Consider the following 144,179-nt stretch of genomic DNA (forward strand, 5'->3'; position numbering starts at 1 on the left):
CTCGTGGTCTGCGACCAGCCTCTGGGCTGTGTAGGGTGCGAAGGAGTGTGGTCCGCGACCGTCTATTGGGGCGGCCCGTTGGCAATGGAATGGTAGGGCGCCTGAGGGTCCTGCTCTTGTTCCGGTCTTTGTCCTGAACTCCTCTGTGCTTTGCTCCAAGTTCCAAGGCCTTGCTTTCTCCACTTCAGTCCTGTGCCAACCAGACCTCCGTCCGGCCTGCCGCCTCTGCTGCTCCCTGCGGCAAGTCCGAAAAGGCTGGGAACGGTCGGAGGACTGTTCAGAGACCACCTTAATAGTGTGGGTCAGTGGAGTGGCCGGGACTTGGACCGTCTTCACCACTGTAAGGGCACACCTCACTTCTCTTCCACCTAGAGAACCTTGGTATGCCAAGCCTTGAGTGCTTGCTCAAGACTGACGCTAGCCATAACAATAACGCCCTAACGCAAGCGATAACTACCGCATTGCGAGGTTAGCATTTAAATGAGGGAAAGGAAAGGGGTTAAGGCGGGGTTAGAAAGATTTTGATTCCAGTACCCCTGTGGGCGATAATGTTTTAGACATCATCGACGTCAGTAGTGCCGGAATAACACTATCTTTCCCATTGGTGGTACGGGGGCGAAAGTGTGCATTGCAGCCGCAACTGCAGTGGGTGAAAACGTACTACTGCGATGCGGCCCCGTCCTCCCCCCCCCCGGCTCCTTTTCTGGCCGTGGCTCATCATTCCGCTATATTTATAGCGGAATGATGAATCACGGCCTTAGGTGAAAAGTCCCTTGCTGAGCACCAAATAATCAGGCTGATTCAGTAAAGTTCGCGGGAGAGCGGGCGAACGCCTGCTCTCCCGGCACGCGCACAGGCCACTCGCCTGTGCGCCCGATACAGTATGTAAATGAGGCCCGGCGATAGAAACAGGCAAAAGGAGGCGCTAGGGACACTAGTGCGACCCTAGCGCCTCCTTTTTGACAGGAGCGGCGGCTGTCAGCGGGTTTGACAGCTGACGCTCAATTTTGCCGGCGTTGGTTCTCAAGCCCGCTGTCAGCCACGGGCTCGGAAACCGGATGCCAGCAAAATTGAGCGTCCGGTTTTCAATCCAACAGCCGCTGGCCGACTTCCAATTTTTTTTTCTTTTTTTTTAACGTTTTTTACTCTTCGGGACCTCCGACTTAATATCGCCATGATATTAAGTCGGAGGGTGCACAGAAAAGCAGTTTTTACTGCTTTTCTGTGCACTTTCCCGGTGCCAGAAGAAATTAGCGCCTACCTTTGGGTAGGCGCTAATTTCTGAAAGTAAAGTGTGCGGCTTGGCTGCACATTTTACTTTCTGAATCGCGCACGAATACCTAATAGGGCCATCAACATGCATTTGCATGTTGAGGGCGCTATTAGGTTCGGTGGGTTGGACGCACGTTTTCCACCCCTTACTGGGGTAAGGGAAAACGCTCATGGAGCGCACTGTACTGTATCGGCCTGATAGGTAGGTAACCAGAGGGAGTCTTAAATATCTGAGACAGACTGAATGGGCTGATTGGTCTTTTTCTGCCATTGAGCAGATATTCACAAAAACACAGAATCTGGTTGTTTGCCATGTAGAGACCCAAACCCCTGGGGATGAATTCACCCCTTGGTTAGAAGAGTGGTCTGAATAAACTAATATTTTTATTGTGGGTCTCCTGTGTATACAAATATATCTCATGCATACTCAGTATGAATATTCTGAAACAGAACTGGAAACCGCAAGAATCCAGACACACCATGCAGTGCAACAATGAAAAAAATAGAACCATCACTATTCCTCAAACATCAAACAATCAAATCAAGAAATAAAATAAATACATGATCATAATACTGAAAACATACTAATAATATTTTTTAAAAAGCTGATGAATACAAAATCAAATAATTTAAAACTCATATAAAAGTTTTTTTAAGTGTCCCAAACACCAATAAAATATTTCAAAACAGCAGACATAGCAAATAACACCTGAAAAATAAAACTAAAATGGATTTTAAAAATTCATGCTCTCCATACCTGGGAACTTTTGATTTCCAGTCATCCTGGGATTGTCTTGAACTAGTGGGAGTGGGATGCACTGTTATGTCCGGGCTTGTGGACCCTTGGCCGACGAGAGGATGGTCTACCTTCCGGACGGTCCGTAGGCTCTCTCGTCGGGTGGCGAGGCAGGACAGGAGGTAGGACCAGTCGACCCTTGGCACTGGAGGCTGAGGTGAACACGGGGGCGATGAGGAGTCGGGACGAGGTGCTGTGTCTTCACCACTGGTGGTCTGCGGTCCCCCCAGGAGGAGCCCGTAGGGACCCGACCGCTGGGACTTAGGTGGACCTCGAAAGGTCAGGCAACGGTGCAAAGGCCAACTGGAGCTTCACCCTGGAAGCCCGCGGTCCCCCCAGGAGGAGCCCGTAGGGACCCGGGCCGCTGGGACTTAGGTGGGCCCTTCGAGACAGAGTCTTGAAGAAGTCCTAGGTCAAATACCAGAGGGTCAACGCTCACCAGTCCAACGTCAAGTGCCAGAGAATCACCGCTAGCCAAGCCAAGGTCAGGAGCCAGAGAATCACCGTCAGCCAATCCGAAGTCAGGAACCAGAGAATCACCGTAAGCCAAACCAAGGTCAGGAGCCAGAGAATCACCTTAAGCCAATCCGAAGTCAGGAACCAGAGAACACTAAGACGTAACAGGAGCAAGAAGCAGGAACTCACCGAGGCAAGCAGACTCAAACAACACTCGCAAGAGACGTTGCCAAGTCAAGGAATGAGCAGAGGAAGCCTCCCTATATACTTCCTCTGCTCTGGATCATTGGAAGCAGGTGTCTAGTTAAAGGGACCAGGTCCCTTTAAATGCAAATGAGTTGACGGTGGCCATCTTGGATCGCATGGCGGCAGCCATCTTGGACCTCCCCGGTGGAGGAGAGACGCCGCTGAGGGAAGCAGGACGGCTTCCCCTGCAGCGGGCAGCACGGGCCCAAGTCGGAGCCCTCCCCCGGGGCTTTCATGGCCTGAGAGTCAGGTAGGGGGACGCGGTCGTGGGGCGCCACGGCCGCGGAGCACAACAGTACCCCCCTCTTTAGGGCGTCTCCCTGGAGGCCTGGGTTTAGACGGGTGGTCTCGGTGGAACTGGTCCAATAGATTCCGATCCAGGATGTTAGCCAGAGGCTCCCAGGAGTTCTCCTCGGGGCCGAAGCCTTCCCACGCTAACAGGTATTCCCACTTCTTTCGATGCTTCCTCACATCTAGTACCTCCCGGACCTGATAGGTGAGGTCATCTTCGGAGGCAACGGGTTGGGGAGTAGGAGGCGTGCTGGAGGGCCATGACAATACCAGAGGTTTCAGGAGAGAGACATGAAAGGTATTATGTATCTTAAGAGACGGAGGGAGACGAAGCTGGTAAGAGACTGCACCCACCTGCCGGATGATGGGGAATGGCCCGATGAATCGCGGAGCCAGTCGTGAAGATGGCAGCTTCAAGCGGATAAATTGTGTACTCAGCCAAACCTTTTGGCCCGGGCGGAGAGGCGGGTACGGTCTTCTGCGCTGATCCGCGTACTTCTTAGCTGCCTGGCCGGCCTTGACCAGGGCGCGCTGCATGGATATCCATAGCTGGTGCAGTTCGTCAGCCGAGAGCTGGGCTGCGGGAGATGGTACCGTAGTAGTAGTACTCCTCTTCTTCTGCCACCAGTAGGATCGGGTCCATCGGTAGCAGCACGGGCCTCTCCCTGCTCCCAACACCGCTCCACCGGGTGTGCCGGGCCTGTCTCTGGGAAGACCATTCATTTCACTGCAGCTTGTACATGAGTTCAGAGGATAACATCTTGGATCCCAGAATGAAGGAGTAATCTTTACCATGCATATATAACATGGAACTTACCTGCCAATAGGCAATGCAATGAGAGGAGTTGCTCTTGCATTAGAATATTTCAGTTCTTCCTTGGAGCCAAAACTTTGATTGTATACATTAATTTAGAAAAATATTTTTAAAAACCTTTTATAATGCATGCCTTTCCATTTATTGTTTTATAATATTCTGGTAGGAAAGAAACTGCTAGAGGTAGGCAATATGCACACATCTTTTGAATTACAGAGAATATTCCGTGCTATGTGGAATAATGAAGATGCTTGAAATACTTATAGTGAAAACAAACCCCTTATAGCTATATTGCTTGATGGCCAAGGTTGAACAAATCTTTCAATGGCAAAGGCATTCAATATCAATGAAAAGGATCACACCATTTTAAATTATTGGTATAATTATGTGATGTATAAATAGTTTAACTAGAAATTCTTCAACATATCAGCTTTAAAGTGTGATGATTTGAAACCAGGATCCTAAACTATGGCCAATGTTAACAAGTTTTATCATCATAACAATCTGCCATTCTCAGTTCAGCTATAATCTGAGAATATTGTTTATGTACCATCAGGGTTTATGATGTGAATTATTCATAATAAACTGACATTCTTAGCTGTTCATGAAACCTAAGAACACTGTATTCCAACAAAAATGTTTATCAAAGGCTTTGATCCTAATTCTGAGAATGTGATCACAACAGACTAGGGAGAAAAAAAGCAGGATGGCAGTACAAGTCTATATTGGTTATTTAGAAGAGATGGTTCAATTGAAATAAGAGGTTCACTGAGTCTATCCTGAACCCAGTTCTGCAAAAGTGGAAAAAATTCCTTCCCAGCCCCAGATTTTGTGCTCCATGTATCAGTGCATTTCCCTGGACTAACTGTCTCTATCATCACACCTACCTTACTTTTTTCTCTAAAACTTGTCCACTTTTCTTTTGAAGTTATATATTGGAGTCATGACAATTTCCCACTCTCTGAGTAAAAATCCCTTCCCCTGAAGGTGGTGAAATCTACTTTATCTGTTCCTTATGAATATGAAGATCTTTTTGAACACCACTGAACAAAAAGAATCATTCAATTCATTGCAATACAAGTGCCTTCCGTGTAGAAGGTCAGAATATCACACAGCAGCCTACAGGGCAGGACACACAGCAGATGGTGCAATATCCTTCCTAGAGCAGGAGATGCAGGATACACAGCTGAGACCACTGTGGGCAGGCATATTGTACTGCATGGAAGAGTGCTTGCTTGAAACCTATAGTGCCGGCTGGTTGTATCTCAAGTATCTGTGGAAGAGTGTATGCGGCACATTCACCACACATTAGTGGACTTGCGTGTGCAGAATACATAGCATGGGGGGAAATTTGGAATAGCCTGCAAAGTACGTGGCACTTTTAACCCGTGTACGATGCAGCCAGTTTTCAAAGGGAAACCATGCACGTGCTGCAAAATGTGTTTGCTAAAATCATGTGCAGTTTGTGCAGGCAGCTGAGCATGTTCGCTTTAAAATCTAACAGGTATGCATTGTTTCCTTCCCCTGTCCTGAATACTCCTTTTCTCCCGCTCTTCCGCCCTTGCCCCGGAACCCTGTGTGTACTTTCACTCGGGCAGAGGAAGGCTATTTTGTGCTAGACCTTTTTTGCCCACATAAATCACTATTTATGTAGATAAATTGCCCCCCTCGTGAGCTTGTGGGTGAATTATAATATAAATCAAGATGAGTTGGGGAAAAAAAAGGACCAATTATGTGTCAACATAATACTTTGAAAAAATCGGTACCCAAAAAATACTGAAAATTTTGTTTAAAGAATATTTTCAGAGAACTCACAAGGTGAGATGTGCTTAGTAAAGTTGAGAATTGAACAATAACTCTTTGCATGCTTCATACAGCATGGGGTCAATTTGTTAAAATGTATCTGAAAATACATATTGCGACTTCTCTAACTATATTATTTAAAAAATGTTTCAACATTTGTGAGAAGTATGTGTATATAATAGATATAAAAAAGTGTGCATTCTTGGACGACGGAGCAAGGTAGATGTGAGAAGCAGTGCATGATGCAGCACCCTTTCTTTATAAGAAACCAATTGCTTAGAGATATCCTTGGTACTGTTTGGAATCGGGTCTGATAGATTCCCTCCCTCAAGTCTTTGACCAACGCTGGAGGCACCTCTCCACCATTCAGACCGAGGTTTTGACTCCTTTCCATGTAAACTGCAAATCTGCTGCTAAAAAGGAAATAAGGTGCGTTCTCTAGAGACCCTGTCCTAGAGACTTGGGTTGAAACAAAGAAACAGTAATAGTTAATTTCCTGGCATGGAATCCTCCCCTGAATTCTCTTACTGCACCGTGATACTTTGCTTCAGGAGCTCTTTCAGAGGGAAAGGTTGTCATATTTTATTTTAAATAAAACAGAAAGAGCAAGGAAGGAAAAAATAGAAGAAAAAGCATGTGCGAGCGAGGAGGCAGGAAGAGATGCAAACCTCCTTGAGCTGACACCGTTGCTATGACAACGCGGCAGCACGGCACAGGAAACGGTAGCGAACAGAGCGGCGTTCTGCTGAGGGCTGCAAGTGCGTGGCGCGCGGCGCCCCGCAGGACGTTTCCACGGCAACGCCGACGAAAGGGAGGCTGCCGCAGTCATTAACATGTGCTGCCGGCTGCACCTTGGCAGGTAACTGGCCGCGAGAGCAGTAAGGGAGGCGGGACCTGAAATGCATCCCGCCATCTCCTTTCTCTTAACCCATTTTTATTCTAATTCTTGGTTCGGAAATGCGACAGCAGGCATTCGTTGTCAGCGTTTGATTGTGCCAAACATAAATAGGACGCTCCAAACTTATCCTTGAGAGTCATTCTTCCTACTTCAAAAAGAAAGCACCAGAAAACGGGGCTTAAACTTTGGAATGTTTCGGTTAATAGAAGTGGCCGTTAAGTTTGAGTGCATGTTCTTAAAAAAGAAAAAGGGCGGGGGTGCTTGCTCTTGTACACCATCAGTCTCCATGTAACAATCACCTTATGCAGAAAATCGGGCTGTACTCGGACATTCTACTTTTTGATAGCCAAAAGACTTAAGTGCCTCCTTCTTCCACTTCTTAGCAATGTGCTTTCTGCAGTGCTGAATACCCACGTGTAGAAAGAACCGTTACTTTCATATCAACATTTGAATTAATAATAAGAGTATGGGGCTGCTCCCCGAGATGGCTGGGGTTAGGGATATTGCCGAGGCGAGCTCTCAAGGTGCCAGATCCCAGCTCTGATGGAGCTGGAGGCTAAAACAAGCAGGAGAAACTGCTGAGTTCAAAACTAAAACAGAAAGGTACTTGCTTCTCAGAAATTTGCAAGTAAGGTATTACCGTAATGTGTGACTTAACCAAAGGAAACGATAACTATTTCGACTGTAGATGTGCAAAACAGCTGAAACTACAATATTTTGGTCCATATTCTGTGTATTAGCAGATCACCCAGAAGAACTTGTGGAGCTGCCCCAGAGAGCTTTCCCGTTACCAAGAGCTCTCCTGTACCCTGGGAATATTCAAACCAAGCTAAGCTGCAAATGCACACACACATTTCTATTCTGATCAGCTTTTCCTTTCAGCTCCTACTCATCTCTCTCCTTCCACCTCCCTCCTCCTAGGGTAAGTTGTAGTAGAATGCTTAGCATGTACCATTACCATTTACCTAATTCTTCTGTGCCTGCACACCCATTTAGAATATCAGACCGTGGTCTCTAATAGCTGATACTGACACTGGGAATCGAGATGGCCCAGTTCTTATAGCTGGAAGAAGTAAATCTCTCTTATTACTGCTTTTTCTGAGAACTTCATCAGCATGATTGTACTTACCATGATTCCTTCATTGAATCCCTCATCCTTTGCTGCACACCAGCAGCTGTGATCCCCACCTTGTTCCCCAAGAACCGTGTTCTACAGTATGCAGCGCAGTTACAAGGAGGACTAATAGTTGCTTGGCTTCATGTACTGACCATGACGTGAAGGGGTGACCTAGTGGTTAGTGCAGAGGGCTGAAAACCAAAGAAGCTCTTTGGGCAGGAACCACCTACTTGGTGCTGATTGTAATTCACCTTGAACATGGGTTGAAAAGATGAGTAATTAAATGCAAATCCATACCAAGCCATGAAAGATAAAATCTGAATATTTTAGGGCAAGGAATGCATGCCAGATTTTATAACACCGGGGTACTGTGCTCTTTCTAGGGGATTACAATTTACTGTGTGCTTGAATTGCAGCATTACTGTCCATACATTCTCCATTCCCTCCCTGCTGAAAGAGATCTCCTTGTCCCATTGCAAGCAGAGAATACGTTGCTATAACACTGATTTGCTAGTGCACTGTGAAAGTGCAAGTGAGCGGATGTGTTTCTGTGTGTGTATTCCATGTATGCACTGACAGTGTGTTCATGTGCGCTCTAATGTCACCATCCTTTTATTACCTCTTCCCTAGGGACTCTGCAGTGTCTTCTGATATTAGGATTACTCATAGCACCAGCTGCAGTTGCCAAGCAGAAGACAGTGGGTCAAAGGGTCTGTAATAAAGCCGGGGAGCAGCCAGGGCTGCTCATGATGCCCTTGATTAAAAGGCTTAAGGGGGCAGGTGAGGTTTGGAGCAGATGTGCTATTCTGTTGGCTGTTTCCCAGTAGCAATCTATCCAGTGTCTGCATTACCTGGCCCACCTACTCCCAAATCTGTACATACAACAGAAATGGGGGGACAAAAGTTTTAAATTAATATTCAGATCTGGAAGCAGGGGTGTGCTCAACAAACAGTGGTAATGTGGTGACCTGGGTCAAGATACCACCATGTTTCCCACTGGAATTACTGCAACATGTCAAAATGAATCCTAGTAACATTGATCAGACTAAACCTCATTTTTTGAGTAACTGACAGTAGTGGGTGAAATTGTTCCTGTTTTGCTACCTTTAGCTCTCCTCCTCCAAGTCCTGACTGCAGATTGTTAGTACATCTGAGTCTAATTTACCACTTAAACAAAGTGGTTTAATTAAATGAAAATATATCAGTATTAGTTTATAGATTAAAAAAATAATGTTACAGGATCTGTTATTTGGCTTGGGAGTTATTTGAGCTGCCTTACCATGGTCAGTGCCTAAACAGAAATGCAAATAAACGGCCAGATCCATTATATGACAAAAACATCTTTTAAATACAATTCAGAAAATCTGATTGGCTAATGAGGTTCACATGACAATGCCCAGTAAACATGTTATGTGTTTATGAGGTGGTTAATATTGATGAATTTGCTTTAATAGTACAAGAATCATCCATAAATACTTACATAGCCTGTTAATTGTCTAACTGTAATATTTGTTTGCAGTGCATTTGGATTTATATCCTGATAGGAAAGGAAGAAACCACCTTACATCTCTTTCTGCATTGAGACTATTAAATACTGAAGACAAACTACAAAGTTGAAGAAAATGCTAGTGAGTTGAGAGGAACAAGGAAATATGCAAAAGTGAAAAGAGGACAAAAAGAGTGATTTATAAATCATCTTAAATGTATAGCATTTTGGTTTGAATTTTGGTTATCACAAATCCCAGGTGGAGCCTTACTCCTATGTGGTCAATATTCAAAAGCCTGCCAAGCAGGTATTACCCAGTTATCTTTAAGCAGGATTATTAGGATTATTTTATTAATGTATATTGTTTTGGTGATATTCTCTTTGGCTTATTTTTATTGCATTGGCATTGCAATATTATTACTTTTTCTGTTGACGGGCCTGTTTCAACGGAAAGGAGACGAGGTCATGGGATGAGGGTAAAAGGTAGACTAAGGAATGATCTAAGGCATGATATTTACAGGTAAGGTGATGGATGCATGAAACAGATTCACACTGGAGGGGTGAAGACAAGGACAATATTCAAATTCATAAAAGCATGAGATAAGAATAGGGAGTCTCTGAAAGAGTGGTAGGAATTGTAGAATTGAATAGTTGGTGTGAATAGCAGACTAGTTAGGGTGTATGGTCTTTTTCTGCTGTCACGTTTCTATGCTAATTCATCTTGAACTTGAATATTCTGTTTAAAAGTGAAATATAAATGCCCATTAAGATTAAGTTTAGATCAGATTAGATAGATTAAGATTAAGTTTAGATCAGATTAGATATTCAGATGCAGCTAGTCATGCAACTGAATATTAAATTCTGAGCTAGTAGATTTAGGCCTGCTATTTGCATTATTGGTATAAGTAGCTAAATGTAGCTGATTAGCACTGAATATTATTATAACCGACTAACTTTGAGGCCAACCCCAGGAATGACTTTTTATCTTCCTAAATTTGTGTGACATGAAATTTTAACTGTACAGATTTAGATAGTTACAGAGGATACATTTATAATATTTACTCAGCTAAAACCCAATGGGATAGATATTCAAATGCTATTTATACGGATAAGTAGGACGTTTCTGGCTAAATAGCAGCTGCTAAATATCCGGCTATGTTCAATGGCTGCTATAAGGCTGGAAAAGTATTTATCCAGTTAAGTAGATAACCGGATATCTTGGGGGTGAGCAATGGGCAGATCAAGGTGGGGCAACTTACCTGGTTAAGTAAATCAAATAAGTTTGATCAGCTCAATAGCAGGTCTAACATTATCTGGATATAAGTTATTCGGTTAATTAGCACTTATCTGGTTATATTCAGCAGCATAGGCATGCTGTTGAATATCCATTCTAAGTTAACTGGATAATTCATATCCAGATAGATAACAGGATATCTTTCAGTACTGGGCCCAATATTATCAGGGTAAATCTTTTACATACTGACAGGCCGATACATTAAGAGTGCGGGAAAATGAGTGCCAGTGGGGAGCTTCTGCTCTCCCAACGCTCACTCAGCTACCTCTCCTTGGTATGCGATCCTGTATTTAAATGAGGGGCTGCGCAAAAAAGGAGGCACTAGGGACAATAGCGCGACCCTACCACCTCCTTATTAGCGGAAACCCAGGAGAGGTGGCTGTCAGCAGGTTCAGGAAACTGATGCTCAATTTTACGATTGTTGGTTTTCCGAACCCGCTGAAAGCCGTGGGTTAGGAAAACGGACGCCAGTAAAATTGAGCGTCCGTTTTCTTTATCTGAAGGGCTGGCACATTTTTTTTTCATTATTTTTCTTTAAACATTTTTGGTTCCTCTGACTTAATATCGCTAGGATATTAAGTCGGAGGGTGTACAGAAAAGCAGTATTTTCTGTTTTTCTGTACACTTTTTCGGGCTTGGCCACACATTTTTTTCAGTATTCCGGGTTCATAACTAATAGCCTCATCAACATGCATTTGCATGTATGAGCGCTATTAGTTTCGGGGGAGGGGGGGTTGTACACGTGTTTTCGACATGCTAAACCTCTTACAGTATAAGAGGTAGTGGATGCGTGTCGAAAATGTGCGTCCAACCGGCTGAGCGTACTTTATAGTATCAGTCTGTGACTCTTTAAGTGGAAAGGTTTGGGAATAACTAACTTGCATTTATCCATAAAAAATATCATTGTAAGGGTCAACTGGTCAGGGAGGGACTGGAGAAGGGTGGGGGCATGAGATGGGTCACTTTGTGAGGGTAGGGAATGAGAAGGATGGGGTACGAAAGAGGTTCCTTTGTGAAGGTGGGGAGTGAGAAGAATGGGGTATGAGAGGGGTCACTTTGTGAGGTCGGGACTGAAGAAGGTTGGGGACTGAAAGGGGTCACCCTATGAGGGAGGGACTGGAGAAAGGTAGGAAATGAGAGAATCACTTTGAAAGGGTAGGGAGTGAGACAGGTGGGGCGTGAGGGGGGGTCACTTTGTGAGAGAAGAGAGTAAGATGGGCATATGTTGAGGGTCTCCTGTTAATGTCTACTGCTTGGGGTCTTTATTTCTTTAGAAAGACATCCTGGGGTCTCTCATATTTGTTACTGGCTAGATGGACTCAAGAATACTAGATCACATCACACAGAGTTTTATATTTATGAAAAAGAAAAGCAAAGGGTCATATCGTTAAGCTAAGGAGAAGGAAGCTCAGAGAAAATACTTCTTTACTGAGAGAATGGTAGATAGCTGGAATAATCTATCAGCAGAGGTGGTGGAAACCAATACTGTGCCAGAATGTAGCATGTTTGGGACAGATACAGAGATCAGAGATAAGAACAGGGGGATGGAGGGTGAAGAGATTGGGTATGGTCTGGATGTTGGTTGAGCTATGGAAACTTACATACTTCTTTACCTGGAATAGCAGAGGATCACACTAGGAGATGAAAAAAACAGATTGGAAAAGGAGTGATCTCCTACAGGTGGTCAAGCTTTTATGGCTGACAGCTAGAAAATAACCTTAGCTAGAGCAGCTAGGCAGCTTGGATGGACCCAATGGTCCTTATCCGCTAACATCTATTATCTTACTATATGTTTTTATATTATTTTGGTCCAATCATGCTTGCAGGAAAGAAGAAGGCAACTTGCCTTTTCTGTTGCATGCGCCAGCCGCGGCAGCCCCGCAGCTCGGCCCCCTCACCTCTCTCTGTTGAATCCAGGGCCTAGTTCCTCATCTCTGGCGGTGGTGGTCCGCTGGCTCCATCCTCGGGCCTCCCCCAGTGCTTCAGCTTTAGCTACAGACCTCCGTGCTCCCCATCAGGCCTCTCTGCGTGGCCCATGGAGAGATGCTGCCATCCAGCGCCACACCCCTCCCTAGGCGCACGCACACACATCAGTGCCACTTATGAAGGGCCCACAGCGGGAACCTGGCCGCATCCCCGGATGATGACGTTGCCGAAACTCCGGTATTTAAGGCCGGGCTTGGATTCCAGTGATTGCCTTTGCAACAAGTCTCCAGGCTGGTCGTGTACTCGTTGCCTCCTGGTGATTCTCCTGCGTTCCCAGTTCCTGATCCCTGCTAGTTCCAGTTCCTGTTCTCCTTCGTTCCTGCGTTCCTGATTTCCATTCCTTCTTCGGATTGCCTTCTCGGACACAACCTCTGCATTGCTTGACCATGCCATCGACTCTCTCCAAGCCTGGACCTCTGCATTGCCTGACTACGCCATTGACTCTCTCCAAGCCCGGACCTTTGCATTGCCTGATCACGCCATTGACTCTCTCCAAGCCCGGACCTCTTCATTGCCTGACTATGCTATTGACTCTCTCCAAACCCGGTCCTTCGCATTGCCTGACTACGGTATTGACTCTCTCCTTGCCCAGATCTCAACCTTGCCTTGCCACCGCTCCTCGATTGCCACCGGCCCTGACCTCAGCCTGCCCTACGAAGCCTCTTCAGTCTTCGTCCTGGACTTGGCCTATTCAGGCTTCGGCCTGCTCTTGTTCGGGCGCCCCCTGTCTGACTTTGGTTCTATTGGTGCCCGGGTCTCCGGGACTCTGCCTCGTCCAGTACAGACTTCTCCATTTTCCTGTTATTGCCTCTGGGCTGACCTTGCTTCCTTTCCACCGACGACGACATATGGAGGCCCACATAAGCCCAGCTGGCCCCGGTACCCAAAGGCTCAACCTGTGGGGAATGAGGGCTAGTATTGGTGAAGCGCCAATCAGCCTCCGTCCTTCAGCCCACTCCGCCTGCCGATGGTGGGGACCCATAGGATCCCTCCTACGGGTAGCGTCAACCCTACCTCGGCCCAAGGGTCCACCTCCGACATAACATTTCATGTTATTTAATGCCAAGCAAAAAGAGTAAGTTCCCAACCATGAACAGGACTGACTTATCTATTCCTTTTACTCTCATCCCATTTCTACTCTTTCCATCATATTCTCTCAGATCATTTTAAACTGTACTAGGAGATTGAAAATAGTATTCCATCCTATGTAATTTTTTATTTTAACGGGTTTTTTTTTAAAACTTAGATACAAATACCATTTTTTTTTCTATCTATATGCCCTTCTTCTGAAGAGAGTCCAAAGGGAATGAGTATAATTACACGCTCTTATCCTAAGGAGGTGAATCCAGAGGGGACATATATAATATAGTAGAGTCCAGAGGAGATGTGAATAATTTACATGCTCTTCTCCTGAATACGAGAGTCTGGAAGGGCTTTGTGTAATCTGCACAATTTCCTGAGTAGGAGAGTCCGGAGGGGATATCTATAATTTGCACAGTCTTCTGAGTAGAAGAGTCTGAAGGGGATGTGTTTGATTTATATATCTTCCTCTTAAGGAGGAAAGTTCAGCGGGGATGTGCCTAGTTTATACGCCCTTCTCCTGAGTAGTAGAGTCCAGAGGAAATGTGAATAATTTACACACTCTTTTCCAGAGTAGGAAAGTCTAGAGGGGATGTGATAATTTACACAACCTCCTGAGTAGGAAACTCTGGAAGGGATGTGTATAATTTACACATCTTTCTCTTGGGGATATAAATTCAGAGGGGATGTACGTAATTTACATGCCTTTTTCCTGAGAAAGAGTCTGGAGGGGATGTGTGTAATCCGTACAATCTCCTGAGTAGGAGAGACTGGAGGGGACATGTATAATTTGCAGTCTTCTTATTAGGAGATTCTGGAAGGGATATGTATAATTTACACATCTTTCTCTTGAGGAGGAAAGTTCATAGAGGATGTGTATAATTTGCACAGTCTTCTTAGTAGGAGAATCTGGAGGGGATGTGTATAATTTGCACATCTTTCTCTTGAGGAGGAACATTCAGAGGAGACTGTATAATTTACACGCCCTTCTCTGAGTAGGGGAGTCTGGAGGGCAGGTATATAATTTACATAGTCTCCTGAGTAGGAGATTCTGGAGTGGATGTGTATAATTTACATGTCTTTTTCTTGAGGGGGAAAGTTCAGAGGGGATGTGTATAATTTACACGCCCTTCTTATTAGTAGTAGAGTCCAGAGGAGATGTGAATAATTTACACGCTCTTCTCTTGGGTGGAAGAGTCTGGAGGGGATGTGTGTAATTTGCACAGTCTCCTGAGTAGGAGATTCTGGAAGGGATATGTATAATTTACACATCTTTCTCTTGGGGAGAAAAGTTAAGAGGGAATGTATATAATTTACATGCCCTTCTCCTGAGGAGGAGAGTCTGGAGGGGATGTGTGTAATCTGTACAATCTCCTGAGTAGGAGAGTCCAGACGGGATGTGTATAATTTGCACAGTCTTCTTATTAGGAGAGTCTGGAGGAGATGTGTATAATTTACACATCTTTCTCTTGAGGCGGAAAGTTCAGAGGGATGTGTATAATTTACATCCCCTTTGCCTGAGTAGTATTTGAGTATAATTTACTTCCCCTTTTCTTGAGTGGGAGAGTCTGGAGGGGTTGTGTATAATTTATAGTGCTTGCTTTGGAATGCTTTTTAGAATGCCAGTGTGACTCTTCTGTCTTCTTCCTCTAGCCAGAAGTGATGATTTCTATCGGAGGGGATGCCACAGAAATGCCATGTGCTTTGGACAGGAAATATTGTGTGTTTGGTGGGAGACCTACCCAACCTGCTTCTTGGGATCTTTGGAAAGGATCCCTTTCATTCCCTGCCTAGTGATGCCTAGTAAATCCAGCCCTGGGTGCATTGTTTTACTGCTCTATAAACTGACTCCCTCCTCCCCACAATCTGTTGGGAGGGCTGCAGGGACACAAAAGGAGAGGAAGAATACAAAGGTGATTTACCAGGTCACTTGAGTATGTGCTCCCCCCCTCCCCTCCCCCGTTTGTTTACCTTGAGATTGCAATTTAGTGGGCCAGTAAGCAGGAAAATACCCATGTAAAGACACTTGGCAAATTTTACCTGGATATTTGGCAGAACATACTCCAATAAGTTATCTGGATAACTTTAGGGCAAGTATTTTTCCAAACAGACTTACTCAGCTAATTGTATCAAAGCTCACTAGTTAAAATGTAACCTCACTTCCGGAACACCTCCATTACCACCACTTTTTATCCAAGTAAATTCTGTGCGGCTAATGAGTAATGTTACCACTCCCCAGGCACGCCTCCGTCACTGCCTCTTTTTATCTGGATAAAATCTGTGCAGGTAATGAGTAATGTAACCGCATCGCCTCTTTTTATCTGGGTAAATTCTGTGCAGGTATGGAGGTGTTCCCACACAACACTTTCCCAAATAAAAAGAGGCAGTGACGGAGGCATTCTGGGGGTGTGGTTACATTGCTCATTATAGGGTGAATTTTAAAAGCATTGCTTGCACTAAAAGGCCCATATACATGAGTATGTGGGCTGCGCGGGAGCAACACGGATTTTAAAAGCTGCCAATTATGCACGTATGTGTGTGTGCTTGTGCAAAAAAAAAGGAGCTAAAAGGGTGAGGCATTGCAGGGTGAGGCCAACAGTTACGTAAATCTGTATTTTAAAACCCTAGGCTGCAGCATGCAGCGGCTTGTTAGCCGCATATACTTACTGATGCTCCTGATGAGGTATAAGTCTGCAGAAATTGGCTTTCTAGGACTAACATGACAGGGTGAAAGGTTCAGGTTAACTGGGTGGAGTGCAGGCTGAAGAACCAGAATGGTCTGGATGACCTTGGGATAGACTTGACAAACTGGTGAACTACTTGGTAAATGTGGGAATGTCCTTCGCATGAGCACGTTTAAAAATCCTCTTACCTGCATGCGTTAAAACCAACAAAGTCCTAAGGAAGATATGTGTATTTTAAATCAAGTGTGCACATGATTCAGAATTCCAGTGTATATCCGCTCACATGCCCATACACGTGTGTATGGGCGCCTGTTTTAAAGTTACCATTCCTCTGCATAAACTTTGTCCAGATAAAAAGAGGTGGTGATAGAGACATTCTAGGGCATGGTTACATTACTCATTACCCACACAGAATTTTCTCAGGTGAAGCGGCAGTGATGGCACTGCCTCATTTTCTCCAGCTAAATTCTGTGCAAGTAGTGAGTAATTTAACGTCGCAACCTCTTTTTATATGGGTAAATTTTGTGCAGGAACACCTCCATACCCACTCAGAATTTACCCAGATAAAAAGAGGTGGCGATGTAGTCACTCCAGGGCAGTGGTTATATTACCCACACAGAATTTACCCAAAGAGACGGTGATGGAGACACTCCAGGGCGTGATTACATTACATACATAGCATCCACCTAAAGAGGCAGTGCTGAAGGTGTTCCGGGGGCGTGGTTACCTTACTCATTCACTGCCTCTTTTTATTTGGGTAAATTCTGTGCGGGTAATGCATAATGTAACCACGCCCCCATCACCACCTCCTTTTATCCAGGTAAACTGTGTGCAGGTACTGAATAATGTAACCATGCCTGGGAACGCTTCCTTCACTGCCTCTTCTTATCCAGGTAAATTCTATGCAGGTAATGAATTACATATAGTTACATAATAAATGATGACAGACTTGGACAAAAATTAGCAGGGTGGGGGGAAATTTTCTGGTTTTGTTCAGGTAATTCCAAAAATTACCTCGATAAAGCTTTTAAATATCGACTTTCCTGTTTTTATTATAAATAATTTTAAGGATCTAAAGTTCATAGCAATAAGATAAAACTCATTGGAAGGAAAGGTATAGATGAGAAGTATTTTTCCTTTCCTCATTTTCAGATTTCCCTTTCTTAAACATTACATAAGTTTATTGAGCTTTCAGGATTTAAACCTTAGAACATGGGAAGATCTTCCCTCCCATTATCCTGTCGATGACCGCTAGTTGTACATAGTACAAAGGAGAAAAAAGATCGAGAACCCTGTTGGTGTGTGGCTAAGCAGCTCCTTTGCGACTATGTCCTTTGGGGGCTTTTCTCTCAGTCTGTTTGCGATGGCAGGAGTATGCGAGAGGCGCGGAGGAGGCTGTTTTTCATTCTGAGGCACTGGGGTAGCCCAGCTGTGCAGATGGATGCAAGGAGACTGAGACGAGACTTTCTTGTGTGTCTAAAGTCTAATCCGTCAGCAAGGGGACAGCTTATACCGTCTTTTCCAGACAGACTGATAATAAAGGCAGCTTATGCTCAGCTAGTTGGTCTTAACTCTGCTTTGGTTTGATGGGATTCAGTTCAGGCAGGGACTGGCCACATGCTCTAATGGTTTCAGGACCAGTGGTGTTAGCTAGTCACAGAACCAGTCCTTGTCGTGATATAATTCACCCGAGGGCACCATTCTAAGTTAGGTAGTGCTGTAAATCACAATGAGTCTCCCGAGGAGAACATGGGAAAAGAAATCCAGCATCAATAGTTACATGGCTATTGAACCTATTGTCCCTGTTTTGGTTTATAATTCCCAACTTTATGCTTTCTGGTAAATGTACTCCTAGTTTTCTAAGTATCAAAAGCAGAACTGTATGACTCAAACGTACTAAATGGAGTAAACTAAAGCTAGTGATAGAGGCTGGGTGCAATTCAGCTGGTAGCCCAAAGGAGCAGGAGGAAACCGGCAGGACACAAAAAAGGTGAATTTTCAAAGAGCTGCATGCTTACAAATTAGCAGATGTGCATACAAATAGCACTTATTCATGTAAATGCTGTTTTATAAGCCTCAAACATACATGTGCAAGTAATGTTACACAAATAAATTTGTCTGTTTAAAAAAGGGGCAGGCCAGGGGCATTCTGGAGCAGGGCCAACATTTATGCACTTAAGTTGCTATTTTATAACCTGCACAAGCTACGCACATATATGTATGTTACCTATATATATTTACATCTTTTAATTATCTGGCGTGAAAATAAATGCTTTTTAGCCAAATACATACTGGGTGAGGGGGTCAGGGTATACTGGGGGGCGTTCAGGCTGAAGAACCAGGAAGGTCTTGATGACCTAGTATAAACTGGGCAAACTCGTGGAGTAATTGGTAAAGCTGGTAATTTCCTTCATGTTCCCATGTAGCAAAATTTGATGATGTACACAGGTAAAAGCTGACAAATGTTAAGGAAAATCCACTAGTTAGATCTCCAAGTGTAAATGATTAAAATTAGAAGTACAAATACTCGCATACAGGAGATTTGTACCACTTATCTGGATAAATTTTGACTTCTGTGGATAAGTGGCAGCTTTGCCACTTAGCTGGCTACGACTCAGAAAGGGCTACTTATCCAGCTAAATAATATAACTGGATAAGTGTTAAAATGCTACTTATCTGGCTATGTTCAAAATACATGCCACATATTTTTTAGATATGCAAGCATGCTGCTTGGTAGATTTAAATGTTTTGTAAATAGCGTGTTCACTTATGTGTGTACGACTTAAAAGACATGAGCTTGAGCGCATGTGCCCCTATATTAGCGTATGTAGGAACATCCGTATGTGCTTCTTTTAAAGTTATCCTCTCTGAGAGCTGCAGTGTGACTGGCACAATGAATGCAGTTCCCTTACTGCTGGGACAGGTGGAAGCACATTATCTGTACATCATCATTTATGAAACCATCAGACATTATGGGGAAAAGTTTTATATCTATTTACATCATACAAAGTGAACACAGAAACACAGCAACACAATAAAGTAATGAAAATTAGAAATAGAATAGAAAAATTACAAACATTATAGGTCTCATAAGATGTTGCGGCCCCGATCGCGTCCCTCGCGATCGGGTCCGTGCCCACTTATCCCCGCTCCGGTCCGCGGTCAGAATCGTCGGGTTTCAGGCCTGCTAGGCCGCATGGCTGCGGCGTCTCCACGAGGGAGACGCCGCCGAGGCCCGATGCTGGCTCCGCCCCCACGCTGCTACGCACGTGCGAGGGCAGAGCATTTAAAGGTCCAGCACCCGGAAATGCTGGACCGCCTCCTGGATGACGTCAGACGCCGGCACTGTACTTAAGCCGGCGTCTGACTCCTAAACGACGCCTTGCAACGAGGTTCCTCTTCAGAGTGTCTAGTTGCCGCCTGTTCCTGCTGTCCTCGCTGTTCCTGCTGACCTCACTGTTCCTGCTGTTCCTCCTGCCTGGCCCTGCTGTTCCTGCCTTGACCTCGGATCCTCCCTGTGTTCCTGCCCCAGCTCCAGCTCTGGCTGATCCTTGCTTCAGTGACTTCCTGGTTCTTGACTCCAGTTCGCTTCTGACCCGCCTTGCCTGCCGCCTGCCTCGACCCTCGGATTCTCTTCTCATCTCATCTCTCGTTGTCTCCTAAGTCCCAGCGGTCCAGATCCCTACGGGCTCCTCCTGGGGGGGATCCAGGACTTCCAGGGTGAAACCTTCGCTGCTTCCTCCCATCTGCCGTGATCTCCTAAGTCCCAGCGGTCCAGATCCCTACGGGCTTCTCCTGGGGGGATCTAGGACTTCCAGGGTGAAGTGGTCTTCGGTGCTTCAGCTTGATTCTGCCTCCCGGCCTGTCCACGATGGAAAATCCAGTTCCGTCAGGCCGGCCCAAGGGTCCACCTCAACTCGCTACCGCAACAGTTTGCAAGGCCATGGACCCGGCGGACATGCCTGGCTTGCAAGCCATCCCCGGGATGGCTCAACGTCTGCAGCAGCAGCAACACTGCCTTGACGTCCTGGCTGCCACTGTCAAGCACTTGGCCAACCGGCTGGATGCGGCCCCACCGGAACCACCTCCAGTGCCACCTCCAGCTCCTACCATGAATATAGTGGCACCAACTCAGCTCCCAGCTCCGACATGGTATGCGGGCGACGAGGGTTCTTAAACCAATGTTATGTCCGGTTCTCTTTGCTTCCAGCCCAATTCACATCCGACTCGATGAAAGTAGCCCACATCTTCTCACTGCTTGATGGAAAGGCCTTGGATTGGGCTTCGCCGATGTGGGAACGCCAGGATCCCTTACTGCATGACCTTCAGCAGTTTGTCCTTAACTTCCGACAAGTCTTCGATGAACCCGCACGCCTATCCACAGCCACATCAGAGCTGCTACAGTTAAGGCAAGGATCTCGACCCCTGGCTGACTACGCCATCAAATTTCGCACTTTCGCCATGGAGGTGAGTTGGCACGATGACTGCTTGCGGGCAGTCTTCCTAGAGGGACTGGCGGGTCGTATCAAAGATGAATTGGCCGCCAGAGACATCCCAGATGACCTCAATGACTTTATTGACATGGCTGGCCGGATTGACTGGCGACTTCAACAGCGAGCTAAAGAGGGGCGCCTGCCATGCCGCCCCATATCATTAGCTCCAGCATTCTCCAGGCCCTTGACACCGTCTGCCGCCCCTAGAGCGGTTCCTGTGGTCCCCCTCCTCAGAAGAGCCTATGCAGATAGGTCGTACGCCGCTGACAGCTGAGGAGAGGAGGAAACGTTGCACACTGGGCTTATGCCTTTACTGTGGCGGTAAAGGTCATTTCTTAGCACAGTGCAAAGAACGACCGGAAAACGCCAGAGCCTAGGTGGTATGGAGGAGCTACTCCTAGGCTGCGCTGGCTCTGCTCCTCAATGTACAGTCCCTGTGACAATAGAATACCCTGGAGGGTATTTCCACACATTGGCCTTCATAGATTCAGGAGCGGAGGGAAATTTCATCATAGCAGACTTGGTACAACAATTACAATTGCCCACCGTGCCACGGTGCCCTCCGCTACGGGTCACATCTATTCGAGGCACTATACTCCCTGGAAGCATCTCCGAAGCCACAAGGCCGCTGAGGCTCCAGATGGGAGTCCTACATTCTGAAGAAATCTCCTTCTTGGTGTTGGAGAAATCAGTACACCCAGTGGTGCTGGGCTTGCCCTGGTTGCAGTTACATTCTCCAGTGATTAAGTGGGACACCCTACAACTTGCACAATGGAGTCCCTTCTGCCTTTCTCATTGCATCGAGACACCCAGACTACCCAGGATATCTATGTTAACCACCTCGGTACTACCTCCCGCACCGTACAAAGACTTCGCGGAAGTGTTTTCTAAGAAAAAAGCAGACATTCTTCCACGGCACCGACCCTTTGACTGCGCAATTGACTTGCTACCTGGAACCACGCCTCCCCGGGGCAGGGTGTATCCACTATCCCTACCAGAGACTCGTGCCATGTCAGAATATATCACGGAGAATCTTGCTAAGGGGTTCATCCGCCCTTCTTGGTCACCTGCTGGAGCAGGGTTTTTCTTCGTGGGGAAGAAAGACAGGACGCTTAGACGTGTATCGACTACCGTGGGTTAAATGCCATCACCAAGAGGGATCGCTACCCACTTCTGTTGATCCCTGAACTCCTGGACAGACTACAGGGAGCCAAACTCTTGACGAAGCTCGACCTACGCGGGGCTTACAATTTAGTCCGCATACGCCCGGGAGACGAATGGAAGACTGCCTTTAACACCAGAGACGGGCATTATGAATACCTGGTAATGCCCTTCGGGCTGTGTAATGCTCCGGCAGTCTTCCAGAACCTCATGAACGAGATACTGAGGGACATGTTGAATTCTTATGTCATAGTGTATCTGGACGATGTTCTGATCTACTCTAAAGACCTAGAGTCTCACCGACAGCATGTCAAACAAGTGTTGCAAGTCTTGAAAGATAATCATCTATATGCTAAACTCGAAAAATGCATGTTCGAGTGCGAGTCACTCCCATTCCTGGGATACATAGTGTCGTCGACCGGATTTCAAATGGATCCAGAAAAGGTATCTGCGATTACCAAATGGCCTTGCCCTATGGGAATCAAGGCGTTACAACGGTTCCTATGATTTGCCAACTTTTACAGGCACTTCATCCCTCATTACTCGCGTAGAGTGGCACCCCTTACTGCATTGACACACATAGGAGCTGACGCTAAGGTGTGGCCGGAGACAGCTTGCCGGGCCTTTGAGGATCTAAAGCAAGCCTTTCTAATGGATACTTGCCTGTATCATCCCGACCCCCAACGTCCCTTCGTGGTAGAGGTCGATGCCTCTAGCCTCGCAGTAGGAGCCATACTCAGCCAGCATTCGAAATCCGGCCAGTTGCTCCCATGCTCCTATTACTCGAAGAAGTTCTCGCCCACCGAATGCAATTACAGCATAGGTGATAAAGAACTCTTGGCAATCAAGTTGGCCTCCGAGGAGTGGAGGCAGTGGCTCAAAGGGGCAATCCACCCAGTAACGGTTTACACAGACCATAAGAACCTCGAGTTCCTATCCCAAGCTCAGCGCCTGAATCCCAGGCAAGCCAGATGGTCGCTCTGTTTTAACCGTTTTAACTTCACACTTCACTATCGTCCAGCCTCAAAGAATGTCCGGGCCAATGCCTTATCTCAGACTTCATCCATGGAGGAGGAGAAGGAGAGCCCTCAGTACATCCTAGACCCCGCCAAGGTTCATTTGGCAGCTGTCACCATCGAGTCCCAAGAAAGGACTTTAGTCCCGAAACGCCTACGACAGAGAGTGCTAAGCTGGGCCCATGATTCTCTAACCCAGTGGTTCTCAACCCTGTCCTGGGGTTGAGAACCACTGCTCTAACCGGTGGACATGCTGGACGAGACAGAACATTAGATTTACTGAATCGCTACTACTGGTGGCCCAACCTACAATGTGATGTCTGAACCTATGTGGATTCATGCGCCACGTGCGCCAAACAGAAACCAAAAGTCGGGCTTCCCTGGGGTCTAATACAGCCACTTCCAGTACCCACGGAGCCATGGACCCATATAGCCACGGACTTTGTGGTGGATCTGCCAGCATCATTAGGGAAGACCGTGATTTGGGTTAAGGTAGACTGCTTCTCTAAAATGGCCCACTTTGTGCTGTTGCCTAAGCTGCCAGCTGCTTCAGAGCTAGCACTCCTGTTTGCACAGCACATTTTCCGTATTCACGGCCTTCCATAGGACATAGTGTCAGACCGGGGGCCACAATTTATGGCTCGGTATTGGAAGGCCCTGTGTAAGAGCTTTGGAGTACAGCTCAGTTTTTCCACGGCATTTCATCCTCAGAGCAACGGCCAAATGGAGCGTATGAATCGTTCACTGAAGACCTTTCTCCGGGCATTTGTAAATGAGAAGCAGGGCAATTGGGTGGAATTACTTCCCTGGGCTGAGTTCTCCTATAACAACCAGATTCACTCTGCAACTGGGAGATCCCCTTTCCAAACAGTTTATGGAAACAACTTAAGCCACTCTTGCCCTTATCTCTATCAGCTTCCTCACCTGCAGCACAGTTATCAGCTCAGCATCTTCAACGACTGTGAAATTCCATACAGAGCAAGCTCGCTTTAGCTGGCAAAGCGGCAAAGAGGTATGCTGACCGGCATCGGCGACCAGCTCCAGTGTTTCTGCCTGGAGACCGCGTTTGGCTCAGTACGAAGAACATCCATCTGAGGCTACCTTCTAAAAGGTTAGCACCTAAGTTTTGTGGTCCCTTTCGTGTGGCAGAACGGATTGGGATGGTGTCTTATCGATTATGATTGCCATCCACATTACTCATTCACAATGTCTTCCATGTATCCCTCCTTAAACCAGTGATCCTCTCTTGCTTCCATCGCAAGCCACCAGAGGCCGCACCGACTCCTACGGCTGAGGACCCCACATTCCAGGTGTGTGAGGTGCTTGACGTGCGCTTTTTCAACTGCCTTTGGGAGTACTTCTTATCCTGGGAAGGTTGGGGCGATGAAGACAGCACCTGGGAACCTGCTCGCAACATCTTAGATAAATCCCTCCTATGACAGTTCCATCTGGAGCATCCCGGTAAGCTGGGCCCTCTGAAGAGGGGACGTAAGGGAGGGGTACTGTTGCGGCCCCGATCGCGTCCCTCGCGATCGGGTCCGTGCCCACTTACCCCCGCTCCAGTCCGCGGCTGGAATCGTCGGGTTTCAGGCCTGCTAGGCCGCATGGCTGCGGCGTCTCCTCGAGGGAGACGCCGCCGAGGCCCGGGGCTGGCTCCGCCCCCACGCTGCTACGCGTACGCGAGGACAGAGCATTTAAAGGTCCAGCACCCGGAAATGCTGGACCGCCTCCTGGATGATGTCAGACGCCGGCACAGTACTTAAGCCGGCGTCTGACTCCTAAACGACGCCTTGCAACGAGGTTCCTCTTCGGAATTTCTAGTTGTTGCCTGTTCCTGCTGTCCTCGCTGTTCCTGCTGACCTCGCTGTTCCTGTTGTGCCTCCTGCCCGGCCCTGCTGTTCCTGCCTTGACCTCGGATCCTCCCTGTGTTCCTTCCCCGGCTCCAGCTCCGGCTGATCCTCGCTTCAGTGACTTCCTGGCTCTTGACTCCAGTTCGCTTCTGACCCGCCTTGCCTGCTGCCTGCCTCGACACTCAGACTCTCTTCTCGTCTCATCTCTCGTTGTCTCCTAAGTCCCAGTGGTCCAGATCCCTACAGGCTCCTCCTGGGGGGATCTAGGACTTCCAGGGTGAAACCTTTGCTGCTTCCTCCCATCTGCCGTGATCTCCTAAGTCCCAGCGGTCCAGAACCCTATGGGCTCCTCCTGGGGGGATCTAGGACTTCCAGGGTGAAGTGGTCTTCGGTGCTTCAGCTTGATTCCGCCTCCCGGCCTGTCCACAACGGAACCCCCAGTTCCGTCAGGCTGGCCCAAGGGTCCACCTCAACTTGCTACCGCAACATAAGACCATCATCAGGGTTACAGTATATTGAAATCCTACCTTGCATACGTACTGAATCACTCAAAAAGCATACAACCACCAAATAATCTGTGTAGTGATGCTCTTATGTGGCCACAGAGTCAAAAGTGAACTAAACTGCAACACAAACATTATTTCTTTTTTAGTTTGTTGTGTTTACTGAAGAGGATGTTGGGGAGGTACCCGTACTGGAAAAGGTTTTCATGGGTAATGATTCAGATGGACTGAACCAAATCACGGTGAATCTAGAAGATGTGGTAGACCTGATTGACAAACTTAAGAGTAGTAAATCACCTGGACCAGATGGTATACACTCCAGAGTTCTGAAGGAACTAAAAAATGAAATTTCAGACCTATTAGTAAAAATTTGTAACCTGTCAATAAATCATCCATTGTACCTGAAGACTGGAGGATAGCTAATGTAACCCCCATATTTAAAAAGGGCTCCAGGGGCGATCCGGGAAACTACAGACCGGTTAGCCTGACTTCAGTGCCAGGACAAATAGTGGAAATTATTCTAAACATCAAAATCACAGAACATATAGAAAGACATGTTTTAATGGAACAAAGTCAGCATGGCTTTACCCAAGGCAAGTCTTGCCTCACAAATCTGCTTCACTTTTTTGAAGGAGTTAATAAACATGTGTTACACTCTGGTGGTTTAGTGTACCCTTGGGCCTCAGCCCGGGCCCGGGCCCAGACCTTCAGGGCCGAGCCGAGGGATGACGGCATGCTCCCGCATGGCTGAACACGGTCTTGCCCTCTGCCAGGCCTGCAAGCTCCCAGCGCCAACAACATGATGTTGGTAGGGGAATGGTCATCCGACTGTTCCGAGCCCTTTCGGACCTGCCGCTTGATTGGCATTGGAGCAGCAGGCCTGTCCTGAGGTTGAGGGCAGACGGAGGCCTTGACACGTAGACAGGACTATGGTCGATGTGGCGGCATCGCAGACAAGACACTTGACAACAGCTGGGTTGATGCATCGGCATCAGGGACGAGGAACTTGACAACAGCTGGGTTGATGCATCGGCATCACGGACATGACAAGGAACTTGACAACCAAACAGGCAAACACAAGGCATGGACATTGGCACTGTCTCTCAGGGCATCCTACTCAGCCCACCCGCGGGACTGAGTCGCAGACCACCCTGTCCCACTGCGCGCCCTACACAGCCCTAGCAGGCTGGTCACGGACCACGAGGAGAACGGGACAGCGCAGGGAAGACCCAGGCAAGGAGGAACTCCAATGACGAAGCCGGTGTCATCCGAAGCTTCCCCCAAGGCTGGTGGGAACGGAGGCTCAGGAGCACAGGGACACTTCCCACCTGCAAGCCACCTCATTCTCGGGCATACACCAGACGAAGACGCAGGGAAGAACATCCTGGCAGGCAGATACATCAGGATAAGGAAGATCATGACAGAACATCAGGACATGGTCAGGGACCTCAGGCAAGACATCAAGACATGAAGACGTAGTATAAAAGCAGATGAGACGAGGAGCTCCACAAAGAACAGACGACCTTACAAGGCTCTGGCAGGCAGGAGCCTCCAGAGGGAAGTCACAATGATGCAAGGCAAACACAGACTGAAGTTGAAGTCCTTTTATAGGGCTGCAGACCGGCGACTCCCTGGGAGGGGTTTGGCAGGCCCACACCTAGCTGACCCTATAACTACAGAGAAGTGCTGCGGGCTGGCCCCTAGGGAAGGGCGTGGCTCAAACCAAGAAGTCCATGCAAGCACAAGCAGCCTCAGGCAGGCGTGGGGCCTGCCTGAGGCTGCTTGTGCTTGTGTACATCGAGGCCTCCCAGGCCCTGGAGCAAATCCTGGACAATTCGCAGGCAAGACCCTGGCTTGGAGCGGCCTCCAGGAAGAGGTAAGGCGCCTCCCGTAGCCCCGCTACAGGAGGGTTCATAACAACATGTGGATAAAGGTGAATGTGTAGATGTAGTGTACTTGGATTTTCAGAAGGCATTTGACAAAGTTCCTCATGAGAGGCTTCTAGGAAAAATAAAAAGTCATGGGATAGGTGGCTATGTCCTTTCGTGGATTACAAACTGGCTAAAAGACAGGAAACAGAAGGTAGGATTAAATGGACAATTATCTCAGTGGAAGGGTGTGGGCAGTGGAGTGCCTCAGGGATATGTATTGGGACCCTTACTTTTCAATATATTTATAAATGATCTGGAAAGAAATACGACAAGTGAGGTAATCAAATTTGCAGATGATACAAAATTGTTCAGAGTAGTTAAATCACAAGCAGATTGTGATAAATTGCAGGAAGACCTTGTGAGGCTGGAAAATTGGGCATCAAAATGGCAGATGAAATTTAATGTGGACAAGTGCAAGGTGATGCATAGAGGGAAAAATAACACATGCTTTAGTTACACAATGTTAGGTTCCATATTAGGTGCTACTGCCCAGGAAAGATCTAGACGTCATAGTGGATAACACATTGAAATCGTCGGTTCAGTGTGCTGTGGCAGTCAAAAAAGCAAACAGAATGTTGGGAATTATTAGAAAGGGAATGGTGAATAAAATGGAAAATGTCATAATGCCTCTGTATCGCTCCATGGTGAGACCGCACCTTGAATACTGTGTACAATTCTGGTCGCCGCATCTCAAAAAAGATATAATTGCGATGGAGAAGGTACAGAGAAGGGCTACCAAAATGATAAGGGGAATGGAACAGCTCCCCTATGAGGAAAGACTAAAGAGGTTAGGACTTTTCAGCTTGGAGAAGAGACGGCTGAGGGGGGATATGATAGAGGTGTTTAAAATCATGAGAGGTCTAGAACGGGTAGATGTGAATCGGTTATTTACTCTTTCGGAAAATAGAAAGACTAGGGGGCACTCCATGAAGTTAGCGTGTGGCACATTTAAAACTAATCGGAGAAAGTTCTTTTTTACTCAACACACAATTAAACTCTGGAATTTGTTGCCAGAGGATGTGGTTAGTGCAGTTAGTATAGCTGTGTTTAAAAAAGGATTGGATACATTCTTGGAGGAGAAGTCCATTACCTGTTGTTAATTAAGTTGACTTAGAAAATAGCCACTGCTATTACTAGCAACGGTAATATGGAATAGACTTAGTTTTTGGGTACTTGCCAGGTTCTTATGGCCTGGATTGGCCACTGTTGGAAACAGGATGCTGGGCTTGATTGACCCTTGGTCTGACCCAGTATAGCATGTTCTTATGTTCTTAATTCTAGATATTACTCTCCATGTGTCTCTTAGAGATATCTCTGCTGGTTTATCCTGAGAATTCAACACAAATGTAATTGTATAGGATCCGGAATAGGATAGCCCATACTGCCCATTGACACAGTAGGCTCAGTTCCTGGTGTAGCCAAATCTCCAGCTCTCAAAGTTTGTACAATCACCCTTAAATCCCCTTGAACGTCTTGAGGGCCCAAACCACTCTGAGGACTAAGGGAAGTATTCAAAGAAATACTGGAATCAGCCAGCAATATACCTTATGAAGCATGGGGTTTAGGTGGGGGAGATCACGTTTCAGGAGATAAAGAGATCCCAGCTAATTCTATACACAAATTTTGCAATGGTGAACTAGCTTTATGGACATGCAAGTCCATTGGCCTGCGGATTAAAGTGGGGGTGGAAACAGTCACTGATGTTTTCCCTTTCCTTTTTTTTCCCATAGTGTTGTTAGCTGGAAAAAACAACATAAGAGGCGCGCCCCTTTGTCATGAAGCTTAGGCAGGCTGCTGCATGCTGCAATTTGAAGGTCCCAGATCCTGCAGAATCAGGCACAAGTGTCCTCCGACATGCCTGTGGCATGGATCTCCTTAAAGCCTCCAGGTCCCAGGTAGGGGTTGGAAAGGTGGTGTCCCCCAGCTGGTTTCTTTTTTTGTTGCGAAGAAAGATGGGTCTCTCAGTTTGTGCATAGATTACCATGGTCTGAATACTATTACTATTCATAGATACCGCAATTCATAGATACTATTCATAGATACCGCAATATCTATTGAGTGACTTTCGGAACAATGTAAATAATTGCTCATCCTACTGTTAAGTTACTCTAGCTTTGTCTTCTTCTTCCCCCAGTTCTAGCACCCTTGGGGGTAGATTTTCAAAAAGCACGCCTTCGCGTACTTTTGTTGGCGCATCAGGCGCAAACAAAAGTACGCTGGATTTTAGTAGATACGCGCGTAGCCGCTAAAATCCTGGATCGGCGTGCGCAAGGCTACCGATTTCGTATAGCCGGCGTGCGCCGAGCGCTGAGCCACGCAGCCTACCTCCATTCCCTCCGAGGCCGCTCCGAAATCGGAGCGGCCTCGGAGGGAATTCGCTATTGCCCTCCCCTCACCTTCCCCTCCCTAACCCATCCCCCTGGCCCTGTCTAAACCCCCCCCCACCTTTGTTGGGGGATTTACGCCTCCCGGAGGGAGAAGTAAATCCCCGCGCGCCAGCGGGCCGCTGGCGCACCTAGACACAACCCAGGGGCGGTTCCAGAGCGCGGCCACGCCCCCGGACCGCCCCTGGCCGAAACCACGCCCCCGGGCCCGTCCCCAAAATGCCGCGTCCCGCCCCGAAAACTCCGCGCCGATCGGCCCCGCCCCCCGACACACCCCCCTCGGAAAACCCCGGGACTTACGCGAGTCCCGGGGCTCTGCGCGCGCCGGCAGGCCTATGTAAAATAGGCACACCAGCGCGCAAGGCCCTGCTCGCGTAAATCCGGGCGGATTTACGCGAGTAGGGCTCTTAAAATCCGCCCCTTGTTTTATTGTAACTTTTTTGCTCCTCTCCACTTGTTTAATGTTCAAGGCTTTTACACCCCCTGTTAACTGTAAACCAGCATGATGTGATTGTATCATGAATGCCGGTATAGAAAACCTCTAAATAAATAAAATAAGAACATAAGAACATAAGAAATTGCCATGCTGGGTCAGACCAAAGGTCCATCAAGCCCAGCATCCTATTTCCAACAGAGGCCAAACCAGGCTACAAGAACCTGGCAATTACCCAAACACTAAGAAGATCCCATGCTACTGATGAAATTAATAGCAGTGGCTATTCCCTAAGTAAATAAATTACTAAGAAAGACAGATATACTTTACCATTAATAACTGAGTTATTTGATCACCTGCAGGGCACCAAGATATTTTAAAACGGGATCTCCGGGGCACATACAATCTCATTGGCATCAAAGCTGGGGACGAATGGAAGACTGCCTTTTACACATGCGATGGGCACTACAAATATTTAGTAATACCCTTTGGACTTTGCAATGCCCCTGTAGTCTTTTAGAAGATGGCCAATGAGATCTTCCATGACCTGCTGTACACCTGTGTGGTCGTATATCTGGACGACATACTGATTTTCTCCCAGACTTTGAGTCCCGTTATAGAGATGTTCGGACTGTTCTTCATTTCCTCTGGGAAAATAATCTCTAAACCAAACTGGAGAAATGTCTCTTAAGCAAGAGGAACTCCCCTTCCTTGAGTACATAGTCTCTCGAGATGGATTTCAGATGGATCCAGCTAAGGTAAAAGCCATCCTGGAATGGCCTCATCCAGTTGGACTCTGAGCCTTGCAAAGGTTCCTAGAGTTTACCAATTATTACCACCAGTTTATCCCCAGTTACTCCACCTTGGCAGCCCCCTTTACCTCCCTTACCTACAAGGCTGACAGAGGCTACTGAGGCCTTTCAGAGACTAACGGACACCTTTTCCCAAGAACCCTGAAAGTAGATGTCTCTACCCTTGGAGTAGGGGCTGTCCTCAGCCAACACAACTCTGAAGGTGCTCTTTGTCCGTGTTGCTTCTTTTCCAGGAAGTTCTCTTCAGCTGAGCACAACTACAATATTGGAGACCAGGAGCTTTTGGCAGTCAGGTTGGTCCTAGAAGAATGGCATCATCTTCTTGAGGGGGCTCAACATTGTATCACCATATATACAGACCACAAGAACTTTGAATATTTACAACAAGCTCAGCAACTCAACCCTAAACAGGCTCGCTGGTCCTTGTTCTTTGCTCGTTTCGATTTAGAGTTGTGGTACCAGCCTGAGATCAAGAATCAACAAGCAGATGCCCTCTTTTCAGACGAGGATGTCCCGGAAGCTCCAAAACATATCATCAACCCTGCTAAGATACTCCTGGCTACAGCAGTACCCATCCCTCCAGGGAAGATGGTAGTGCCTTCTAGATTGCAGGAAAACTTGTTCAAGTGGGCCTATGACTCCTGTATAGCAGAGCACCCTGGATGGACATGAACTCTCAAACTGCTTCAATGGCACTACTGGTGGCCCCAAGTGAAGTAGGATATTAAGACCTATGTTGATGCATGTCTCACCTGCGCATAAGCAAAAAGCCTTGCATGGCTGACCTGGGGGCTGTTACAGCTGTTGCCAGCTCCCTGGGAACCCTGGACCATTTGTCCACGGATTTTATTGTGGACCTTCCTCTTTCTAATGGCGCCATCATGATATGGTGATAATCGATTGTTTCTCCAAGATGGCACATTTCATCCCATTGCCTGGCTTTCCTTCTGCACCAGAGTTGGCATGTCTCTTTACCCTCCATGTCTTCTGCCTGCATGGCTTACCAAAACACATCCTGTCAGATAGAAGAGTTCAATTCACTGCCCAGTACTGGCACAACCTCTGCAAGAAATTTGGCATCACATTTGATTACACGATGGCCTCCCATCCACAGGGCAACAGGAAAGTGGAGCGAACTAACCAAACTCTTAAAACATTCCTTCGCTCCTATGTCAGTAAGTGCCAGGAAGACTGGGCTGCCCTACTGCCCTGGGCTGAATTCTTCACCAGTAGCTCGTTAACCATATTAACGTAGCTACCAGTTCTTCCCCTTTCCAGGTTGTTTATGGGAAACAATCCCTGCTTCTGTTGCTACTACCTGTGACAGTCTCTTCATCCTGGCACAATTTTTGGCACAAGGATTACATGACCTATGGCAGTAAACAAATTAAGTAATTGAAAAGGCCGTCACATGAGCCAAGAAAACTGCTGTTGCTCGAAGAAGGCCAGCCCCCCCAATTCAAGACGTATGAGAAAGTGTGGCTAAGCACCAGACATTTATGCCTGCTGCTTCCCTCATTATGATTAGCACCCCGCTTCATTGGACCATTCCCAGTGTTACGACAAGTGGGATCTGTCACTTACCAGCTGAAGCTACCGACTACCTTAAAAATTTACGTGTTTCACATTTCACTGCTCAAACCATTAGTGCTTTCCTGGCTCTCCAGAGTGCACCTGAGCCCCAGGTGGCACTCTGGAGGGCCAGAAGATTGTTTCAGAAGAAGACATGGAATATGAAGTTCAAGAAGTCCTGGATTCCCACCGGAGAAGCAAGAAAATTGTGGAAGACATGCAGCCCAGAAGAAAACTCAAGGGAGCTATCATCCAATATATTGCACCTCAACCTGCTGAAATGTTCCACCAGTGGTACCCATCAAAACCCAAACTGAAAGCTTCAGGGAGGGGGCTTAAAAGTGGGGGTACTTGTGCGTTTCGCAGCTTGCGGGAGACTCGTATGAGCTGCGCTGCTCTTCCCGATACAGCCAGGTCTTCTGTTCAGACATGGCAGCATGCCGCCATCCCCGCCAGCATGGTAGGTTGCTGCCAGTCTCTTTTAGCGCACGCGCAGTGATACTCCCAAATTTAAAGGGCCCATGGCAGGAAAACCCCTGCGTCACCCTTAGATGACATCACCCACATGCTCCTATTTAAGATCAGTCCACACGCCTTTCAGACGCCTTCGCAACAGGTCCTCCTATGTTCTGTAGTGCGTGTTGCTTCCAGCTTTTGTCTGCCTAGCCTGTTCCAGCCTTCATCTGCCCAGCCTGCTCCAACCCTATCCATACCTCTTCCTCTCCCTCAGACAGATCCCCAGTTGTTCCTTGCCTGATCGCTGCCTTCCATCAACCCTTGCCTGAACTCTGAATATGCCTGACCGCTGCCTGCCTCCAACCATAGCTTACCCTTGGATCACGTCCCTAGTCATCAGCAGAGAATTTTGCCTGTTCTGCTAGCCCTGGCACCCAAAGGCTCAGCCGAAGGGGAACGTGGGTTGGTAAAGGTGAAGCTCTTGACCAGTCTCTGCTTTGCCTGGGCTTGCCTGCTGGTGGTGAGAAACTGCAGGGCTCCTCCCTGCAGATAGAGCCAATCTCACCCCAGCCCAAAGGTCCACAGATACAACAACATGGGGGAAGATGAGTTGATGTTGGGCTACATATCAAAATGTATATGTGAATCTACCCAAAGAAGACAAATCTCAACTGGGCAGACTGGTTATCTGCCATCATTTACTATGTTCCATGAAAGTGGTACAGCTTTGACCTTTGAAGAAGACTTTGAGGCCTTCACAACATATTGGTTGATATTTACTCAGTATTTTACGGCTCAGAACATCGCAGTGCCCAATCAGTAATGAGCCATTCTGCTGGCCTCAGTGAGTCAGAGAGCCATTGAGCTATTGCTCAACCTGCTGGCCCCCAAGACGTCTGACTAAGTATTACTAAAAAACAAATTTAGGAGACGTTATAAGCCCATTATGAACCATGATAAAATACAGGGGCCAATTTTTCAACTGTCTTCATTGGAATAAAGTCTGCTGATACATTTTCTCAACTGAGTTTGCTCCAGTTTCAAGGTGACATTTGCACCTTATTTTTGTGCAGGTATTTTCTGAATAGAAAATAAAATGTGTAAATTTGAAAATGCCATCTACATGGGTTACTTTCCTTCCTCAATCCAAATACTGTCTCAGAAACGCCTCCTCTTAACGTAATTAAAAATCTGTGTTTTGTGTAGTTTTAGGCACATGGAGGGATGAACCACTTATCACAGCAAACTGTACAAATCAGACTTGTTTGCGTGGCTGATTTAAATGGGGAGCAAAAGCTAAGGAGAGTTAAGTGCCTTGGTGATAAGGGAGAACACTGAGGGGCCGATGCAATACAGTGTACTCAGCCGTAACCCGCACTTTGACGCGGGTTAAATAGGCGCTAATCCACCCCCTAATGCAATAGGGGGATTAGTGCCTATTTAACCCGCGTCGGACGCAGAGTGAATGTAATAGCACTCATCACATGCAAATGCATGTGAATGAGGCTATTACTCATTTACTCCGCATGCAAAAAAATAAATGTGCGTCTCAGACGCACATTTATTGCTCAGCTATTAACGCCTGCCTGGAGAAGGCGTTAATAGCTGAGCGCAGGTAAAAGAAGTACAGAAAAGCAGAAAAAACTGCTTTTCTGAACTTCTTAAGTAAAAAATAAAAATAAAAAAAACTCGGCAGACCCCCGAGTTATGAAGACCGACGCCGATAAACTTGGCGGCCATTTTCATTACTGGTAGATGGCAGTCTATGAAAACCGAGTTTACTGGCATCGGTCTTCATAACCAGAAGCCGTGGTGGAGTCGCGTTAGCAAGGAGGTGCTAAGATCGCGCAAGCGACCCCAATGCCTTCTTGCTAGCGCGACCCCCTAATTTGAGTATTGCATGGCACCCCCCTTGCAGGCGCTGACTTTTCAGCGCCCGCTTTCCGCACTTTATATTGCATCGGCCCCTGAGAGAGGTTTTCTTCCTCTGAGGTGCACTGCTGGGAGGAGAGAACCTATTTGCTTGTAAAGGAGCAAACAAAGTTGAATTAATTCATGGCTGCTTCGAGTCACTGAACTCATATCTAATTAGAGCTGAGAAGGCAGGATGAAAACTGCAAAGGTGCCCTCCATTCCTCCCTCTTCCATCACCCATTTCTCTCCAGGTTCCTCATTTTTCTCTCTCTTTACTCCACCGCTCCCATTCCTTTTCTTTTGACATGGTAGTTCTTCCTGTCTCCTTTTTCTTCCAGTTCAGTTGGAACCAGTGCTGGGATTCTAGCACCATGAGCCTTCATTCACAACTACCTGGTGATGTTTCTTCTATTTTAATAGACCCTCTCACTTGCTATTCCTAGTCTGGTCATTGCAGCAGTGGTCTTGAGGCTGGAAGCCATCCTGTATCATGGGCTCTAAATCTGGCCACTAGGTGTCACCCTTAATGATGACAAGATCTTCCTCCCCTTCTAAGGCCCATCAAAGCATCCCCAACCCTAGTTGACCTGGGATTCAAGAGATCTGATCTGGAATTACCCTATACCCATTGGGCCAGTCTTCTCCCATTCCTTTCCTTGTTATGTCTTTCTCCTGGAGTTGCCAACTTTTCCATGGAGCAAGACGGATGCTTGGGGGGGCCGGCCACCCATGTGACTGGCTGCTCCTTCCCTTTTTCCCTTTCAAATTGAGCTTTGCTTTTTTCCTAGACAGATTCAACCTGCCTGTCTTAGGAGCTCGGGTTCGACTCTCCTCTTCCTCTGCGTCTCCTAGGAGGACAGCGTGAAGAGGTAACAAGTGCGGCACAACAAATTATCTTTAGTTTGGAGAGATGATGCCGTACTGCACCTACAGCTGTGGGAGAGGCAGAGGAGAAGGAGAGTCAAACCGAACTCCGAAAAAAGGCAGGTGATTGGAGCGCTGCAAGGCTGCCACCACTGATTGACCCCCTTGCCTGACCAGGTTTTACATTGTCCAGATACCCTTCTAACCAAGCACTGTACAGCAGGCTGGAAAACCAGGCTGTCTGGACCAAAACCAGCAGTTGGTCACCCTACACACCCCTCATCTCTTTCACTCTCATCATTCCTCACCTTCTCCTGCTGCTCATCCCTTTGTCTCTCACCTCAGTTTTTCCTTGTCCATCCTTCATCTTTTTTTACTGTCTTTATCTTACTTCCTTCATCTGTTCTTTCCCTCCAGCTTTTATTTCTGTGTCATCCTCATCTTGTTTTCTCTCCTAACTTCTCTCTTCATCTTTCATCCTATCTCAGTGCTTCTCTTAGTCTCTACCCCTTCTCCCTCTCCTCTCACATACCTCACAAAGGATTCTTCTCCAGCTGCTGTATCATGCTGTACTCTCCTCTTTAGCTGCCTTTTAAACCATTTGCTATTATTTCCTCAACTTTTTGTGAATTGCTCTTGGTTTATCTCTATTTCTCTATACCGAATCTCTCCTTCAAATGTCTCTCTCAGCACCTAACCTTTTACCTTTACCTTTTATCTGTTTCCCTCTTGCTCTCATTTGTATAAAACTTCTGGCAATGTCTCACCATTTTCCTCCAGCTTTTCAGTCTCACCTGATCTCCAAGTCTGGCTCTCTCCCATTTGCCAGCTGCACCTCCCTTTTGTTCCGTAAGCTATTTTATCTCTTTCACCCTTTCTTCCTACATCATTCTCTCCTTCATATCTCCTTTTCCCTCTTTCTTGACTCCTCACTATTCATGTTCCTCGTTTACTGTCTCTTTTCTCCTACCCTGTTTTGTTTGTCTTTCTGTCACCCCACCCCCATTTCTTTCACATCTCCTTGGCCATGCCATACTCAGGTCAGGGAAGCTCATTTCTTTATAAAACTGGTTTAGCTGCTTTTGTGGCTGTAGCAGAAACTGTTCCTGATAAACAGCCAGAGTGTAATCCCCCAGCATGGTGATGGCAAAGTCGCATATCAGCAATCCCAGGAGCTACACTAGGGCCAGCCTCATCCCATCCGTGTCCTACCAGTCTAGAAAGAAACAGTAACCTTAATCCTAGCTGCTCATCTCCATCTATGTACAAGGACTGTCAAGAGCAGCTTCCAATCTAAAAGGCAGAAAAAGGACAATTGTTCTCTCTGGTTCCCTGTGAGTGGAGAGAAGAAAATACATGAACACCACACACCCAGAAATCTGCAAAACAGGCTCACTTGTTAAAAAAGTGTGCCAGTTTTATACTGAAAATAATGGAATGTTTTCTATGACAAATCTGCTGCAAATGTTTATTGAATGAACCCCTGAGTTATGAAAACTCATAAAATAGTGAGAGAGTACCAGGAGATGGTGGCGCCACCTTAGAATTGGCACCAGGTTTCTTCTCTGGAAGGGACTGTGAAGAGACAGAAGAAGAAGCTGGACGCTAAGGAGTGAATTTTCAGAGACTTATGTGGGGGTTTTGCATATAAAATCAGCATATAGACATGAACACGAAGCAATTTTTTCAGAAGGGTAGGCTTATGAGGGTACTGTTGTTTCCATATGGAAAAATATGTACTTTCAGAGGGCATTTCAAAGGAGTTCTGGACGAGTTTGGAAGCACACCCAAATTTATATGTTTTATAAACAGAGTGCGCGTATACGACATAAAAAATGCGCACATGCTTTTACACTTGCTAATCAAACTGCAGACATTAAATCTGACTTCTCTTTTGTCTGCAGTTTGTGGGTGGACGGCCTGGAACAAGTGGTGAAGGGTGTGAGTGAACTGGTAGAGGGTATGGATGAACTGGTGGATATCCCAAATAACTGGTGCTTAGAAGTATGTGCATAAGTAAGTATTTTCACAAGCAAGATATGTGTATATGTATCAACCATCTTTATAAAATACCTGACCCCACGCATAAATTGAGGATTATTATGCACACCTCTAAACATCCAGTGGCACCCTAGAGGACAACACACATCCACATCTTACAAATCTCTCCCTGCTGAGAAATTCAGATTAATTTCAGGGTGGTGGCTAAAAATATAATTATGCTATAAGCACAGAATAGAAAGGATTTTTGTGATTTGGAATTTGTTTTCCTTATCAGAAATAATAATTTATGTTAATATACTTAACATTGTTTTTCCAGCCATAAGGAACTTATTAAACTTAGATCAATGTTTTTTTTAAATTGCATTCAAATTTTATCCAACCTGCCTGGGATAATGCCTGGCACTACAGATCACATCTTGAATTCTTCTCCAAGTTGATATATATTTTTTAAACTCTTTATTTAGAGGCATCAACTGTACATCTATAAAGAGACATCAAAAGCACAAAGACATACATTATATTCATTAGAGGTGTATAAATAATATCCATACTAAACACAATTGCCCCACTACCATTATAGCCCCTCCCACCATAATTGCCATCATTCTTGATTCACCATAACTCTTCTCCATTGCCAATATGGGTCCCAAACCAAATCATATCCAGTAGCCTTATTCCGAAGACCAAGTTGATATTTTTACATTTATATCCCCTGTTGTGTCTGCTCTGTAGTGTTACTGCTTTTTTACTCACAGGCAACCAGAAGCCAGTCTTTATCCCAAGGACAGATGGGGGTGTGCTGGTTGTGAAGGGTAGCGGGTGTGTGAGCCCTTTCTGCTGCGGCATAGTTGGCACAGCCTTGAGAGTGAACCCACAAGGTTGATGCCGGCAGCTGGCAATAGCATCCTGTAGCAGGATAGTTTGGAGCTTTGCCTATACCAGTTGCCTCCTGTGCAGGTTGAGCTCTTGGGTTCTGGCGGCCGGCAAGATTTAGGGGGTTCCTTAGGGCGGTGAAGAAAACTAGAGTCCAGAAGCAGGCCAAGGTCAGGGCAGATGGCTACCAAGAATAATCAGGTCCAGGCAAGGGGTCAGATTCAGGCAGCAGGCAATTATGGACAGGTCTAGGTAAAAGGTCAAAATCCAGAGAATCAGACCAAGGTTGGATGAGGAGACACTGGACAAGACAGATAGGACAAGGCAAAGCTAGATAAGGAAAGGCTGGAAGATAAAGCTGAAGGAAGCAAGGCTAGAAGACAAGGGTAGATGAGGCAAGGCTGGAATGCAGGAGAACAAGAATCAGGAACACATAAGCAATACGTATTGCAAGGCAGAAGACCTATTGCTGAAGCGAGGTAATGCTGCAGGGCCGTTGCTTAAATAACCCGGTTGGACTGACATCATCAGGAGGTGCCGTTCAGAGTTTCCCACTATGGGGCCTATATTTTGTGTGCACATGTGCGGGTGCTCACCTTAGGGAAGGCAGCAGCCTGGCGGCGTCAGCAGCAATCGGCAGCATGTGGTGATGCGGCATTCTGCTGCGGCAGGCGGCCTTCAGGAGAGTTGGTCAGTGGTAGGAGTGAGTGCAGTGGCTTGTGGGGAAGACCTGTTAGCTGCCAAACGTAACATTAATGATCTAATAGAGGCAATATATCATATTGCCGTCTATCAGACATCGGAATCGCTGGATTCGCCCTCAAATAGTTCAACTCTTTCCTCAACAACAGAAACTACAAGGTTAGAGTCAACAACAGTGAATCTCCAAGTTATAAAGCAACGCTAGGCGTCCCACAAGGCTCCTCTTTATCCCCGACCCTCTTCAATATCTACTTACTGCCCCTCTGCCATCTGATCACAAACCTAAAATTAACACACTACCTCTATGCAGATGATGTTCAGATATTGATCCCCATAAAAGAATCTCTGCCAAAAACACTTGACTACTGGGAAAATTGCCTGAAGTCCATAAAAAGCCTCCTCTCTAGCTTGAACCTGGTTCTAAACTCATCCAAGACAGAAATCCTTCTTATCTCACCTGAACACTCGACCAACACCGATATTACAGCTCTGGACCCACAGATTTCTCAAACAAGAGATTTAGGAGTTATTCTAGACAATCATCTGAATTTAAAGAAAGCTATTAATAATATCACCAAGGACTGTTTCTATAAGCTTCAAATTCTAAAAAGAATCAAACCCCTTTTCCACTTCCAAGACTTCAGAACCATCCTTCAATCCACGTTATTCTCGAAAACTGACTACTGTAATGCTTTACTCCTGGGGCTCCCCATCTCAGCCACAAAACCTCTACAGATGCTCCAGAACGCAGCAGCCAGAATCTTAACCAACACCAACCGACGTGCTCACATCACCCCAGTCCTCCGAAATCTACATTGGCTGCCAATAAAATACAGAATTCTACATAAAGCACTCACTCTAATCCACAAATCCATCCACAAACAGCTCACACTAGACCTTCAGACCCCTTTCAAACTCCGCTCTTCGGAAAGACCCATCAGAGAAGCATATAAAGGAACCCTTCAAGTCCCACCTACTAAATCCACCCGTCTAAAATCCACCAAAGAACGTTCCTTCTCCACAGCAGGCCCTGTCCTCTGGAACAGACTACCGACTGACCTAAGACTAGAACCCTGCCTTCATACCTTTCGTAGAAAACTCAAGACGTGGCTTTTCCTTCAAGCCTTCCCCTAAGTCAAAATATCACGTCGGACTCAGCCCAAGGAATTGGGATGTTTACTAATCTCTTAAACCATTATATATTATTTATATGTTGTTTACTAATCTCTTAATCCGTTATATATTATTTATATGTTGATAATTCCGCGCTGCCTTTCTTCCTGGCTCTATTGCCCCCAAGTTCTATACCCTTGTTATATGTAACTTTGCTTGTTTCGGCCTTTTGTTTGGTTACACTTGTTAATCCCCTAAGTTCCATGTAAACCGGCCTGATGTGAATTCCATTCGTGAAGTCCGGTATAGAAATATATATTAAATAAATAAATAAATATTCTTCTGCTGTAAGTTTCAGGAAAACAGGCCCTGAGAAGCTTGCTTGGTTAAAAAGGAATGCACAAAGGGGCTAATGCAATACAGTGCGCTCAGCTGAGCGCATTGTTAATCTGCAGTTAGATGCGGGTTGTAGAGGCGCTAACTGATCCCCTTATGCAGTAAGGGGATTAGCACCTCTACAACTCACGTCCAACACAGAGTGAATCTAATAGCGCTCCATCATATGCAAATGCATGTGGATGAGGCTATTAGCTATTCACTCCCTATGCAAAAAAAAATGTGCGTCTAGGACGCACATTTAGCAATCAAAAATTAATGCCTGCCTGGAGCAGGCGTTAATAGCTGTGCGCTCCTTAAACCAGTACAGAAAAGCAGAAAAAAATGCTTTTCTGTACTTCCTCCTACTTAATATCATTGCGATATTAAGTATGAGGAACAACTAAAGTAATTTAACAAAAAAAAAAAAGCGCCGGCAGTTGGGTGCAGGAAACAGATGCTCAATTGAGAAGCGTCCTTTCTTGAACCCCTGGCTGTGCGCCAATAAACTCGGGGTCGGTTTTCCTAACCAGCGGACGGCCGACGCACTCGGGCTCTCCTTGCTAACACAACCCCCCTAATTTAAATATTGCATGGCGCCCCAGGGGGGGCGCCTGGGGGCACATTAAGAAAGCGGGTGCTGACTGTTCAGCGCCCACTTTCTGCGCCAAAATATTGCATCGGCCCTAAAATGAATACAAAATTGTACTTAGACATCTTTGACTAGATATTCAACCATATCCAGCTAAGTAATTTAGCCAGATATAACATAGCCTGCTAAGTTACAAGGAATATTCAGCGGCATGGCTATTACGCACATGTACGCCTAATTTTAAATAGGCGTGCGTCTAGGCTCACAAATCCCGTTTCTACTGCGTAAGTTGGGGAATTTTAAAAGGGCGGTGTATCCTCATTGTTGCCAATTTCACCAGTTCATCCACCAATTTGCCCAGTTAATAGCTGTGTCCTCCAAACCCCCCTGATTGAATAGCCTACATTTCCCCCTACTTACCCCAAACCCTTAAAACTCCTCAGGTATGGTTGTTTTTTATTTTTTTAAATGTATACCTCATCTCTAGCAGAAGTAAACTTGCAAGACAGGGAATCTGGACACGCTCATCTCTTGGCCATGCTCCAAAATGCTCATGTCTCACCTGGACCAAGCCCCACTGCATGCATTTCTCAAAAGACTTTTGAGAAATGCATGCAGTGGGAAATACACATGCATCTGGATGGTTTTTTAAATTCCGTGGGCATGCACAAGCCTGACTTGTGCGTGTAGCTTCTGATTTTGGTGTGTGCCGTGCTTTTAAAATCTAATATTCCTTTTAAAATCTTAATATTCCTAAAGGATATCAGTTCTAGTCCTGATTCATTTCTTACAGCAAATTTCCCAACTTTGCCTCCATCCCATGCCCCCTGAAAGCTCTAGAACCCTGAGCACTCTTTCCTTTAATATCTTGTTTTTTTCCCTTTTGACCTGAAACTTTTGTCCTGCTCCTTTTGGCCTACTTTCTCAGTCAGACCTTGCCTCTGTTGGGCTGCAGTGTCATGAGCTTTTATTCACAGCAACATGGGGTTTTCCTCCTATTTATATAGTCCCCTCTCAGCCCAGACATCACAATGGTGATCTTCAGCCAGATGGCCCTCTAGAACCCAGCTCATGAGGACCCTTGGTCTGGCCAATAGGCATAGGCATTGCCATTGGGTGTTCAGTGGGACTCCCTCCCCTTCCCCCAGGAGGTGTGAATGCGACCTCCAGCATGTCCAGCCCTGGAGAACCCAGGGCTGGGAAGATCTGAGTAGAGGATTAAGTCCCAGTCCTTCTGCCTAGCAGCACACCACACATATAAATGAGCCCCACCAGGAAGTTTGAATGATTTCTCTGCAGGTTTCTGGGAAGCTGCATCCTATATGTATGTTTCTGAATTCTTCATAGAATGGAGAAGAGAAATATACTGAAGGGTTTGACAGATGTTACAGAAAATAAAGGTTAAAATACCACTTATATCAAGCCCTCTGGAGAGAAAAGCTCTAAATTATGTACTGACTGAAGATGTTTCTACAGATTGCCCACATGTGCATCAAATGTAAAAGTTCTCTGAGCATAGGGGTAGATTTTAAAAGAAGCGCGATCAGCCTACTTTTGCTTGCGCATCAGACTCAAGCAAAAGTACGCTGGATTTTAGTAGATACGCGCGGAGCCGCGCGTATCCACTAAAATCCTGGATCGGCGCGCGCAAGGCTATCGATTTTGTATAGCCTGCGTGCGCCGAGCCGCGCTGCCTCCCCCCGTTCCCTCCAAGGCCGCTCCGAAATCGGAGCGGCCTCGGAGGGAACTTTCCTTTGCCCTCCCCTCACCTTACCCTCCCTTCCCCTACCTAACCCACCCACCCGGCCCTGTCTAAACCCCCCCCTTACCTTTGTCGGGGGATTTACGCCTCCCGGAGGGAGACGTAAATCCCCGCGCGCCAGCGGGCCTGCTGCGCGCCGGGCCGCGACCTGGGGGCGGGTATGGAGGGCGCGGCCACGCCCCCGGGCCGTAGCCACGCCCCCGTACCCGCCCCCAAAACGCTGCCGACACGCCCCCGGAACGCCGCGACGACCGGGCCCGCCCCCCGACACGCCCCCGACACGCCCCCCTCCGAGAACCCCGGGACTTACGCGAGTCCCGGGGCTCTGCGCGCGCCGGGAGGCCTATGTAAAATAGGCTTCCCGGCGCGCAGGGCCCTGCTCGCGTAAATCCGCCCGGTTTTGGGCGGATTTACGCGAGCAGGGCTCTGAAAATCCGCCCCATAGTGTCTAGGTCCCAGCTGAGCCAGCTGCTGATACGCAATTGCACCTTTCTTCTGAAGCCTTCTTCCTTTGGGATCAATTTACCTTTGATTCCCAGCCATGGCATTCCTCAAGGCCTGCTCAGTATCATGACTATTAGCCACGTTAGCTCAGTGCTACAGTCATAGACCTGCCCCTGCCTCACAGAGGCCTATGCAATAAAGCTCACACTAATAAGTTTTTAGCATGAGTTGCCAAAAAATGTAAACGTGCCTACAGAAACTCAACTTAGTATGCTATGCAAAGAGTTTTTGCATTTGCACATTAAATTTTGGCCAAACAAGCATGACTATGGTAGTTGCATGCATGGTAACTCCAAAAACCTACCATGCATGTCACTAACATTTCAAATTCCCTGTGCTAAGCAGCTCGAAGTGAATGGGTATCTTAGCAGGAGTGATTTGATCTCTCTGTTCCCACCCCAACCCCTCCTGTGACAGAGAAATCCTGCATTTGCTCTCACATCCCCCCCCCCCCGGACAGATCATATAACACCCTCAAAGAAAGGGAATCCTTTTGTTTGCAATGATAAGAACCCCCCCTGCCAGATCAAGTATCCTTCAGTAGCCCTCTCATGTTCATTCCCTTCCATCAGCAGATGAAATAGAGCCCTGTAGTCCCCTCGAGTCAGTCCTTCTTTCCAGAAGAGGAATTACATCCTTACAGCACCCCAGAGTCCCCTCTCCCGAGATCAAATACCCTTCTTCCTGGACCTTGCATGTTTCCCTGTGTTGCTGGTGAATGTATCAGTCCTGCTCTTGCAGCACTAGAACTTCCCTCAGGTCAAGTCCCACCAACTGCCAGGCCTGACACCTTGGAGGGAGAGAGAGACATAACCTAAATCTCCCATTGAAATATATGGAAGGACAAAATAGAGAACTAGTCTTTAAAATAATTATATTTATTCAATTGTAAGATATTCTAAGCGAATCAAATGTACCTGTATAAAAAAAAGGGACTCTAGTGTTACAAAATAATATGGCAAAACAGGAAGACTTCCCCTTCACCCTCAGCAGATCCTAAAAGTCCACATCAAAAATTAAGAACTAGTGACTGTCTTAATCCAATAAAAGGGCTCCTCCATCTTAAATAGCAAGGTCTAGTTTTGGCTCTGGTGAAAATGGGACTGCCTGCAGATTTTTTATCTTTATTGGACTACCATAAAAATTATTTAGGTATATTCTTCATGAACTTTCCAGACTATACAGAAACATTGTCACCAGAAGAAGGGATTGGTGTGCTCTCTGAGACTCCTTTTCATCTGACTAATGAACTGGTGTGCTCTCAGAGACTCCTGGACATGTGATGAAGAAGGGACCAGTGTGCTCTCAGAGACTTCTTGTCATCTGAAGAAGGGACCAGCGTGCATTCACAGATTCCCCATCATCTGTTGAAGGGTCTAGGGTACTCTCACAGACTCCTCATCATCTGAAGAAGGAATCTGAGTCCTATCAGAGACTCCTGGTCATCTGAAAAAGGGACTTGTGTGCTTTCAGATAAACCTGGTCATCTGAAAAAGGGATAAGAGTGTTCTTAGAGACTCTTCATCATCTGAAGCAGGAACTGGTGTGCTCTCACAGACTCCTGGTAATTTGAAGAAGGGATTGTTGTTCTCTCAGACTCTTAGTCATCTGAAGAAGAGATGAGACTGCTCTCAGAGACTCCTGGTCATCTGAAGAAGAGACTAGAGTGCTTTCAGAGACTCCTGATCTTCTTTAAAAAGGATCTGAATACTTTCAGACATTCCCCATTGTCTAAAGAAGGGCTTGGTGTGTTCTCATTGCTCCTTATCATCTGAAGAATGTATCAGGGTGCTTTCAGAGACTCCTGGTCATCTAAAAAAGGGACAGGGTGCTCTCAGAGACTCCCCATCATTTGAAGAAGAGATCTGTGTGCTCTCAAAGACTTCCATCATCTGAAGAAGGGACTGGTGTTGCGCTTCCTGGCCGCGTCCGCTCCACGGCTGGGCCTGCTTCACCTCTCTCTCCCGTCCACAAGCTCCGGGCTTTCCTCAGCCGCAGCTGCAGCCAGTTCGCGGTGTCCCTGGCTCCCCCGCTCACCATCTCTGATGCCGGCCTCACAGCGGAGCTCCTCGGCCCTGCCCCTAGGCACGTACGTGACTGACGTCGTCCTATTTAAAGGGCCAAGCACGGGAAACCCAATCCCGACGCTCCCTGATGACACCACGCAACCCAGGTATAAAAGGCAAGGCCCGTTCCCCTAAATGGTGCCTTGGCAATTGGGTCGTACACTCCGGTGTCTCTACTTTGCCTGTTCCAGCATCTCCTGTTCCAGCGTCTCCTGTGTCTCCTGTACCTGCGTCTTCTGTTCCTTCGTCTCTCCATCCCCGGTAGTACCCTTCGGACTGACCTTTGCTTGCTCCTGACTATTCCTGATTGCTGCCCGGACCTGACCTCTGCCTGTTCACTGACTACTCTTGATCGCTGCCTGGAACCGACCTCTACCTGTCCACTGACTACTCTTGATAGCTGCCTGGAACTTGACCTCTGCCTGACCTGACTACTTCCGGATTGACTACAGGTACTGACCCCTGCTTTGGCTGACCATTCTGAACTGTTACTCTGGCCTTGATCCTCGCTATCCACTCGGACACTCTCTTCTGGCCTCCTGCGACCTCCGGCCATTCTTGTTCAGACTTCGACCGCGCACTCTTGTTCGTGGTGGGCACTCCTCTACACTTCCTCTCTAGGAAACCCTGTGAGGCCCAACTAAGACCAGGCAGCCCGGGTAACCAAGGGCTCAACCTGAGGGAATCCCGGGTTGCTATTTGCAAAGCTCCAGCTAGCCTCTGTCTCCTCCTGTGCTCAGCCTTCTGGTGTCAGGCACTCTCCGTGTCCGACTGGAGGGCCGTACCAATCCTGCACCAGGCCAAGGGTCCACCTCCAGCGCAACAACTGGTATGCTATCAGAGACTTTCTGACATATGAAGAAGGGATTGGGGTGTGTTCAGAGACTTCTGGTTCATGTGAAGAATAGATCAGAGTCTCCTGGTCATCTGATGAAGGGACCAATGTGCTCTCAGACTCCTGGTCACCTAAAGAAGGGATTGGTGTGCTCTCAGAGACTCCTGATCATCTGAAGAAGGGATTGGTGTGCTCTCACAAACTCCTGATCATCTGAAGAAGGGATTGGTGTGCTCTCATAAACTCCTGGTCATCTAAAGAAGGGATTGTGTGCTCTCAGAGACTCCTGATCGTCTGAAGAAGGGATTGGTGTGCTCTCACAAACTCCTGATCATCTGAAGAAGGGATTGGTGTGCTCTCACAAACTCCTGGTCATCTAAAGAAGGGCTTGGTATCCTCTCAGAGATTCCCTGTCATCTGAAGAAAGGGTCTAGGGTGCTCTCACAGACTTCCCATCATCTGAAGAAGGGGCCAGTGTGCTCTCAGTGATGCCTGGTCCTATGAAGAAGGCATGGTTTGTCTCAGAGACTCCTGGTCTTCTGAAGAAGAAATAATAATGCTTTCAAAGACTCCTTGACATCTGAAGAAGGGACTGGTGTGCTCTCACAGACTCCCCATCATTTGAAGAAGGGACCAGTGTTCTCTCAGACTCCTGGTCATCTGAAGAAGATCCTAGTGCGTTCTCAGAGACTCCTGTCATCTGAAGAAGGGACTGGCATGCTCTCAGAGACTCCTAGTTATCTGAAAAAGAGACTAGTATATTCTCAGAGATTCCCTATCATCTGAAGAAGGAGCTAGTGTGTTCTCAGAGAATCCTAGTGATCTGAAGAAGACATCATATTCCTATCAGAGACACCTGGTCATCTGAAAAAGGGAGAAAAATCAAGTAGAGAGGTGGTGAACTACACAAATAAATATGAAAACAACAGGAGTAGTACACAAAAAGATAAATATATAATAAAATATATGAATAAATACATATTTTAAAATGTGTGATAAAATATTACAAATTTAATATCAATAAAAGCATATTTAAAATAAATTAAAATCAAACATAAAATTAGCACAGTGATGGCTCCAATACACTTGAAACGGCCATGTTGCAACAAGATGTCTGCTTCAGGGGTGAATATATAATTGATCGTTCTTATTCCCTCCTAGCTAAAAGAAGAAGAGACTGACTACTGGACTATTAACAAACTTAAAAATCACAAACCTAATAATAGCTGTAAAAATTCCAAGGTACCCTAAGAGGCACCAGAATGGTAAAATGAATATTCTTCCTTACTTATTTGCAAACAGAAATCACAGCTCACAGTAGACAGTCTGCAGCACTGTGATTTTTAAGCTAATTTATTTATTCATATATTTTATTATCTATTTATCTTTTTGTATACCACTCTTGTTGTTTCATCTCAAAAAGGGACCTGTGTACTCTCAGAGATTCCTGGTCATCTGTAGAAGGGATTGGGATGCTCCCAGAGACTCCCTGTCATCTAAAATATGGGCTGACATGGTCTTAGAAACTCCTGATTATCTGACAAAGAGACTTCTGTTGAACTGAAGAAGTTACTGATGTGCTCTCACAGATTTCTGGTCATCTGAAGAAGAGATCAGAGTGCTCTCACTGACTCCCCATCATCTGATGAAGGACCAGTGTGCACTCACAAACTCCTGGTCATTTAAAGAAGGAATTGGTGTACTTTCAAAGACCCCTGGTCATTTGAAGAAGTAATCAGAGTGCTTTCAAAGAATCCTGGTCATCTGAAGAAGGAATCCATGTGTTCTCAAAGACTTCCTGTCATCTGAAGAAGAGATTGGTGTGCTCTCACAGATTCTGGGTCATCTGAAGAAGAGATCAGTATCCTCTCAGAGTCTCGTGGTTATCTGAAGAAGGGATCGGTGTGCTCTCAGAAACTCCTGGTTATATGAGGAAGGGATTGATGTGCTCTGAGATACTCCTGGTCATCTGAAGAAGAGATCACTATCCTCTCAGAGACTCCTGGTTACTGAAGAAGGGATCGGGGTGCTCTCAGAGACTCCCCATCATCTGAAGAGGGATCAGTATCCTTTCAGAGACTCCTGGTTATCTGAAGAAATGATCAGTGTGCTTTCAGAGACTCCTGGTCATCTGAAGAAGAGATCAGTATCCTCTCAGAGACTCCTGGTCATCTGAAGAAGAGACCAGTATCCTCTCAGAGACTCCTGGTTATCTGAAGAAGGGATCGGTGTGCTCTCAGAGACTCCCCGTCATCTGAAGAAGAGATTAGTGTGCTCTCACAGATTCTGGGTCATCTGAAGAAGAGATCAGTATCCTCTCAGAGACTCCTGGTTATCTGAAGAAGGAATTGGTGTGCTCTGAGAGACTCCTGGTCATCTAAAGAAGGGATTGCTGTGCTCTGAGAGACTCCTGGTCATCTGAAGAAGAGATCAGTATCCTCTCAGAGACTCCTGGTTATCTGAAGAAGGGATTGGCGTGCTCTCAGAGACTCCTGGTCATGTGAAGAAGTGATCAGTGTGCTCTCAGAGACTCCCATCATCTGAAGAGGGATCAGTATCCTTTCAGAGACTCCTGGTTATCTTAAGAAGTGATCAGTGTGCTTTCAGAGACTCCTGGTCATCTGAAGAAGAGATCAGTATCCTTTCAGAGAGTCCTGGTTATCTGAAGAAGTGATCAGTGTGCTTTCAGAGGCTCCTGGTCATCTGAAGAAGGGATCGTTTTGCTCTCAGAGACTCCCCGTCATCTGAAGAGGGATCAGTATCCTTTCAGAGACTCCTGGTTATCTGAAGAAGAGATCAGTATCCTCTCAGAGACTCCTGGTTATCTGAAGAAGAGATCACTATTCTCTCAGAGACTCCTGGTTATCTGAAGAAGTGATCAGTGTGATTTCAGAGACTCCTGGTTATCTGAAGAAGGGATCGGTGTGCTCTCAGAGACTCCTGGTCATCTGAAGAAGAGATCAGTATCCTCTCAGAGACTCCTGATTTTCTGAAGAAGTGATCAGTGTGCTCTCAGAGACTCCCGTCATCTGAAGAAGAGATCAGTATCCTCTCAGAGACTCCTGGTTATTTGAAGAAGAGATCACTATTCTCTCAGAGACTCCTGGTTATCTGAAGAAGTGATCGATGTGCTCTCAGAGACTCCCGTCATCTGAAGAAGGGATCAGTATCCTCTCAGAGACTCCTGGTTATCTGAAGAAGAGATCACTATTCTTTCAGAGACTCCTGGTTATCTGAAGAAGGGATCAGTGTGCTCTCAGAGACTCCTGGTTATCTGAAGAAGAGTTCAGTATCCTTTCGGAGACTCCTGTTTATCTGAAGAAAAGATCAGTATCCTCTCAGAGACTCCTGGTTATCTGAAGAAGGGATCAGTGTGCTCTCAGAGACTCCCCATCATCTGAAGAAAAGACCAGAGTGCACTTAGAAGGACAAATACTACATCTTAGGAGAGTTCTTATGTTTATTCACAGCCCACAGGGAATCCCATTTCCTCCTAAAAGGGGCAGGACATTGTCATCTCTTCCTTCTTGCACATGCTCTTTTCTACCTCTTGCTCCTTTCCTCTCACTAGTCTCTATTATTCTTTTCTCTGATTTAATTTTCTGCCTATTCATGTTTTTAAACTGACTATGCCTTATTTTAAACATTTTTTAAACTGACTATGCCTTATTTTACTGAAGGTCCCTTCTCTTGTATTTTATTTTTTATACCTTTCTCTCTCTGACAGTTTTCTTTTTTTTTTTTTTTCAGAAACATGATGGCAGAACTAGACCATATGGCCCATCCAGTCTGCCCATCCGCCCAACTTATTTAGCATTTTAATTCTCATCACTTCCTTAGAGATCCCCTGTATTTATCTCATGCTTTCTTGAATTCAGATACTGTTTTTGTCTCCACCACCTCCACTGGGAGGCCATTTCATGCATCCACTTCCCTCTCTGTAAAGAAATATTTCCTAAGATTACTCCTCAGTCTACCCCTTTTCACCCTCAGATGCCTTGATCTAGAGCCTCCTTTCCATTGAAAGAGGCTCACCTCCTGTGCATGGAACCTTTGAGATATTTAAATGTCTTTATCATATCTCCCCTATCTCGCCTTTCCTCTAGGATGTACATATTTAGATCTTTAAGTCTGTTCCTACATGCTTTGAACAAAGACCACTGACCATTTTAGTAGCCACCCTTGGGACCTATTCCTTTATATCCTTTTGAAGGTGCAGTCTCCAGAATTGTACACAGTATTCCAAGTGAGGTCTCACTGGGGACCTATACAGGGGCAATATTACCTCCCTTTTTCTGATGACTATTCCTCTCCCTATGCAGCTTTTACTGTCGCTTTAGCCACCTGTTCGGCCACCTTCAGATAACCTGTTCCCTCTTGATTTTGTTTTTTTCTCCTGGTTAGACTTTGCATAAACATCCTGAACATAACACAGGATGGTGCCATGCCCAGGAAGGTCTCCAGCGATGCTTCAGTCCTTCCTGTCGTGCCCTGTGCATTCTCTGTGTTTGGAGAAGTTATAGTCATTTACAGACATAATTTTATCTCCTCTTCCTTTACCCTTGTTTACCTAGAAGCTCTAGAAATCAGTCCCTGGGCTCTTTTCTGCCCTCTCCCTTCCCCCTTTTCTAGCTGCTCTTTCTTTCTCTCCTCTTTGAAATAAAAAAAGCTTCTCTTCTACAGCATGCATAGTATTTCTACCATCCATTGCATTGCTCTTGCTTCCCTTCCTTCCTCCTGTCTCTCACTCCCCTTCTCTCTCAGGGGGGATACAAGGTCATTGCGCAAATGATTAGTCAGAGCTCAGTTGCTGTAGCAACCAGCTCATGTAAGTGGGACAGGCCAGTACTGAGGACACCAGAGAGGGCGAGTGCTACTGCCAGCTCGCAGCCCTACCCAGCACCAGTCCCATGCTGCCTGCTTTACTTCTGCAGCATTCAGTTTCTAATAACTGATTTTTTTGTTCAGAATTTTTTTAGAGCAAAGTATTATGTTTCTTTTGTAAGAGAAATTTTATATTTTTCTGGACTTGATTCCTGCCTTTGCAGCTTTGTGTCCCAGTTTCTTTCTTCTCTTTTCCTGCCTTGTCTTTGTTTAAACTGTTCTGTTAGTCCTTGCCCTGATCCTGCACTAATGGACTCTGCTGGGTGGAAGCAGACGGCAGCTGGGTGTCTCCCTGTCTCAGTGCCACAGCTTTCCAGGCTCCTGATTTGATGCATTCCTAAAATTTCTCAAGTTTTGATCTTTTTCTTTAAATGTAACAAGTCGCTGCCAGGGTTTCTCATCCAATGAGTGGCTGAAAATGATTTAGACCAGAGAGTTTGTGCAGGAGTTAGATAAGATCTTTTTATATTTCTGAAAGGGCAGTCTGTGGGTTCTCATTCTGAGCAGGACTAGTTCCTTTTCTACATGTCTAGCTCCATAACATAGGCTGGGGTGGCCAACTCTGGTCCTCAGTAAGGCATAAACAGATCTGGTTTTCAGGATATCCACAATGTATATGGATGTAAATTTATCTCATGCATACTCATTGTGGATATCTTGAAAATCTGGCCTGTTTGTGGCTCTTGAGGACCAGAGTTGGTCACCTCTGACATACACCCTTCCACTAGGGCAGAGGTGCTCAAACCAGTCCTTTAGTCCCAACCCTCTCTCAGCATATGTATCCAAATATTTCTCATGCATATTCTTTAGGGATATCCTGAAAACCCGACTGGCTTGGGGGGGTCCTGAATTGCTTTTGGCATTCCCTCCCCTTCTGTTTTGGGCTTGCATGCTCACAGATTGATTCAACAGGGTGGGGCAGTGCCTCCCTTCAGATTGTCACTCAGGTCAGTCACCCTACTTGCCCATCCCTTGTGATGGCCCTGCCTTCCACCATTTGTAGCTGGGCACTTGAATAGCCACTATCACTGAATACATTAGAAGTGTTTCTTCACCACTATATTGACAGCCTTTCCCCGTGAGTATTGAATTTAATCTCTGATATTGACAAGTTGTAGCTGAAAAAATGTGCCACATGGAAAGAAACAAAACAAGAAAACCGAAGTTGGCATCAAATAAAGTTGATATATTGCTACTGCGGAGTTCTGGCTGCCATATTGGTCCTGGAAAAAGCTGAATTCTGTGCAGGATGGAAGATATTTTATTGGGTAAACATGAGAATAAGTCAAAAAAATATTTATATCTAGAATGTCAGGAAGGGTCACGTGCAGGTTGGATTGGATCTCTAGATATTAAGTGCTTCCTTCCTTCAGTCTTCCAGCCCCAAATTTAATTTAATTTATTATTTTTTTAATTTATATTCTGGTTTTCATGACTGGTCAGCCACTTCAAAGCGGATTACATTCAAGTACAGTAGGTATTTTCCTGTCACTAGAGGGCTTACAATCTAAGGGGTTCATTTATTATTTTTTTTATTTATTTATTTATTTATTTATTTATATTCTTTTATATACCGAAGAACGTTGGGAACATCTCATCGGTTCACAGTAAACAAAATGCAGCTAACGAGCTTTACAGAGAACAATGAACAATCATTAAACATAAACTTTATTCCCATAGACATAGCATAGGAGAAAAGCCTTTGTAAATCAGGCTGAGACAACAAGGTTGTCCAAGGTCACAGGGAGCATCTGCAGGATTGAACTCTGGCTATTCACAGCCTGTTGCTCTAACCACTGGGCCACTACTCCACGCTCCATGTGAAAAAGAGACCTATGATTTGGTCTTAAAAGCTCATGTACTATAACATCTATGTTATTTTTTATCTTGGTCTAGTGAAAGAAGGAGTGGCACTATATATAAAAACTAATATTAAAGCAACAGAACTGCAGGGCTTACAAGGTAAGGAGGAGGCACTGTGGGTTAATCTGGAAAGAGAAAAATGGAACATTCATTTATAGTGATGTGATATACAGAGTTACAGACCTCCATCACAGGCAGAAGAAATGGATAGAGATTTAATGGAGGATAGTAAAAAAAAAATTGCTATGCAAGATGAGGTGCTAGTGTTAGGTGATTTAAATCTACCAGATGTTTATTGGGACATCCTGGCTGTGGTATCATCTAGAAGCAGGGAGATCCTGGATATTCTGCAGGGAGAATTATTCCATCAATTGGTAACGGAACTCACACAGGAGGGGGCGATAGTGGATTTGGTGCTTCCTAGTGGTGACAGTGTTTCAGATATTGTAGTAGATGATCATCTGGGATCCAGTGATCACCAGATAGTTACAGGTCACCTGGATATCCAGGTGACCTGTAACTGTTGTGAATTAGGAGTGGGGGGGGGGGGGTTGTTTGCAAATTTCTCCTTTCTCTCAGTCACACACATGCTCTCTCTCCCACTTACATAGGCTCTCAATCACACAATTACACACATGCTCTCTCTCTCTTATATATACAGGCTCTTAATCATAAATAAACATGCTTTCACACATACAGGTTCTCAATCACACTTAGATTACATACTCTCAATCACACAAACAGGTTCTTAATCACACACATGCTGTCACACACACACACACACTCGCTCACACCCCACTGAACTAGGGGCAGCAACAGCCTCCTCCTCTTCCAGACTTCGCGGCCTTCAGAAAGGAGTCCCATGGGCCGTGGGGGCTAACATTGCTCCTCATTTTGCTCTGGGCTGGCGCTGCTGCTCTTCTTTTGGCCAGCATTGCTGCTCTTCTTCAGGCTGACTCTGCAGAGAATTTGCCTAACAGGGTTTTTCTTCCTGCGCTCATGGCCACCGCACTCCACTTCCTCTTCCGGGCCGTGGGGGCGGGAAGAAGAGACCATGCTGGTGCCACTGACTCCAGCTCTCCTGCTGCGTTCTGTCCGGGCTTATAGCCCAGGCGGAGGAAGAATTCCATTTCGCTGGAGCAGGAGGAGCAGCTGGGCTAGAAGGGGCCTGGGAAGTGAGGTGACACACCTGCATGTGCCTGGCGACACACTGGTGTCTCGGGGACGCTGAGGAAGGCGGTGTTTGGAAGCGGAGGCCGCCATTCATCCGAGAGATACCAATGTAGGCAAAAAGGAGGTGAGCAGCAAAGGTCGCAGCCATCTGCAACTGACGGGCACAACAGAGTGACTTCATCCTGTGCACAACATACAACACTATTTCTATTATAGAGATCAATACTCAAAAGCAATTTAGACAGATAACTGAAAAGTTATCCTTCTAAATGGCTAGCCGGCTAAATTTAAAGCCATATGCGGCTAAATTCTAGCCGCATAATGACTTATGCGGCTAGAATTTAGCCACATAAGTCGTGGGCATTTCAGGGGCAAGTGGGAAGCATTTCCGGATGAGCCAGAGTTAGTCAGATATACCTATTCGGCTAACTTGAAGATAGTGGGGATATTCAGTGGCATGGCTGCACCACTTAATATCCCCGTTAAATTAGCCAGATAGCTAACCTCAGATATGCCAGACTGCCACCTGCCTCTGACCACTGCCTGGATCCTAGATATGCCTGACCACCACTTGCCTATGACCATAGCTAACTTCGCCATCAGCAGAGATTCCACCTAAGTCCTGCTGGCCCTGGCACCCAAAGGCTCAACCCGAGAGGAACATGGGCTGGTATAGATTAAAGTTCTTTCTGGTCTCTGCTGCACCTGGTTCTGCTTGCTGACAGTGGGAACCTGCAGGTAACGTCAATCTTGCCATGGTCGAAGAGTCCAAAGACACAACAGTTTGCTAAGGCCATATTCTCGGCGGACTTTACTTCACTGCAGGACATCCCTGGCATAGCCCGCAGGCTACAAGATCAGTAAGGCGCCACAGAGGTCCTAGCTGCAGCATTGGACCAGCTTGTCACCCACCTGGACGTCCTTAAATACTCTTGCAGCACCACCTCCACCCATACCGGTACCCCTACCCCTACCAGCATCCAGAGGGCTGGTTCCTCGGCTACCTGCTCCACCCTGGAATGCCAGAGATCCCAAGCAGTGTCGGGGGTTCCTTAACCAGTACAAAATGCACTTCCAGTTACAGGTTCCACTATTCACCGATGACCAAGCAAAAACTACATACATCCTACTAGCCTGGGCTTCTCCCCTCTGGCAGCGAGTGGATCCCCTCTTGATCGACTTGCAACAGTTCATGGAACAGTTTTTCACCATCTTTGAGGATCCAGGTTGTGCAGCAGCAATGGCTTCCGGTCTGCTGTACCTCCATCAAGGCTTAAGAAACTTAGCTGAGTATGCGGTGGAATTTCGGACACTGGCCTCTGAGTTAAACTGGCAAGAGGACAGCTTGGTCACCATTTTCTTAGAAGGCCTCTCTGGGAAAATCAAGGATGAGCTCGCTGCCCAGGATCTTTCCACCTTGTTGAAGGCCTCATCGCCCTCACCAGCAAAATAGATCATCATTTGCAGCGAAGGGCTTTAGAGACCTGTCTGGCACAAAGAAATGTCTCATTGGCTCCCTGATTCCAGCACCCACTCTTGCCCCTGGCTGCCTTGCCCTTAACCTCTCCTCTTCTAGAAGAGCCAATGCAGTTGAGATGCTCCTGCTTTGCCCCAGAAGAGAGGCTCCGTCGCAGAGAGCAGGGCCTCTGCCTCTACTGTGCCACCTAAGGCCATCTCTTGGCCCAATGTCCTCAGAAATTGGGAAATGTAAATGTACTCTACCCTGGGAGTAGGGGCTGTCCTCAGCCGACACACTTAAGAAGGGGTACCACGTCCATGTTCCTTCTTTTCTAAGAAGTTCTCTCCAGCTGAATGCATTGGGGATCGAGAGCTCTTGGCAATTAAACTGACTCTCGAGGAATGGCGCCATCTTCTTGAGGGGGCTCAACACCATGCCACTATATACATGGAACTGGCAATTCTCTTCACCCTCCACATTTTTCACCTGCATGGATTGCCGAAGCACATTCTATTGGACAGAGCCGTTCAGTTCACTATACGGCACTGGCGCTCTCTCTGCAAAAAGTTTGGTATCATGTTTGACTATATAATGGCCTACCATCCGCCAAGCAATAGGCAAGCAATTCATACCAAAATGTACTCTTAAAACCTTCCTCTGCTCTTAGGTCAATAAACATCAGGACAACTGGGTTGCCCTCTTGCCTTGGGCCAAATTCTCCCATAATAATCACATCAGCCACCGGCTCCTCTCCTTTCCAACTATTTTACGGAAAGCAACCTCTGCCTCCTCTACCACTGCCCATGACCATCCCTTTACCAGTAGCTCAGCTCTCAGCCCAAGAATTGCATGAGCTGTGGGCACAGACCAATCAGTTGATTGAGAAAGCCGTCGCCTGGGCAAAGAGAACAGCAGATACTCATAGAAGACCAACTCACCAGTTCAAGATAGGTGAGAAGATTTGGCTACATACCTGCCACTTGCGCCTTTGACTTCTCTTGATGCATGTAGCACCACACTTCATTGGGCCTTTTTCTGTGCTGCACCAACTGGGCCCTGTCATGTAATCAGTTAAGGCTACTACCCATGTTAAAGATCCATAACGTGTTTCATGTTTCCTTGCTTAAGCCAGTGGTGCTTTCCTGGCCCTTCAGAATGCCGCCTGAATCCCAAGAGCTCACTGTAAATGGAGACGATATATATGAAGTCTAAGAAGTCCTGGATTCCCGCTAGAGGGGGAAAAAAGTTGAGTATGTAATCTCATGGAAGAACCATGGCCCAGAAGAAAACTCATGGGAACCATCTGCCAACATATTGGACATTAACCTTTTGAAAGACTTTCATCAACAATACTCCATGAAGCCCAGGACTTCAGGGAGGGGGCTTGAAAGAGGGTTACTATTACATTTGGTGGTCCATGGGCTGCCCTCACGAACCGCCACACTCACCTCCCTGGCAAAACACCATCAGCCAGCCACGCTGTTCCTCAGTGCCGACAGCACACATTGTGCCTCTTTCTAGGCAAGCGCACCACCATCTTCTTGCATTTAAAGGGACTGTGGCGGAAAAGTCCCTGTGTCCCCTAGAGATGACATCATCAAAACTGCCCTATGTAAGGGCAGCTGTCCAGAAGCAACTTGCCTCAGCAACAGGTCCAGCTGCTCATCAGTAGTGCATGTTGCTTCCCAGTGTTCCAGCTTGTTTTCAGTCTTCATTCAGCCTTTGTCCAACTTGACTTCAGTCTTTGTCCAGCTTGTCTCCAGTTTTCATTCCAGCCTGTGCCATCCTCCATTGCCCGCCTATTCCAGCCCTCACCTGCCCGTCCCAGCCTATCTACCCCTCTTCTTCTCCTTTGGATGGATAACTGGCTTTGACCACTGCCTGAACCTTGGATATGCCTATCCACCGCCTGCCTCTGATCACTGCCTGAACCTCAGCTATGCCTGACTGCCACCTGCCTCTGACCACTTCCTGGACCCTGGATATACCTGACCACACCTGCCTGCCTACAGCCCTAGCTAACTATGGACCTTCTCATCTGCCATCAGCAGAGACCTCATCTAAGTCTTGCTGGCCCCAGCATCCAAAGGCTCGACCTGGTGTAGGTGAAGGTCCTGACTAGTCTCTGCTTTGCCTGGGTCCACCTGCCAACAGTGAGAACCTGCAGGACTCCTCTGTGCAGGTAGCATCAATCTTGCCTCGGCCCAAGGGTCCACAGACACAACATGTACCTTCAAAAGGATATAAACCAGATGGAGTTGGTTCAGAGGGTGGCTACTAAGGGTCAATGATTTCCTTTAGGAAAGGTGATATAGGAGAGATATGATAGAAACATTTAAATACCTCCAAGAATTCAATGCACAAGAGGTGGGCTTCTTTCACTGGAAAGGAAGCTCTGAAATGGTCATTGGATGAGAGTGAAAGGTGGTAGACTTAGGAGTAATCTAAGGAAATATTTCTTTACAGAGAGGGTGGTGGATGTATGGAACAGCCTTTTAGTGGAGGTGCTAGAGACAAAGATAGTATCTAAATTAGAGAAAGCATGGGAATTTCTGAGGAAGTGGTAGGGATTATAGAGCTGAATAGTTGGTGTGGATGGGCAGACTAGATAGGGCATATGGTCTTCTGCCGTCATGTTTCTATGTTTCTAGGAGCTGATTATCTTCATGTTCTGAAGATATCTGGGCTTTGCTGAGAAGTTTCAGATACTTCTTGTTTGTATGGCAGTGTTTCATTTCAGGAAAACATATAACATTTTCCACAGTGCCAAAAACTTTATAAAGCATATCTATGTCAATATTTTTAAATCAAAGCCTGGCCTGCCTCACAAAATTCTTCAAAGGGCAGAGCATTTCAAATGCTAATTGGGACACTTTGCTGTCAAAACTGTTTTCAGAGACGTCATTTAAGAATTTTTGGCTCTTTCATAAAAATTTAGAGTCACTCTCATATTTCTTTGCCATAGCTTGTTTTAATTGCTTAGGTCTGGCATTCACAGCCAACCAAATACTTGTCTTGAATCTTTCTCTCAGGTTTTCTGTAGATTTCCATCATTAGCTCGTACACTAAGATGACACTAAATGTCTTGGCTTTTAAAGTTTCATTACAGTCCACAAATAATTTCAGAGAAAGAGATAGTGAAACTCAGCCAATTCACTAAAATGAAGGATTAGGTGGTGGAAGGTATTTTTGTATGTCTTCTCAGTCATCTCATTTGTTTGTTGTTTGCTTCAATGTATGAGAAATTGGGAGAGAAGTGAGAAGGGCAAGAGAAGAAAACAGCAGTCCATGCTTTTCAGCCAGAGAATTTTGGCTTTGGTGGTTGGGCTATATGAGAGAGGGTTACTACAAAGTTCATGGCATTATAATTTCTGTTTCACCTAGAAGCCTATACAAGTAGGAGGAAACTTCAGGGCCACAAAAGAAAATTTATTGCAAGTTCGTTGATGGAATATTCTGAGCTGGAAAATATTTCTCCCCATTTGAGTTCCCTTGCTTGTTTCTATGGTATTTGTGCGTTTGCTCGTCTGAGGGCTAACCCTGTGAACCGCTGCCCTCACCTTCGTGGTCAGGTCCTGGTTACAGCATGATATCCTCGTGGCAGAACACCGCTCCCTTCTGCATTAGGCCCCACTCCTCTTCACAGCAACATGCTGCCGACTCACTTTGCGGTTGGATGCCACCGACTCCCTGCCGCTGCACCTCCCCCTAGGTGTGCACACAGCCAACATTGCTGCATTTAAAGAGCCCGTGGCAGGAAAGGCCCTGTAGTGTGGCCTGATGACCTCACACAAGCTGGCCTAAAAAAGGCTCTTCAGAACTCCACTTCCTTCCCTCGGCAACAGGTTTCCTTACATGTTGCTTGCTCTAGTGTTCTTCGTCTTCATTTCCAGTGGTTCCTTGTCTTCATCTTCAGCTCCTGTGGTTCTTCTCTTCAGCTTCAGTTCCTCAGCTTCAGTTCTTCATCTTCAGTTCTTCAGTACGTCTTTTCCCACCTGTTCTTCTCCGTGCCATCCTGTCCTGCCTATCTGTCCCGCCTTTCCCTTCAATCAGATTTCTGGTATTGACATCAGCCTGATTCCTGGATATTCTTGATCACCCGCCTGCCACTGATCTTAGCCTGACTCCTGGATATTCTTGATCACCACCTGCCACTGACTTCAGCCTGGCCACTGAACATTCTTGATTGCTACCTGCCACTAATCTCTGCCCATCTTCGGAAATGTCTCACCTATGCCTGCTCCAACCTAGCTACCTTGACGGACCTCACCACCATCAGCAGAGGCCCCCATCTAAGACCTGCTGGCCCTGGCACCCAAAGTCTCAGCGCGAGGGTAACATGGGCTGGTAAAGGCGAAACTCCAGTTGGACCTCTGCCTCTTCCGGGTCTGCCTGCCAACAGAGGGGACCTGCAGGGCTCCTCCCTGCAGGTTGTGTCAACCCCACCTCGGCATAAGGGTCTATGAGCACAACAGGTGTGGTGTGTTCTTTTATGTTTGTGAAATTGTTTCCTTGTCTTTAGTTTCTGGCCTGTTCATTTATGAAGTAGTAACTTTTGATATAACATTTCTGCATAGGGATAACCTGCATGGAACATCAGTTACAACCCTACACAACTTGCTGGGCAAACTGGATGGACCAGTTGGGTCTTTATCTGCTGTCATTTCCTATGTCTTGCATTAGATGATGTATGCAGCGTTAACAGAAGAATATGAATATGATTTTTTATGCTGAATTTCTTTCCCAGATTGATAACTGTAGGGTCCTGTGATATGCACTTGCAGAGTTTATACCATCAAAACATATAGGTTTCATTGATTTTACCTCATTGTTAACATTCTTTTGTGAATTTGTTTTACACCAGTTTTACTTATAAGTTAGCTAGAAAAGTGGAATTTGAGGAGCAGAGAATATTTGGGTGATTCATTCATCAGTGGTAACAGCTGTAGCAAGTGTTCACTGGATATTTTATATGATGGTACAGTTTTCTAGGAGATGTGGTTAGTCATTTCCTTTTCTCTTTGAATGAGTCAATCAGTGTATTCAGGTACTTGTCTCTGTCTTTTGGGTTTGTGGCACTATGTGGCTTGACTGTGTAAGATGGAATTTGTATTTGTGAAGGACACAAATGAACTGTGGCTATAGCTTGGTGGTTTGTAAGCTTTCTCAATGCAGATGGTATAACTTTTTTTTTTACTCACTCTCAAGTCTGTTAATTAACTTTTGTTCTGGATTGTTCTATTTTGAATTTGATTGATGGATGTAATGGGTTAAAAGAGTTGTGAAACTGTTAAAAATCTGTTCCATCTCAGTACAAATCATAAAAATGTCACCAGTGTACTAGTTTGATGTGGTATGTATTCAGGAATTTGTATTCAATTTTGTCCTGAAAAATTGGGCATACTGTGGTTCTATCCTGGTGGCAGAGTTGTATTCAGGATGCTGCAATACCTTACTGACTAAATGGCCCTTAGGATACATTTAGTAAAAACTCCAATAATTGGCAGACAATCCCTAAGGACTTCTTCTTTTGAGCCTAGTCCAGATTGGTCAGCGCGACCGACAATAGATTTAAAAGCCACCTGGATGCACATGTAAATGCTGCTGTGCGCACATCTCAGAAATTCTCAGAAAGGGGCAAGGCACAGGCATGGTCTGGGCCGGGAATGGGCAGTACATGGGAGTTTCGGGACTTTAACCAGAAATTTGCACATAAATACTTACATGATCTGGTGCACACTGACGCCCCCTGCCCTGTAACTTTACTTCTGCTATGGATGGCATGTAAATACAAAAAAATAAGCTATTTCGGAGTGGTTTAAATGGACTGGGGTAAGTGAGGGGTGTACAGGCTATCAAACCAAGGGGGGTTGGAGGACCTGTCTGTTAACTGAGCAAACTGGTAATGAACTGCTAAAACTGGCTAATGAATTGGCGTGTGTCCCTTTTAAAATCCCCCAACTTACATGGTAGAAGTGGGATTTGCATGCACAGGTGAGCGCACACTTAAAATTAGGCACCCTTGTGCGCGTGACCAGGCTATTTAAACCATACGAGCATATATGAGCGTATGTTATAAAATAGCCGTATCCTTGGAGCACGTGCCAACGAATGCACGCTCATGTGCGCTGCTTTGAAAGTTACCTTCTTAGGCCTGGATTTATCAAAATGCACTAAATATCGCATGCGATAGGAAAAGGGGTATGTTTTATGGTAATAGGCTGTTTATCAAAAGTGCACTATCTTAGCGCTTCGCATAGGTATTAGAGCATAAGTGCCAGAATTGTATTTCCTACCTACAACCACTGGAGAGAGAGAGAGAGAATGGATCAAGTTAGGCTGAGAGAACATTGCACAAATCTCATCTTTGGGTGAGTTTCCTCACTCCAAAGTTCATCAAATCTATACAAGAGTGCACTGTTCTGTTCGTACAACACACTCTGAATGTCAAAGTGGCCCTAACCCCTACACTAATACCTAAACCTTACCTCGAGTAGCTAGGTGGGTCTCATATAGATGTATAAATACCTACCTAATATGAGGGCCTTATAGCTAGGTGCTCTCTCTCTCTCTCTCTCTCTCTCTCTCTCTGTTGTGGGTAGGAAATACAACAATTCTGGCACTTATTGCAAAGTGCAAAAAAGTTATTGCAGTTTGCACTAATACCTATGCAAAGCGTTAAGATAGTGCACTTTGCGATAAACAGTCTATTTCCATAAAACATACCCCTTTTCCTATCGCATGTGATATTTAGTGCATTTTCATAAATCCAGGCCTAAGCCAGATAAGGCTGAAAATTGGCACTTACCTGGTTAAGTTTGCCAAATAACTGCCCAAGAATGCCCTCAATCCTGTCTCTCACTTATTTGACTGTTTAGCTGGATAGTAAGCTAGCTACTCAGCATGGCTGAATATTCATACAGTGCTGCCTAGCAGCCTAAGCCTGAACTTAACTGGTTAAGTAGCACTGAATATCAGCTTCATTGTACCTGAAAATATATTAGAAACCACCTTAAGGTAAAATTGGAAAGACGGTCTAGAAATACAACATTATTAGAATAGCTCCTTTTCCACTGGAGACTGTCATTTGGGGTGTAAGTCAAGGTGATTGGCAGTTCGTAGCAGAGATGCCTCTATGTATCCTGCCTGTGGAGAATCATCATTGTAATTTTTGTTGAGATTTTCTGTTCTACTTATTTGCTTCTTTGCAGATTATTTTATTCATGTCCATGAAGTGAAACATAGTGTAACTATGGATTGGTGATGGTACTCTGCATTATATTCTTTTTAAGCTCTTGTGTTATTATTTTGGCAGAGGGAGTTTGTGTTATTTTTTGCATACCTGGACATAATACTTTTAAAACCTGGATTTCATCCTCCTCTGTCCTGGGTTAGGTACAGCTCTTTTTCTGGCTTCATTCTACATCATCATTTGTCTACCTGGATCTCTGTATCCTGAAGACTGATGCTGAAGAACTTATTTCAGGAATCTTTCATCTTCCTTTCTTTCTCTGTCACGCTTTAGAATATTTAATTTTCTCATTCACAGAATACAAATTTGGTTCTTTTTTTATATTTTTATCTCTAATCCTATCTTGTCTATTACATCTTTTAACTGATCTTAAAAATATCATTTCTGCTAACACCATTAAAGGTGAATTTTAAAAGCCCTACGTGTGCCAAATCCGGGAGATACGCGCGTGACTGTGATGAGTGCACACCACACAGATTATAAGAGGCCTGCAGTCACACGCGTAACTCCCGGTATGCGGATAAAAAAAGTTAGGCAAAAAAGGGGTGGGTCTGGGCGGGGCATGACAAACAGGCGCACATTTGTGCACACGCGTCAGTTTGAAAGTTATCGTCCCTTTTTGTGCAGAACCCAGGTTTCAGATCCATAGAAAGTGTTGGTGCTGCCACGATATTATACAATTTAAGTTGTGTTTCTCCTCTACTTTCCCCCTGTAATGTTCTATGGATGGTACCACAGATTGAGTGGAATAAATGTAATTTATTTGTTATATCATTGTCCTAACTAAAAATAATATCACAATCAAGGTAATTAAAATGCAAAACTTGTTCAAGAATGTAGTTTTCAATTACAGTCTTAATTATAACAGGCCATTTTCCTGGAAACATAGGGGCGGATTTTCAGAGCCCTGCTCGCGTAAATCCGCCCAAAACCGGGCGGATTTACGCGAGCAGGGCCCTGCGCACCGGGAAGCCTATTTTACATAGGCCTCCCGGCGCGCGCAGAGCCCCGGGACTCGCGTAAGTCCCGGGGTTCTCCGAGGGGGGCGTGTCGGGGGCGTGTCGGGGGCGGGTCCGGTCGTCGCGGCGTTTCGGGGGCGTGTCGGCAGCGTTTTGGGGGCGGGTACGGGGGCGCGGCTACGACCCCGGGCGGTACGGGGGCGTGGCCGCGCCCTCCGTACCCGCCCCCAGGTCGCGGCCCGGCGCGCAGGAGGCCCGCTGGCGCGCGGGGATTTACGCCTCCCTCTGGGAGGCGTAAATCCCCCGACAAAGGTAAGGGGGGGGGGTTTAGACAGGGCCGGGCGGGTGGGTTAGGTAGGGGAAGGGAGGGGAAGGTGAGGGGAGGGCAAAGGAAAGTTCCCTCCGAGGCCGCTCCGATTTCGGAGCGGCCTTGGAGGGAACGGGGGTAGGCTGCGCGGCTTGGCGCGCGCCGGCTATACAAAATCCATAGCCTTGCGCGCGCCGATCCAGGTTTTTAGCAGATACGCGCAGCTCCGCGCGTATCTACTAAAATCCAGCGTACTTTTGTTTGCGCCTGGAGCGCAAACAAAAGTAGGCTATTTGCGCGCCTTTTAAAATCCGCCCCATATTGTTTTGTTTTTCTTTAAAGATATATAAGAATTATCATTCTTACAAATGATGTAATTAATAAATTGATATCTGAAGTTCACTTTCACTTTTAGGCAATATAACTTAGTGATAAGCAAAAAGTATTATATATATAAATCTATTGCCTTTCAATGGAATTATTTTAGCTTTTAGAAGAATAGTGAAATGGCACACCACATCCCAATCTCTAAAAAATGATCAAAATGTCCCATACTGATGTTATTTTTCTGACCAAATGAAATTCAAGAATTTTCAAATGAAAAGAAAGAAGGATGCCATCCTCTGTGCAGCAGATAGACCTAAGCCTGGGATCAACAAGTTTGATCTGAAGTTGCAGTTTGATCCTGTTGACTTTCTGTGTGGCTATGACAATAGTGAAGTGCAGTTACAGCCTCTCGGTACCTATTGAAGCTGAAGGTGCTGACTTTACAAGAACTGAATGGCTGTAAATGTTAGGGTTTCAGCATTAATTATATGTGGTCCAGGGCCTAAACTGATCCTTTGCCACTTATTCTATCACTTATTTAGTTCAAATTTTGTCACTTAACCTCTACTTATGGTTAGGTCATAATTTTTGCTATTACAGAAAGAATATGGTCAGGTTCTTAGCTACCTGTTTAAGTAAATGTGTGAAAGTAAACCTCTAGAGGGAGTGTGCTCTGTGTCAATATAGGCTTGTGGTCATAATGGAAGAATGCTCTTTTTCCCTGCAGTAAAACTTGAGGGATTGCATCTGGGTGTCAGCAAGAATTTCTGGTGGGTCTGCTGATTTATTTAGTCCACCAAGGCCATACCACTATGAAAGTAAGCGTATCATCTCTAGACTCCTAGGTAGTACCCAATAGTACCTAGGGATCCTATAGGCCACAACTACCTTGTGTGAATTTCTAAGGAATTTGCTGAGATGTACTGCTAAGAAGAACTCTTTGAAAGGATATGAATACTGATAAAATGTGCTTGAAGAGTGACTAAGACATTTAGAATGTTTGAAAACAAGATTAAGATCATGATGCTATGCAAAAAGAAGAGGAATTGTAAACATATATTTATTTTTGCTATTCTGTTTTTCTCAGCTGTGAAATCCTGTGATCCATCCTTTTGGTGATTTTTTATTATTGTGCATTGACTGCTGGTAAACCCTGGACAATAAAAGTTATACTTTTTTGTATTATAATCCAGCAAATAAAACTTTGATTTCCCAAATCCCAAGGTTGTGGAATCAAGTTGTGAGATTGCATCTTAACAGAGTGAAGATTGAAGGATTTTTGCTTGGGGATAGCAGTTTTGAAGGGTAATGTGTGTGTGTGTTAGCCCCTTAGTGCTGTGGCATAGCTGATTCAGCCTTCAGGATGAACCCTGAGGCCTAAACCAACAGCTGGCAAATGCACCCTGTAATGGGACAGTCTGGAGCTTCACCTTTACCAGCTGCCTCCCCCATAGTTTAAGCCCTTGGATTCTGGCAGCTTGCAGGACTTAGGCGGATCCCTAGGACAGATGTGATAACTAGAGACACACTAGGGTCAGGGCAGGCAGCAGACTAACAGAGTCAGAGACAGGCCAAGGTTGGGACAGGCAGCTAGGAAGAATAGTCTGGTCCAGGCAAGAGGTCAAATTCATGCAGCAAGCAAATATGGTCATATCCAGGCAAGGGGTCAGATCTAGTCAGCAGGCAAATATGGTCAGATCAAGGTGAGTCTAAGGGAGGTTGAGGGGAATGGCCGCTAATGGTGTCTCGGAACAAAAGGAACGCCATCTACATCAGTAGTGTCCCCACCGTGCAGGGACCGGCATCAGTTGTGCTCCTGATGGCAGCATACAAGCTGCGGAGAAGTTGTCAGCGTCCTGGGGTGAGTGCTGTGGCTCCCGGAGCCCTCCCATGAGCTACTGATCCTAACAGCAGTCAGATAATCATAGAGGGCGAAAAGAGTATTGGCTGTTTTCCGTTGTCCCGCATGACAAAATACAGTCTTTGGCTCTGGGCCAGCTCCAGTCCACCATCTTCCTGATGGCATTTTTTATTTTGAACTCATAGAGGCTGGTGCCAGGATCATAAAACCCAGCATCAGACCCTCTTTATTTTATGTGCTCCGAGAACATCCATCCTCAACTCCAAGAGTCTTAGTAATGTGGAAAAGGACTTTGAGGTAGCCTCAAGAGCACTGAATTACACGTCGTGTGATATCTTGAAAACCTTGCATCATTAATTTGTTTGGGTTTCTTCAGAAAATACTTTTTTCTTTATTGGGCATATAATTCACATCCTATAAAATTTAGCTTTAAATAAACTTGAGTTTTCATTTAGATGTATCTTTGTCTGGTTAAAAAGTTTTCTGAATCCAAGTGAATGAAAGATTTCTATTTGTTTTTTAAAATATGTTGTTTGTATTTAAGGCAAATGAATTCTTAATTTTTTATGAAACATGCCCAAATGGACAGTATCTAAGGTTGAAGGCATGGCAATTGGCATCACTGCTCTCATGCTTCAAACTCATGCTGATTCAATGATTTTTTTTTTGTGTGTGTGAAACTATTTCTGAGAACCATCATGAGATTTTTAAAAAATATTTTTACTGGGTTCTAGCACTTATTAGAAATTCAAATGTTCCATTTAACAAAATCAGAGCTACAAATAAGGAAGTCCAAAAACTTTTGCAGTTGTAACTCAAAATCAGGATCAGTATGTTCAGGAAATAAGATTACAGTTAGCCAACACAGTACATTATAAAAAACTCACCTTTGGAGGTGAGCAGATACACCATCTTCAAGCACACATCCCTTGTTTGTTATTGTACATTATGTTAATTTTAAATTAATAAAACTGATTTGAAACATAAAAACCTCAATATGGGTCTATTTAATGGGTAGTATAAAAGTTGAGGTTGATAAGAGAGTCATTAGTGGCTTCCTTTTTAAAATGGAAGCTCAGTTGTTGATGATTATAAGTTTGAGAATCTCTATATTGTACACAGTTCTGAAGATTCATAACGATTTAAGAAAACACCAGGCAGACTGAGTGTCTACCTTGGGCTCAGTATTAGAACCATTATTCCAGTTTGCAGATTGTATTTTAAACATATGCTAAGGGTTTTGAATAATATAGATAATATAATAATATGATCCTGATATTTAAAAAAAGCCAAGCTCCTAAATTTAGGCCTCTAAAATAGGTCCCTAAGGTAGGCACCTATTTTCTGCTGAACGTATGTGCCTACGTTTTCAGCTGAAAATTCACATAAATTTAGGATCATAACTAGGCCTGATTTTAGCTCCTAAATTAGATGCTTAGTTCTGAAAATCACTGCTAAGCTCCTAACTTTAAAGGTCATTCATCAAAATGTGTTAAGGCCCTAAATCATGCGATAAGGCCCTAAAGCATGCGATAAATATTGCAATGCATGTTAGTATGCAAATTTTACATTTAGTATGCAAGTGGGAGGAGTTGGGGAAGAGTTGATGGAAATGAGGGTCTGCTAGCGCAGAGTAACGCACACTTACGCGGGATGTAACGTCAGAAATAACTTTACCTTTTTTCTGTGTGTTATACCCATGTTTGCCTTGCGTTACCAGGGAAAATGTTTTTATCGTATGGGGGGGTGGTGCAGAGATAGAGAGAGGATTGTACAAATAAACTCCTCTTCTTGGTACCTTTCATTGATTCAAATGATAGAAATTCATCAGCCATATCAAATTTGCAGTTAACTCCTCTGGCTGTGATGTGAAACCACCCCCCAAACCCACTCCACCCCTTCAAACCCACCCCGAGTTGAAAGTATCCCCTCTTATAGCATGTCACTTTTCCCACCCTAACTCCACCCCTCATAGCCACCCAGTTTTTAGGATCCTAAATTAAGGAGCCTAATGAAAAACTAGGAGCCTAAATTTAGAGTCTCAGCCCTAGTAAATTTTCGAAAAGACTAATTTAGGGAGCTAACTCAAAAAGTTAGGAGCCTAAACTCTTTGAATAATGCTCACCCCCATTTTTATCTACTGTAAGAAGATAATTTTAGGCAGCTTGCCTAGATCCCTGGAAGACTATGTAGCGGGAAGAGAGCTATGGATCATTACAGACCCCAAATATATATATATATATATATATATATAATTTAAGTACAAGGATCGTAAAGGCATGACACTATCAATGTCTTTGTTTCCCTTTCATTCCTGAGACTCCGTGGCACCAATAAACTAATAATGAGTTAAGATAACCTCAAAAGAAATCTGGTGTCTCTTAACAACAGTTTTGGTAAGAAATAAGGGTAGGTAAGATCAGTGACTGTTACTGAAATAACTTCCTAACTAGCTGGTTATAAATCTTTTGTTAAAGTGCAAACAGAACACCTAACTTGCAGACACGGGACTAAAGTCAGAGAGAATAAGATATATAAAGCTGTGTGCAACAGTGAGTCATTGAATGAGCCATGAACAAGAAAACGAATAGCTTCTATATGTGGAGTTCCCGGCATCATAAAGTCCTTCATTCTTGAGAATACAGAATTCCATAGCAGGGAGGACCTATGAGGAGCATATTCTTTGTATAATACCTTTTCTTTATTCTTATCTCTGTGATTGTAATCATATTTACTTGATTAATCTATGTAATGCCTTCTGTGTTGTGTGCTTGTACTGATATTCATTATGATATTGTTGCTCTTTACTGATTTCATATATATATTTACAGTAATGGAAAAGGAAATATCAATCTACGTGCCGTTTCCCAATTAAGCTAGTTTTTAATTTTTAATTTTTAATTTTCTGTTTTTTTGTTTTTTTATTTTTTATTTTTTATGTGTATCTAGCCGCATCAGCAAGCCTGACGGCGTGCTTTCTTGTGGTATTTCAAACGAAAGCCGCCCGGACTTCTAATCATTTGCGGCAGTCCTTGAAAATCTTTTGTTGTGTATTGTACCACTGTAACTTTTCATTAAATCCTCGATGATTTTACAAATATGCAGTATTCTAATGCAACAGAGCTCGATCCTCGTCGAGCGTGTTTTGACAAAGTCAGATGTTACTTCAATATTAGCTCACTTCAATATTAGCTCAACAACCGGCCGAAGTTTCGCAGCTTGTGCTGCTTCATCAGGAGCTTGGAATATAACATTCTTTGTCAAAAGGCATTTGTCTCTTCAAACAGGACGACTTCGTCTCATGACATCTTTGAATAACATCATTCAAAGATGTCATGAGACGAAGTCGTCCTGTTTGAAGAGACAAATGCCTTTTGACAAAGAATGTTATATTCCAAGCTCCTGATGAAGCAGCACAAGCTGCGAAACTTCGGCCGGTTGTTGAGCTAATATTGAAGTGAGCTAATATTGAAGTAACATCTGACTTTGTCAAAACACGCTCGACGAGGATCGAGCTCTGTTGCATTAGAATACTGCATATTTGTAAAATCATCGAGGATTTAATGAAAAGTTACAGTGGTACAATACACAACAAAAGATTTTCAAGGACTGCCGCAAATGATTAGAAGTCCGGGCGGCTTTCGTTTGAAATACCACAAGAAAGCACGCCGTCAGGCTTGCTGATGCGGCTAGATACACATAAAAAATAAAAAATAAAAAAACAAAAAAACAGAAAATTAAAAATTAAAAATTAAAAACCAGCTTAATTGGGAAACGGCACGTAGATTGATATTTCCTTTTCCATTACTGATTTTGTTTTTTGTTGGAAATTACTTGTGTTCTTTTTTTGAGTCATATATATATTTACAACATTTAGTAAACTAAGTTTTGTCTTACCAGATTGTGTGTATATGATGTAATATATAACCACTCAGCCTACTTTTCACATTTGGCATCACAAACAGAATATTATATGTTATATGTTATGTCATTGTAACACTTTATTGGAGATGGGATTAATGGTTGTTTGCTTTCTAGTGTGTTAGATATATTAAGAAAGTGACAAAAAGAATGTGTGTCCTTTTTGCTGTTAATACTGGAATCATATGGAAGTCTAGCACTACTCCCGGTGACTAGGTTTTTGATAGCATGCCTGGCTGGAATAGTTACGAACACTTCAATGTTCCAGCACAATTACTGAGCCAAATAGAGACTGCAGATTTAAGGGACCTTATAGCACTGAGACAAAATTCTGAATTGATTTCTGAGATTGTTAACTGTCTTTTCCAGCGAAGATTGGTAAATGTCAGGAACTGTTTGGAATCAGGTCTTATGCTTTTGTCTGTTTGCCATTACAGTTTTGACTATTATCATAGGGGTAGATTTCAAAGGCTACGCACGTAACCCAAGAAAATCTGACCCTGCGTGCGTCAAGCCTATTTTGCATAGGCTCGGCGGTGCACGCAAGCCCCGAGACGTGCGTATGTCCCAGGGCTTTCGAAAATGGGCGGATCATGGGCGGGGCCGGGGCATGGTGGCGGGCCGGGGGCGGGGCTGGGGGCAGTTCCAAGTCCTCCGGCACAGCAGTCGTGCCGGAGGTTCACGTGCTGGCAGCCGGCCGGCGCACATAACTCCATCAAATAAGGTAGGGGGGATTTAGGTAGGGCCGGGGGGTGGGTTAGTTAGGGGAAGGAAGGGAAAGGTGGGGGGGATCAAAAACAAAGTTCCCTCCAAGGCTGCTCTGATTTCGGAGCGGCCTTGGAAGGAACGGGGAAATCCATCAGAGTTCCCCTTGGGCTCGGTGTGTGCAAGGTGCACAAGTATGCACTCCCTTGCGCGTGTCGACCCTGGATTTTATAACATACGCGCGGCTGCGCGCGCATGTTATAAAATTGGATGTAGATTTGTGTGCGCCGAGTTGCGTGCACAAATCTATGCCCGCACATAAGTTTTAAAATCTGGCCCATAGTGAAGAACTATCTGCCCAATACCCAGAGCAAGGAATGGCTCCAGATCCAGGAATCACAGCCCAGTCTCAATTTACTCTTGTAGTAGACACACACAATTGTGTAGGGATTCAGAACTGGGTCATGGGGGGACATGGGGGCTACTCTATTGGGGATATTAACAATTCTGTTGCTGTAGAAGCAATTACTAGTGTTAAAGTTTTAGAATTTGAAAGGACACAGGGTGTTAAGGGGTTAATGTCAGAGAGAAAGGGGGAGATGCAAGAAAGTATTTCTCATATTTCCTCCAAGTATTTCTCATAATTCCTCCAAGCCTTCCCTTAACTTTCAAAACCATCCATTTTCTACCAGACAGGACTCCGCTTACCTGACTAGGCGCCCCACCTAGTTAGGCTTGATATTTTGCCTCTGTTTCTTTGTTTCATTATTTAGTTTATTCAGTTTTGCTGTCCTTTGTCTCCGGCTAACTTAGCCCCCAAGTTACTACCTCCTTGTTAAATGTAACTTTCACCTCTTGTTAAATGGTTGATTAAGTTCTACCACTTGTTACATGTATACCGATTTGATTTGAATTTATTCATGAAGGTCAGTATAGAAAAGTGTTAAATAAAATAAATAATAAATAAATAAATATGCAAATACAAATGAAGAAGAAAACTCATTTAAATGAATTGATTTTTCAGTTTAAAAGTTATGAACAGACTGACGGGGAATTAAAGATTGGAGAAATGAGATTTTTGCAGAAAATGAATTAAATTTAGTAGATTGTTTAAGAAGGTTTAGTTTCATTTGCAGTGAAGTAAAATCTGTAACTTCACAACCTGACAGCAGGAGAATATATACCTCTCATAATGGCTAGCATTGAATTTGTACACAAAATAATAAAGTCTGGTTTCTTTAAACACTAGGTAAATACATACTTGCATGTGAGTTAGATAAGGAAGGTGAATGGTTCTGATCTGTAAATAGAGAGAGAGAGAGAGCAGCTGTCTCGTCTATTTTCCCTGAATATAATACATGTTTTGTTTTTACTTTGTTTTTCATTTCTGCATTAGGCAGATATGCAATGTAGTTTTTATGTCTGATAGTGAAGATCCTGCTACAAGGGGAGACAAGATTAAAAGAAAATTCTTCTGGTCCTGAATTAACAGACCAGAATGCCTGTCTTGTGACTAAATGTGTTCATAAGTTTTTTATTTTTTATCCCTATTATATGTAATGAAATATTATAGACATTATTTATTTATTGAAAGACATGTATCGCAGAATGAGTTGAAACATGAAGTTAGGTCTCTGAGTGCCTTGATCTTTGAACAAAGCAGATGTTTGTAGCTGTTTATACGGAGATCGGATATAAGAGATAAGATAAGCTTCCTTCTTATCTTATTGCTTTTTGCTTCAGAAATTATATAGAAAGATTTCTTCCTATCATATAGTTTCTTTTACTTAATTTGAATTTTTGTTTATTTTATAGCAGGTATTAATTCATACACATGCATCTGACTTAATGATGGGAATGCAAAGGTTTTGCTTTACTGACACACTTCGAGAATAGTACATGTCGTTTGTCAATGATGCTATGACCAGGTGGAGCGAAAACCATCACATTCTTTGCAACAGAAAGACCCCTTCAACCTTTCATTTTATGGACTCAAGTGCTTAGAATTTATGAATGCATAAGTTCTGTCTTTATGGGGGAGTTTTGTCCCATGGGAAATGGTCTTATTTAGATACTGTTTATCTTTGTTTATGAAACAATATATTTTTGTTTGAAATGTAATAACTGATTATCATGATGAAATCTTGTTATGATATATTTAGTTAATACATAGTTATATACATACTTCCAGATGCCATTATTTTGTTTCCTATATAGAGGATAAAGACTGAATTGATGCAGTTTTATTAGTCCTTAATTGCTATTCTCCTTGTTCCTGGTATATGCTACCTGCATGTCCATCCAACATTCAGATAGTAATTTCTTTCTTTTTAGAAAGAACTAGAATAGATTTTTGAAACAGGGGCTTGTTTTGGTTTTCACCTCTTATACCACTGGTGGGTGGGGGAGTATGTGCTACACCTGGGTTTAACTTTTCCAAATACCTAAAAATAATGATTAGCAAGCTGTGCACTGCCAATGGGAGATGTTGATGAACAAGGAGCAGAGACCAAATTTCATTGCAGGGTGGAGAGACACCCAAATAACTGCACTGCACATGTAGAGATTTTGTTACACAGGCTACGCTGAGTGCAGTAAACCTGACTTTGAATACACAATGAAAGGTGGCCTATGTATTCTGAAGGTGGGTGGCCTCAAAAGTAAGAACAGGCTAACTATGTGTACAACTACCTGAATGGAGATCACAACGAATGACAGAAGATACTGAGACCAAGCTGCAGACGCTTCTGGTAGATTGGAAGTACATTTTGCTAAGGTTTTTTTTAACTGGCTAGATTTCTGGGTCAGTTAAACTCCAGATGTGCTTGAGCTTAGATGGGGTTTAGGTAATGATTGATGACGATCATGTGATCTAGACTAATAGACTTTGCTTTTCCTCTTTAGTGAAGGTGCTTTGTATATTGCAGTCATTAAGTCTGCTTGTCTGTAATCAGAATGAATTCACAAGCCCTGATGCAAGTAGAGATGCAAAGACCATCTATGTTGCATATTTTTGTTTTATCTCTATTTCGTGGACTACCTTTATGATTATTTTAACTTTTTTTAATATTGCATTTTATATGCTTAGTATTAGAATCATTCACAAATATAACATGATATGATAATCATGTTATAAAATCCAGGGTCGGCGCGCGGAGGGGGGTGCACAATTGTACAACCTGTGCGCACCGAGCCGAGCAGCCTGCCTCCGTTCCCTCCGAGGCCGCTCCGAAATCGGAGCGGCCTCGGCGGGAACTTTTTTTCCGGGCCCCCACCTTCCCCTCCCTTCCCCTCCCTTCCCCTACCTAACCCACCCCCCAACCCTAACTAAATTCCCCCCCTACCTTTGTTCAGAAAGTTACTCCTGCCCAAGGCCAAGAATTGTAAAGGCATGACACTATCACTGTCTTTGTTTCCCCTTCGTTCCTGGGACTCCCTGGGACCAGTGAGCTGATAATTAGTTAAGATAACCTCAAAAGACATCCGGTGTCTCTTAACAACTGATTTGGTAAGAAGTAAGGGTGGGGAAGTTCAGAGACTAGTACTGAAATACCTTCTTAACAAGCTAGTTGTAAATCTTTTGTTAAAGTGCAAACACCTAACTTGCAGACACTGGAGTAAAGTCAGAGAGAATAAGATAGCATGATACCCTGTATTATATAGTTCCTCGTATTTAACATATAGTTATTTTACTGTTCCTCTTATCATATAATTGTTACTGTTCCATGTAAGGGCCACGCCCAAAAGTTCCTAGTTATATGTAAACCGATACGATGTGCAAACAGCTATCGGTATAGAAGAAATTATAAATAAATAAATAAATAAGATATATAAACCTGTGTACAACAATGATTCGTTGAATAACCACAAACAAGAGAGTGAATAGTTTCTATATGTGGAATTCCCAGTGTCGTACAGTCCTTCATTTTTGAGAATACACAATTCCATAGCAGAGAGGACCTATGAGGAGGGTATTCTTTGTATAATACTTTTTCTTTATTCTTAACTCTATGTTTGCAGTCTGCGCTTATACTGACATTCATTATGATATTGTTTCTCTTTACCTATTTCATACCAGCATAACTAAACCAAAAGCTTTGAATGTAATTTACTATTTTTTAGAAAAATGTCCCAGACCGCTGAGGATTCCTTCAGAATTTGTATTAAAAATGGCAGAGCTGGCTCGGTTTAGAACTATTTTATGTTTGAAAATCACTTTTTTCTTTAGATTCATGGTACTATCATGAAGGTAGCCACTGCCTCAGATCTAGTGAATCTTTACATTGCGAATTTTGAAGAGACACATTTATATTCATTTATATTCATCACAGTTTTTTATGTATTACTAATTGAGTAAGATACATAGATGCTTTTTTTTTCTTTTGGAGATCCACTTTGATGCATCTTCATGAATTTATGAATTGGTTAAATTAATTGGATACAAATCTAAATGTTTTCCTGGATTTAGATTTTGAAATTATACCTTTTCTGGATATCACAATTACTAAACATAATCACAGTTTAAGAACCTCTGTATATACAAAACCCAGCAATAGAAATAATATTTTGCAGTTCGAGAGTTTTCACTCTTATAATTTTAAATCAAATCTCCCTGTGGGATAATTTCTTTGAATCCGTTGCTTATGCTCAGATAAAGACTTTACATTATAATCACATGATTTTATTAGATGTCTTTTAGTGCAAGGTTATCCTTTCAAAATTATAAAAAGAAAGGCATACAAAAGGGTACTTCATGCATGTAGGGAATGGTTTTTAATAGATAACATTCAAGAAGAACCATCCCATTTGGTCTGTGTCATGTGGTATTCCACTAGATTGGCAGCAATGGCATCTTTAATTTTTAAATATCGGCCAATCTTACAATTGCACAATATTTTCAGTGAGCCTCCAGTAATACAATACACTATGGGACAGAACATTCAGGATTTTGTAGTGAAATCCTTTTTGCCTCCAGTTATAGAAGACAATGAGTTGAGTTAAACAAATTCTAATGGGAGAGGAGAGCAAAAGGGGGAGAGAGTGCTTACAGGATAAGAATTATGTACAAATTTACCTAGTGTATATGAAATTAAGCAAATTTACATATTTACATAGTGTATATGAAATTAAGCAAGATAGTGCAATTAGTCGGACAACAGTTCCTTTGAGTTGAGGAAATGGATGCATCCGTGAGGCAAGAGACTGTGTGGGGGACCCTGAGGCTTTTTTAGGGGTAAGCTTGGGCGAATAGCCAAGTTTTTAATTTTTTTCTGAACGTGATATGGCAATGTTCCTGGCGGAGATCTGGCGGGAGGGAGTTCCAGTGATGCGGTCCAGCAGTTGATAGTGCCCGTTTTTCAATAGAGTTGTGAATAATGGATTTTTTGGGGGGAACTTGGAGGGAATCTCTATAAGCAGATCTGGTGGGTCTTGCAGAGGAGTGTGGTTTGAGGGGTATGGTAAGTTGGAGCGAGGATTCTTGAAATAAGGTTTTGTGGATAATAGTAAGTGTCTTGAAGAGAATTCTGTAGTGAATGGGTAGCCAGTGAAGTATTTTTAGAATTGGGGTGATGTGGTCCATGCGGCAGGAGTTTGTGAGGATCCTGGCTGCGGCGTTCTGCAGCATTTGAAGAGGTTTGGTAGAAGAGGCCGGGAGACCAAGTAACAACGCATTACAATAGTCTATCTTTGAGAATAGTATGTCTTGAAGGACCGAACGGTAGTCATGAAAGTGAAGGAGAGGTCTAAGTTGTTTTAATACCTGTAGTTTGTAAAAGCCTTCTTTGGTGGTGTTGTTGATGAATTTTTTAAAATTCATTCTGGAGTCTAGGAAGGCTCCAAGGTCTCTCACTTGATTTACTAGAGGTATGTTAGTATTGATGGCTAGTATGTTGTTATCATTAGGGGAAATGATTAGCAGTTCGGTCTTGGACGTATTGAGAACGAGGCAGAGACTTGTGAGAAGGAGGTTGATGGCGTGAAGGCAGCTATTCCAGTAGTTTAGCGTGTCGGAGATGGGTTCCTTGATGGGGATTAGGATCTGCAAGTCGTCCGCATAGATGAAGTATGTGAGGTTGAGGTTATCGAGGAGTTGGCATAGGGGGAGAAGATATATGTTGAATAGGGTCGGCGAGAGCGAGGAACCCTGGGGAACTCCTTGTTTGGCAGCTACAGGGTGCAACTCCTTGTTAGTTATTTTTACTTTGTAGTATCTGTCGCTTAGAAAGGATTTTAGCCAGAGGAGAGCGGCACCTGAGATATCATGTAGCCATAGTTCATGGAATAGCTTCAGCTTCCTGTTTTGCAGCAATCTCTGTTTGGAATGATAACCAATGCCTCTCTCTGCATCAGCAGCACCCTTCCTTTCTTCTGCTCCTGCCTCAACTCACCTCTTAACCCTTGCCTTGAGTTCTAATTCTTAGCCTGAGCCAGTGAAGTGCAGTGAGGTATTCTACTGTGCCCTGTATGTGCATTGGATGTGATTGTAAAACAGTTTAGCATTCCTTCCTGTGAAAAACATTCAAGAATATTTTTAGCTGATTTGTGTGAGATGGAAATATAACAGCCCACCTTTATCCTTCCTTCTTGGAATTCCTTTAATTTCATCCCTATTTTCTGAATCTGTCCCATCTCTGATCTTTCTAGATGTATGGGTTGGTCATGGTTTCCATTGTTAACAACCAGTTCAGTTTAAATTTTAATTTAAAATGTTCTCAAATTTTACTAAAATAATTCCAAATAATTAATCTTTAAATAAAAAAAGAATGAAGAACACATTGTAAATACATCTTTCAAGGAATAACAGTCAAAGAAACCAATTGTCTAAAGAAGATGTGATTGTCTCCAAGGAGGAAAATCAAGCAAAGATTGGTTTGAAGGTCTATATTTGTGGTTAAAGCAGCATAGAATTGGCAGAGACCTTGGAGGAGATGTAGAGGGTGGGGGTATCATTTTGTACATTTTCTTAAGGATGGTGATTTTGCAGAGAGGCTGGCATTTTGGAAATTTACTGGCTGCTTCCTGTACTCAGGTAGTGGATAGAGTTGATAGTATGTGTGGGGGGAGTGTTGAGAGGGGGTTTTAATGCACTTTCTGTTTGTACAAAGTTCATTACTAGCCGTGTTGCACAGAATTGCACTAATTAAAAAATTCTGCTTAATGTTCTACACTCCAAGATTATTTTCAAAACTCTGCAACAGGACTCTTTCAGAAAACCAGTTATTTGCTTTAAAAGGTTTGATTTTTTTTTTTTTAACAACATCCAACTTTAAAAATATTTTTTCTTTCTCCTTTCACATTGATCATGGTTTGCCAAGGACAGCTGTGCAGACAGGCAGGCTATAAACTAAGCATCACAAACATGACCTGCAGCCTTGAAGACAGCTGAATTTAAAAAGAAGAGAAGAAGAGTACTCTGGACTTAAAAATACAAATGTAAATATTCATGCTGTTGGCAAACTATGAGAAAAGAGCAGCAGGTATATGTTGCAATTCAGAATGTGCAATTTGTGATTATATTTGGATAGGAGATGCCGGCCAGCATACCCCCATGCAGCTATAGGGTTTAAGACTTGCTTGGTGGAATGGGAAGGAAGCAGATCACAGGATAGGCAAGAGGTGGAACAGCTGTGGGGGAGGATTGATATTTGTTGCTGGAACGTTTCCTGCCAGTCAGAAAAAAAACAGGCTTATCCATAACCATTTTTAGCATATTTAAATATTTACCTTTTCCAGACTTTTCACATTCTGGCTCACAACTTTCTGACCTGCTGAGGTCCCTTGTTCTCAGTCTATAAACACTTCACCCCTTATTGTACCTGCACAATATGGAGATATTCATTTCAGGTTATATATAGAATATGGCCATACAGACAAACACTGAACTCCTAGAACATGGATCTATGTTGCTCAGCTTTAGAGCATACAACTTCATTCACCTCTTGTTGGTTTGGCCTCCAGAAGGTGAACAGCAGCCAGTATAAGGTTTCATTAATATTTTATCCTCCATTGCATCAGGTACAAGCTTACACTTAGAGCCACTAAGCTGCAATTTTTTTTTTAATGCAATTTCACAAAATTTACAAGAAGCATCTTGCATCAGAAATTGAGGTTGTCCAGATATAACAAAGGAAAAGGAAAAACAAGACGAGGATCTAACAGATCATAGTAGAAACAAATATACAACCCCATATTTAAATTCAGGAAAAGTAGGGAGAATTAAAGAAAATCGAGCGGACACTATAGCAATATAATAGGAAAACACTGAAAATCCCCAGTTACATTATCAATATGCCAGGTTTTATGGTGGAACATCCAATAGTGCCCTAAGTTGGTCAGATTCAAAAAATATATAAATGGCATTGTTATACCTTACTAAACATTTGCAAGGATACTGTAACATGAAATAACCCTCCTTAGATTGTACTTGTTGACGCAATGAAAGAAATTTTTTCCGACGAATCTGAGTAAGCCTAGTAAGATATGGGTAAACCCATATCTTTTGCTCATGGAATAATAGGGAATGTGATCGAAAAAAGTCATGGGATAGGTGGCGATGTCCCTTCATGGATTGCAAACTGGCTAAAAGACAGGAAACAGAGAGTAGGATTAAATGGACAATTTTCTCAGTGGAAGAGAGTGGACAGTGGAGTGCCTCAGGGATCTGTATTGGGATCCTTACTATTCAATATATTTATAAATGATCTGGAAAGAAATACGATGAGTGAGATAATCAAATTTGCAGATGACTCAAAATTGTTCAGAGTAGTTAAATCATAAGCAGATTGTGATAAATTGCAGGAAGACCTTGTGAGACTGGAAAATTGGGCATCCAAATGGCAGATGAAATTTAATGTGGATAAGTGCAAGGTGATGCATATAGGGAAAAATAACCCATGCTATAATTAAACAATGTTGGGTTCCACATTAGGTGCTACAACCCAAGAAAGAGATCTAGGCGTCATAGTGGATAACACATTGAAATCGTCAGTTCAGTGTGCTGCGGCAGTCAAAAAAGCAAATAGAATGTTGGGAATTATTAGAAAGGGAATGGTGAATAAAACAGAAAATGTCATAATGCCTCTGAATCGCTCCATGGTGAGACCCCCACCTTGAATACTGTGTACAATTCTGGTCACCGGATCTCAAAAAAGATATAATTGCGATGGAGAAGGTACAGAGAAGGGCTACCAAAATGATAAGGGGAATAGAAAAGCTCCCCTATGAGGAAAGACTAAAGAGGTTAGGAATTTTCAGCTTGGAGAAGAGACGGATGAGGGGGGATATGATAGAGATGTTTAAAATTATGAGAGGTCTAGAACGGGTAGATGTGAATCGGTTATTTACTCTTTCGGATAGTAGAAAGACTAGGGGGCACTCCATGAAGTTAGCATGGGGCACATTTAAAACTAATCGGAGAAAGTTCTTTTTTACTCAACGCACAATTAAACTCTGGAATTTGTTGCCAGAGGATGTGGTTCGTGCAGTTAGTATAGCTGTGTTTAAAAAAGGATTGGATAAGTTCTTGGAGGAGAAGTCCATTACCTGCTATTAAGTTCACTTAGAGAATAGCCACTGCCATTAGCAATGGTTACATGGAATAGACTTAGTTTTTGGGTACTTGCCAGGTTCTTATGGCCTGGATTGGCCACTGTTAGAAACAGGATGCTGGGCTTGATGGACCCTTGGTCTGACCCAGTATGGCATTTTCTTATGTTCTTATGTTTTTAAGAATCTTAAAACGTTATCTCTATCCGATGAAAAAGTGTTGTGTCCGTCGGTCTCAGACAGCTTCGACCTCTGTGCCTCACCTTTCTCTTTGCTCTCCCTGCTAGCCTTGGGAAGATGGTTACCACCGCATCTACTTGCCGCTCTCTCTGGCGTCCCCAGAACGGCTATGGCAAAGCCTCACGCCATGTTTCTCCTAAGGGCCTCCTAGGGTGTGTGCACGCACGCCACCCACATCTTTATCCATGTCATGGCGGGAACCTCGGGGGCATCCGGGTATTTAGCCTGCCCTTCGTTTGCTAACAAATCGAGTTAGCAAGGATTGGATATGCCTCTGGTCTGAGCTACTCTATCGCTTCCTTGCTGCCGCTGGAAGCTCTCCCTGCCCTTCGGGGTATTTCTTCTAACCTGGTACCCGCTCCTCGATGGCCCTTTGCTTTATTTCAGGTACCTCTCTGGGACCAGGTACTCGCTCCTCGAGGGCCTGCTCTCCCTGCGTTGGTGTCTGCAACCAACTACTTCTGCCTGCTGGGATCTCCAACTATACAGCTACCATCTTAGTGAGTAATCTAACTTTGTCAGTCTGTCTCATCTACAGCTCTATACTGGGAACCTGCATCCGGAACTCCCTATACTATCATGTACAGTTAACATCTGCCTTTGTGAGACGGGTCTCCTCTGCCGAGGATCCCTGGACTGCTCTTACTGGATTACCTCACTACTGCCACCTCTGGTGGTACCATCCAGCTGTATAATAAAAGACAAATCTTCTGCGTTTGCATGACTCGAGTCTAGCCTAGTACTGCGGTTCCTCAGCTTGAGGCTGAACTGGAGGCAAAAAATACGCCTTGGTAATAACTGGCATGAAAGTATCTGGAATCTCCAAAACTTGTGAGATGTAGTTCTTAAAAAGTTCAGCCTGAGCCATCTGTTTAATTATGGGGAAATTAAGTACCCTCAAGTTTAAAGAACGTAAATCATTCTCAATATTCTCAAACGTTTTGGAGTACACCACTTCAGACTGAGATAAATGCTGCTGTATTTTATCCACCATATTAAGTCAAGAGTCTATACTTGATATTTTCTCCTCTTGATTTACCAAAGTGATAGAATTTGAGAGCGTTGTTAGTCTCCACCACTACTCCAGTTAGCATGGAGATTGAAGTTTCCAGACTGACTAATGCATTCCACAACTCTTCTAAGGTAATAGAGGCAGGTTTAGTAATTTTAATTTTACCAACCTGGGCGTTTAGGTCATCTCCACCACCCCGAGAAAAAGCCTTGCTGAGTCCAAGTGAAAGCGGTAAGTTCGAGTCCACAGGCATAGAAGAGAATATTCCAAACTCCCTATTCACAGGGGTCTTCACTGCTGCCTATAATCCAAGTGCTGTTATCAGCGGTGAGACAAATCCTCCCTCCGCCCCTCGCTGCATTTCTTGCTCTAGCGGGCTCTCTCGGGGCACTTCGGGGTTAACGACTGGCTCTAAGAGGCCAGTCCCTGGAGGAGAAGGTGTCACTGGTGCTCCCAGGCTTAAGGTATTACGCGTGTCATCCCGCGGCATGGCCCTCTCACCTTTCTACAAGGACTCCAGCCTCTGGGTCCTCCTCGCTGGTGGCTACAGTCTCCAGCATTCCCGATCCTGATGCCACTGCTTGTCGGGCCTCTCAGCATGGCCTGATGCCACTCACGTCACGCCCCTCTCTAGGCATGCTCGCGCGCATCACTGATCCTTATGTAGGGACCGCGGCGGGAATCTAGCCGTGGCCCCTGATGATGACGTCAAACTATTCATAGTATTTAAGCTCAGTTTCCGCTCCATAACTTTGCCTTTGCAACAGTTCTCCTCGCTGGTCGAGTACTCGTTGCTACTAAGAGATTCGTCTCTTCCCTGCGCTCCTGTTCCCTGTTGCTCCTGATTCCTGTTTCCTTGTTCCTGTTCCTGTTCTGCTTATGCTACAGATTGACTACACGGACTTTGACTTTGCTTCGCCTGACTACGCTCCAGCTTATCTCCAGTGCCAGACCTCTGCTTTGCCTGACTACGCTCCAGCCTATCTCCAGACCCAGACCTCTGCTTTGCCTGACCACACTACAGCCTATCTCCAGATCCAGACCTCTGCTTCGCCTGACCACGATATAGCTCCAGACTGATATCTGTGCCTGAGCTTGAGAACCCACATGGAGACGGCAACTGACCCAGAATCCTTTGCTATCTTAGCCTTTCTGGCTATGTGAACTTCAAATGTCCTACTGAGTGCAGGAATTCCAAGGACACCTAGACAGCAGTTGAAGCTGGAGACACTTTGTGATGCCTAATTATAGGGTCACAAAAGCAGAAGGAAATGGTTGTATCTTAATGGTTGGAACTTCAGGCTCGACTATCACTACAGGGGCATCTGTAAACACAGCCTAAGATGGGATAATTGCCCTGACCATCAAGATTCTAACAGAACAGAGGACTATCTAAAGAGTGATGGTAAATGGGCCCCACCTTGGAGAAATAATCAGGATAGTTTAGGGATCTTCTTATCATGCTGTTGACATGACAATATATATAAATTATTCTCTGGGTAGTCACGCACTCTTAGAATTTCTAACCTAGTACTATATTGTATTTTACCTATAAAGAAGAATCAGTTCATGTATACAATGAGAAGTTGGTGGTCAGTTTGTCAGAGAAGTGGTATCAGCATCTCCCAAGAATACTTATATTGATCAATAAAAAATTATACTTTCTACAAAATCTAAGTGTTCTTGCATCCCTGGATATAAGCGTCATAAGGAATGGCTTGGCGCTTAAAACCCCCTATTTGCTCCCTCCCAACCGCTTCCTGCTCTATTACCCACCAACAATGATGTATCTTAAGGAAATGTTGACTATGTAATTTTTGAAATGTTATGATTATGTTAATGCTATTATTATAGTTCCTATTTATGTTTTTCTTTCTCTCATGCTCTACTACCTCTGTTCTTCATGCTACCTACGCGCTTGCTTTCACCCGGCCCCCCTCTCTCATTTTCCATCTCTGCCCCCCCCCCCCCACCCTGTTATTTGTAATTTCTCTTTCTTTTCTACATGAGTTGATTGTAAACCGGTATGATGTGTCCTACGAATGTCGGTATATTAAAAGTTCATAAATAAATAAATAAAATAAATAACAAGACCCAGACCTCTGCTTCACCTGACTACGATACAGCCTATCTCCAGACCCAGACCTCTGCTTCACCTGACTACAATACAGCCTATCTCCAACCCAGACCTTGCTTCATCCGACTACACTATTGACTATCTCCGTGATCAGATCTCAGCTTTGCTTGACTACGCTATTGACTATCTCCATGATCAGACCTCAGCTTTGCTTGACTACGCTATTGACAATCTCCGTCATCAGACCTCAGTTTTGTTTGGACTATGCTATTGACTATCTCTGTGATCAGACTTCAGCCTTGCTTGCCATTGCCACTGAATTGCCAAGCCTACCATTGGATGCCACCTCTGTCTACTTCCTGGATGTGGATTCATCAGGCTTTGGGCTACCTTTGCTCGAGCGCCTGCTGTCTGCCTTCGTTCCATTGGCACCCGAGTTTCCAGGACCTAGTCCAAGTCCAAAGTAGAACTGTACCATTCCTTGCCTGCTGTCTCTGGGCTGAACCCACTTCCCTGCAACTATTCACAGAGGCTCACTTAAGTCCTGCCGGCCCCGGCACCCAAAGGCTCAACCTGTGGGGAACGAGAGCTGGTATAAGTGAAGCTCCAGCGGCCTCTGCCTTTCAGCCCACTCCACCTGCTGACAGTGGGGACCCATAGGTCCTTACCTACAGGTTGCATCAACCCCACCTTGGCCCAAGGGTCCACCTCCAACACAACATAAGGAGATCTCTTCGGCCTGTAAAGGAAGCCCTGCTCACGGTCCCTCTCCACAGCGGCCATCACAATGGGAGCAAGAACTGGGGACGCTTCAAGCACTCCTCGATACTCCGTTGTGATGGTAACGGTAATGGAGTATTAAAAACTGTTCCTCTGCCTTACGTTTAGTGTGAGGCATTATTACAATCGGCACGGCAATAGGCTCAGAAAAGAAGAAAAAAATCTTAGGAAATCGACGAGATTCTCAGTAATGGCTTATCAGTGAGCGGTCATCTTGCCGCCCCCCCCCCCCCCCAGCTGCAATTTTTTTCGCAGGAGGGGTCCCACTATTGTGGGGTGGTGTTGCCATGTTTTGTGGGCCCCTCCTCTGAAAAAGTATTGCAGTTCTATGGCGCTTTGTTTTGTCTTGCGGTCAAACACTGCAGGACAAAACAACATGGCCAGTGGCCCTTTAGGTGCAATGGTGGCCCTAACCTCAAGGGACTGCCATCACCTTAAAGGGCCGAGCACATAAAAAATTTGCCATCAAAAACAGCAAAGTGAAGCAGGGATCAGGGCTGACCTTACACCCTGAAGTGTAAAAAATGAGTTCCACTCATGGTGATGGCCTCCCAACCCCCAACTCTGTCATCAGAAAAGAAACTGTGGGCTCCCCCTTTCTAAATACTAAAATATTGTCACTGAACTCCCCTCTTACACCCCTACCTCAATAGAGTATAGTGTCCTGCTCCCCTAAATGTATTTAAAAAATCATTGGGGTTCAGTGTCTCCCCCTCCCGCATCTCCAAATCTTAAAAACTCCGCTGTGGCTCCAAAGATGGAGCCTGAGGTGTCCCAGGCCCAGTTGGAGCCATTTTTCAAAATGGTGCTGACCTGACCTTGTCCCTATCACATCACGTGATGAGACAAGGTCCAGGGATCAGACTTAGGCCATGTGGCATAGATCCAATTCCCAGACCTTGAAAAATGGCACAAACCAGGCATAGGCTAGGGGACACCCTGAGTCCCATTGCTGTAGCCACAGCAGATTTTTGAAGGTATGGCGGTGTGGGGAGTGTATAGGGCATGTGTGTGTGTGTGTGGGGGGGGGGGGGGGGGTGTGCCACTGAACCTCAACAACGTTTTAATACATTTGGGGGATGGGAGGAGAGAGGGAGATGCTATACTCCTGACGTTTTTGGTTCCCTGTTAGAGTGGGGCGGGGGTGATAATATTTCAGTATTTGGGAAGAGAAGGCTCACAGTTTATTTTTTGATGACAGGGTTGGGGGTAGGGGACAGGCAGGCACCACACATGAAGTTAAATCTATTTTTTACTCTTTGGGTTTGTCCAGGCCTCCCTAACCCCCGCTCAACTTCTTTTTTTGCCATAGGACCTTTTAAATTTTGCATGGCCCTTTAAATGTAACAAGGGAGCTTTGAGACCCTCCCTCCCATGCAGAATTCTACATTTACCTTGTAGAATTCTGCATAGGGAACATGAGGAAGTGTTGACGACAGGCCATGCAGCCGGAAGGAAGAGGTATTGGTGTCAATGTCAGCCCAAAAAGGCTGGAAGTGTTGTGGTTCTGGCCACGAGCACCCTGGCCAGGCCCTTACCTCCGGGTTCCCAGACCTGCTCCCGCTTCCAGAGGCCTGGTTTGCGGCCTGGTTGGCGGCGTCCCCACTGGGGCTGTGCCTCTGCGAGCCGTCCTATGGATGCCTGGCTCCTTGGCGTGCATGCGCGGCACTTGAGCGCTTTTCTAGGCCGTTTCCCGCCAGTGGTGACTCCGCCCAACTCCTGACGTCAGACACCGGCCGCAGCCATTCAGTCTTTGCCTTGCAACGGGTTAGCTTCCTGGTTTCCTGTTGCACTGTACCCCGGAGTGACTTGCTTCGCTTCGTCGCTCCGTTCCTGCTACAGTACCTGTCTGGTTCCTGCGTGCTTGCTACAGTACCTGCTCGTTCCTGCCTGCTTGCTACAGTACCCGCTGGTTCCTACTTGCTTGCTACAGTACCTGCTGGTCCCTGCCTGCCTGTTACAGGACCTGCTTGGTTCCTGCCTGCCTGCTACAGTACCTGGTTGGCCCTGGTCCGCCTGCTACTGTTCCTGCCTGGTTCCAGTACCCGCATTCTGCTACAGTTTTTGCCTGGTTCCAGTACCCGAATCCTGCTACAGTTCCTGCCTGGTTCCAGTACCTGGATTCAGCTACAGTTTGGTCCCAGTACCCGGAGCCTGCTACTGTTCCTGCCTGGTTCCAGTACCCGCATTCTGCTACAGTTTCTGCCTGGTTCCAGTACCCGAATCCTGCCACAGTTCCTGCCTGGTTCCAGTACCTGAGTCTCGCTACAGTTCCTGTCTGGTTCCAGAACCCGAACCCAGTTACAGTATTGCTATTGTCCTAGTCTGGTTCCAGTTACCTGTCTTGATCCACAACCCGCCTAAGTCCCAGCGGCTGGGCCCCTACGGGCTCCTCCTGGGGGGGCTTCGGCTTCCAAGGGTGAAGCCACCTAAGTCCCAGCGGTTGGGCTCCTCCCGGGGGAGTACCAGCTTCTAGGGTGAAGAGCATCTACGTCCTGCCTGAACATCTGCCTCCCAGCCTGCTACTCACTAGAGAAACTGACCACCTTTCCCAGTCTCCAGCAGGTCGGCCCAAGGATCCACTAAACAGAGACTCCCATAACAGGAAGACAGGAGGCTGTGGCCATGGTTGCCAGCCTGTGCAGGCCTGAAGAGAAAAGGCTGTAGTGGTGGAGGTCTGCCCCCACTTCTGATAGAGAAGGGAGCAATGAGGGTGAAGCCCTAGAGACAGCTAGATGGTGTGCACTAGCTTCAGTTCAGGTGTGCCACAAAAAAAAGTCTGATAGGCCAGAGTTAAGGCGCAGCTGCATTCCTCATTTCCTTTCCTTCCTGGCCTGCAGGATGTCCTCCCACCGGCTGGAGGTGAGGGGCATCCGAGAACAGCACTTATCTATTGCTGCTGCTTTCCCCTCTGCTGTCTCTCTGCAATTGAAAATGAATGGGACCCTGTATCCCTGTGAAACCTGCTGGCCCCATGCAGTTCCCACTGCAGAGGGAAGCCGGTAAAGAAGGAAGCAGCAGCAGAGGGAAGAGGAAGTGATAATGCTGGGGATTGGAGGGAGCGGTAAGGTGATCATACCAGAGAAGGTGGAGAAAGAGAAAAAGGAGGGTGGTAATGCCTGGAGAAGGAAGGGGAGGAGAGGGGAGGTGTTAATTCTCGGGGTGGGGGTAGAGGTGAGAGGGAAGGTGGTGATTCCAGGGGATGAGAGAGGGGGGAAAGAGAAGATGGCGCCAGTCGGAAGGGAAAAGCAGGTGAGGATGATGCTAGAGAGTGGAGGGAAAGCAAAGGAGAGAGAAAGTGATGGTGCGGGGGTGGGGGGGGGGAGGATAGGGAAGGTGATGATGCCAAGAGATGGGGGAGAAGGAAGGCGATGATTCCAGAGGAGAAGAAAGAAGGTGATGATGATGATGCATGGGGTGGTGGAGAGGGAAGGAAGGAGAAGGTGATGATGAAGCATGGGGTGGTGGAGAGGGAAGGAAGGAGAAGGTGATGATGATGCATGGGGTGGTGGAGAGGGAAGGAAGGAGAAGGTGATGATGATGCATGGGGTGGTGGAGAGGGAAGGGAAAAGAAGGTGAGGATGATGCTAGAGAGTGGAGGGAAAGCAAAGGAGAGAGAAAGTGATGGTGCGGGCGGGGGCGGGGGGGGGGGGGGGAGGATAGGGAAGGTGATGATGCCAAGAGATGGGGGGAGAAGGAAGGCGATGATTCCAGAGGAGAAGAAAGAAGGTGATGATGATGCATGGGGTGGTGCAGAGGGAAGGAAGGAGAAGGTGATGATGATGATATTGGGAGCTGGAGGGGAGAGAGAAGGGAGAAGGTGGTTATGATGCCACGGGAATGGAGGAACAGGAAAGGTAAGAAAGTGATGATGCCAGGGGAGAGGGAAGAGAAGGTAATGATGTTGCGGGTGGGGGAGAAGAAAAGGAGGATGATCATTACTGCCAGAGGTTGGGGAATATGATAATGCCTGAGGATGAGGATTGGCGGGGAGAGGGAAGGTCATGATAATGATGCCGGGGGGGAGAAAGAAGGGAAGAGACGTGATGATGCCTGGGGAGAGGAAGAAAAGGTGATGATGCCTGGGGTGGGGGGAGAGGGAAAGGAAGAGAAGAGGAAATGATGAGGGTGAAGGTGATAGTGCTGGTGTGCCATGATGAAATGAACTCTGCTGAGTGTGCCACGACACATAAAAGGTTGGTAACCACTGAGCTAGAGAGGTGCTTGAGGAGTAGAAGAGAAAGAGAGAGCTGGGTGAGCCGGAAGCAGAGAGAGAGCGAGCTGGGGAAGGGGTCAAGCCTGGGGGAGGGCGGAGCAGAGAAAGAAAGCTGTTGGTGGGGAGAGCATGAGCGGAACTTGCTGTGGGGAAGTTTTAAGCCTGGTGGGCAGAGAGAAAGCTGAGTCTTGCTGGGAGGAGAGCAGAGAGAGAAAGCTGGGGGGGGGGGGTGTCTTGCTGGGAGGGAAGGTTTGAACCTGTGGGTCAGAGAGAAAACTGTAGGTCTTGCTTCAGGGTAGGGAGATTGAGGAGGGAGTTAGAGCCTGAAGGGGCAGAGAGATAGAGAAAGCTGGAGAGGGCAGAGTGAGAAAGCTGCGTCTTCAGGGGAGCAAGAAATGGAATGGAAGTTTGAGCCTGCAGGGCAGAAAAAGATCAAGCTTGGTTTCAAAACAAAAAGAGGCAAGAGAGCTTGGATGGGTGGAGGGAAAAGCTGCAGGACAAGCCTGGGGGAAGGGGAGTGCGATCCAGGGAAGAGAGGCCAGGCCTTAGGATGGGAAATTTCTGCTGAAAAAAAAGTAAAATTGTGCATCTTTGAGTAATAACATTTTTCTGTTGTATTATAAATTATTATTCAAATGCAGTGATTATAATGTGTTATTTAACAAACAAAGTCTGCAGGATTTTTAAATACTATGTGCAGAATTTTTTATTCTTATGTGCAGAATTCCCCCATGAGTAAATATCTGGGCTGTTTCCAACTCTCAAAAGGAGATTCAAAGTCAGCAGGAGGTGCAGCATCTGATGCTTTCCATTGTTGGGCTTTGCTCTGTCTCCTTTTCTACTCACAATTAGTGATTCCAAACCCCCCCTTCCTAGAAAAGAACATACGCAGGTTTTATTAGCTTCCCCGAGGGCTCTACCAGGGTTGCCAACCAGCAGTAAAAAAAAAAAAAAAGACAGGTCTGTAAAGTCTATAAAAATAATTTCCTGTCACTAAAAACGTCATGCACTAAGTGGACCCATGTCCCTGGCGCTGTGTTGAGACTGAGGCTGGTGACAGGGCCAGTACAAGAGCATTTGACGCCCTAGGAAAATCTAGTCTTGCACCCCCTCTCCTCCAGCTTACCTCTAGCATAGCGCTCCCTCCTGGTCAGGGCAGTGCTTCCAGAAGAGTACGCCCTGATTTTGCTCTGGCGAAGCACCCTCTATGCCTCGTTACTCCAGGTAACCACCTAGGGGGTCGATGCAATAAGGGGTGCTAAACCTATCGTGGGATTTTACTTGCATTTTAGCACGGGCTTTTCAGCGCTAATATAGCCCTGGTATATAAAAAGGGCTCTAGCGCCAAAAAGACCTGCAGCAGGCTTAGCGCAGGTGCATGAAAATTACCCTGCAATACAAAGAGGCACGCTAAGCAAGAGACTTGTCTAGCGGGTCTTTTACTACTGCGAAAAATGTTATGCTTGGTCAGAGGCAGGCGTTAAACTCCACGCGGCTGGCCTGACCAAAGCTAAACCCCCCCCCCCCCCCCAGGTCTGGCTGTCCTGAAAGGGGATTGGTCCTTTCGCTGACAAGTGACAGTGAATGTATCAATGGGCAGTAGGTGGAGGAGTGAATAAATTAAGTGCCTGATAATTAATTTTTCCACTCCTTCATTTACTGCTGAGGGGGGATTGGGGGGTCTGGCAAGCTTTGTTTTAAGCACATGATAGTGGCGGAGTAAACAGTGCACACATAGGGAGCAAAACGCAACGCAGATAATGCGTGGCTAGCGTAAATCACTGCTCAATACGTTTCAGAAGGAGTCTTTTATTGTGGACACAGTCGCATCAGCAGTGTACATTAATCAATGATAAACTCTTTTGTAGTTTGAAACCAAGGACCCCGACACAGCCGTGTTTCGCATCAGGGCTGTGTCAGGGGGACAGAGCACTTTATATCTTCAAAGAGTAGCTCAAAATTGAAAACAGTCCTTTACAGTGACTGTAGGTGATGGAGAGAAAAAGTCTTTACTGTGCGTGTAGAGAATGTCAAGTCCGTGCCCAGGTCGAAGCTTGGATGTAAATATACTTATTGGAAGAAATCTCAGGTAAGGGACCAGGTTACTTGTCACGAGTCGGCAGGGTAAGCCGACCCCGACTCTGAGAAGTATTCCGATGGGCAATGAAGGCTGCTTCAAGAAATGGCAGGAGACGCCAGCCTCGGCGTGAAGGGAGTTTTTGTTTTAAGACATGGACCTTCCGAATGCACCATTTCAGGTAGAGGACCCCAGGACCGACCCGAACCGCTTGGCCCATCGGGCCAGATCTTGGGGGTGAGGAGGGAGTTTTCTGAAGAAACGGACGATCATATTAGCGCCCCTTGCAATTGTGGGCACCTGATGCAGTTGTGGGCGCACAGCCATGTCTTCCGAGCGCCCGATGCATTTGAGCGCTAGGGACGCACAATTTTTCTCTAGTGCATCCTTTTTAACGCAGCAGCTCATTTTAATTTTGCATCAGGCCACCCAGGAGAGGTGGCTGTGCACGCGTTAGGAAAACAGGCACTCAGTGAGGTAGATTTTAAAAACATACGCGCGCGCGCGAACAAAAGTACACCAGATTTTATAAGATACGCACGTAGCCACGCGTATCTTATAAAATCCGGGGTCGGCGCGCACAAGGCTGCGCAAAATCAGCAGCCTGCGCGCGCCGAGCCGCACAGCCTGCCTCTGTTCCCTCCGAGGCCGCTTCGAAATCGGAGCGGCCTCGGAGGGACCTTTTCTTCCGCGTCCCCCCACCTTCCCCTCCCTTTCCCTATCTACCCCACCCCCCAGCCCTACCTAATTCCCCCCCCCCCACCTTTGTTGGCTAAGTTACGCCTGTGCGCACCGCCCCGGCATCCCCCGGCATAGGCCGCAGTGCCAGGGGACTCGGGACCGCCCCCCGGCCCACCCCCAAACCGTCACCATGCCCCCGGACCCACCCCAGACCGCCCCCTGCCCCCGGACACACCCCCTCCCACCCCTTTTGCGCGTCCCGGGGCTTTGCCCTCGCCGACGGCCTATGCAAAATAGGTGCGCCGGCGTGCGAGTGCCCTGCATGTATAAATCCGGGAGGATTTACGCACGCAGGGGTTTTAAAATCTACCCCAATATGAGTGCCTGTTTTAATGTGCATCTTAATTGTGTGGGCCCCCTTGTTTGCCTAATGGAAGCACTGGCTCTGGCAGCTGGACTTAAGGTGTCAGGGTCCTAGTATCACGCAGAAAGGGGTGAATTTCTCCCCTGCTTATCTTTACGCTAGGTCAGATCAGGAGTTAAGTCTGGTCGGCCCTCTTTTCCCCCACATAGATCTTATAATTTCCTATTGGAGGAAATATTTTTATTTTATTTTCCCCTCTATGGAAAATTCTAGGAGCTGGGCCTTTCCCCACTATTTCCTTTTAAGCAGCCAAATGGGTTAATCTATCCCAGAGAATTAATAACAAAGAAATCACAAGGTCCATCTCACCTAACCTTCCTCCCTATACGGGCAACACAAACCTCCAGTTTTCAGGTCTCCAGTTTTTCCAGGTCTCCAGTTTTACCCTCACTTTCTCACCAGATTGTCTGTGTTTATCATCTATTCCTCTGAATTGTATTACTGATTTTGTCTCTATCATCTCCATGCATCCACCACCCTTTGGGGAAGAAATATTTTCTGATGGTACTCCTGAGACTACTCTCCTTTGTCCAGTCTGATCTCATAGTCCCTTGTTCTAGATCTTCCTTGCCACTGACAAACGCCTTTTGTGCCATGAATAAATCCCCAAAGCGTTTACCATCATCAGAGCCACTTGGGACGTATACTGAGTGAGGTCAGCAGAAAATGCAAGATTTTACAACATCTTTTAACATAAACTTGAGTCCATATTTTCCAACTTTCTGGAGGCGCTCCCAGATCCTTTGCATACATCGAACAAAATAATTTTGAGTTTTAGAAAATTCTGTGTAATGTCTTCGCGTTTTTTTGTTAAAGCATAGCAGAGCCGCATTAGGGCTGGAGTGATTTCAGCTGTCTGAAGCGGAGGGAGCATTCCTGGGAGATAAAGGGCTGGTTTGATCTGCGGTGGGGCTGGTTTTGCCTTCCCTGCCTTGCTCTCTCGCTTTCTTTATTCCTGAAGAGAAGCCTGGCGCCAGCAGTCTGGAACCAGCCTGACAGGCATTTGAGTTATGGAGGGGGAAGGAGCAGGGGGAGGGGGTGGAGGTGAGGAGAGACAGAGAGGAACAGGAGGCAGCTGGGCTGCGGGGGCAGGGAAATTGTAACTGCAGAACAAGGGCAGGGGTGGTGGTTCTACAATTCTGCTTAATCTGAAAAAAAGAGCACATATTTACAAAAGGGGGGGTGGGTTTAGCTATGGTTTTGGATTGGGGTGGGGGATGTATTTTGGGTGTAAACTGCAAAGCTCTCTTATTCATTCGTGAGGACGTTTTAAAGCCAGCTATAGGGTTTTGAGAGATTTGAAAGGGGGGGGACAAGAGGTAGCCTGGGCAGCTCTGCTCTTGCTGCCTCCTCTGGCTTCTTCTGTAGTAGAAACCTGGCAGCAGGGAGGAAAGAAATTATTCTCCCGTTTTGGATTTTAGGACTATTTGTAGAACAGCCTTTAGGAAAACTGCTGGGTCTGTTCATCCTCTTCTAGGGCCAGAGTTTAGAAACTTGACGGGGGAAGGAACAATTTTTGTTGTTTTTTTTTTTTTTTGTTAGCCTATGTCTTAATTTATGTCTTGGGGAAAATCTCGGGCTAATTTATTTATTTATTTATTTATTTAACACTTTTCTATACCGACCTTCATGGTAGAGACCATATCAGGTCGGTTCACATCGAATAGGGAAACTGAACCAAGAACAGTAACCAAAAACAAAAGGTTGAACATGAAAAAGCAAAGTTACATTTAACAGGGAAATTAAACTGCAAAATAATGCAGTTTCAGTCCGTGTTCTTGTGCAGTTTCCTAATACACGGTACTTTTAAGGATGGTATAGATGATAATCAGGAAGGGGGGGGGGCTTTCCTGCAGAATTTTACGGAATCAAACTTTAAAGTGAGAAGAAGCTTTGGGCAAAACGTTAACCCCCCCCCCCCCCCCCCCCCGCCTTCTGCAATGTTAGAAAGAAGAGGCAATTTGACAGCTCCATAGACCTTGAACTTTTCACTTTTTTATTTGTTTTCACCCTAAAAGCATTTCAGAAGCAAATGATTGGATCCAAGCATGCATTTACTTTTTTTTTTTTTTTTATGAAAAAGAAGGCTGCCCTCAGGTTTTCATACATTGGTTTTGAGGAGGCTTTCAGTTCAGTAGTTTATTTAAACCTGCCATTGATTCTCAATTTTCTTCTTTTTTTGGTAATATTTTTTTTAATTATATTTTTACTGCTGTTGAAACTTCTTAAACATTCCCACGGAGTCCAACTTCACAAATATAGCCCATTCGCTTCAGACAAAGAGCAATAACCAAAGCCATTTCCACAGGTAAAAGGCGTTTTCTCCACTGAAACAGACTTTTTGGTTATTCCCACCCAGCATGTGGGTAAAAGTAGCCACATCTGTCAGGAACTTGGGTACTTTTAACTGTGTATGTTTGGAGGCGTTCCCAGGAAGGAATAGGTCAGGGAAGGCACTTTTACACCAAAAGTTTTGAATCGCCAAAGTTCCTGCTCAAAAAAAATAGGGTCAAATTCCTGCAGGTACTTTTCTGTGGGACAATATTCAAAGCAAATCTACCTGTGAAATTTAGTTATGACTATTCCATCAAACCTATGGGTAAAAACTACCCTGAGTAACATATTAACATAGTAATAAATAACAATAGACGATGGCTGACTGACTGACTGACTGACTGACTTACTTACTTACTTACTTACTTACTTACTTACTTACTTACTTACTTACTTACTTACTTACTTATCTATCAATCAATCATCTTTTCTATACCATCACAATGTTTTACAGGGAGGCACAAATATTTAAGTTTGTGTATACTATTCAAACAAGAGTGCCCATAAGGTTTTGGTTACAAGTTTTCAGGAAATAATGTATATGGTAAGTGACATGGATCTAGTCCATTCATATGAATAATAAGGTAATCAAACATGTATTGTACTTTATACTGAGTTTCTCTAACATTAGCGGTTAAGTTTGATAAAAATAATAAAAATGCACTTACATGTCTTGGTGACTTTTTGCTGTGTGTTGATGTTTATTTGTCTGTCTTATTCACCATTCTCGCTGTAAAATGCTTTTTTTTTTTTTTTTGAAAAGCCATGTTTTTAAACTTTTTCTGAATAGTTTTAAATCTCTTTGTAATCTTGTATTTATATTTTGTGGAATCCAAAGTTCCATGCAGAGAACATTAAAAGCATTAAAAAAAAAATCTTACAAACAGCACAAAAAGCAGATATGAGCCTCTGTGAAAACCATGGCACAGACCTTGCAGCCCCCCCCCCCCCCCCCCCCAACCACAGCAAAATCATGAAACAAAAGGGGTCATATTGGATCACTGCAATTAGGACTGAATAAACAGAGTTTTTAGATATTTTTTAAAGGTAGATACATTTTTATATCAGACCTTAAGCTCTCAGGAAGAAGGTGGCCTGCAATATATAAAAGTGGCCCACCCAAACCACCTAGTTGTTCTTGTCTTCACTGTTGAAGTTAAGGATATCTCCCAGCTGTCACCTCTACAAGCTTGACTGCCTGCAAGATATTCCTTATTCAAGTTGGTTTTGTTGTCTTCTTGCTTTGGTCTTGACTAGATAAGCATAGAGGTTCCCCTATTTAAACCAACATCATATTACTCCGTCTCCCTACATCTTATAATCAACCTTTCAACCCTTTTCCTACCATTGCTCTCTGTATCTGTGCCCACTGTAGCCTGAATTCTGTCATAGTATTGGTTTACTCTATCTCTGCTGGTCAGTGATTGCAGGCATCCATCACTCTCTCAGTAAAGAAGTATTTCCTCATATTTCCTCTGGGCCTTTCTCCTGCCCTCAGCTTCATATCATGACCATTTGCCCTGGAATATAAAAAATATCAAGAAAATTAGTGCAAAAAGCAAAATGTGGGCTGCAGTCCAGGAGCACTCAACCTGGCTTTATTTAAGTCTTACTGCTGCACAGTTTTGAACAACTGTAGGGGGGGGGGGGGGGAGGAATTATAAAATCTGTGTTTGCAGCAATTTATGACTTCCAAAAAGATACTGAAATATATACAAACAAGCATTTTGGGGTAGGAGTTAGGGGGGGCTGTGCGCCCTAAAGCCCGAGGAATACATATTACTGAAGGAACTGCAATAGAGGGATTTCAAGGATCTTGACCAAGGTAATGTGAAAGTCACTGCTGAAATGGCCAATTCACTTCCTATGTCTCTCACCTTCACCACCATCCCTGCATCTCTCACTCCAAGCATAAAGGAAAGGTGGGTGTCCCAGCTTTGTTCAAACCCAGGATGTGAATACATTTATTCACCCAAGATGGCAAATAAAATAGTTTCTGGAAATTGAACCTTGACCTTAAAATGATAAGCAGCTCAGCGGGGTACAGAGGATATTGATATAAGGCTAAAGATGTGCTTTTGGAACAAATGTTTTTTCTGCAGGCACTGGTGCTGGATCTAGGTTTCTCTGTTTATTCCAGAGCTCTCAAAAGCTTGTCACAAATGCATTGTTAGCCCAGTAAAAAGATGTCGCTTATACTTTGCTGACCTTTATTTCTCGGATTGTTGCATACATTTTGGGCTTATGTGGTACTGTTACTAGCAGTTCTCGCTATCCATATAGAAGAGCCCTACACCAGAGAACCTTTAGGTAGTTCCTTTGGAACCAGTCTCTATTGGACTACAGTGCCATGAGATTTCAATCACAGCTAGCCAGGTATTTCCCTCTGTTTGTTTTGGTTTTTTTTTTTATAACTCTCCTTCTGTCTAGCCCAGCCATTACAGTGACAGCCCTTGGCCTGGTGAAACTGCAGCTCCCTCAGGAATCTGGTACATGTGCACCCTGAATGCAGCCACTAGGTGTCACCAGAAAGTGATGACTGGTAGTCCCTCGCCCCAGGGGCTGTGAGCACAGAAATTCATAGCATCCCTAGCCCCGGCCAGCCTAGGAAGCAGAAATTGGGCTTGAGAATCAAATCCCTGGTCCCTCCAAATGGCCACTGAGTCACTGGGTCAGCCACAACCTTCAGTATTTCATTATTACTTGAGTACCAAAGCAGTACAATTAAACTATAGAAACACCCACATATACAGAGACACATACAGCTTATTATGGGAGTGCACAGAATATAGTAGATATATATATTTATAGAGAGAGAGAGAGAGAGTGATGCATACATTATTCATTAAGCATAGTGCTGTCTTCTCTAGTGTATTACACTCTTCCTGTATGTACAGAGCTGGCTTAACCATTAGAAAAACTAAGTGGTCACCTAGGAAGGCAGCTTCTGAGGAGCACCAAAGAGCAGCTGCAGTGACAGGAAAACAATCGTCCCGTTTAAGTATGGTGGATTTGCTTTATAAGTTCTGAGTATCTTCTTTGTAGGGTTTTGTGTTACTTCACAAACTGTCTGGTAATGGAGGGGAGTCTCTGTCACTGTAACTGAGGTGACACCAGAATTTGACTTTTTTTTCCCTCTGGGGAGTAGTAAGGAGAAACATCTCAGCCAACCATTTCAGAGATTATTTTTAGCTAATGTGCTATGGATTTCTTGTAATTTATAAATGTATGTATGTATTTCTTGATTTTAGTTGCTGTCTGCCCCCAAAAATCAAATATGATGCATTCATCAGGCACTGTGGCATGATTTCTGAAATATATATATATATATATATATATATACACACAAAAAAAGTTGAATATTTAAAAGTCTGATGTCCAATTGTTATGTTGGGCGAAATGGAAGTGGGGTGATCATGAGTTAACTTATCAAAATCTCATGGAGGGGGCACCTGAAAGTTAATTTTTTTTGGGGGGAGGGGGGAGGGTACAAGGCTGAAGGTTTGCATAGGGCACCCAATAGCCCTGGTCCTGTGTACGTATAAGTGTTTTCTGCCACAGAATGGATTGGGTGTGTGCGCGCGCTCGATGTTGAACCCTCTCAGCTTCAGTAATTAGGAAGAAATGCAGCTATGAAATCTGCTTTCTCATAAACAGGTGGGGGACCTGACCCATGTCTCCATGAGATACATGTTCAGAGCTTTAAAACATTACCAGAAAAAAAAAAAAAAAAGGAAAAGATGCTTCCTCTTTTCTGAAACAGTAAAACGAAGCTGAATAGCATTTTTGGAAGAATCTGCTTTGCCCAACAGTCTCTTCTTCCTGCTCTGGGCTTCCAGCTTGTTGGAAGCAGCCCATGCTTAGCTGCTCTCCCTCGGCTCTTTTATGGCGGTGACAGTCCAGACTTCAGCTCCCGGTGGAGCTCAGTACCAGCATGTTCCCAGCCAGTCAATGCGATGGCTGGGACTAATCCCTCCCCGGGGCTGTGAATGCGGCAGGAATCAGGTCCAGGAAATGCACCTGGGTCTCCTGCACCACGGTACATGAGCACTCTGTCGCCGGAACATCACGCCAACCCTCCCCTCCCCCCCATCCTAAATGTATAATCTTCTGCAGAACTAAGTAAGGTGTGGCTCTGGTGGAAGTGATGTTAAACAGAGGCTAGATATTGTCACAAAGTCTATCTGTCTATCCATTACACTGCAGACCTAACTAGTTCTTTTCTTGCCTCCATCACCTGCCCTGGGAGGCTGTCTCGGTCTATGTTACTCCAGGGTCTACCCCATCCAGGTTGATATCAAGACCTCATGTCCTCGACCTTGCTGTCTACTGAATGAAATATCTGCAATATTTCTGCCTTTGAGGAACTGAAGTCTTTTTCATGTCCCCTTCTCAGGACTATTCGTAGAAGAAATGAAGCATGTTTTCTATTACATTATTATTTAAAATGAAATAGTTACCAATAATTGCTTCTAGTGATAAGTATCCTGTTTAGTAACAGCAACTGTTATCAACTCTTCTTCCCTCTCTGCTTACCTTCTTATTGGCTTTGCATTTTAAAATCTTTGGCAGCTTGTGGACCATACCAGGGTATTATTGCTAGAAACACCTTATTCTGAATGCACCATATCCAGTCTAACATTACCATCTCCAGTGTCCTTGGGGACTGGAGGGGTGCCAGTCAGTATGTGAGTAGGGTATTTAACAATGATCTGAGTTTGGTGGTGGTACAGTCTTTTACCGGGGGGGGGGGGGGGGCGGGGGAATATTTGAAGTATCCTGAGTATTTGAAGAATGACATGGGGGTGCTTTGGTAGTGACCATTGTTTTGGGGTTTCCCATCATTGCTTTCCTGTTTGGAGAGTTTTGGCTTGTTCAGGTTAGCGGCTGAGGTAGTTGAATTCCATACAGATGTGCTTTGTACTGATTTGCCTCCGTGCTTACTGAATGTTAAGCAGGTAGATGTGGACACACGTTGCTTTCTGTACATAGAGCTGGATTCACGTGCGTACAGATGCAGGCATACACAATCTGTAGCATACCAAATGTTTTGAAGAGAAAGTTTCAACAGGAATAAAGCAAGAGAATGACAGCCTGCAATCCCTCCTGAGTGCCTTCCCTCATGAATATTAATAAGCCAGTAATTAAAATGCATGGACACAGCAGGATGGATGCAGGCGCTGCCTTTGGAGCGTTGGGAACTAGGGGGAGTGCATCTTTCCAGGCAGATTTTGACTACCTTGTGATGAAAAGAGGAAACTGAGGTTTCAGCTTTAATCAGTTAAGAATTTTTGACACACAATGTTAATTGAAGGTTCTTCTGCAGTGATGAAGCCCGACCGTGAGTGGAAATGAAGAACTGGATGGCACAGAGTGGAAGACGAGGAAAGGGGCTGTGTTGAAGGGACAGGTGGTATGGGCATGTGCTATACAGCAAGGGATTAATGCCCCCCCCCCGAGTCCTGCTTCCTAATCCAGCGTCAGACCATTCCAGAAACCTGGAGATTTCTCTTCACTTTCCTTTCCTCCAATAGTAAACTCATGTGCAAATCTATTTTTCTAGGAAGGGAGACTATTTTTATTTATTTCTACCAGCAGCTATAAATCAAAACTGAAAAGTAGACTGGTGATGGTGGGGGGAGGGGGTGGGCAGATTTGCCAAAATCATTAGATGTGGGTCTATGTGGGATTTTAGGTGCATACGGTTTTCACCCCAGAAAATGAGACATTTTAAGTAAGTATGGAGAGGGAACTGTTCCAAGCCATTTATCTGGGTAAATAGCTATTCCCTGTACGCAGGGCCGGTGCAAGGGGATTTGGCGCCCTAGGCGAGCCTTCTTCCTTGCGCCCCCCCCCCGGTCTCGGCCCCGACTCCTACCTCATTCTCAATCACGCCCGCTGACTGGGGTTTTCTGGGTCGCGAGCAGATTGGGCACTGCTTGTGGCCCGCCAAATCTCCACTCCTCTTTGCCACCACTTGCGGCCCCATATGGCTCGCACCCAGTGGCGCACCAAGGGTTTCCAGCGCCCAGGGGCCAATGCATTTGTGTGCCACAGAAAATCAGTGGCATCTCTAGACAGAAGAATTTGTTTTGGGTGGGGGGGGAGCCAAAATGACATTTCTTCATCACACCCACCTCATTAGCATGGATCCTGCTTTAAAATTGGTTATAAAAAAAAGTGTTGTTAAAAAAAGTCCAAAGGGTCCTCTGCATTATTTTAAAAAGCTGGCCAGTTTCACAATTCTAGTAAAACTACTATAAAATTATTTGATAGCCTCATTCAACTAATTCTATATGATTATGAGAGTGAAGTCTGGAATATATAGGAAGGGACAGAGTGTCAATATAAATCCTGCACCTCCAGTTCTGTATCTCTGTGCATCCACTGAAATTCCCCCAAACAATGGAGCTTGGATGTTTCCCTTACAGCTCATCATACTAAAAGATATTTTCAAATTCTGGTGTCACTTCACAGTAACAGCAGTACAAACACCTTCCACTGCCAGGCACAATGTGAACTAACATAAAGCACCGCAAAAGAGACACCCAAAATCTATACTGCAATCCCATCATAACATAACAGTAATAACACCAAGGATTCAAACAATAATAACCCTACCTGTGAAAAAGCAAGGGTAAATATTACACTGGGTCCTGGGATAACAATACACCACCTACTGAGGAAACAAAACAAACCCGATTGCTATAGATCCCTATACAGACACTACATGCTAGCAGAACCTCTCATCGTGGTCACACACACAGAGCAGAGACAGACCCTCACCAAATACAGAATACAAAATAAAGGAGCACAAATTAGACAAAAACTGGAATGGAAACCCCAAGAAGCCAGACTCTGTGTATTAATAATGGAAAAACAGAACCACCATTCCTCATAAAACAAATAAAATCAAGAAACAAAGCATCAGTTATAATAGTAAAACCATACTAATAAAATATTTTAAAACTACTGATAAATAGAATTTCTATTAATTAAAATCATATACATTTTTTACAATTTCCCAAACACCAATAAAATATTTCAAAACAGTACATATATCAAATAACACACAATAATTAAAATTAATAAGGATTTTAAAAAGCCCCTACTGTCCATACATGGGAGCTCTTGATTTCCAGTCACCCTGATATTGTCCAGGATTAGGAGGTTATCCTCTCTCTCTCACACATACTCACATGTCCATTCTCTCTCACACATACACTGTCACATACATACACATTCATGCTCTTATACCCAACCATAACCTCTCGCTCTCACAGACACTGACACACTCAGGCTCTAAGGCACTCTCTCCCCCTCCACACACACCCCCACACAAACTCTTACTCCCCTGGATTTTCTCATACACACTCATGCTCTCACTCTCACTGGCTCCCTCACATACACACAAACACACACTCTCAGGCAAGCTCCCACTCGTTCTCACACACACACACACACACACACAGGCAAGCTCCTAGTCATTCTCACACTGAACCCCAGGCAGGCTCCCATTCATTTTCACACCACTCCCTCCCCATCCCCCAGGCATGCACACATTCATTCTCACACACACAGACCCCCAGGCAGGCACCAATTTATTCTCACACACACCCATACACCACAAACAGGCAGGCACCTATTCTCACACATACAAACCCCAGGAAGACACCCATACATTCTCATTCACAGACACACCCTCAGGCAGGCACCCATGCATTCACACACATACACCCCCAGGCAGACTCCCATTCATACACATGCACACACTAAAGGCAGAGACCCCCTCTCTTTCTTTTGCCAGCAACCTCAGAGCCTCTCTCATTCTTCTGCTGCCACTGTCACTGCCGCTGTATGGCTATTGCGGAGGTGCTGATTGCTGCTATTGGCACTGAAGCCCATTCTGCTGCCTCCTCTGTGCAGGCCCCATGGGCTTCCAGTTCCTCTATGCTGATCTCGTACATTGTGAGATCCGCATAGAGAAAGTGCTACTCTTGCACATTCCCAAAGATTACATGTTCCAATCAGTAAAAAGTAATTTATTTCTTTTTACATTTGCTGTCTGATCTTAGTTTTCTAATCGGTTGGTCACAGGCTTTTTTTTTTCCACCTTCCCTTTCTTATTTTTTTGCCAATTCCTTTTATAACATATTTATTTTCTCTCCATCTGTCTGCTTCCCTCAAACACACGGTCAGGTTCTCATTCTCACATGCTTTCTCTCTCTCACATACACAGGCACTCATTCTCACATGCTGTCCCTCATACAATCATTTATACACAGTCTCTCTCTTGCACATGCTGTCTAACTCTCACTCCCACATGCTGTCCTGCTCAAGCACAGGCTCTCACTGTCACATGCTCTCTCTCATACAATCATTCCTACACACGGGCTCTCACTGTCACATGCTGACTCACACACACACACACACACACAGGCTCTCTCTCACTCCCACATGCTGTCTTGCTCAAGCACAGGCTCTCACTACCACATGCTGTCTCTCACACACACAAAGGCTCTCCCATGCTGTCTCTGCAAACATTCAGGTCTTCACTCCCACACACACAGTCTCTCAACTCATCTCATACACGCACACATACACTGTACAAACCCTCAGTCTCTCTCTCTCACCTCTGGGCCTCCTCTTCACGGGGCTCTGCAGCGGCCCCGGTCTTCTCGAGCCGCGCTGATCCTCTTCTGAACATGGCAGATGCTCCTCCTCCTTCCGGCACGCGGCTGATGCTCCTCCTCTTTCCTGCCCGCGCGGCTCCGGCAACATTTTTCTTCCGGGGCCGCGCGGGCAGGAAGGAGAAGTTCCTGCATTGGCTGATGCTCCTCCTCCTCCTTCCTGCCCGCGCGGCTCTGGCAACATTTTTCTTCCGGGGCCGCGCGGGCAGGAAGGAGGAGAAGTTCCTGCATTGGCTGATGCTCCTCCTCCTCCTTCCTGCCCGCGCGGCTCCGGCAACATTTTTCTTCCGGGGCCGCGCGGGCAGGAAGGAGGAGAAGTTCCTGCATTGGCTGATGCTCCTCCTCCTTGCTTCTCCTCCTTCCTGCCCGCGCGGCTCCGGCAACATTTTTCTTCCGGGGCCGCGCGGGCAGGAAGGAGGAGGAGCACCAGCATGTTTAGACGCGACTGTACCACGGCCCTGCGATCTTCTTGCTGTGTGTATCTGCCATTGGGATGACGTCCACCGGCGGCCATTGGCCGTCAGCGGCTCGGCGCCCCCTAATGCTCAGCGCCCTAGGCGATCGCCTAGTTCGCCTAGTGCTTCCGCCGGCCCTGCCTGTACGTACCCGGATCAGTCCAGACACCTGGGTTGTGACTCCGCACCAGCAGGTGGAGACAGAGTAAAACTTGTCGGGCTCCCTACATATAGTAAGGTGCCACCCACAGCCCCTCAGTCTTTCTCTGTCTCCAGCAGATGGGGCAGGTCCACCCACAGTCTCTGGGATCCCTGGGGTTGGAGTTAGCCAGTCAGGGATAGTTAGGGAAAAAAAAAAAAAAAAAACCAGAAAAAAAGAGGATAACGGATTCCCTTTTTTATTTAATTCTTAGTAAAAAAAAAAAAAAAAGAAGATTCAGGAAGTTTTCGTCAGGAAGCTCCCGGTGGAAGTGTCTCCCAGGGGGGTTGCCAGATCCTGAGGGGATCATCCTCCCCTGGTAGAGGCCGCTGCTGGGGTCGAGGACCCGGCCCCTCTGGCAGCAGCGTTGGGGGTGACACCGGGGAGCCCGGTTCACTCACCCCCAGTGGAGCCCGGAGGCCTTCAGTACCCTGGTCAGCGCCGGCTCTCTCTCTCTCTCTCCCGCGCGACGGTTTCGTTGGGGGGGGGGGGGCGTTTTTTCTTTAGGGCGGCGGCGTCCGTTGACTTAGTTCTCGGCCGACATGCCCGTCGGGGCCGCCTGCCGCGCGCACGCGAGTCTCGAGGGACGGCATGTGCTCTAGTTGCCTCGCCGGAGGCGAGGGACCGTCCAGGGGCGATCGGGGGGGTTGGACCCGGGTGTCTCGTTCGCCGCCGCGCGTTGTTTCGGTTCAGGAGGGGGGGCCGGATCCGTTCCCGCTTAGCGCGGGAACGGCGGCCATTTTGTCGACCGTCCACGAGGCGACCAGGAGAGCCTTGGAACATGGCTCCCAGCCCCCTCCGCTCTCTCCCCAGCCTCGGGCCGCGTCGGGGGCGCCTCGGGGTGCCTCCGATGCGGCTGACTGGGGCTCAGGGGAGGGGCACTCGGACTCGGAGGAGTCCTTTTCGGAGGATTTTAATTTTTTATTAAAAAAGTTGGCGAAGTATCAGAGGGAGCGGCGCAGGCACGGGAAGGTGCCAGGAGATGAAGATGGACGGTCTCGCTCCCGGAAGAATTCGGCCCGCCCTAGAGACATGTCGGTGCCCCCAAAGGACAAGCGGCTGGCGCGAGGCGCGCCCCAGGACACGGATTCAGAATCCACTTCCTCGGAGGAGGAACGGTTGGTCTCGGGGGCGCCTGGAGGGCCTGAGGGGTCCGATGAGCAGGGTCCAGCGCAGTCAGGCGCAGGCAAGGGCGCGCTGACGGGGGATGGTGACGACCCCAAGGTCGTCCGCCTTTTTAAGAGGGAGGAGCTTTCCCCTCTCATTCCAGCGATCCTCGACGAAATTGGGGTGGAGGCCCCACCGGTGGAAACCCGCCAAGGGCCTAAGATGGATCCGGTACTCCTGGGACTCGCGGGCCCTACGGTGGCGTTCCCTTTCCATTTTTCTGCGTCCGACATTCTTTTCCGAGAATGGGACACCCCGGAGCTGGGCCTCAAGGTAAGTAAGGCCATGGATAAGCTATATCCTCTGCCGGAGGATGCTTTGGAGCTACTGCGGCTCCCTCGCGTGGATGCCGCTGTGTCGGCGGTCACCAAGAGGTCGACCATTCCCGTCACAGGTGCTACGGCGCTGCGGGATGTCCAGGATCGGAAGCTGGAGGTGCAGCTCAAGAAAGTTTTCGAGGTGTCAGCCCTGGGAGCCAGGGCAGCTATTTGCAGCAATTTTGCGTTGCGGGCTGGGCTCCGCTGGGCCCAGACCTTACAAGCGAATGCGGGTCTCTCAGAAGGGGAGGCTGCTCAGGCAGACCTTCTGGAGGCGGTAATCGCTTACAGCGCTGATGCCATGCACGATTTGCTGCGCACCTCGGCCCGGGCCATGGTGTCTGCGGTTTCAGCGCGCCGTCTTCTCTGGCTCCGAAACTGGGCGGCGGACAGTACGTCTAAGGCTCATCTCGGCGCCTTGCCTTTTAAGGGGAAGTTGCTGTTTGGGAAGCAGCTGGATGATATCATGCAGTTCCTGAGTGAGAACAAGGCTTTTAAGCTACCGGAGGACAGGCCACGTCCTAGACCCAATTTCTCTGCACGGAACCGTTTTCGAAACAACCGTCGCCAGAGGCCGCAGAGGTCAGCTGGGGCGGGTCAATCCTTCAGAGGAGGCGCTGCCAGAGCTTTGACCTGGCCTCAGTCCTTTCGGGGGAAGAGATTCAACAGGTCAGGGGGATCCTCGGCGGGATCCGGGGCCAAGTCGGCCCAATGATACGCGATTGGTTCGTTTCTCAGCGAGGGCTCAGGAGGCCGTTCCACTGGTGGGAGCGCGCCTCGAGCGTTTTTACGAGGAATGGACCAAAATCACTTCGGACCAGTGGGTGTTAGACGTGATAAGACACGGTTACGCGTTAGAATTTGCACGTCTACCCTGGGACAAGTTTCTCGTCTCCCCCTGCAAGGCCGTAGCCAAGAGAGCCGCCCGTACGGGCAACCCTCCAGCGTCTGGAGGCTCTAGGCACCATCACTACCGTTCCGCCGACGCAACGGGGCATGGGAAGGTACTCCATTTATTTCGTGGTTCCAAAGAAGGACGGAGCGTATCATCCGATCCTCGATCTAAAAGGAGTAAACCGGTGCCTTCGTGTTCCCCGGTTCAAGATGGAAACAATTCGCTCGGTAGTGGCTGCGGTTCGCCCGGGCGAGTTCCTAGCGTCCCTGGATCTGACGGAGGCGTATCTCCACATAGGGATCCAGCCAGCCTACCATCGGTACTTTCGATTTTGCATCCTGGGCAAGCATTTTCAGTTCAGGGCTCTTCCCTTCGGTCTAGCCACGGCTCCACGCACTTTCACCAAGGTTATGGTGGTGGTGGCTGCTTGGCTCCGACGGGAAGGGCTCTTCGTTCACCCGTACCTGGACGATTGGCTCATTCGGGCCAAATCCGAAATGGAGTGTCGGCAAGCGGTGGCCAGGGTTCTGCAGCTCTTGCGGTCGCTTGGTTGGGTGGTCAATCTAGCCAAGAGTCACCTTCAGCCCACCCAGAGGTTGGAATATCTGGGGGCCCTGTTCGACACCAAGGAGGCCACGGTATCCCTGACTCAGGACAGGGTCCTCAAGCTCCAGGGACAGGTGAGGCGTTTGCTCGCTCTACGATGCCCTTTGGTCCGCGATTACCTGATGGTCTTGGGTTCCATGGCGTCGACACTCGCCTTGGTGCCCTGGGCTTTTGCTCATCTGCGACCGTTACAATCAGCGTTACTTTCCCGCTGGAGACCGGTCTCAGAGGAGTTCCTGCGCCCGCTGCCTCTCACGGACCGCGCCAGGGCCAGCCTACAGTGGTGGCTCTGCCCCAACCATCTGACGTGCGGCGTTTCTCTGATCCTGCCCAACTGGACGGTGGTCACGACGGATGCCAGTCTCTCGGGTTGGGGAGCGGTCTGTGGGGGGCGCTTGGTGCAGGGTCAGTGGTCAGCCCAGCAATCGCAGTGGCCCATCAATCGGTTGGAGACCAAGGCGGTGGCGCTGGCGTTACAAGCTTTTCTGCCGTGGATTCGGGGCCAGGCGGTACGAGTCCTGTCGGACAACGCCACCACGGTAGCCTATATCAACCGTCAAGGCAGGACAAGGAGTCAGCAAGTGGCAGAGGAGGCGGCTCAGTTGATGTGCTGGGCGGAACGGCACCTCAGCAGCATTGCGGCGTCACACATCGCCGGCGTCGACAACGTACAAGCGGACTTCCTCAGCCGGCACCGGCTGGATCCAGGGGAGTGGGAGCTCCCGGAAGTAGCATATCGTCTCATCTGTGCCAGGTGGGGTCAGCCTCGTCTGGATCTGATGGCCACCGCGCAAAACGCAAAGGCTCCGAGGTTCTTCAGCCGTCGGAGGGAGCGGGGCGCGGAAGGGGTCGATGCACTCGTGCTTCCTTGGCCCACGGACGTGCTGCTCTACGTGTTTCCCCCGTGGCCTCTGATAGGCAAGGTGCTCCATCGGATCGAGCTACATCCGGCGGCGGTGATATTGGTGGCGCCGGAGTGGCCACGGCGTCCGTGGTTCGCGGATCTGCTGCGGCTGGCGGTGGAATCTCCGCTCCGATTGTGGGGCGACGCGACCATTCTGCGGCAGGGACCCGTTTGTTTGGAGGACGCGGATCACTTTTGTCTCGCGGCTTGGCTTTTGAGAGGGCGCGCCTGAGATCCAAAGGGTACTCCGAGGCAGTGATCACCACGTTGTTGAGGGCTAGAAAACAGTCCACGTCTTTGACCTATATGAGGGTCTGGACGGTCTTTGAGGACTGGTGTAGTGCTCACGAGGTGAACCCCATTCGGCCGGAGGTGCCGGAGATTCTCTCTTTCCTTCAGGAGGGACTCTCGAAGGGACTGTCCTGGAGTACCCTGAAGGTTCAAGTGGCTGCCCTTGGCTGCCTTCGAGGAAAGGTCCGGGGAGTGTCCTTGGCGGGTCATCCAGATGTGACGCGGTTTCTGCAGGGGGCAAAGCATCTCCGTCCACCGGTCCGGAATCCGTGTCCCTCCTGGAACTTAAACTGCGTGCTTTCGGCTCTTTGTGGGTCGCCTTTTGAACCGGTCAAGCGGGCGACGTTGAAGGATTTAACATTGAAAACAGTGTTTTTGGTCGCTATTACGTCCGCTCGTCGGGTCTCGGAGTTACAAGCTCTATCTTGTAGAGAACCGTTTTTGCGTTTTACAGAGACAGGTGTCTCTCTGCGGACTGTCCCCTCCTTTTTACCCAAGGTGGTGTCGTCCTTTCACTTGAATCAGTCAGTTGATCTTCCCGGGTTTTCGGCCATGGATCCTCAGGCCAGGGGATCGAGGGAACTGAGGAAACTTGATGTCCGTAGGATTCTACTTCGTTATCTGGAAGTTACGAATCCTTTCCGGGTTTCCGATCACTTGTTTGTTCTCTGGTCGGGGGCTCGTAAAGGATCGGCGGCTTCCCGGGCCACGATTGCGCGTTGGCTCAAGGAGGCGATTGGTTCGGCGTATCTTCTGCAGGGCAAGTTGGCACCCAAGGAGCTTCATGCCCATTCGACTCGGGCGCAGGCCACGTCTTGGGCAGAGGTTTCTAGTGTGTCCACTCAGGAGATCTGCAGAGCGGCAACGTGGAAATCGTTGCACACTTTCACGAGACATTACAGACTTGATGTCCAGGCGGCTGAGGCTCAGGGTTTTGGGGCGAGTGTTCTCCGAGCGGGACTCTCTGCTTCCCACCCTGGGTAAATTGGCTCTGGTACATCCCAGGTGTCTGGACTGATCCGGGTACGTACAGGGAAAGGAAAATTAGTTCTTACCTGATAATTTTCGTTCCTGTAGTACCACGGATCAGTCCAGGCTCCCACCCGTCTGTGTTTTTGTAGTCTTCTGTTCGAAAGAGAGAGAGTCTGCTCGGTTGATTGTTTAGCCATTATGGTTGGCAGTTTTGCACGTTGTGTTCATGGTTCTGAAGGTTTTTTTTTGGCTCCAGCTCAAGGGGCTGTTGTGAATTGGCCTCATTGTTGGGGTTTTTTTCTAGTTAGCTAGTTTTTGGGCTTTTATCTGGCTTTGACATTACGTGCGACTGAGGGGCTGTGGGTGGCACCTTACTATATGTAGGGAGCCCGACAAGTTTTACTCTGTCTCCACCTGCTGGTGCGGAGTCACAACCCAGGTGTCTGGACTGATCCGTGGTACTACAGGAACGAAAATTATCAGGTAAGAACTAATTTTCCTTTTTATTTTGGGTAAAATGGCCGGGCTGAAAAGTGCCCTCCAGTGCCCCAGTAAAAGCATGTACCAGATATCACAGCGGGTTAAATACCGGTGCTTCCAGGAGTATGGTTAGGTTAGGGGAGGAAAGCAGTGCACGCACAATTAGCAGGTGTAAACTAATAAGAGAAAATATTTTTTACTCAATGCATAATTAAGCTCTGGAATTCATTGCCAGAGGATGTGGTGAAAGCTGTTAGTGTAGCTGTGTTTAAAAAAGGTTTGGACAAGTTCTTGGAGGAAAAGTCCATATTATTAAGGTGAAGTTGCAGAAATCCACTGCTTGTCCCTAAGATAAGCAGCATGGAATTTATTTACTTTTTGGGATCCTGCTAGGTACTTGTGACCTGGATTGGCTGCTGTTGAAAACAGGATACTGGGCTTGATGGACCTTTGGTCTGACCCAGTATGGCAAATATTATGTCCTTATGTGCACAGAGGCTGTCAGCATGCCCACTGTGCAGCTGCTCATGTTCAAAGGGATTTCCCTTTAAAAAAATGTCACAGAGTGGGAGTCCATACCCTGCAAACAAACCCCCCCCCCCCCCCATCCTTGGATTCCTAAATGATGTACTGAGGTAAAAGCCTACATTCCTAGAGGTCTGAGTGCGTCCAACTGCAAGGCCATGCCTTAAAACCACACTCCTCTTTGGACGTCTACATTTAATCATCCAACTCATTAGGTGCATAATTTGCATTTTTTAAAGTTTTGTTACATAATCTGGTGCCTTTGCATGCCTCTACTGGGCTTTTCGACAGCAAATGTAGCTGAGAATTGAATTCTAACATTTGTGCCCCTGCAGTGTCATAGTGCTGACCCAGTTCTGACTCTTTTTTTCTCCAGGTGGAATCTTTTCTAACCCTGACGTTGGGAGATCAGGATGTCCTGGTGTAGAAGGATGCCCACATGGGTAAAAAGGTTATCTTATTGAGAAAAGACTAGTGCTTTATTTTCCTTTGACTGCACATCGTGCAACTTCAGATCAAATTCAAGGGCTCACTGAGCCTTGCTATACAGAACAATAGCATTTAATTTTAACTAAGAAAAAATTTTTTTTTTTGGTTTTTTTTTACTTTGTCTCTTGTCTGTGAGGTAAAAGAACAGAGTTCTTGGATCTGGAAGGTGATGTAACTCAAGAAGTAGCACCTTGAACGCTTCAAACAAAAGACATGAGAAGAGACAGAGTCTCAGAAGCTTCCAAAGCTGTACCAGCCCTCTTTCTGTTTAACTTTGGAGATATATTGAATTCATTTGGGAGGAGAAGACCTCTGGTAAAGTGGCAGAGACACTGGAGATGTAAGGAAAAGGAATAAGGGAAACTGGAGGTTTGCTGAAAGGGAGGCAGAAGCACTGAAGACCAGCATGAGCATGTGCGACTTCAGAAAATTAGTAGCATACCTAGGAACTTTTGATTTTCAGTCACTCTGAGATTGTCGTGGATTATTGGGAGTTAGGGTGCACAAACTTTCTCCTCTCACTCTCTCATATACAGTCACATGCTCCCATTCTCAAAGATCTGCTTTCACTGACACACAAACTCCTTCTCTCACGGACACACACACATGCTCCCGCTATCACAGACCTGCTCTCACTGACACCCACACAACGTGTTTCTTCTCTCACAAATACACAAAGACCTGCTCCCTCTCTCACATGTGCTCTCACACACATACACATGCACCCACCCACCTCCTCTTTCTCATACATGCTCACACAAACACTCACGCCAGCTCTCTTGCTAGGGCCAGCCTCTCTGTCCTGGCATCTTCGGCCGCTAGCGGGATGGGCTCCACCGGTGGCCACAAGGCTTCTTTCACTCCCCGGATCTCTTCAGCCTTCAGCAAGGTGGGCTCCAATAGTGGCTGCAGGGCTTCTCTCTCTCCCTAGGTCTCTTCAGCCACCAGTGGGATGGGCTCTGCTAGTGGCTGCCAGGACTCTCACTCTCTCCATGGCCTGCTTCTGCCACCACACCCCGGGTTTTTGGTGTTGGCCCAGAGACCTGGCAATTCCTTTAGAATTCTGGAGTCTCTGAGCCAAATCCAGAGTGTTCCCAGGTATGCTTAGCAGCGTTAAGTTGGTCAGTGCTTAGATGAGTGAACTCCAGGAGTCTGGGACACTGCAGAAAGTGATGTAATAAACTCAGTTTGAAGCAAGATTTCCTAAGTAAAGAGTTAATGTGCCAGCGTTCTATTAGGGGGCACTGTATTGCTCAGCATGCTTTTAGGTAGACGTTAACTAGGCCCCACTCCCTCTCCCCCTAGTCTTTACAATTCTATGACTGCCATAGAACATGCTTGCTTGCTATGGAATTGCAGCAAACTGCCCGCTGATCTGCCATTGCTCTGACCTTTGCCTCCCTCCTTCCTGTCACTGCAGTCTTCTTCCTTCCCACTGCTTCTCGGGCTCCAGGTTGGCCCCTTCATGCCACTACCTCAGGCAAATCAAAATAATAGGATGACCCCCAGAGTTATTTCTTCTAGACGTACGAAAAGATGGATTATAAAAATATTAATCCATTTTAATCAAGTAGCATATATTTGGAGGTGCAGGGCAATGAGACACCTATTTACTGAGGGCACAACAGTGCCTCCCCATGCTCATGTCTGAATTCATCCCTGGTGTGCCTGTGTGGGTAATGCTCACATAGTGAAACAGCTGTATGGCAGGTTTGCTATTTCTCCATCTCTTAGCCATGCTATGAGAGGCACTTGTTTTAAATGGAGTTACATATTGTTTTTAGTCAAAGTGCATTTACGTACAGTCTTCAGAAGGCTGACCTCATCATGGCTGTGAGGAGGGAATGGTAGGGCTGGGTCTGTGCCGAGCAGGATGGAAAAGGCAAATGCTTTGGGACAGTAACAAACCTAAAGTATTTGGCACCTAGGGTGGATACTTCCTTTGGCACCCCCCTCCTTCCCCCCACCCGTGAGCTCCAGGTCCCCTCTCTCTCAAACAGGCTCCCCCTCTCTCTTGCACACACACACACCCCCTCACAAGGCTCCCTCTCTCTCTCTCTTTCACACACACACACACACCCTCACAAGGCTCCCTCTCTCTCTCTCTCTCACACACACACACCCTCACAAGGCTCTCTCTCTCTCTCTTGCACACACACACCAACCATCAAAAAGGCTTTCTCACACACACAGCCTTGCTCTCACCCCCACACCCAGGTATTCAACCACACACACACACACACACACACACAAGCAGTCACCATGACACCGCCCAAGCTTTCAGTTAGCCACACACACAGATGGCTTGGGCCTCCTCTTCAGCCTCCAGTGGGATGGGTGGCCATTGCATCCTCCTTCTCTTTTTGGCTGCCAACAGGATGGGCTCCGCTGGTGGCCTCCACTTCCTCTTTTTGGCGGGTTACCGAGTTGTGGGGTGGGCGGCAGCAGGAGTCGCGCTTATTCAAACATCATTTTCTGCTGCCACAGGGCTGATCTTGTGGTAAGAGCTGTGAGATCGTCACTGAGGCACCAGGAGATGATGTTTGGAAAAACGTGATTCCTGCTGCCCACGATGGGGTGTAGGGAGGTGTGATGCCACTGATCAAGTCAGGCAGGGCTTTGGTTTATCCCTGCTGATCCAATCCCTGCATGGGAGGGGGGTGGTAAAAGTTGTGCATGGCTGTGAAAAACGTTATGCATGCTCGCAGCTTAGAGCAGTGGTTCTCAACCTTTTATCTGTTGGGACTCACCTGACAAATGGTTCTGAACACATGACCATCATGAGGCTTAATGTAATTGCAAACCCTTCACTGCCAAACACTTTGAGAACACCATACCAGCACTATCTCAGGACTCAAAACAGCAGCAGCCTTATCTATGACATGGCAGCAATGCAAATATTATACCATGCCCTAGAACACTAATACACCACCTACTGGGGTTAACAGAACAAATCGAACTGCTACAAAGCCCTATAGAAAAACTAAATGCCAGCAGAAATATTGCACCTCAGTTACACATGCAGAACGCAGAAAGAACTTTACCTAATACAGAAAAAGGGACTCCAAATTAGAAACAGAAACATGCAAGAAGTTAATCAAAGGAAACCTATGTTGGTGTCTTTCGCATTCTTAACCGAACGTAATCATGTAATGCGTTTATTCTTCCGAAATAGGCATGTTTGCTTTTATGGAAGCTCTATATGGATATTTCCAGATGTGATAAAAGTAACACAGTCACGCAGAAAGGAATTCCTATTGTTGCGGCCTGCTGTTCAAAAATTGGGAGCAAGATTTACTTTGAAATACCCTTGCAAGGTGTGCATCAGATATCAAAATATGAATTATATATTTCAAGAGCCTGATCAATTGAAAGCATTCTTGGCTGGACATCCCCTTGCCGTTGCCTCTTCAGGCCCGGTTTGAGTAAGAAAATTTGGATATAGCATAATTGGCGTGCTCATCGTTGTTGTTGATGTATATGATATTATTTGCTGATGAAAAATGCTCCTTCAGCCCCCTAATTGCTATATTTTCTTTTTCTTATAATTTAAATGTCTGTGAACATAAAAGATGAGAAATAAGTGTTATTTGTAATATGTGTTTTTTCTTTTTTTAAGACATTGCTTTTCTGGTAAATTTCAAAAAATTGAAAATAAAGAATTAAAAAAAAAGAAACAGAAACATGCAGACAAAAATAAAATGGAAAGTCTGAAAGAAAAAAATACAAATATGTAATGTACATTCTCTAAGATAACATATAGCAATCACTAAAAATTCAAAACATTTTTTTTTTTACCTTTGCTGTCTAATCTTAGTTTTCTAATCAGTTTGTACCAGGCTTTTTTTTTCCCCACATTCCCTTCCTTGGTCTTTTCCCAATTCCTTTTATAGGGTCTCTTTTCTTTCCTTTATTTCTTCTCTCTCCAGCTGTCTTCTTCCCTTCCTCCCTCAAAACACACACTCAGTCTCTCATTCTCACACACTGTCTCTCTCACACACACAGGCTTTCACTCTCACATGCTGACACACACCGGCTCTCACTTTCACATGCTGTCTCTATCTCTCACAACATACAGTCTCTCACTCCCACATACTGTCTCTCAACTCATTCTCTCTCACACACACAATCTCTCAACTCACTCTCACACACACACACACATTCTACAAGGCCTCAGTCTTCCTGAAATTCAAATTGATACTGTGTAATATTAGGATTCATTATCTGAAGTGAAACATATTGGTGCTTTGCTCTGTGTATATACCTAGGATAATTTTGCTGATGCGGCGGTTACTACCTTAGCAGAAGGCATGGAGATTACTACCCTTAACAAAAATGTCTTTATGCTTTTAATGCAACTGCAACATTGTTCCCCGCTTAGACGGCAGGGGGAAAACAGGAATTGGATTCAGATGACAACTGAAGGCCCCAACTTCCATGGTCTGGGATACTGATATGCAGACAAAAGGGAAAAAGAACAGGACTGCTTCTATGACCAAGTCATAAAGGAAATGAAAAAAGCGTGCATGGGAGTAACTTGCTGGTGTGGCATTTACTACCCTTAGCAGAAGGCATGGAGATTACTAACCTTAACCAATAAGCCTTGATGCTTTTAATACAACTGCAACATTGATCCCCACTTTGGCAGGGGGGAAAAGGGGAATTGGATTTAGACAACAACCAAGAGGGCTCCAACTTCTACGGTCTGGAGTACTGATAAGCAGACATAAGGAAAAAAGCACAGGATTGCTTCTACAGCCAAGTCCATAAGCAAAGCACTTCAGGCAGCACTGTCCGAATTTTCAAGAAAGCTCATCACCCAATAAGAAATGTTGCTAGCTGCAATTTTTATGGGTTATCATAAGGCTTGAGGATAACTGCATGGAGTGGAAGTTACTGCCCTTAAGAGAAACATGGGTGTAACCTGCATAGAGTGGCAGTTACTACCTTAAGAAGCTTGCTGGGCAAACTGGATGGACCATTTGGTCCTTTTCTGCCATCATTTCTACGCTCCTATGTAAGTTATACCAACTTTCAAAGTTAAATGCAGAAGCCAGCTTTGCAAATTACCCCACCAAATCTATTTCCACAAGTTACACATGCTAAAACGTCTGCACAAATTGTCCATGAAAATTTGTGCACTTATATATTTTAAAATCCAAAAGTATGTGCACAAGTCCAAACCCCTCCTCAACTCTGCTCGCAGGGATGCCTCCACTCAGGGCAACGTGCACACAAACATGATACACACGCGTAGGCGTACCTGCATATCAGGCAGGCAGTTTTGTAAAACATGATTTTCTATGCATAAAACACTGTGTTACCCGTAGAAGTACCTTCCAAAGTAATGTAAAGAATGTGTGAGGACGTGTGGTACAGCGGAGGTCAGTACATGCCTGGGGGGGGTGCAGAACCTCACATTACCATCACTTTTACTCTAAGCAAAGATTTATAAAACATTGCTTGAAATATAAAGTTAATTCAAAGATATTTTAGAGATCTTCAATGCATACAGTGCTTTGATCTCTGTATTAGTCTGGCAATTTCTTTATTTGGAATTGCCTGGCTCTTCCTGAGGTGATATTAGTGTTTATACATTTTGAAAGTGCCTCCTACTTCACCGTGCCCGCACACCATCAGGGCATCCATGCTACTCACTATCCCAGCCCTGATAGGTGTGGCATAATACAATGGAGGGGGGATGCACGAGGCCGTATCATATCTGCTGGGCTTTAGCACACATTTTTGTCTCAAAGAAATGGAAAAGGAGAAACTCTTCAACCCCATAATTACGAGTGCAATGCTGTAATAGAGTAATCGTGGGACTGGAGTTAAATTAATATTTCGTTGTCTATGCATATAACAAACTTATGAAAATACTGCATATGGGTTGTGTTGCTGTATACATTCAATGATTATTACGCAGTACTGAGGCTGACCTTTGGATATTAGATCTGACCTATGCAGGCAAATAATCTTGCTGTTGTAACAGCAATCAAGATGCTCCATTTTTTAAATGTAATTCACAAAATCTCTCAGAGAGGGCTGGCCCTGGGTGCACTACCATGTGGGTGATCTGGGATCAATTCTCAGATCAGGCTTCTAATCCCCACATTGGAGTTGGGGATAATGTGGAGGTAGCGCTCACAGCCAAAGGGGGAAGGGTTTTCAGTGGCAGTGACACCCATTGGTTAGGGTCCTTGTCACTCGAAGTCTGCAGGGAGCTCTGGTGTGTGGCCCCTGGCTGAGTTGGGAGGGAGATATGAATACACGGCAGAAATCCCTGGGTAGTTGTGAACGAAGCCCCATGGTGTCATTCCCCAATACAGGCTGGCTCTGACTGAGCTGGAAGCCCAAAGGAGAAGGAGGAAACTGATGAACTTAAAAAAAAAAAAAGAGATTCCTTTATGCCAAAGACAAGCCACTACAAGCTAGGCTTCCTTGGAGGGGTTGCAGCACATGCTCTCATGTCACTGCTGTGTTCTGAGATGTATTTAATTGCTTTAATTAAAAGAAGTGAACTTTAATCCTCCTTGGCACTAGAATGCCAGCAGGCCGAGCCCTGCATCAGACACACACAGCACTCCTGGTTCTGACTGATCACATCCTACACTAGGGCCCAATCTACATTGTTAGAGAAACTTCAAATGACTGCAGTCGAATCACAAACAAGACCAACAAAATGGCATGAAATGGCTGGTGGCCTGTCAGTGGCAAAAAGCTGATCCCTATACTATTAGTATCTTTAAACTTTTCCCAAATTTCTCACTTAGCCTCCACTGTTGTTATTCATGTGCAGAACAGGGTGACGCTTGCTTATTCCTTTAAGTGTGTGGAGAAATTACATTTTGGGGGAGTGTGACCCGTGTGTGGCAGAGGGCTGATTCCAAGATGAGCTATGGGAGATTCTTGGAAAGTCTAGGCATAGAAGAGTCTTGCAAGCATTTCCATTACAATGAATGCTGAGGGGGCAAAGAACTCTCCTAGACATGTTCCTAGTGGCACTTGTGAGGTGGCATAGATACAAATTACATATGGGAAGTCTTTCATACTTCTCTAGAATTTTTCCTTTGCTGAACATTTCGGTGTATCCGATATTCCATGTGAGTTCTGATGAGATTATGTTTGAAGAATAGCGAATGCATATGGTTTGTTGGGAAAAGACATAATGATCTTGATGTACTGCCAAAGGAAAGGGGAGGAAGGGTGTTTTTATTTGTTAAACACAGACCATATGGCCTATCTAGTCTGCCCATCAACACAACTGCTCAGCTCTTCAATTCCTACCACTCCTTCAGAGATCTCCTGTGCTTGTCACATGCTTTATTGAATTCCGATATTGTCCTTTTGTCCACCACTTCCACTGGGAGGCTGCTTCATGCATCCATCACCCTCTCTGATAAGGAATCTTTTCTTAGATTACTCCTGAGTCTTCCCCCTTTCACCCTCATCCCATGACCCCTTGTTCTAGAGCCTCCTTTCCATTGAAAGAGACCCAACTCCTCTACATTGGTACCTTAGATGCATTTACCTTCTGGACTGACTATCCAGTTAATATCCTTTTGAAGGTGCAGTCTCCAGAATTGTACATAGTATTCCAAATGAAGTCTCACCAGGGATTTATACAGGGGCAATATCACTTCCTTTTTTCCTGCTGACCACTCTTCTCCCTATATACTGATCTTTCTAGCTGTTGCTATCGCCTTATCCACCTTTTTGACCACCTTAAAATCATCAGATACAATCACTCCTAGATCCCAACTGTTAGAATTGTGGACACTTGTGTTGGAGTGAGGTTAACACAACCTACTGGGAAGGCCCAGTACCAATAGGTCCTCACTGCCAACTGGTGGAGTAGACAGTGCAGAGACTGAGCTGGAGCTATGCCTTTACCAGTCCCTTTTCCCATGGGTTAAGCCTTTGGGTTCCGGGGGCCAGCAGGTCATATTTGATAATCTCTAGTGTGAATGCCAAAAAGGGTTTCAGTGACAAGCTTTGGTCAGGGATGGTAGCAAGCAAGGACGGTCAGTGGTCACAGGCTATGGTTGGTACCGGATATCAATCCAAGGGTAGGGAAGCAGGAGAGAAGGACAAAGCTGGACGAGGCTGAAGGCAAGGAAAGGCTGAAGACATGAAAGGCTGGATGAGGCTGAAGTCAAGGAAGGCATGGCAAGGCTGAAAACATGGAAGACTGAACGAGGCTAAAGACAAGGTAGGCAAGGCAAGACTGAAGATTGGCTCTGAAGAAGCAACTCACACTACCAAGGGTAGTCGACCCATTGCTGAGGTGTTTTGGCATTGCACAGCCAGGGTTTAAATACCTGTCCATGTGATGTCATTAGAGAGTTTTGGAGGACTGTTTTCCATTTGTGAGGCTTTCACTGTTGTCGTGGGCTTAGAAGAAGCCTGGGGAGGAGGACAGCGGCATTCTCAGCTGTTTGGAGTGGCCATGTCATTGGCTGCGTGAAGCAGCAGTGCCAGGCCAGATGGGTGGTATCAGGTGAGTGCACCGGCTTGTGGGACCATGCCACAAGCTGGCAAATATAACAGTAGCCCCCTTCTAAGCCCCCTCCTCAGGATCCAAAGCTTGTGTTTGATAGCAGGCTCCCAAGAATTCTCCTCTGATCCAAAGTGCTTCTAAGCAATGAGGCATAAAAGTTTGCCTCACCACCTATGGAAATCCAAAATTTCTTCCACCTCAAACTGTGTGTCTTCTTTACAGTCATGTCCTTAGCTGTGGGAGGCTTTCTGGAGGGCCAGGAAAGAATTAACAGTTTCATCAAAGAAATGTGAAATATGTTATGGATCCTTAGCATTTAGGAACGTTTTAACTGGAAAGTGACAGGACCCATCTGCCATAGAATAGGGTATGGTCCAATGAAATGTGGCACTAGGTGGAGAGAAGGAACTCAGAGATGTATGTGTTCAGTACTCAGCCATACTAAATCACCCTCCTTGAGCTGTAGTGCTGGTCGGCGTTTGGTGTCTGCATATTTCTTAGCTTGTATGGCAGCCTGCGAGATTGAGTGGTTTGATTCCAGAGACCATAGAGCTCCTGGGCAGTGAGACAGGCTGCTGCTGGGCTATCTATCTTGAGGGGGAGTGGGAGTGGCACACGCTGATGTTTCCCATGCACGATTTGGAATGGTGAGGAACCAGTGGCACTGTTTACATGATTGTTATGGGAGAATTCTGCCCATGGTAGTAGAAAAGCCCAATTGTCTTGCCTTCTGTTAACATATGATCTGAGGAAGGTTTTGAGTATCTGATTAATTCTTTTGGTCTGCCCATTGCCTTGGGGGTGATAGGCCGCAGTGAAGTCCAGAGAGATGCCGAACTTGCAGCAGAGAGCCTTTCAATAACGGGCAGTAAATTGAATGCCTCTGGCAGAAAGAATGTGGGTTGGTAATCTTTGTAGATGAAAAATATATTGTACAAAGAGGTTCAGGGGCTGAGGGAAGCCCAGTAAGAGGCAAAAAGTAAGCCATCTTAGAGAACCTATCCACGATGACCCATAACACCATGGAGCTGTTTGAGAGGGGGAGATCCACCACAAAATTAGTAGATATATGGATCCAGGGTTCCCTGGGGGTTGGCAATGGGTGTAACCGCCCCCAAGATCGGATACAATCAGTTTGTTCTGTGCACAGGTTAGGCAGGTTCTCACATAGTCCTTTACATCCTCCTTGATGCACAGCCACTAGTAGTGACATTCAAGGGTTCTGGATATTCCTGGGTGCCCTGCTACATGGGAGTTTTGCACCCATTTCAACACTTTTTCCCAGAGTCTCTTAGGGATGACCATGTTCCCTGCTGGATCAGAGGTGGTGGAGACCAGGAGGAACCTTGATGGGTCAGTGATATGTCATGGTACTTCTGTGGTATCTTTGGTTGGGAAGGATCGGGATAATGCATCTGCTTGGTGGTTCTTCTCGGCCAGTTGGTAGCGGAGCTTGAAGTCAAATCGCAAAAAGAAGAGGGACCAGTGATCCTGCTGAGGACTGCAGGAGGTATTCTATGATCTATGACTGTGTGTTGAGAGCCCTCTAGGAGATGCCGCCACTCTTCCAGGACAAGTTTAATGGCTAGACGTTCTCTCTCTCTCTGATGGTATAGTTTTTCTCAGCTGGAGAAAACTTCTGAGAGAAGAATGAAAAAGGGAGAAGTTTCTCATCTGTGCTCAGTTGACTGAGGACAGCCCCAACTCCAAGGGAAGAGGTATCTACCTCAAGCATAAAAGGACAGGAAGTGTCCAGATGCCAGAGGCAGGATCCTAGGGTAAAGGCTTGTTTGAGCTTCTAGAAGGCTTTGACTGTTTCTAGGGGCCAGTCTCTGGTATTCGCACCCTTTCGGGTTAAGGCCATGAGTGAAGCAGCAAGGGTAGAGTATCCATGGATAAATTGCTGATAATAATTAGCGAATCCTAGAAATGTTTGTAGTGCCTGCAAGCCCACCACTGGGGCCATTCCAGGATGGCCTTCTGTTTGGCAGGGTCTTTCTCGAACAGACATTTCTCCAGTTTGGCATACAGATGGTGTTCGCGTCAGTGCTGAAGTACCTGTTTCACCTGGGAACTATGAGTAGAGAGAGACTAGAAAAAGAGGAGGATGTCATCCAGGTATACCACTACAGAAGAGTATAGGAGGTCCTGGAAAATATCATTCACCATTTTTTGGAAGACTGCTGGGGCATTGCACAGATTGAAGGGCATAACTAGATATTTGTAGTGTCCATCTCTTGTATTAAAGGCAGTCTTCTATTCATCCCCGTGCTTGATTTGGATAAGATTCTATGCACCCCAGCGATCCAATTTAGTGAAGACGCTCCCTGTAGTCAGTTAAACAGCTCGGATAGCGATCCTTTTTGGTGACAGCATTTAGGCCTCTGTAGTCTATGCAGGGCCGCAGCATTCTGTCTTTTTTCACTGCAAAAAATAAAATTGCTCCAGCAGGTGAGGATGATGGACAGATAAAGCCTCTGGCAATATTTTCTTGGATATAGTCACTCATAGCCTTGGTTTCTGGCCCCTCGAGGGGATACACCCTGCCTCACAGAGGACCTTGCCTAGGAGGAGTTTGATCTCACAGTTTTAGGAGTAGTGACTCAGCCTGCTTTTTGGAGAACACATCCAAATATTCTGTATATTGGGGCGGTAGCCCCATCTGGGCAGCAGCAATAGTGATGAGAGCCAGAGGAGTGACCAAGGCAAGACAGGAGGAAGAGCAGGACGGTCCCCAGCAGGCTAATTCAAGTGAGGACCAATCGATGAAGGGTTGATGTTTTTGCAGCCAAGGGATCCCTAGGATAATTGGATTGACCGCTCAAGGTAGGATGTAAAGAATAATGGTCTAAGAATACCAGCGTGGAAGGTGAGAGAAACAGTGCTCTCTGTGATTTTCCCCATGAGAAGGTCGCTGTAAATGGAGGAAATACTAAGCAGTTGGCCCAGGGGAAGTGTGGGTATATGACAGTACATCACCAGGGCATGATCTATGAAGTTTCCCCCAGCCCTGAAGTCCAGAAACGCCTGTGATAAGAGGTGGGTCTCACCTTGGGTGATTGCTATAGGGACCAGAAGTTGGGGAGCAGAGGAAGTCTGGCCTTAGGGTTATCTCCCCAGTTAACCCGAGGCATAGATGTTTCCCAGTTTTTCTGGGCAGTTAGCCACCAGGTGTCCAGGGCTAGCACAGTAGATGCATAGGCCCAGTTGTCTGTAGCATGATTTTTCTTGGGCTGTCAACTGACTGTGACCCAATTGCATGGGTTCCTCCTGATCTTTAGGTTCGGAGGACTGAGTCACGGATGGAGAGAGAGGTCACTAGAAGTAGGGTGCCAAGGCAATGGAGCTTTGAGTCTTGTACTCAAGTATCCTCTTCTGAAGTCTAGGTCTATACACCCGGCCAGGGTGATGAGATTTTCCAATGAGGTAGGAAGTTCCTGAGCTGCGAACTCATCCTTAATGCCAGGCCTTGTAGAAAGATGGCTGTGAGACTTGTCCTCACCCCAGTTCAGTTCAGAGGCGAGTGTCTTGAACTCAATGGCATAGTCCGAGAGGATCCTGGAGCCCTAGTGGATCTATCACGTCAGTGGCTTGGGTGACATCCCTTCCTGGCTCGTCAAAAATGAGGTGGAACTCCCCAAGGAAGATTGCCATGTTCTAAAGTATGGGAGTTCTCATGCTCCCAAATGGGGGAAGCCCAGGCTAATGCAGTGCAACCCAAAAAAGAGAGAATGTAATTGGTTGACAGGGAGTATTGCGGCCTGTAGCTGGAAATGCATCCAGCATACATTTATGAAAGCATGGCATTGTTTGGATCCCCCATAAAGTTGGGGGTGGTGGTAGCTGAGGTAAAGATATGGTAGAAGCAAGGGGCATATGAAGAGGCAGAGTCATCATTTCAGTGTGGGTTCCTGCCTCACAGTATCCACTGTGACAGCTAATTTCTCTAGGGCTGCAATGACTTGATTGAGCATCTATTGTGATTCCTGTAGGCGCTGTGCCAAGTCCAGTATTGCTTGGCATGAAGCCTGAGCTGCTGGGTCCATGGCCTCAGCAAACTGTTAGTGTTGTGGACTCTTATATTGGAGTGCAGTTGATGCTACCTACTGGGAAGGCCCAGTAGGTCCTCACTGCCAACTGGTGGAGTAGGCGGTGCAGAAACTGAGCTGGAGCTTTGACTTTACCAGCCCCGTTCCCTGCGGATTGAGCTTTTGGGTTCTGGGGGACAGCAGATCTTAGGTGATAGTCTTTGGTGTGAATGTCGAAGAGGTTCCAATGATGGGCTGTGGGCAGGGCTGGCGGCAAGCAAGGATGGTCGGTGGTCACAGGGTATGGTCGAAGCAGGCTGCAAGCAAAGGATGGTCTGATCACAGGCTATGGTCGGTACCAGAGATCAAGTCAAGGGTAGGCAAGCAGGAGAGAAGGACGAGGCTGAAAGACAAGGCTGAAGGCACAAAATGCTGAAGACAGGAAAGGCAAGGCAAGGCTGAAGACGGGCTCCGAAGCCCGTCTTCAGCCTTGCCCCCTGGTAGCAATTCATACCAGCAGGGGTATTCAACCCATTGCTGAGGTGTCTTGGTGTGGCACGGCTGGGGTTTAAATACCCAGCTGTGTGATTTCATCAGAGAGTGCTGGAGGACTGATTTCCCACTGCAGGCCTTCATCTGTTGGTGCAGGCCATGCGTGCGTGCTTATGAGCAGCCTGGGGAGGAGGACAGCGGTGTTCTTAGCCATGTGGAGAAGCTGTGTTGTTGGCCGCATGGAGTGACAGTGCCAGGCTGGTCAGACAGCATCAGGTGAGTGCGCCGGCTCGTGGGACCATCCTGTGAGCTGGCAAACGTAACACCAACCTTCTTTTGTGCCTAGAAATATTTCACTCCCTATTCTGTACCACTCCCTTGGGTTTTTGCATGACTCTGCATTTTTTAGTACTAAATCTTAGCTGTCAGATTCTAGGCCATTCACTAGATCCCTTATCATGTTTTCCACACCCTCCTAGTTATCTTCCTTGTTCTGGATTTTGTTATCATCTGCAAAAAGACAAACCTTTCCTGACAATCCTTTTGCAATATCATTTACAAAAATGTTAAAAAGAATCGGTCCAAGGACTGATCCCTATGGCACATCACTAGAAATGCCCATGTCTTGAGAGGGAACTCCATTTACTATTACCCTTTGTCGCCTCCCACTCAACCAGATTCTAACCCAGTCAGTCATTTTATGGCCCATACCAAACACGCTCAGTTTATTTATAAGGCACTTATGTCGAACCATGTTAAAGGTCTTACTAAAATCTAAGTTCACTACCCCTAATCCAACTCACTGATCACCCAAAGAAATTGAACACATTCATCTGACAAGACCTACCTCTGGTAAAACCATGCTGTCTCGGATCTTGTAAACCACTGGATCCCAGAAACTGCTCTATCTTCTAGTGATTCCATTAATTTACTCAACACAGAGATCAAACTAACCAGCCTGTAGTTCCCAGCCTCCTCCTTACTTCCAGTTTTATGAAGAGGAACCACAGCTGCCTGTCTCCAGTCCTGACTACAAAGAAATATTGAAAAGGTCATTCAGTGGAGCTGCCAGGGCTTCTCTACGTTACCTTAATACCCTCAACTGTATCCTGTTGTTGCTGCTGCTATTATCTCTGCTGTGGAATCTTGTGACTTGTCTTTTTGGGCATTTTATTTCTGATTGACCGCTGGTATCCCAGAAGAATAAAAGTTGTGATAAATCTGAGCAAAGGAACATTGTGTGAGACTGATTGCTGAATTTCAGGGTAATGGGTTCAATGTTACTGGTCTGCCAATGAACAGCAAAAGAGAGGCCTGAAGATTTGTGCATGGGGCAGTCTGATTGTCACAGTGAAGAAAAGTCTGATTTTCAGAGTTCCTGTCCAGCAAGAGATTTTTATTCTCGGAAGCCTCGGTGCTAGGTGCAGTTTACCATTTTACCCAACCATTGTTTTGTGAACCCACACAGCTGGTGCCAGGACCACAAAAAGCCAATATCAGGACCTTTTTCTATTTTATGAACCCCTAGCTGGGGTTACGCTTCAATTATGGATCCTGCAATGTTCGCGTTTTTTAAAATCTACAATCTCTATCTCAATGGAAGAGAACAAAGCGGTTTCGTGGGGCACACGTGATATGGGTTTGTGGCTGACTCAAAAGGGAGCTGGCAAGTGACTTTGCTCGTCGGGCCCAAACGCTGATTAAAGTGGAAGTGCTGTGGACATGGTTGCAGAAGTATCCAGTTGTTGACGTGGGCCTCAAGTTATATAGGGGATTTCAATGGGGTTTCTATATTCCATTCAATGGTCCTAGAGTAGTTGGGGGTGGGGACAATTGCCCATCGGTCCATTGTATGCCGCACGTAGTCAAGCAAAAATTGATAGCGGAAATTGCTCTTGGTCGGATCGCGGGCCCCTTTTCGAAGCCCCCTTTCCTGAACCTGGTACTGTCACCCCTAGCAGTCATCCCGAAAAAGGAGGCTGGGAAGTTCAGGTTGATCCATAACCTGTCCTACCGGGAGGGCAACTCTGTTAATAATTTTATCCCAAAGGAGCTTTGTACAGTGCAATATGCATCCTTCGAATCCGCTATTCGGTTGGTTCGAGGGCAGGCAAGGGAGCATGTATGGCCAAGGTGGACATAGAGTCAGCATTCAGACTGTTGCCAATTCACCCAGATAATTTTCATTTATTTGGCTTTCGCTTCGACCATGCCTTCTATTTGGACAAATGTATGCCCGTGGGCTGCTCGATTGTGTGAGCGTATTTCGAAGCTTTCAGTTCCTTTGTCCACTGGGTAGTAGGGCAGTGTTCTGGTTCTCCGTGCATTGGTCTTTACTTGAATGATTTCCTCTTGGTAGGGCGAAAGGGTTCAGTTGAGTGTATTCGACTGCTGCAATGCTTTCATACGGTGGCTGATTTCTTGGGGATTCCTATTGCGGAAACTAAGTCGGTAGGCCCTGTTACGAATTTAGTGTTTTTGGGGGTGGAACTAGACTCGGTTGAGATGGTTTCCCAGCTGCCAGAGGATAAGGTCGCTAACTTAAGGACGATGGTACAGGGCCTGCTGGGGCACGCAAAATTGACTCTGCAGGACCTTCAGGCTTTGGTTGAAAGCCTGAACTTTCCTTGTCGTGTCATTCCAATGGGATGAGTCTTTATTCGTCGATTCTCTTTTGCTATGCGAGGTGTCCTTAGAAGTTACCACCATATTCGGATTTCTAAGGGCATGAGAGAGGATTTGGTGATTTGGGACCGATTCTTACAGGATTTCAATGGGAACTCCTTTAGGCAAGCCGAGAGTTTGTCCAATCACGACCTGGAGTTGTTTACAGATGCGGCGGATTCGGTCGGATTCGGGGTCTACTTTCAGGGATCCTGGTGCGCTGCTCCTTGGCTGGAGGACTGGACAGCCACATGTGTTATTAAAAACATTACCTTTTTAGAGTTATTCCCTATGGTAGTGGCGGTATGCTTATGGGGTTCGAGACTCAGTAATAAGAAAGTTATATTTTGGTGCAACAATTTAGGTGTAGTGGAGGTGATCAATAAGTGTTCCGCCAAGTGTCTGCTTATATCTGATTTGCTGCGGGAACTAATCCTGTGATGCATGTCTTTAAATATTACTATCTGGGCTCGACATGTACCAGGAGTGGCAAACAGTCTAGCGAATTCTCTTTCTCATGCTAAATGGGATTTGTTTCACCAGCTTGCACCGGAAACAGACCCTGTCGGAGCAGCCATCCCGTCTTTCCTCTGGAGTTTTGGTTCCCCGAGGCATGGAGACTGCTGTGGCATCACTAGCCCCATCCACTTGGACGAGCTATATGAATGGTGCCTGTAAGGTGGTGTCGTTCCTTTTGTCTGCGGGCTGGCATTGGGGCCCAGTCTCTGACATACAGTTGTTGAAGTTCATTGAGAAAGCAAGAGCGGAGGGGATATCTAAATCAGCAGTGACCAGGCAGTTAACGGGATATTTGTTCTTCATGAGGGCTCACGGTTGGGGGTTCCCAATGGGGAGATTTGTAATTCGTCGGGTGTTACTCGGTTGGTCAAGAAGTCTGATACCTAGTATTGATGGATGATTACCCATTACTCATGACCTTTTGATTCAACTTTGGCATATATTGTCCAGGATCTGTACATCCGCTTATGAGAGCTCGCTGTTCTGGGCGGCTTTCGTAATGGCTTTCTTTGGGGCCTTCCAAATCAATGAACTGGTGGCTAGAGCTATGAAGGGAGCCAAATTCTCGGGGTTGCTTAACAAACACGTAACAATGGGTACTGATTACATAATATTATATATTCCTAAGTCTACAACTGACCAGGAGGGACGGGGCAATTCGGTTATGCTTCGGGCAGTTGGTGGTTTGGCTACCTGCCCGGTGCATAATTCGCAGATATATTCCCGCCTTCATCCGGCAGGCGGTCATCATTTCCTGATTCATCAGGACCTCCAGCCTTTGACCAAGTTTCAGTTCACCATGGTACTGAAAGCTTGTTTAACAGGTCTGGGTTTAGAGGCTAAGAACGTTGGTACGCATTCCTTCAGGATTGGTGCGGCAACCTCAGCGGCCAGATCTGGTTTATCTGGAGAAATGATTTGTTCAATCGGCAGATGGCAGTCTGAGGTCTTTAAGGAATATATCCGGTTGGGACAGGGGGAGCAGTAGACATGGTACTAATTTTACTCTCTTTGTAGGTGGCACATGCTCGAATCGGGAGGTCTGGATTCTGGGGCACTCCGAAGCTTTTCGGCATGCATGCAGCCACCCATATGGTGTTCATTTGGACTTGCATGGCAAGGGGATATGGGTTCACTGGATTGGACACAGAGAAATGATGTGGAATGATCTGATCTCCTTTTTGCGTTTGGCCCCGGAAAGTTTTGGGCAGCCCAGGATCTTGATCGTACACCTTGGGGGAAATGACTGGGGTACAATTTTGGGTCATAAGTTTATTACTATGGTCCGCAAGAACCTGATGTTGGTATCTATTTTGTCACCAAGTACCACAATTTGTTGGTCTGACATAATAGCAAGGCCTGCTGAAATGAGTAAATTAAGATGGCGGAGAAGTCGGGCGAAGGCCAATCTGCAGATTGGTTCTTGATTACGATGGGTAGGGGACTCTCACATCAGACATACATGGTTGTGGGAGGTGGAACCGGGTTTATTCAGACAGGACGGTATACATCTGTCCTTCATAGGCATGGATTTATTTCTGAACACATTTCAGGAGGCCTTGGAGGAACTGTTGTAATGCAAATCCAGGGCCGCATCTTTGGAGGGTCACAGGATTGGTTCCCAACCTGCGCCTATGGCAGGTCGCCTGAGCCTACTTGAGGGGGCAGCCTCATGCTGGCTAATTGTACGGCTTGGCAGGTGCCAACTTGAAGTCACAAAAGGGCACAGCTGGGTTCAGTTGTCCCTGCATGACTCCTTGCTGGGCAGTGGCGAGGGTCGAAGCTGGAATCGCTAGGCGGGTGACCTAGTTGTGATCATCTTGCTGGGAGGCGGTGGATGGTCTCTATGGAGTTCCTAATGGGGGGGTGAAACAGTTTGGCTCGGGCACTGCTAGTTTGTTAAATAAAGCTGCGGCCTTGTTGATTCCAAGTTGGTTATCCTGTATTTATTGTGTGGTTATTTTGTGAAGGGCGAGGGCAGAGGGAAGAGATAGTCCTGGCTGCCTACATTATGTAAATTGTGATAAGTTTTGTTGGATTAACTAAAATAGTAATGGTGAACCTTTTGGGCTCGGCGTGTCAAAAATTTGGAAAATGCTGAACTTAACTCTGCTGGTGTCCCCCTCCCCAAACAAAACAGACACAATTCTTTACATATTTATTTATTTACAAAAAAAATAGTCCCATCATGTCTGGTGTTATGTATTATATTAAAAAAAATGTGAAATAATTACAAAAATGAAAAATGAGTAAAATAGACTAATAACGAAAAAAAACCCAGAATCATTATTAAAAACTGTTTCATACAGCTCAGGATGAAACAGCAATTATGCAGACATACAGACACATGTTCCCCTTGCACTCACTGACATACACAGACACAAAAAAACACACACACACACATATACACGCTTCCTCTTAACCACTGAAAAATACTCACACATGCTCCCTTGTACACTCCCACTCTCTCTCCCCTTAAGCAGACTCTAAATATATTAAAAAAAAATGTACTTACATTGGTGGTCAGGAGAGATCAAGGCAGAGCTACCAGCTGGTGTGGGATGGACTGGGCAGAAAGGCCTGATGCAGGATGGGTGGGAGAGAGTTATTTTTCGCCATGGCCCCAACATCAGGGGGTGCCATCTGCAGAAATCAGCAAGGAGCCTTCATGTGTGGTGAGGTAGCAGCGGGAGGTCTGCTGCTGCCTCCTGCAACAGAGGGAAGGCCGCGGGAGCGTTTCCCACCACTGTGGTGGTGAGGGGAGGACAGAGCAGTCCCACAGCTATCAGTGATGCCGTGGGGAAAAGAAAAAAAGCAAAAATGCAGACACAATCACAGCCGTGGGGGTGGGGATGGACTGAAGAGAAGCAGAAGGCCATGAATCTGCAGGAAAAGCAAGAGAAATGAGCAGAGAACCTTGAGGGAGGCTGCCGCTCTACCACAGCTGCTGCGGGGCCTAGTGTTGATTGCAACGGCTTACAGGGGTCCTATAATTTTGTCGAGTGTTGTTGGATGCTGGTGTGTCACCCAAAATGTCGGGGCGTCTCACCTTTGACATGCATGTCATAGTTTTGCCATTTCTGAAAAGATGATGTAGCACATGAGATTTTGAGATCACAAGCGTTCCTTCTTGCGATGCCTTCAGATTTTAAAACTTTTTAACGAGACATTATTGACTCTTTGATTAGGACAATGCAATACAAAGTCTCTATAAAGTGAAAAATAACTGTTGGGCGGGAGGTGTTTCCAAGATGGCTGACAGGAGACAAGACATGCACTGCCTCTCTATCTGCCCCCTTTTTTCTTTTTGTCATTGCTGCCTTTTTTTTTTTTTACTCCAGTGGTTTCCTCTTGCTCCTTTTGACCTCCAGCTCAATCAGAACCAGGGTTGGGGGTCTGCTGCCATGAACTTTCATTCATAACTACCAAGGGATGTTTTCCATTGCAGCAACTGCCTTGGGTCAGGGGCCATGCACCAGGGCTTCTTCTGGAACCCTGCAATCATGGGCCCTAAATCTGAGCACTAGATGACTCCCCCTGCCTCTGCATCATCCCCAGCTCTGCATAATCATTGCTACCTACCACCATAATATGCTACAAGGAAAATAATTTAAAGGGGTGAGCTGGAATACATTTTAATTTAGCAGTAGCTAGCGGCACGCAGCACATTTCTGTGCTATGTTTAGCTGTGTAGTGACAAGAATTAAACGTGGAACTTAAGTCGTGTCTGCAATAGACAAGCTCATTTTCCGGGGCTGTTTTCTCTGCATTGTGATTTTATTAAGAAAGGATGAATACACTCCTCTCTTATTCTGATCTCAAGTTTGCCAGTAATACTAATTGATATTAAACTGTGATTGATGGTACTCCGGCCAACCCCCTCCTGCCAGAGATTTGAAGAACCTTGATGGCAGCCAGAGTTCACGTAAATGTATCATTCTGAATTTGCACACATTGGAAACTTGGGAACAGTCGTGTTCTTTATAGTAAAACTCAACCAGCTGGTCAACGCAGTGCCATAGAGGCGCTACCATACTGTACATCACTACTGATTCAAAGCTCTACAAACAGCAAGAAACGCCTGAAAAGACAGATGAAAACCCGGCAGACATTTCCAGAAAGTTGAAGGCCGTTTTTTGTATCGTCTTTCTTTCCCATCCCTCCATGGACTTTGGAAAGATCTGAGCCTGCTTCTCTCCCTTTGCCCTGAAATGGTTAAATTCTTTTCCAGCTGATCTGGCAAACAGAACTCAAACATATTAGTCAGATCTCAGTAGGGGAACTGGGATGGGGGGAGAAGGATAAGGGAAGGGAGGTGGGGCCGAAGCTGAGAAGCGCAGACATTTATTTTCATGGACTCAGACCAGGAGGGGCAAGCTGGGGCTGCTGGTTCTCAGAAACTTGATTATTATCATAAGCAAAGGAGCGGAGAAAAAACTAGATAGCAGAAAGCAAGCTTGTGGTGATCTAGAAAGATTATAGCACTGACAGGGCTGTGCCTGGAGCTTTAGAAACGCTAGTGCTGAGGGAGCACTCTGCAGTGCCCCACGTCCTGGTAGAAGAGGCATGTAGGAAGAGTTCGGGTATCGTCTTTATGTGAGGCCAGCCCAGTAAGCCATTCACAGGAGTTTATTTTTAGACTATATATTTTTCAGAATGAATATCTTGCATCTTAAGAAATTGCTAGCAAATCTAGGGATCAACTTCTTCTTATATGCAGACGACATACAATTCTACATCCCTTTCGACAAAACATTCGAAAAAACTACATCATCTCTGACAAACATACATGAAGGCCATACAATAAAAACTTTCTTAATTGAAACTAACTCTAACCCCCCCCCCCCAAAAAAAAATGAAATTATGTGGTTAAGGAGAGATAATACGATTATCAAACCGCCAACCCCTAAACATAGGAATTATTAACATCACTCCCTCAGATCAAGTGCAAGATCTAGGAGTTCAGATAGACGAGAACTTCACCACGAAAAAGCATATAAGCAAATTAATCAAAACTGGATACTCCAAGCTGAGAATACTACATCTACTGAAACCTTTGTTAACAATACAGGACATCTGCACTGTCTTACAAACACTTATATTTTCAAACTTAGGTTACTGCAACTCCCTTTTAGTAGACCTACCCCCAAGTATACCAAAACCACTACAGTTACTTCAAAATGCATCTGCAAGACTCTTTCTAGGGATTAGGAAATTCAAACACATCTTCCCCTCGCTGATTGATCTGCACTGGCTACCTTTACAATCCAGAATTCAGTACAAAGTATTATCTCTAATTTTCGATTTCATCAACAATATTAATCCATGTTTACCAGGAGTGACAATTCAACTCTACACACCACAGAGAGACCTAAGATCACAAAACAAAGGTCTTCTAATGGTGCCTTCCACTCGGATCACACACTGAACACAAACAAGAGACCAAATGTTTTCCATAGCCGGCCCCAAATTGTGGCAATCGCTCCCTGAGTCAATACGTCAGAAAACAGAAAAAAAGAATTTCAAGCGTGAACTGAAAACATGGCTCTTTAGAAACGCATACGATTTCTTGTAAAATACCATTATGCAGCAAAATCAATACCTGACATAATGGTAGCAGAGCAAACAATATGTAAGGAATGATCTAAAGTGTATTATAAGTAGAATTAGAACTTGTATTTACTATTATGTTGGGTTGAATAAGATCTTGTTTTTAATATTATGTCGGCCAAGAAAATGTATAAATATGAACTTGATTATATAGCAGCTATTGTGATATCCGAGAATATATATGATTAATAACTAGAATATTCACCGTTACATAGAACAAGAAAGCGAATGTTACCACACAATATTTGATAATTGACCATGAATATGAATACCGATTTTGTAAACTGTTGTGATCGTCTTTGGAACAACAGTGTATAAAACACCCAAATAAATAAATAAATAAATAAATAAATTTGTAACATAGTATTTCTCAATACAACTTCTAGCTTCTGTCAAAGTAAAATCAACAGTCACCATGCTTCTTTGAGACCGTGTTCTGTGGAGGCACCTTTCCTTCAAAGTTGAAAATCATACACAGAGACCTCTGCCAGCCTCCCAAGCCTCGTGTCTACCTCCCATCCCTTAATAGTCTTCAGAACTCCTGGCAGGAACCACAGCAGACATGGGCCCTTCCAGTCCAACATGGCGTTCCCTGGCAGCCCCCGACTGCCCAGAGCAACCCCTTCCTAAGTAAACTCATTATCACACATAATACAGAAAAACTCTTTCTCCGCTGCAGGCGCCATCTTACACACCATGCAGCACACAATTTACACAGGACCCCCCCATCAGCTGGGGCAGTTTGTTTTGTGTTGTCCTTCTCCCAGGAGGTGGCTCCAGAGGAGGGGAAGGGGAGTAAGGATCACTCAGACAAGGAGCTTGCTCTTCCAGCTGCCCCTCAATCTGGCTAGGCCACTTTCATTGTTTGGAAGAAAATTCACTGTGACCTTTTCCATGGCCCTCCCCCCAAATACAAACATATCTGGAGCTACTGCTGCCTTCCGTCTGAGTGCCTTCTTTAAACAGCTCCAGGTTGACAATTGGGGAAGGGGGCATGAGAGTGGAGTGAGGGGCCAGCAGTGTGAGTGACGGGGGTGAAGGCAATTGTATAAGATAAGGGAAGGGAAGAAGGAAGGAACGAGCAGGGAGAGAGAATGGAAGCGTAGGTGGGGATCCAGACTGGTAGAGGGACAGCAGGGAAACTGTAGCAAGGAAAGAGAAGAGGCAAAGGGGAAGGGGGGAGGTGGAAAGGTGGGTACACAAAGGACCTTCCGAAAGGCGGAAGAAATCTGTCAGGGAAAGTGAGAGAAGCCAAAAGGAAGCAAAAAGCATTCCAAGACAGCGAGGAGAGAGAAAACAAGGGGCGAGGGAGAAGGAGCTGCAAAGTTGGCCCCCATCCGCGAGGGCAATTTCCAAAGCCGTTTACCTGGGTACGTTGGGCCTGTCTGAGAACAGCCCTCCTCCACCCGCCTGAAACCTTCCTGGTGGGGAGGGGTCCATAACGGGGGTGCTTTAGGCCAGGTTCCAAAGAGGTGTTCCTGGGGAGGGTGTGAGGGCCAAAGGAGGAAAATGAGCACTGTTTTACCACCCCCTCCCCCCCATATCAAGCACTTGCACCAACAGCAACTGCAAAGAGCACGGCCACGCGAACGCCCGTTCAGAGAGAAACCGCCCAGGCACTTCCCTCTTTCAATATGAGCACAGAGAATGTGCAGCCAAAGCTCCCCTGTTCAAATTGCTCCTTAAATAAACAATCCAGTCCGGCTAAGGCACAATTAAACTCCTGCCTTGCTGTGACAACACATTCTCATTAAGAGGGTAGGTTTTTAACCTCAAGCTTAAGTTATCCAGCAAACGGACACATAAGGTGCACCAATTTTCAAAGCAGCAAACTTAAATTCGCTTTGAAAATTAGGCCGGCAAAACTGCATCCTTACAATTACACCTGCTTTTTGGTGTGCATAATTTTTCTGAGAGAATTTGCATGTGACGTAGCCTTGTTAGTTTTCAGCCGTCAAATTTCCAAACATTTGGGGTTGCTGTTTGCTGATGAGTTTTCTTGCCCATTGCCACTCTTCAACATTAGAAAAACCACAGACTATAACAGCAGATTAAGACCCATCTAGTCTGCCCAGTTTATTTCCTGCTTCAGTGCCGTAGGCCCCAGTTAATCTCTGACTTCCCCCTCACTTCTTTACAATTAATCCTCCTCTATGCTTGTCCCAGGCTTTCTTGATCTGTTATTGTTTTTGCCTCTATCACCTCCACTGCAAGGATGTTCCAAGCATCCACCACCTTTTCTATGAAGAATTATTTTCTGATGCTATTCCCGAGCCTGCCCCTTTGAAGCCTCATATCATGACCACTAGTTCTCAAGCTTCTTTACTCCAAAAAAAGTTTAATTTTACCACCCCAGGGGCCAAACTACTTTTCTGTAAAATCAGTTAAGCCTCTGATTAAATTGTGGACTGATGTCTATGTAAGTAGTACAAAATAAATGTAACCAAATCATATTGGAGTGAATTTTAAATGTGTTGCTCGCGTTGTAAGGCCTATATACGCAAGTATATGAGCCGCGTGTGAGCAACGCATATTTTAAAAGCCGCCGATTATGTGCGTATATGCGCAGGTGTGAGCTAAAAAAAAAAAGGGTATAGTCAGAGGCTTTCCGAGCTGGGGCCAAGACTTACACGCGGAAATCCGAACTTTAAATTCGGCGACTGCAGAGCACGGCAGGCTGCTAGCCACGCATGTTTACCTCTACTCTGGATGAGGTATAATCTGCATAAGTCTCTTTTTAGGCCTAAATTGAGTGAGGAGTCTGGGTCAACTGGGGGGGGGGGGGGGGGGGGGTGGAGTGCAAGTTGAAGAACCAGAGGGGTCTGGATGACCTCAAGATGGACTGGGCAAACTGGTAGACTCATTGGTAAAACTAGGAATGGCCTTCAAGCGAGCATGTTTTAAAATCCACTTACCTACACATGTTAAAGCCGTCAAAGCCCTAAGGAAGATATGCAAAATATGTTTGCTTGAGTAACCGCTGAAAATCAGGAGCACACATATGCATGGTAGGTGTATTTGAAATCATACGTAAGGCAACTACATGCACGATTTAAAATTCCAGCAAATGGGCGCTCACGCACCATAGGCAGGTGTACGGGCACCCGCACACTCATTTTAAAGCTACCGTCATTGAATACAGAGCAGCTACCAAAGTGCACACTGTATTATATACTCACAGGGAAGGAAAGCATGCTAAGGACATTTCCGAATATTTTAGCCCTCCCTCTTTTTTCCGTACAGTAACCCAACAGTCTGGAAAAAATCAGAACAGTTTATAGTTTTTAAAATCCAAAAGCATGCCTGGAAGTCCCCTCCCTCTCCCAGACTCCACCCCCTGAACGCCTTTCCCTTATGTGCAATAAAGCACGCCCATGCAGTGTGTAAGTGTAATTTTGCGCACATATCAGTCACACAGCTTTCTGATGCACTACTTTACCTAAAGGTGGGTCTTTCAAAATTACCCTATGTAAAATTCACCAAATATTAATGTCTGAAGCCCACCAAAGACCATTTTACCCTGACACATGCCTTCTTGAAGTCCATTACCATTTATACCAACACCACCTGCTCCAGGAGGCCATTCCACTCATCCACCACTCTTTCCATGAAAAAAAAAAACCCCAAAACTTTCCTGGTGTTGCTCCTGAGTCTACCCCCTCGGGGCGTCATTCATAACCCCTTATTTTAGAACTTCCTTTCCACTGAAAACAAAGTGTGGTTCATGTGCCGCATCCATGCCTTTCGGGTATTTGAATCTCTCTGTCGTATCTTCCCCCTTGTGGATATGCATATTTGCAATCCTAAGGCTCACCTTGTAGGGCTTCTGACGCAGACCCTGGACCATTTTGGCAGCCTTCCTTTGAACCACCTCCATTCTGTCTACAGAGCCTTCAGAAGTGGACACAACACTGCGGATGAGGTCTCGCCAAGGACTTGTCTAATGGAATGATCACTTCCTTTTTTCTACTACTTACTTATACCTCAGCCTAACATTCCTCCAGCTCTGGCCAGTGCCTTGTTGCACTGATTCACTACGGTGAAATCACTGGATGTAATCACCCCAAGGTCTATTTTCTGTTTTGTGGACATCATTCAGTGTCTCACCTCCTCCCATCATGTACAGCTCCTTCAGATTTCAATGCAGAGGCAGGATTTCAGTCCTGGTTTCCCAGTTGCCAGCTCATTGCTCTCCCCCTTTGTTATTACACAGTAACATAGCAAACGTTTAGCATTTTAATTTTGGTTTATCAAAGAGAAATAGTGTCATTGATTTTCATGGTAGAAACATTTTCTTAAAAAATCAGGACACCATTGTAATAGTGAGCTTTCCGCAGTCCCCATGTGGGTGAAGCAAAACTGCTGTCCAGTTGTTTTTGATACAGGAATCACCAGAGATGATGTTTAAAAGTAAAGTCTGTTAATAATATTACCATCCAAATTAACTAAAAATTCATTTTAATGTTGATTTTATTCAAACAGAAGAGACCAACCCGCTTCAGATCAAGCACTTCTCTTCTGCAGTGAGCAGATCATAAGGGCATTAGCTAGCCTGAGTGTAGATTCGGTTTGTACCCTTTGCAGGGTTTAATTCCTCTGTCCTCAATAATTTCACATTGCCAGGGGTGGGCTACCAGCTGCAGAGTACAAGGTGTGAGACAGCAGAGAAACCTTTCTCACATCACATGCAACAGAGGTTGGGAATACGGAACATTGTGCAGAGCTCACTTCCTCTGCTGACACGTAAAGAACAAGAGTATTTATTTATGGCTGAATACATAATAGGCTGTTGGATTTCAGTAAATGAAAGCTAGTAAGGTGTAATCTGGGAAGAGTTCTGTAACACAGCAGAGTACACAGCAAATTTCTTACCTCTGCTTTCCAAGTGGCAGATACACAAGGAAGACACACACTGATAAAAGGCATTATCTGAAGTCTTTCAAATAAGCACAGTAATGCATATCAAATACTTTGTCTAACAATGACATTTCTAAACCACAAAACCAAATGTAACCCCAGGGCTGATTTCCCACCACAGGGCCCCAAGAGTCACCTGAAACTTTAGGACCCTCTGCGGTTCTTCTACTGATCGTAACCCCTCTCATTCCAGGCTTCCCTGTCTGGAAGAGGCGGAGGTGCGGGGGCAGGGGGGGGGGGTGGGCAGATAAACTAATCTCCAAGGCCCTGAGCGTTGTTAAACCAATATATAAACAGCACAGTAATAATCACCCTGAAATTTACTGATAATTGATTGAGTTGATGAAAATGTTCATTTACAAATCCTTGTTCCATACAGTACAGTTACACTATTAGTTCCATTAAATCTATGACTTTATAGGTTGATTTAATTTGTTTTGTTATTCTTGATCCTTTCCAATCATAGAAACAGTTTTAAAGCTCCCTCCCATAATTTGGTGGATAGGATTCTTAAAGCCGATTTAGATGGCACGACTTAAAGTTCCATGGCTCACACCTTTATCCCGATGTACAGAATTTACTTGTTACTTCTTATCCATTCTCCTCACTGTCCTGGATGGTACCTGCCCATGCCTCTCATCAGTATCCAGATGACATATTAGTGGTTAGCACTGGGTAGGTGCCATGCATCTTCTTTGAAATTCATTCCTTCAGTGACCTTCCAAGGGTCAATGAAGCTATTTGGTTTAGAGATTCCCCAACTCCTCCCATGATGTTACACACTGAGTCCCTGGATCCTTGAAAACTCAGGGAAATGGTAAAAATAAAACCAGTTTCAAAATATAAGCAAAACTGAGGGAAGAAGGGTGGATAAAATTTCATTTACCCCAAATCAAACGGGACAGAAGCTGACATCATTAAGGCTGGAAAAAGGCACCCGTTCAAGTTCCAGGCCCCCTTCCATGATGCCTAAGGGTCCCTTTCCAAAAGAAAACACAACAAAACCAGGGGCAGCAACAGGGACATCCTACCTCCTGTAAAGGCTAACCAAAAATCTACACTTCAAAATGTTGTCAGGATTTTTAGATTCAGGAGTCTACCATTGAAGCTGCCCACTTGGGGGAACTACACCCAACCAAATCTACTTCTGTCCCCACTAAAAATATGGTATACTCCTCTTAGTAGAGACCCAATAGGGCTCTACACAAAGATGAAAAGCTTGCATTGTCCCAGTCTCTTGCTGGTTCAGGAAGGGCTACCAGGTGTCAGAGAAACTCCCCACTGCTTGGTCAGTATGATGGCTTACCGTTCCAGAATCCCGTCCTTTTGTCCATAGCTGGTTCTTCCATTAGGCAAACTAGGTGGCTGCCAAGGGCGGCAAAATTTAGGGGCAGCAAAAAACTCTAGGTGCCACTTACCCACGTTTAAGGCACAGCATCATGAGAGAGAAGGGAATGGAGGCTGGGTTGATGTGTCTGATGGGGGCGTGAGACAGAGAGGAAGATGCAGGGGCGGATTCCCAATGACGACCAGCCCAGGGATTCGCCGCCCAGGCCGGCCCAGGAGATACCACGTGGTCTGCCGAGCACGGCTCTGTCACGGCCGAGCTCGGCAGACCATGTGACTAGAGCGACCGGCCCACCGGGGGATGCCCGATCCCCCGATAGGCCAAACCACTGGGAAGATGGATGGGGCAATTGTGGAGAGAGGGTGCTGGACTGGTGGAGAGAGAGAGGTGCTGGGCGTGTCAGGGTGCGGTGTGTTGGAGAAAGGGAGAATTCTAGTCAGATGGGGGTGGATAGAAAGGATGCTGGGTACTGCAAAAAGACTGGGGTGATGCTGGTATGCTGAGAAGAAGAGAAAGAGGAAGATGTAGGACTGGGTGATAGAGAGAAGGGATGCTAAGCACTGTGGACAGGAGGCAAAGGGAAGGGAATTCAGGACTTGGCAGAGAGGAAAGTGAAAGGTGGATGCTGAATGGGGCGAGAGAGGTGTGTAAAGGGGAAAGCACAAGATTGAAATTTGCCTAAGGTGCCCTGCGTTCATGAGAATTCCTGAAAAGAAAGGATCTGAAGTTCTTAGTATGGCTCCATGGGTTATGGTCGGTCGTTAATGGCAAAGATTATAAATGATGGCTGGACATAGGCCCTCTGAAATCTTGACTGAGCACACACTTGTAGCTGCCAGTTGGACAAAGTACGAAGAGATTAGTGTTTTGCTCCAGTGCAAAAATACACAATTTATCAAAGAAAGTATCCCAGAATTTTCCATGGTGCAAATTGTTGATAAATCCTCTTCTCTGTGGTTTCTCCTTTTTGAAAATGATTTTAAGCCTCTCCTTTCAGTGGTCTGTGTACATTTGAAGTTTCTGAAGCACAGTGCTCCTTAGGGAGTGTTATATGGGCCCAGGTCTGCCCCCCTGAGAGAGGCCAGCCTGCCAGTAAGCGAGTCCCTCGGTGGCAGAAGGGATGCTCCAGCAAGTATTCAAGGATCAAAGGTTTGTAGTTACAGGCTTAAATGTTTGTTTTAAGTTTTTGAAAGTAAAACTTCCATCACATACTTGCAGGAATTCTCTTACAGTAGTTCGTTAATCTGTATATAATCTTCTAGAAGATCCTCATATTTAACTAATACAAATAACTCCTACACATGTGCTTTTAGGGTCTTCGTCCTCATGTTTTGTAGACAGAATACAAAATCCATGAGAAATCATGCTGTTCTCGAAAATGCTGACTTTAAATGTCATAAAATTTTATGAAATAATGAGAAAGCCCTGCAAAGTGTTAGACTTGTTTATATTATTTGTGTGGTGGGTGAGGGTCACAATCTATTTATTTTTTTACTAGAAAAAAAGTGCCTTGCTCAGGTAGCCTGGTTTATTACAGCCTATGTGCGTGTGCCATGCCTGTGTGTGTGGAAGTCTGTGCCTGTGTGTGTGTGTGTGTATGCATGTATGCCTCTGCCTTGCTGTGTAGGTGCCTGTGCCTGCGTGTGTGTTTGGGAGAGCCTGCGTATGTGTGGCTGTTTGTGTATCTGTCTGTGTGTATGTATTTGCCTGTGCTTGCTTGTGTGTGTGTTTGTGTGAATGCGTGTATGAGCCCAGGTGCATGTGCAAGCCTATATATGCATGTTTGGGAGCTTGTGCATGCTTTTGTGAGCTTATGTGCACTTCTCCATTCTTGCGTGCGTGCCTGTGTACGCTTGTATATGCAGTTTTGTAAGCTTCTGCATGCATGAGCTTGTGTACACTTATGTGTGTGTGCCTATTGTGATGGGCTTTATATTGCCCTGGTGAATACAAGAAGGAAAACTGGGAAGAAGATTCAGTATGTAAATCTCTCACTCTCCCCTATTGTGGGAGGGGCCACAAAAATAACTCCACCTCTCAGCTGTGTGTTTAGGGACAGACACATGTAATGCGCTCACACAACTAAAGGGTCTCCCAGGGATGGGGAGGAGAGGCTGGAGCAGAGAATAGAACAATAAGTGATAACATAAAACCCACCTTATGTAGCTACAGCAAGTATTGCATATAAAATCAGTGCATGTGCAGTAACATAGCACATTAGGATTCTTATACTCTATAGCAAACACAGACAAATTGCATTATAGTAAAAAAAGAATGAAGATTTTATTACCATGTTAAAGTGAGGAAAATCAGGTTGCAAGATATAAAAGAAAAAATCACTAGCCCTACTCTGTATCTCAGATCAGTTCACTTGCAAAATATTTCAAACTCCCACCTAAATTCTGGCCAGAATGATAACATAAGTTCTCAGTTAAGTTTCACGTGAGTTCTGTTTTCCTTTTCTTTAGACAAGCTGCTCCACTGTGTGCTTGATGAAGCAGATGCAGATGCTTGAGATCCTGTGCCCACTTCTGCTGCAGGGTCCACAATCTACAGGAAATTGGAAGTCCCAGGTCTCACAAAAAAAAAAAATAAATTCCCTCTCTATTCTATATAAAATCATGACAAATCTTCCAAATTTCCCTGCACTAAGTCAGCCTGATACTGAATGTATGCAGATACTATTCTAAATACTGTCCTTCTAACTATAAATGAAACAAAAGGTCAGGAAATACTTGAAACTCACACTCTTTTCCTCCACTACAAAATAACAAATCACTGCTTTCTCAGCACTGCTATGTAATTACAATTCTACAGACTATAGCTATAAGGAACGCTCCCATCTATCTGCAACTGCTCTTTCCTTTGTGATAGCAGCCATGTGGCTGGGGTAGGAACCTCACCTCATTGCTATGTCCTTCTGTCTTTTGCTCGCTCTGCCTGACTGTCTGTACACAAATGACAACCTTTCTTTTATACCTAATTTAAAAAGTTCATTAGCAATCGATCCCCTGTTCCTCTTTGGCTCTGGTCCGGGATTACACTCCAAGTTCTGGTTCCAAGAACTGCCATAGGTCCATTCAACTCAAAATGTTCCTTCTGCACAAATATCCATTTGATCCTATCAATTGTAGCCAGGTCCACTTGGTATCACTGCAGTTTAAGGCATCATACCACTGGCTTCCAGCCAGAGCACCCTCCCCCCCATCCTTGTAGTGGAGTCAGAGGGTAATTTGACATTTGCATAAGTGAGAAGGGCTTCTGTAGGCTTCAAAGGAAAGCATTTGCATTGCCCCTCCCTGTCTCAACCAACAAGGCCTTAATAAGAAATTCACATATCACCATTTGCCTTTACTTCAGAGAGTGAACAGGGGTTCTCCCCTTTGCAATTGAATTCACCTTTGCTAGTCAGAGCAAGAACAATGTCTTAAGCTTCTGGTTTACAGACTCCAACTCCCAGAAGGCACAGGGTTTCTGGAGGGGGAGGAACTTCCCAGACTTTGCCCTATGGAGTGGATGAAAGAGTCCCTGGGCATGGTGGGAGAAGGGTAAGAGCTTGTCTGAAGGAGGGATGGGGCAGGAACAAGAAGGAGCTCTACTAGAACCAGATGAAGAGACAAAGAGATGGAGGTGCTGAGCAGTCCTGAAAATGAGGTAGAGCAGATGGACTTGGGAGACCCCTCCAGAAGAGAACACACTCATGGAGACTGTAGGTCAGGTTTAAATGAACACTGCCATGGGGTGAATGTAGTTGCAGCTATAGTGAAAGGGGAAGCACAAATCCCAGCTGCAGACTATGGTAGGAGACGGCAGTAGGGTCTGGTTCTCTAAGAACCAGGCCTATAGAGAGCAGCAAGACTTAGGCTGTGCAGGAAGCAACTGTGAGCAGCGTGCAGGAGGATTAAAGCGAGAGTTGCTTTCTTATTGTATAAGTTTGAGACTGATGCAGTTTGATAAAATAAAACTATAGAGATGTTAAACTACTGAGATAATATAGCACTATATCTGCATCTTTAAGTAATAATTTTTTTCTGTACTGCATTTTAAATTAATTACTTAAAGACTGTCATGTATATTGCTTTATTCTGACCCAATATAAAGTAAACAGAATTTTGCAGAATTTTAAGTTTTTGTGCGTAGAATTTTAAATTGTTTGCACAGAATTCCCCCAGGAGCATATATTGTATTTCTAAAACTAATACAGTAATTTATTTTTCAAAATCACCCTAATTTACCTGATGCTATAATGTGAAGCATTGTGTATTTAATGTAGACTGAACTTTATCAGTCTCAGATGCAGACTGATAAAGTCAACTCGTGCATGTAGTGCTGCTTCCCTTGTTTCTTTACCGAGTGTTGCCTCCCCTGCTCCTGTATGGAGCGCTGCTTTCTCTGATCCCGTACAGAGCACTGCCTCCCCTGCTCTTGCTTGGAGTGCTGACTCCCCCTGATTTTGTAGAGAGAGTAACATTCCCTGCTTCTGCATGGAGCAGTGCTTCTCCTCCTCCTGCATGGAGTGCTGCCTCCCCTGCTCCTGTACAGAGCGCTGCCTCCACTGCTCCTGCATGAACTGCTTCTTTCCCTGCAACTGCATGGAGTGCTGCCTCTCCTCCTCCTGCATGGAGTGTTGCCTCCTCTGATCCTGTATACAGCACTGAGTCCCCTAATCCTGTACAGAGTGCAGCCTCCCTTGCTCCTGAACAGAGCGCTGCCTCTCCTCCTGCTGCATGGAGTGCTGCCTTCCCTGATCCTGTACAGAGCACTGCTTCTCCTCCTCCTGCATGGAGTGCTGCCTTCCCTGCTCCTGTTCAGAGCACTGCAACTCCTCCTGCTGCATGGAGTGCTGCCTTCCCTGCTCCTGTACAGAGCACTGCCTCTCCTCCTCCTGCATGGAGTGCTGCTTCCCTGATCCTGTACAGAGCGCTGCCTCTCCTCCTGCTGCATGGAGTGCTGCCTTCCCTGCTCCTGTATAGAGCACTGCAACTCCTCCTGCTGCATGGAGTGCTGCCTTCCCTGATCCTGTACAGAGCGCTGCCTCTCCTCCTCCTGCATGGAGTGCTGCCTTCCCTGATCCTGTACAGAGCGCTGCCTCTCCTCCTCCTGCATGGAGTGGTGCCTTCCCTGATCCTGTACAGAGCACTGCCTCTCCTCCTGCTGCATGGAGTGGTGCCTTCCCTGATCCTGTACGGAGCACTGCCTCTCCTCCTGCTGCATGGAGTGGTGCCTTCCCTGATCCTGTACGGAGCACTGCCTCTCCTCCTCCTGCATGGAGTGCTGCCCTCCCTGATCCTGTACAGAGCACTGCTTCTCCTCCTCCTGCATGGAGTGCTGCCTTCCCTGATCCTGTACGGAGCGCTGCCTCTCCTCCTGCTGCATGGAGTGCTGCCTTCCCTGATCCTGTACGGAGCGCTGCCTCTCCTCCTGCTACATGGAGTGCTGCCTTCCCTGATACTGTACGGAGCGCTGCCTCTCCTCCTCCTGCATGGAGTGCTGCCTTCCCTGATCCTGTACAGAGCGCTGCCTCTCCTCCTGCTGCATGGAGTGCTGCCTTCCCTGATCCTGTACAGAGCGCTGC

At 45.8% G+C, this 144,179-nt stretch overlaps 1 long non-coding RNA gene across 1 annotated transcript; it reads left to right on the forward strand.

The window, feature by feature from the left end:
* The first annotated feature begins 6,408 nt into the window (after positions 1-6,408).
* Positions 6,409-73,331, forward strand: LOC115097779. Its single transcript, XR_003858330.1, has 4 exons — positions 6,409-6,537; positions 9,213-9,321; positions 37,517-37,628; positions 72,965-73,331. It is a non-coding gene; the product is annotated as an uncharacterized LOC115097779 (long non-coding RNA).
* The last annotated feature ends 70,848 nt before the right edge of the window (positions 73,332-144,179 follow it).

Source organism: Rhinatrema bivittatum, chromosome 8 (assembly GCF_901001135.1).
Source record: "Rhinatrema bivittatum chromosome 8, aRhiBiv1.1, whole genome shotgun sequence".
Taxonomy (NCBI): domain Eukaryota; kingdom Metazoa; phylum Chordata; class Amphibia; order Gymnophiona; family Rhinatrematidae; genus Rhinatrema; species Rhinatrema bivittatum.